Source organism: Hyla sarda, chromosome 1, assembly GCF_029499605.1.
Source record: "Hyla sarda isolate aHylSar1 chromosome 1, aHylSar1.hap1, whole genome shotgun sequence".
Taxonomy (NCBI): Eukaryota; Metazoa; Chordata; class Amphibia; order Anura; family Hylidae; genus Hyla; species Hyla sarda.
This window is the reverse complement of record NC_079189.1, coordinates 376,603,816-376,747,994: the sequence shown is the minus strand read 5'-3', so window position 1 is coordinate 376,747,994 and position 144,179 is coordinate 376,603,816. Positions and strand designations below refer to the sequence as shown.

The 144,179-nt window shown below is 43.2% G+C and overlaps 1 long non-coding RNA gene across 1 annotated transcript; it reads right to left on the bottom strand.

The window, feature by feature from the left end:
- Window positions 1-33,044: 33,044 nt before the first annotated feature.
- LOC130275588 (uncharacterized) lies at window positions 33,045-118,124 on the bottom strand. The gene is made up of 5 exons (XR_008844833.1): window positions 118,031-118,124; window positions 68,418-68,570; window positions 63,163-63,202; window positions 61,392-61,520; window positions 33,045-33,162 (listed from the first exon to the last, which is right to left on the bottom strand). It is a non-coding gene; the product is annotated as an uncharacterized LOC130275588 (long non-coding RNA).
- Between the last annotated feature and the right edge of the window lie 26,055 nt (window positions 118,125-144,179).

The window sequence follows — 144,179 nt, the reverse complement described above, 5'->3', positions numbered from 1 at the left end:
AAAAAATGGAAAATTTTGCATTTTTCGAACTTTGAAGCTCTCTGCTTGTAAGGAAAATGGATATTCCAAATAAAAAAAAATGTATTCACAAATACAATATGTCTACTTTATGTTTGCATATAAAAGAAAAAACTTCGCACACCACTTCTCACGGTGAAGTAGATTTAGATTTTATCTCTGCATTGAATATACTTTATGTTTGCATCATAAAATTAATGAGTTTTTACTTTTGGAAGACACCAGAGGGCTTCAAAGTTCAGCAGCAATTTTCCAATTTTTCACAAAATTTTCAAACTCACTATTTTTCAGGGACCAGTTCAGGTTTGAAGTGGATTTGAAGGGTCTTAGATTAGAAATACCCCACAAATGACCCCATTATAAAAACTGCACCCCCCAAAGTATTCAAAATGACATTCAGTCAGCGTTTTAACCCTTAAGGTGTTTCACAGGAATAGCAGCAAAGTGAAGGAGAAAATTCAACATCTTCATTTTTTATACTCGCATGTTCTTGTAGACCAAATTTTTGAATTTTTACAAGGGGTAAAAAAAGAAAATGTATACTTATATTTGTAGCCCAATTTCTCTCGAGTAAGCACATACCTCATATGTCTATGTAAAGTGTTCGGCGGGCGCAGTAGAGGGCTCAGAAGTGAAGGAGCGACAAGGGAATTTTGGAGAGTACGTTTTTCTGAAATGGTTTTTGGGGGGCATGTTGCATTTAGGGAGCCCCTATGGTGCCACAACAGCAAAAAACCCTCACATGGCATACCATTTTGGAAACTAGACTCCTTGAGGAACGTAACAAGGAATAAAGTGAGCCTTAATACCCTACAGGGGTTTCACGACTTTTGCATATGTAAAAAAAAAATATTTTTTTTCACTAAAATGTGTGTTTCCCCCCAAATTTCACATTTTTGCAAGGGTTAATAGCAGAAAATACCCCCCAAAATTTGTAACCCCATCTCTTCTGAGTATGAAGGTACCCCATAAGTGGACCTGAAGTGCACTACGGGCGAACTACAATGCTCAGAAGAGAAGGAGTCATATTTGGCTTTTGGAGAGCAAATTTTGCTCGGGGGGCAAGTCGCATTTAGGAAGCCCCTATGGTGCCAGGACAGCAAAATAACCCCCACATGGCATACCATTTTGGAAACTAGACCCCTTGAGGAACGTAACAAGGTGTACAGTGAGCATTTACCCCCCACTGGTGTCTGTCAGAACTTTGGAACAGTGGGCTGTACAAAATTTTTAATTTGCACAGCCCACTCTTCCAAAGATCTGTCAGACACCTGTGGGGTGTAAATTCTCACTTCACCCCTCATTATATTCAGTGAGGGGTGTAGTTTCCAAAATGGGGTCACATGTGTTTTTTTTTTTTTTTGCGTTTGTCAAAACCGCTGTAACAATCAGCCACCCCTGTGCAAATCACCTCAAATGTACATAGCGCACTCTCCCTTCTGGGCCTTGTTGTGCGCCCCCAGAGAAGTTTGCGCCCACTTATGGGGTATCTCCGTACTCGGGAGAAATTGCATTACAAATTTTGGGGGGCTTTTTTCCCTTTTACCTCTTGTCAAAATGAAAAGTAAAGGGCAACACCAGCGTGTTAGTGTAAAAAATTTATTTTTTTACACTAACACGCTGTTGTAGACCCCAACTTCACCTTTTAATAAGTAGTTAAAGGAGAAAAATCCCCCCAAAATTTGTAACACAATTTCTCCCGAATACGGCGATACCCCATATGTGGCCCTAAACTGTTGCCTTGAAATACGACAGGGCTCCAAAGTGAGAGCGCCATTCGCATTTGAGGCCTGAATTAGGGACTTGCATAGGGGTGGACATAGGGGTATTCTACGCCAGTGATTCCCAAACAGGGTGCCTCCAGCTGTTGCAAAACTCCCAGCATGCTTGGACAGTCAACGGCTGTCCAGCAATACTGGGAGTTGTTGTTTTGCAACAGCTGGAGGCTCCATTTTGGAAACAGTGGCGTACCGGACGTTTTTCATTTTTATTGGGAGGAGAGGGGGGCTGTGTTTAGGGGTATGTGTATATGTAGTGTTTTTTACTTTTTATTTTATTATGTGTTAGTGTAGTGTAGTGTTTTTAGGGTACAGTCACACGGGCGGGGGATTACAGCGAGTTCCCGCTGCGAGTTTGAGCTGCCGCACAAAATTTGCTGCATCGCAAACTTGCAGCCTGATACTCACTGTAAGCCCCCTGCCCATGTGAATGTAACCTGTACATTCACAGGGGGGGGGACCTCCAGCTGTTACAAAACTACAACTCCCAGCATGCACAGTTTATCAGTGCATGCTGGTAGTTATAGTTTTGCAACAGCTGGAGGCACACGGTTGGGAAACACTGAGTTAGGAAACAGACAATGTTTCCCAACCAGTGTGCCTCCAGTTGTTGCAAAACCACAACTCCCAGCATTCTCAGACATGCTGGGAGTAGTAGTTCGGCAACATCTTTAGAGCCAGATGTTGCCGAACTACAACTCCCAGCATGCTGGGAGTTGTAGTTTTGCAACATCTGGAGGACTACAGTTTGCAGACCACTAATACAGTGGTTCCCAATCTGTGCCCTTCCAGATGTTGCAAAACTAGAACTCCCAGTATGCCAAAACTGTCCAGACATGCTGGGAGTTGTAGTTCTGCAACATCTGAAGGGCCAGATGTTACAGAACTACAACTCCCAGCATGCCTGGACAGTAAGGGCATGCTGAGGATGTGTAGTTTTGCAACATCTGGAAGGGCACAGTGGTCCCAAAACTGTGGACCTCCAGATGTTGCAAAACTGCAACTCCCAGCATGCCCAGACGCCAAGGGCTGTCTGGGCATGCTGGGAGTTGTAGTTTACAGGGTCCCAATACAGCAATGCATGTCGCTTTACGGCGACGTGCATTGCTGTAAAGGGCCCGACCGCGGCTGAAGATATACTCACCTGTCGCCGCCGCCGCCATCTTCCTCGCCGGGGTCTTCAGGGACGAGGTAAGTACCGGGGCCGGTCCCCAGCACTCCCCCGTCCCCCGCCGCGTCCTCCGGTCTTCCTCCCGTCCTCTCCGGACTTCAAGGGGCCGGGCAGGCCGGGAGGAAGTAACCGCCCCCCCTCCTGCGATTGGTCGGTTAGTTAACCGACGGATCGCAGGGGATCGGAGGAGGTGGCAGGCTTGCCACCTCGCTCCTAGTCTTCAGCATGGTCCTGGCTGTCTGTGACAGCCGGGATCATGCGAAATTACCGGGCGGTCGGGTCCCAGAGACCCGATCAGCCGGGTATCGCCGCAGATCGCAAGGGCGATTTCCCTTGCGATTTGCGTCGATCGCCGACATGGGGGGCCTACATGGCCCCCCTCGGCGTTTGCCCTGGATGCCTGCTGAAGGATTTCAGCAGGCATCCAGTTCCGATCTCTGCCCGGCGAGCGGCAGAGATCGGAAATACAACAGGACGTTCTCTAACATCCTTGGGCATTAAAGCCCAGGTAGTGAGGACGTTAGAGAACGTCCTATGTCCTTAACAGGTTAAAGGGGCACTGTCATTAAAATAATTTTTTTGTATATGATACTTCAGGTAAAATAGATAAGCTTTGTAATTTACTCCCTGTAAAAAAAAATATTTTTATGTCACTTTCATGGCCTTATAAATCTGGCCACTAGGGGGTCTCCCTTCTTGTCCAGATCGCATTCCGTCTGCTCAAAAGCACAGACTTGCTGGACTGGCAGGAGACCAAACTCAGGAAGTGCTGTCTGGTCATAGGCAGTGAATAGCACTGCCTGTTTCATATACAAGCAGAGAGTGAGTGCTATTCATCACCTGATCATGCCCATTATTACAAATAAGTTCACACCCATTTGACTAATTCTCTGAGTTGTCAAGCAAAATATAATCCCACATATCTCAGGGACAGAAGGGTGTATCAATACACTGTGAAATAGTATGTGATCAGGGCTTCCCAAACTATTAAACGATTATGCAACCTAATTTTTTGGTGTTGGTCACGGGTCCTCTTTAATTCAGATCCAAATCCTAAATAGATAGATAGAGTTAGAATGAATATTCTTAGGATGAAGTTTCAGTACAGGACATCCTATGTTTCAACTATCAAATTACCCTGCCGTGAATTTTAAATAAAGTAGGAATTCTCAACATAGTTTTGTTAAAATTATTCTTAATGTTTTTCCATGCTTCCTTCTTTTTTGACAAAAGCTTTTTAAATTATATATTAACGGAAAAAGTAAACAGAATAAAATGGCTCATTAAATATTAATGGAAGATGTAGTGCAATTGTCCTGTGCTGCACTTAAAACAGCCTGAATGATTGAGCTGTGAATTGCTTTCCCAAGGGTATTGAAATATTCATCACTGCTATTTAATAAATGTTCACAGCCACTCATGTTTACACTACACTGCTTGCCAGAGAGCGCTTACTACAGAAAACACTTTAATGGAAGGTGATTTTTTTCTCCACAGTGAGTCAAGTCAAATTATACAGACAGTGAGGATGTGGAGACAGGCAAATCTCTGAACTGACAAATAAGAGTCATGCATAACTTAACAGCTTCTATTGTTGCAAAAGTGCTGTGTGGTAGAAAAAAACAACATCCCACCTTAAAAAAAAAAATAAAAAAAAAATAAATAAATATATATATATATATATATATATATATATATATATCAATAAACATACAGGCCTTATAAATTAATTAGCATTTCATTTAGTTAATTTAGTTTAGTTTAGTTAGTTTATTTAGTTATTTATTTATACAATAAACAATTATTTTCTGTTCAATATTGATCTTCTAAGGAAAAATGCATGTACAGAAAGGCAGCTTGGTTAAAATAATATTTTTTAACAATGTATTCATGTGTCTAGGAAAAATTTTGCACAATGGGAAACATGCTGTGCAGATGTTTGGTTTTCCCAGTTGCAGCGCAACATTTATTATGTTGCAAATGACAGAAAGCCCGGGGATAGTGCAAAAAAGTGCATATACATTCCTACAACAGCTGCTCACTGGCATAAATTCGCTGACAAATACTTTTTGCACAATTGATAACTTTAGCACAACAACCAGAGCAACTGCTAATCTCGCCCTCTGGAAATGCACAATAAGAAAAGTGACAAAGCCAGCATCAACAACATAAAAATAGGGATCATTGTCCACACAATTTTGCAGGTGCATTTCAGTTGATAAATCCCCCCCCCCCCTAAATTTTCATGAAGAAGTCATCTTATCTGGTTGTTGAACTTGGGCAAAGCAATGGGCTGACCTGTATTTTAACATAAGTATGCATTAAAAGCTAAGTAAACATGGCATACACATTTTATGTAGTAATGTTGCGAACATAACATTTACGGTTCACGAACTTCCACAAATGTTCGCGAACCGGGCGAACCACCATTGACTTCAATGGGTAGGGGAATTTAAAAACCCACAGGGACTCTTTCTGGTCACAATAGTGATTTAAAAGTTGTTTCAAGGGGACTATTACCTGGACTGTGGTGTGCTGGAGGGGGATCCATGGCAAAACTCCGTTTTGGAAAATTACATAGCTGATGCAGAGTCTGGTTTTAATCCATAAAGGGCATAAATCACCTATTATTCCTAAATTCTTTGGAATAACGTGCTTTAGCCCCCTTTAGGCAGCACATAGAGCCCCCCTTTAGGCATCACATAGTTAGGTCCCCCCTTTAGGCAGCACATAGATTCCCCCATATTAGGCAGCACATAGTTAGAGCCCCCCTTTAGGCAGCACATAGAGCCCCCTTTAGGCAGCACATAGTTAGATCCCCCTTTAGGCATCACATAGTTAGATCCCCCCTTTAGGCAGCACATAGATTCCCCCATGTTAGGCAGCACATAGTTAGAGCCCCCCTTTAGGCAGCACATAGAGCCCCCTTTAGGCATCACATAGTTAGAGCCCCCCTTTAGGCAGCACATAGGTAGAGCCTCCCTTTAGGCAGCACATAGAGCCCCCTTTAGGCAGCACATAGTTAGATCCCCCCTTTAAGCATCACATAGTTAGATCCCCCCCCTTTAGGCAGCACATAGAGCCTCCCATGTTAGGCAGCACATAGTTAGAGCCCCCCCTTTAGGCAACACATAGATTCCCCCTTATTAGGCAGCACATAGTTAGAGCCTCCCTTTAGGCAGCACATAGAGCCCCCTTTAGGCAGCACATATTTAAATCCCCCCTTTAGGCAGCACATAGATTCCACCATATTAGGCAGCACATAGTTAGAGTCCCCCTTTAGGCAGCACTGGTTTTATTTCACAGCCAAAAAGGGTATTTTTTTATTTTTTTATTTCAACAACTGTCACACCAAATGTGATTTGCACTAGTGTGACAATGAGCAAAAAAGGTTGCCAGTGGAGTTCCCCTTTTAAGCAGAGGTCCCCAACCAGGGTGCCTCCAGCTGTTGCAAGACACACGGACTGAACTTATAGCCCTTTTAATACTGTAGTTAGTTGCTTGAAGGAAATTTAGTTTTACACCAGAGTACCCCTTTTAACCAGTGGTTCCCTCCCAAACAGGGTGCCTCCAGCTGTTGCAAGACACACGGACTGAACTTATAGCCCTTTTAATACTGTAGTTAGTTGCTTGAAGGAAATTAAGTTTTACACTGGAGTACCCCTTTTAACCAGCGGTTCCCTCCCAACCAGGGTGCCTCCAGCTGTTGCAAGACACACGGACTGATATTTGAACCCTAAAAAGGGCTTTTTTGGGTGCTGTCCTTAAAGCAGATGTTAGACTAGTGCTTTAGGAGTAAAGTGGACCCTGAATACACCACCTAGCAGCAACCTAGCTATCGCTTTCCCTATACAGCAGGAGCAGCTTCTCTGTCCCTCCACTTTCTAAGCCTGCAGCATGCCGAATGAAGGTAAAATGGTGTCCGTGCAGGAGGTAGGAGGGTCTGGAAGGGAGGGACTGCTGCTGATTGGCTGTAATGTGTCTGCTGACTCTGACTCACAGGGTCAAAGTTTACCGCAATGTTAAAGTATAGGGGGCGAATCGAACTTCACATATGTTCGCCCGTCGATGAGAACGCGAACATGCTAACTTCGCCGGGATCTGTTCGCCGGCGAACTCTAATTTTAGGCTGAGTTACATGTATTTTCTGGTGTTGAATCAAACATAACAGTATTTCTACCTGGGTTTAACAAAACATTTAAAAGTATTGAGAGTAAATGCGAGAATAGCCAATGGACAAGTTATGTGTATTTTCTTGGTTTGAAAAAAAAAAAACATAGCGATGGAAATAAAAAGTTTTTAAGTCCAGCAACAAATACGAATAATAACTTACAGTTTTATTTGAAGAAAATCAGCAGTGATGCATATTTCTACCGCTGAGAGAGAAAGTTGACTAGTAGGTGAGTGACAAATCCTCCCAAAAAACTTAAAAGTAACCTTCAAATATTTTTCAACATGTCTGGTAAAGGACAGAGCACCCCTGCCATGTCCTCTGCCAACAAGATTGTTGGTGACAGTACCAGCACCAGTAGAGGTAGAAGCAGCATATAGGTGCCTGTGGTAGAAGTAGCAGCAGCATCATCAACCAGTTAAAATTGTAACTATCATCTAGTTATTGTGTGGTTTCGGAGAATAGTACAGCCCTTGTGGACTGGTTGACTTGTTTGAGGTTGCCTCAGGAGGAAGAAGAAGTCTGACAATATTATGTTAAATCAGGTGTCAGTGGATCCCTCATCATCTGCAGTTACATAGCGTGGTGTAAATGTCTTTCCTAGATCTTCAGTTCCATCTTGTTTTTCTTTGCTTCCCAACCTAGTGCTAAGCAGAAGAATAGCATTAGCCATGAGGAGGTGTTATGTCACAGTCACAGTCAGGGGATGTGTTGCAGAGGTGGTGGAGCTGTGGCTGAGCATAGCATTAGTGGGACTGGTGGCGTTAGGCGTGGTGGTGATGTTGCAAGGCATCCTTGTGGATATGATGAAAGGGAGCATGGAGCCCAGGATCAGACATCAGAAGTTCTTACTGAGAGGATTGGTGAGGAAGATGAGAAGGAGATTGATGATGAGGATGTAAGCAGTCCCATTGGTCTGACCAGCTTAGGAGCAGGTGATGGCGACACTGCAGAACAAGCTTTCCAGAGGAGGGGCCCAGTCGGGTGGTGGTGTTCCTAACTCTTTATGTTATCGTGCCATGTAGAGATTCTTTGGTATCTTACCAGATTATACACGAAAGAGAAACAAACAGCATACATACTGCATAAAAAATATTAGCTTTATTTATATCCTTCAAATAAGTAATGTTCTGATTGTTTAAAGGATATAAATAAAGCAAATATTTTTTATGCAGTAGTTATGCTGTTTGTTTCTCTTTGATGTATAATTTGTAGTAGGCTATACTGCAGTAGAGTTTGATTAACCGCTTAGGGACCAAGCCCATTTTGACCTTAGGACCAGGTCAATTTTATTTTAGCGTTTTCGTTTTTTCCTCCTCGCCTTCTAAAATCCATTACTCTTTTATATTTCTATCTACAGACCCATATAAGGGCTTGTTTATTGCATGACTAATTGTACTTTGTAATGGGACCTCTTATTTTACCCAAAAATTTATGGTGAACCCAAAGAATTATTTTTTTAGAGAGGAAATTTTAATGAAAACCACAATTTTGCACATTTACGAGGTTTTCGTTTTCACACTGTACACTTTACAGTAAAAATGACATGTGTTCTTTATTCTGTGGGTCAATATGATTAAAATATACCCATGGTTAGATACTTTTAGGCTCCTTTTTTGCGCCGTCATCTGTACTTTTTATCAATGTCACATTTGCATCTATAAAACTTTTTAGATCACTTTTTATAAATTTTTTGGAGAATAAAATGTGACAAAAAAGCTGCATTTTTGGCCTTTTTTTTATGTCTACGCCATTCCCCGTACGGGATCATTAAAGGGGTATTCCAGGAAAAAAACGTTTTTATATATATCAACTGGCTCCAGAAAGTTAAACAGATTTGTAAATTACTTCTATTACATGTTTTTTATCCTTTCAGTACTTATGAGCTTCTGAAGTTAAGATTGTTCTTTTCTGTCTAAGTGCTCTCTGATGACACGTGTCTCGGGAAAAGCCCAGTTTAGAAGAGGTTTGCTATGGGGATTAGCTTCTAAACTGGGCGTTTCCTGAGACAGGCATAATCAGAGAGCACTTAGACAGAAGAGAACAACCTTAACTTCAGATGCTCATAAGTACTGAAAGGATTAAGATTTTTTAATAGAAGTAATTTACAAATCTGTTTAACTTTCTGGAGCCAGTTGATATATAACATTTTTTTTTTCTGGATAACCCATTTAACATTATATTTTGATAGTTCAGATATTTATGCCCGCGACAATACCAACTGTGTTTATTTAAAAAACTTACGCTTTTTGGGAGTAAAATGGGAACAAGGGGCAATTTTCTTTTTTATTGGGGGAGGGAATTTTTCACTTTTTTTTTACTTTTTTTTTTTTTAAATTTTCAACCTTTTTCTTACACTTTTTATGTCCCCATAGGGGACTATCAATAGCAATCAGTTGATTGCTAATACTGTTCAATGCTATGCATATGGCATAGCACTGATCAGTATTATCAGCTATCTTCTGCTCTGCTCTCCTCGATCTCAGACCAGAGCAGAAGACTAGAGGAGATGGCCGGAAGCAGGTGAGGGGACCTCTGGCCACCATTACAGATGATCAAATCCCAGCGGCAGTGCTGCGGGCGATCCGATCATCTATTTTAACATGCGCATTGCCACAGATGCCGTGATCTGTATTGATCAAGGCATCTGAGGGGTTAATGACAGATCTAGATGAACCAAATGGTTCTTATCTGCCGACACATTCTTTGGATCCCCGGGAACTGCTTTGTATGACGCGAACACTGCTCCAATGCTCGCAGTCATACACAGGACGTAAATGTAGGTCCTGGTGCAATAAGTACCTCCACACCAGGACGTATATTTACGTCCATGGTCGTTAAGGGGTTAAAGGGGTTAAACAGATTTGTAAATTAGTAACAGTAAAAGAATGCAGCATTCACTCACTGCAACAACGGCATCAATGTTCCCGGCTGGAAGGGATCGCGGGCTGGCTTCTTCAGGACTTCAGGAGCACTCGGAGGCCACTGAGCGCTCCTAAAGTCCTGAAGACGCCGGCCCGCGATCCCTTCCAGCCATGAACATTGATGCCGTTGTTACGGTGAGTGAATGCTGCATTCTTTTATTGTTACTTATTGATACTTTATCTAGTCGCATGTAGCCCACAGGTATTACGGAGTAACTGGACCCTGACAACTGCTGTAGACCCCTAACACTGGTACCACCAGTATACAGAGTTGCTCTCCTTCTGTTCTTTTCTCTTTATTGTGTGATATGATAGATTTGTAAATTACTTCTATTTAAAAATCTTAACCCTTCCAGTACTTTTCAGCTGCTGTATTTTCCAGAGGAAGTTCTTTTCTTTTTTTCAATTTCCTTTCTGTCTGACCACAGTGCTCTCTACTGACACCTCTGTCCATTTTAGGAACTGTCCAAAGCAGGAGCAAATCCCCATAGAAAGCCTATCCTGCTCTGGACAGTTCCTAAAATGGACAGAGGTGTCAGCAGAGAGCACTGTGCCTAGACAGAAAGGAAATTCAAAAAGAAAAGAACTTCCTCTGGAAAATACAGCAGCTGATAAGTACTGGAAGGGTTAAGATTTTTAAACATAAATCATTTAGAAATAAGTTTCACTTTCTGGCACCAGTTGATTTAAAAAAAATTTTTTTCCAGGGGAGTACCCCTTTAAACTCCTATTTATATTATCTTACTAAATGCAGAAAACTATTTCTGTCTCTGAAAAAAGAAAGTAAGGCTTCACCACGGTCTGAGTTTAGGAATTATGGCTGTATGTAAAAACATGGAGCGGCATTAAGGCGGCTGCAGTGCGCTAGCAGCTACACCTCCCACCAGTCCACCACTACCTGCTGTACACTGGATGCTAAAACTCCCACCAGTCCACCACTGCTTGCTGTCCTGTCCGCTGGCTACTACAACTTCTACCAGTCAACCACTGCCTGCCGTTCGGTTCACTGGCTACTACAACTCCCATCAGTCAACCACTGCCTGCTTTCCGCTGGTATCTACAATTCCCACCAGTCCACCACTGCCTGTTGTACTGTCCACTAGCTACTGCAACTCCCACCAGTCCACCACTGCTCTTTGATGGCTACCACTGCCTGGCTAAGCCAGGTTGCATCAGTAATTCGGCGATTGGTGGCAGGAGGCAGGTAAGGGGACCCTTTTCCATCATATTAGCTTGTCTCAACCATGTTATGGGGGTTCAACAAGCCCGATTGAGCTAGCCAGAATGTAAAACCTGCCCATCATCATCAATGAGTGTTTGGCTACTGCACTCGCTACAAAGTCTCTTAACGCTTCAAGGCATACATTTATGCCCTAGTGTATGTCTTGAGTCGGCAAGAGTGTAAACTTATGTTGTAAAGTGTAAACTTCATCCTTAACAGGTTAAGGCTCATTTCATTACTAGTTCACAGAGAACCTGTTCGCCTCAAGACAAACTTTTTCAAAAAGTTGGCGAGCCCTCTGAGCCGAACTTTTGAAAATTTTGCTCAGTAGAGCTTGCAATTCCAGAGAGTATTTTAGTGCATTAATAGCTTTGTGTCAGGAACCGGCAGGACAGGTAGTGGATACTCTAGACCAGAGAGGCGATGGCGCGGGTCGTACTGAGGGATCGGTTCTAAGCAGTTACGGGTCTTCACCAGAGCCCGCCGCAAAGCGGGATGGATTTGCTGCGGCGGTAACTACCAGGTCGTGTCCCCAGTAACGACTCGACCTCTCTGGCAGCTGATATGGCCTGGTACACAGGGAGCAGGCAAGAGCGTAGTCGGACATAGCAGAGGTCAGGACAGGCGGCAAGGGTTCAAAGGCGAGTAATCGGTAGCAATGGGTTCGGCAAGAGGCAAGGCAATACAAGGCTACAGGGAATGCTTTCTCAGAGGCACAAGGGCACAAAGATCCGGCAGGAAGGGGCAGGTTACATTTATAGGGAAGGAACAGAGGTCAGTAACCAGCGCACCAATCAATGGTGCGCTGGCCCTTTAAATTTACAGAAGCCGACGCGCGCGACCTAGAGAGCGGGGCCGCGCGCGCCAGGAGGCAGAGACCGTTGACTCAGGGAGCGGGGAGCAAGGTAAGACAGACCGGGACGTGGCGCGTGAGCGGGGACCAGGCGCCACGGCAGCCGCGTCCCAGACACAAGAGGACCCGTACTCCCGGTCAGCGCATCTGACTGGGAGGCGCCGGGATCCCGAGGAGGGGGGCCGAGGGAGCGAACACTCCGGTCCGGAGGAGGTGACCGGAGCGCTCGCTGTGACACTTTGTAAGCCCAGGGAAGATGGTAAATGTGATGAGGTCATAGCAGAATCAGCCCCCCTCAGGTCTCGTCAAACATTGCAAACAGTATTCACGCTGGACTTTGACCCAGTATCAAAGTCCGTAGAGTCATACAGAGAATTAATGCAGTCAGCAGACAGGGTATGACTTTCATCTTTACAGCGAGTTTACAATAATTTATTGTACTGTTGGACTTTCAACCCAATGCCTATCAGGAGTACTGATCAGGAGAATCAGCATCCCCTTCAGAGATATCAGAGTCGGTAACCTGTCCAGCAGTGTCATGAAGAGGGATCACAGAAAGCAGACGAGTGATAGGATTAACTGAGAGTGCAGTACCTGGATCCTCGGAGAGGAGTGAAGGAGAAATCCCCTGCTCTAGCAGTGACAGAGGAGTAGCACAAGGAGAGGAGGCCTCTGTGCTCTGAGTCACGCAGTCTGGCTAGGAAAAAGGTAGAGTCTTTGCACTCAAGAGATCCTGTAGAGGGGCAACCCCCCCCCCCCCCCCTCAGCTGGCCATAGAAAACCAGCTCGTTAAACCAGGTCACCCCCCTCTTTTTTTTTATTATTGTTTTATTTTTTTTATCCTCCAACAAGAGAGCACAAGATCAAAATTAAATTTGTTAAGGTGGCATGTGCAGCTCAGTACCAATGCTATGACTCTTCAGCTGCTAAGAAAAAAGGCACTAAGAAAAAAAATATCTAAATTACATAAACTTTGAAAAACAATATTTTCTGTTTTGTTGAAATGAAAATAGAATTTTCCACCTTAATTTTAACAGAAGTTGTGTTGCCGGGTAGGGCAATGAGTAATTAACCTTATTGTGATGCCAGGGCGTGGTTGACCTTTACCCCACCTGAGGTAGGCCAGCTTCACCTGTACCAGGCATATGGCAAATAATCACTCCGATGCAAGGTTGAGGTTAACTGTCTTGCTTTACTGAGGTTGGAAAGATGGTACAATCCGTTACAGCTCAGATTAGTGTGAAGGAGTTGCAGGGTGAACTTAGGGAAGCTTATTGGCTTGCTGGGACTTATAGTTGAGTGTGCTGTATATTAATGACTTGACTGGTATGCAGCCCACACTATACTTTAGGAATTTGGACTTGACTGAAGTAATGCCCAAGACTGTAGGCTTACCGCAAGGCTTTAACTTTCACCTGGGTAGTGGGGTTAACTTGTAGTTGATGTGTGGTTGCTGGACTAGGCCTCAGGCCTCCTTTCAGATCCACCCCAAAACACCCCCAAAACAATGCCAGAACATGTCAGTAGCACAGAGGTTAATAAATGACAATCTCAGAGTCCTGTCTACAAATGCCCGCAGTTTAGGTAATAAAATCAATGAACTTGGGTCAATAATGGCATTTGAGAATTTAGATTTAGTGGTTGTTACTGAGACATGGGTTAATGAAAGTAATGACTGGGACATATCCATACCAGGGTACTCTTTATACATAAGAGACAGAAAAGGCAAGAAAGGAGGAGGAGTGAAAGATAGCATAAAATCTAACCTAAGACAAGTTAGTGAGGCCAACATAGAGTCAGTTTGGGTTACGTTGCAGTTTGATAATCAGACAGTAACTCATATAAGTGTGATATATTGACCACCTGACCAAGTTAAAGAATTAGATGATCTACTAGTTGAAGAAATAGCTAAAATGACAATGAAAGGAAAAGTTATCATTATGGGAGACTTCAATCTTCCGAATATAGACTGGAAAACCAAAATAGCTAGTTCTGCCAGAAGTACAGATATTCTAAATTCCCTATTGGGATTATCTCTACAACAAGTGGTTGAGGAGCCAACCTGGAGGGAGGCCATTTTGGATTTGGTATTCACAAATGGGGATTTGGTATATGATGTTATTGTAGGCGAAAGCTTGGTATTTAGTGGTCACCAGTCAGTGTGGTTAAATATAAAAACAGTGAAGGAGTCACACCACACAAAAACAAAAGTTTTAGATTTTCGAAAAACAGACTTTTCAAAAATGAGATTAGTCATAAATGAGTCCCTATTAGACTGGAATGGATTACATGGAGTCCAGGAGAAATGGGACTACTTAAAAGACGCATTATTGAAGGCAACAGAAAATTGCATTAGACTTGCAAAAAACAAAAAGCTAGAATTTAGTAATTAGAAAACAATCCAGAGCAATGAAGATAGGGAAATGTACAAGACTAGGCAGAAAGAGGCCAAGCAAGTCATAAGAACTTCTAAAGTGCAGGCAAAAGAAAAACTAGTTCAGTCTGTGAAAAAAGGGAATACAGTATACTTCAGATATATAGATGAAAAAAGGAAATAACTAAATTAAAATAACTAAGGAATAACTAAATTAAAAATAAAGGAAGTAAGGTGTGTAGAAGAGAATAAAGGGCTAGCCGACTGCCTTAATGAATACTTCTGTTCAGTTTTTACAGAAGAAAAAGAAGGAAAAGGACCTCAATTAGGGAGGAAGACTAATGAATCATTTGATGCATGTGTCTTTACAGAGGAAGAGGTTCTACGTTTGCTGTCTAAAGTGAAGACAAAAATGTCACAGGTGCCTGATGGGATACAGCCAAAATTATTAAAAGAGCTTAGTGGTGAGCTAGCAAAACCGTTAACAGATTTATTTAACCAACCACTGGTAATGGGAGTCGTCCTGGAAGATTGGAAATTAGTGAATGTCGTGCCCATTCACAAGAAATGTAGTAGGGAGGAATCAAACAACTATAAACCAGTAAGTCTGACATCAATAGTGGGGAAATTAATGGAAACCCTACTAAACGTTAGGATTGTGGAACATCTAAAATCCCATGGATTGCAAGATGAAAAACAATATGGGTTTACTTCAGGGAGATCATGTCAAACAAATCTTTTTGATTTTTTTGACTGGGTGACTAAAATAATAGATGGCAGAGGGGCAGTAGACATCGCATATCTAGATTTTAGTAAGGCTTTTGACACTGTTCCACATAGAAGACTTATCAATAAACTACAGTCATTGAGCTGGGACTCCCATATTATTGAGTGGATTAGGCAGTGGCTGATTGACAGACAACAGAGGGTTGTAGTTAATGGAGTACATTCAGAGCAAGGTCTTGTTACCAGTGGGGTACCTCAGGGATCTGTACTGGGACCAATATTGTTTAAAATCTTCATTAGTGATATCGCAAAAGGTCTCGATGGCAAGGTATGTCTTTTTGCTGATGACACAAAGATATGTAACAGGATTGATGTTCCTGGAGGGATACGCCAAATGGAAAAGGATTTGGGCAAACTAGAAGAATGGTCAGAACTCTGGTAACTGAAATTTAATGTGGATAAGTGCAAGATAATGCACCTGGGGCATAAAAACCCTCGGGCAGAAGATAGAATATTTGACATAGTCTTGACCTCAGTATCTGAGGAAAGGGATTTAGGAGTAATTATTTCAGAAGACTTAAAGGTAGAAAGACAATGTAATAGAGCAGCAGGAAACGCTAGCAGAATGCTTGGATGTATAGGGAGAGGTATAAGTAGTATAAAGAGAGAAGTGCTCATGTCACTGTACAGAACACTGGTGAGACCTTACTTGGAGTATTGTGCGCAGTACTGGAGGCCGTATCTCCAAAAGGATATAGATACTCTAGAGAGAGTTCAGAGAAGAGCTACTAAACTAGTTCATGGATTGCAGGATAAAACTTACAAGGAAAGGTTTAAGGACCTTAACATATGTAGCTTGGAAGAAAGAAGGGACAGAGGAGATATGATAGAGACTTTTAAATACATAAATGGAATGTACACGGTAAAGGAGGAGAGCATATTTAAAAGAAGAAAAACTACCACAAGAGGACATAGTTTTAAATTAGAGGGGCAAAGGTTTAATAGTAATTTCAGGAAGTATTACTTTACTGAGAGAGTAGTGGATGCATGGAATAGCCTTCCTGCAGAAGTGGTTGCTGCAAATACAGTGAAGTAGTTTAAACATGCATTGGATAAGCATAAGGCTATCCTTCATATAAGATAGGGCCAGGGACTATTGATAAGATTCAGATTATTGGGCAGACTAGATGGGCCAAATGGTTCTTATCTGCCGACACATTCTATGTTTTCATGTAGTGCTTTATGGAGAGTTATAAGGAGAGTGGGCCCAAGATGGACATTGAAGCAGCATCTGCCACACAGGATGGGCAGGAGTTAAGAAGAAAACATGATTCTGTACTGGGTGACCACATCATCTCTGGAAGTAACCAGGCACACCTCATCACCTGCCCATTGCCATCATTACAGTGAAGCATGGTGATGGCAGCATCATACTGTATGGGGTGTTTTCCATTTGCTGGGAAAGGGAGACTGTCTGGTCAGAGTTGAAAGAAAGCTTATTGGACTTAAAGGGGTACTCTGGCCCTAATATATCTTATCCCCTATCAAAAGGACAGGAGATAAGAAGTCTGTTCGCGGGGGTCCCGCCGCTGGGGACCCGTGCAATCCGTCATTCAGCACCCACCTGCGAAGAGCTCGCAAAGGTGGGTGCTGAATGATAGATTGTGGGGGTCCCCAGCAGCGGGATAAGATGTATTAGGGCCAGAGTACCCCTTCAAGGTGTCCTGCACCTCAGATTGGGCCACAAGATAATAGTGTCATCCTAAGTGTCCCACGTGAAAAAACTGTGGCTTGTTGTTACCTCCCAAAGTATTAGAGACTTGTTTGTGTTCAGGTGCTTCATCCTCAGTAATAATGCATGTGCTTACAGTAAAAGTGTTCACTCTAGTGTAGTTACAAACTTATTGCTCTTAAAAGTGTCTAACTAATTACTGATGTCCCCCTTATTGTGCCCAGTTAGTCATCTTGCCTCCTCGGTGATAATGTTTTCCTTATTGCCCCCCACCAACCAATAATTCTCCCCATTGTGCCCTACTGTCTTGATGTCCCTCTTAGTGCCCTCAACTTAGTTATATTGCCCTCTACTTTGCAAAAATGCCCCCCTTAGTAATGAATCCCCCTATATTGCTCTTTTCCTTATCTTAGTAATAATACCCTTCTTTGTAATGATGACCCCCATATTGGCTTTCTCATAATAAAACTTTTCTTGTAATGATGTCCCAGATTTTCTCATCTCAGTAGTAATGCCCTCTCTTTGTAATGATGCTGTCCATAATGTTCTCCTCCGTAAAAAGGGAGGTTTAGAAAAACATGACTGCTGTCTTCTAAAAACAGCACCACACCTATCCTCAGGTAATGTGTGGCATTACAACTCTGTTCCATTTGTTTCACTGGAACTTAGCTGCAATATCACTCAGCCAGAAGGGCATTGTTTTTGCAACAAAGCAGCAACATTTTCTAATGCTGAATAATCACTTTAAATGTAATGTGTCACCTTGATTGTTTTTGATTGGGAACAGATACTGAAACATGTTCTTTGTTTCTAATCTGTTTCTATTTTCTAAAACGATTTTTTTTGTTTGTGCGTTTTCATAAGGGAACCTTGCCTGAACTGAACTGTTTTTGACAGCATTTGACAGGACCTGTCCCATTCAGATGAATTGTGACCTTTGCAGAGGTCATTCTACAGGGAGGGGGGCAGGTTGCTGCTTTCTGGACAAAAGCTATTGTGTGTATGTATCTTACTGTTATCACCAGTCACTGTACCCCTTGTCTGTTCTGTGAATCAGGGCATTACTGGGAAATGATCTGTACAGAAAAGAAAGTGTCAAAGTAGTTTTAGGCATAGTGACCAAAATGGAAATGATAAGACTTCAGCATTATTACAAAATTAATAAATAAAAATGAAAAATTTTAAAAACATCACAAAAAGTTGTTAAAAATGTTTAACATATAAATCTGATTTAAACAACAGGTGATTTTCTGATGACATATCCCCTTTAATATTGTTGCCCTTACGTTTTAATGATGCCCCCATCTTGGGTTAAAATGTACCTCCCCATGAGTAACAATGTCCATTCTATTGTGGCCACAGAAAAATACAAATAATGATACTTATCTAGCCTGCTCCCATGATGAACAAGGCTAGTTCCCTGAGCAGGCGTGAGGATGTCATATTATCACAAAGTCTTGTGCTTTGATTCTGTCCTGTTGGCTTCTTGGCTGTAGGAGTAAAGTGCCCAAAGTCTCTGTGATGGAACAGACAACTCCCCGCTCCGCCATTGTATTCTAAAGATGGCAGTTACAGTAAGATCCGGTGCTGACGACTCTTCTGATAGAATTAGTAATTTGCAAAAGTATTCAAAATAGATGAGTTGAAAGAGTCATCTGAAGAACAAATTATACACGTACTGTAACTTGTCAAGGTCTATGAAAATAAACTTGTTAAAAATCTGTAAACTTGTAAACTTGCAATAAAGCTTGTCAATTTAGTCTTTCCCACACATAATATGTGATCGCTGGTGAAGTTATAAGTACCCTCATTAAGTATTGTTTCATGGAATAAGCCATAAGAACGCTCACTGGGAAAGACAGGGTAGAAGACACATTAGCGGTGCATTAACTTTATTGCGCTTTTGCCTGTAGGGATGACAACGTGAACTTGTCTTATTACAGGTAGAGCCATTAACAATGCCAGTGATTACAGCTAATGGAATGCATCCTGCAGTAAATTAAAATTAAAACCCTGGTGCTAAATGTGAATCATTGCTCATTACGGCCTCCTCAAAACATAAAAGGGAAATCTTCTTTCTCTTCCTTGAAATCCAAGTAAAATGTACACTAATGATAACATTACATAACAAAGATATGATAAAATGTTTCACCTCTATTAAGGAGGAATAGTGGTAACTCCATTTAAATACAACTGAAATTATAAAATAAAAATGATAAAATAAAGACATGCCATATAAGAAAACATAATGATAATTAAAAAATCACATAGAGATGGTGTAGGGAATTGTCACATAGGGTAAGGAACAGTGCATCCCTGTGTTTACCCAAACCACTGTCCCTACCCTAACTATGTGGACGATCCACTCTAACTGATGGTCCCGAAATTGGCACTGTTCCTTACACTGAACTGGTGTAGTAAACTGGACCAGGTCAGAACCAAATGAGCACTTCTAAGTTAGAATCAAAGGGAATAATAGAAACAAGCAAGTTGTCAATAAAGCATGGGAATCAGGCATAGTTACCTGAGAAAGGACCCACAGCAGATGTGATCATCTTTCATGAAATATATAGTAATGACAAAAGTCATCTAAATGACCAATCCAGGACACATGCAGAGCAGACATATAACTACCAGTAAGTAGCTTTTCATAGAACTCACCCAGACCAGAGAAAGTTGACTTGAAAACTATAACTTCCCTCCATTACATTTCAATCACATATTTCCATTCATGAGCAATTTCTCTCCAATTTAGTTTCCAGGAACAGGTTGAGTTGGGGATACTAGTAATAAAATGTGTTTGAGAGATCTCATAGATATGTCAAAATATGTATCTTTGGGAAACTTCCTTAATAGTGCTGATGCTTTATATTTTTTGGGGTCTCAAACTTTAGATGCTATATATCACTACAGACGAGGGGGAGGGCTGCAGGGTAAGTATCAATGGAAAGATTTGGCCGTCGTTCTGACCGTCACTGACCTATAGCATTAGCTAGGAGGGGCATTTAGTGATCACAGTGTCATCAAAAATAGTAGCTATCTGGATGGTTGGTAAGGTCAGATATTGAAGGGGGAGGGGGGGTTATAAAGAGTAAAGTCCACAATAGCATAAATGTAGAGCACATGTATGTCAAGAAAGGTCAGATCTGATGTAGATGTTACATCTGGCTGTATGACTATATAACTACTTCAGACATTTCTTTCAACCCTGGTGACATTTAATAAGTATTTCACATACATTATTTAAATGAATGCAATATGTATACTGCTATACTGTGCCAAAACATGTACGCGCAACAATATTGATAAATCTTCCAAACTATGTCCTAGCATGTTCTGCACTGACTTGGGTGACATGACATTTCTTTAGAACTCAGAAGTACTACAATAAAGGGGTACTCCAGTGTAAAAACATTTTTTTTTATCAACTGGTGCCAGAAAGTTATACAGATTTGTAAATTACTTATTTTTAAAAATCTTAATGCTTCCAGTATTTATCAGCTGCTGTATACTACAGAGGAAGTTCTTTTCTTTTTGAATTTCCTTTCTGTCTAACCACAGTGCTCTCTGCTGACACCTCTGTCCAAGTCAGGAACTGTCCAGAAAAGGAGCAAATCCCCATAGTGAACCTCTCCTGCTCCAATCAGTTCCTGACATGGACAGAGGTGTCAGCAGAGAGCACTGTGGTCAGACTGAAAAGAAATTAAAAAACAAAGAACTTCCTCTGGAGCATACAGCAGCTGATAAGCACTGGAAGTATTAGGATTTTTTTTTATAGAAGAAATTTACAAATCTGTTTAACTTTCTGGCACCAGTTGATTAAAAAAGAAATTCTGAGTACCCATAAATAGTTGTTTCACACGGTTCTCCCATATTAATCTGTATGAAAAGCAGAACACAATAAGCTGAATTCTCACAGAAAATAGTCTTCTAAACTCTGAGAAAATGTTACACATGAGATATTGGTGAGAGAAATGGAGTATTCCAAGCTAATGTATATTAATAACCTGGGAACAGCAACACAGACTTGTAATTTATATTTCATCTGAGTTTAAGTTGGAATAAAACTGTTTTCAGCCAAGCTACATCTTTCTTCTCATTAACCACAATTTCCTGGGATAATATAATGCTTGACCCTTTATTATCCTTCTTTTTACTTGCCTGGTACTGGGAGATGCTAGTAAATAGATTGCCAATTATTTAGAGCTATAAACTTGGAATTCAGAATGTACTAAACACTTTATAAAATGGTTATATTGTATGCACTATATTTCTATATAATGTTTTCCTCTCCTGAAGCTTTTTCATCTGCAGATGAAACCCAAATAATTTTCATTATTTCAACCCTTAATATGGATAAATCAATGCATACATTTCATCTATTGCAGTTAGGTGTACTTTACTATGTTTGTCAATGCTTTTAAATAATTCACTGCCGTCTGTTTGCTACGTCTGTCGTCATTGCTGTTACCAAGCCCCATGCCAAGTGTTATCAATAACATTGTATTTAAACTGCTGAAAGTACCCTAGGCAGCTTTATTACAGGTTATATCAGGAACACTTATCTTAAATAAGACTACATAGAAAGGATTTTTTTTATTTGTTTATTTGCTTCTGTAAGGGATAACAGTGTTCAAAGACATCCTCTTCATCCTTAAATCATTACCATATCCCACTGCCAAGTGGAGAGTGGCTACCAAAAGTGTCTCTCACTATGGAGGTCCCAACACATCTATGCATTATGTGGCGAGACCATTATCTTTATTAGAACTGTATAATGTCTGTATAATGGTGCTGAAGGGGAATTAAAGACTTGTTAATGGGTTCCCCTTTAGTATTTGAAAGCCAAATGATCAGTTTATTATTGGAGGGCCCTTTTAACAGAAAAAGGATGTCACTTTTAAAGGGGTTTTCTGAGATAAATTTATTATTGACCTTTCCTTAGGATAGGTCATCAATATCCCACCTGTTTGGCAGAGCCGCAGTGCCCGCATACACGCAGAGGATAGAACTAGAAGCAGACAGCTCTGCAGATGGTGTAGTAGCCATGCTGGATTATTGCAGCTCAACTACCATTAAAGTAAATGGGGGTTGAGTTGCAGTAACTCAGCAGGGCCTATACACCATGTATGGATCTTTCTACCTGCAGCTCCATTCTCTGTATGTATGTGGACATCTCGGGTCAGGAAAACAGTTTATTGGTTTGTTAGTACCCGAGAATCTAATATTGGTGCCTATCCTGAGGTCATTAAATAATAAAAAATAAAAAAAAACTCTGAAGTATGAAATCAAAAAATTATCCAAACTTTTCTAGAATAGTATAGTTGTTATGCTGTCTAGTTTCCTCCGGGAATGATAAGTGAAAACCGAGCTGTCGAGCGTTCTTGGTAGCTAAATGAGAAAAACTGCATTTACAGGTATTATGTCGCTTAACTCATTGACTCCTAAGCGTAACATTGTCTGAAGGTCCTTCGTCATTGATCTCTCAGAATTCCAAACAGCTGACCACTTTTCTGAAACATTGTACTTTTGGGACAAAGTGCAGAATCCAATAAACAAATACAGAAACGGAAAAATCACCATTTAATTATGGTTGGTGCTTTTTATCTGGTATCAGTAAATATCTTAGGTCACCTGGTGCCCAGTACTGTGTACAGTACTGGGCACCAGTGTACAAGAAAGATATGGTGGAGCTGGAGAGGGTTCAAAGATGGGCAACCAGAGTAATTCGGGGAATGGGAGGACTACAGTACCCAGAAAGATTATCAGAATTAGGGTTATGTAGTTTAGAAAAAAGAAGGCTTAGGGGAGACCAAATAACTATGTATAAATATATCAGGGGACCTTATAAAGATCTCTCCCATGATCTGTTTATACCCAGGACTGTATCTATAACAAGGGGGCATCCTCTACGTCTTGAGGAAAGAAGGGTTCTACACCAGCACAGATGGGGGTTCTTTACTGTAAGAGCAGTGAGACTGTGGAATTCTCTCCCGGAGGAGGTGGTCATGGGGAACTCTGTAATAGAGTTCAAAAAGGGGTCTGGATGCATTTTTGGAGAATAATAACATCGCTGGTTATGTATACTAGATTTATAGGGACAGAAGGTTGATCCAGGGATTTATTCTGATTAGCATATTTGGAGTCAGGAAGAAATTTTTTACCTCGAGTATGACGTTACTTTTTGCCTTCCTCTGGATCAACTCAGTAGGGACTCATTAGGGATATAGGTTGAACTTGATGGACTCTGTTTTTTTTTTTTTTCAACCTTATGAACTACTGTATGTTACTATGTTATCCTGTGCCCACAAAACAGCACCAATCATAATGATAGCCACAGTGTGTACCAAATGCTAGCCACCATGCTTACACCTTACAAATCCAGTAAGGATATATTAAATGAACAATGACTCTAAGCACTAATCTTGTATTATAAGAGAATGGATGGACAAAAAGGGCAGGTTAAAATGTCATTTGCCAGTCGAATGATTTGTTAGTTCTTTGTGTTGTGTACTTGAAAGGTGCTGGGCAACCTGCTATAATAATATGGGCATGGCCAAGTGTAGTGAACCACACAGCACGGTGTGTTTGGCACCTTTTAGAAGCTTTATGTATATGTAGTGATAATAACGAGCAGCTATTCTCATTGTGGCTTCTCTGCCTCCTGCTAGGAATCGTTTTTTATTTACATTGTATCGGTAAGAATGGCTTTTTCAGGGCCATAGTATGTAGTTAAGGTTGTAAATATATGACATACTTTTGCTTTTCAGATGTAATAAAAGAGTCATTATAGCTTTGAGCAAGTACTTTTCTACAAAGTTGAAAAATACAATAACTTATCAATATTAGATCTCACACATATTTTTGTACATTTTAAGATAGGATCACATGTGCTTTATTTTGCTGCATATTTACTGCTGCTTATTTTCCTTCCCATCAAAGGGGTATTCCAGGAAAAAACTTTTTTTTTATATCAACTGACTCCAGAAAGTTAAACAGATTTGTAAATTACTTCTATTAAAAATTCTTAATCCTTTCAATAATTATCAGCTGCTGAAGTTGAGTTGTTGTTTTCTGTCTGGCAACAGTGCTCTCTGCTGACATCTCTGATTGTCTCGGGAACTGCACAGAGTAGAAGAGGTTTGCTATGGGGATTTGCTTCTAAACTGGGCAGTTCCCGAGAGCACTTAGACAGAACTTAGTCACAGAGAGCACTTAGACAGAAAAGAGCAACTCAACTTCAGCAGGTCATAAGTACTGAAAGGATTAAGAGTTTTTAATAGAAGTAATTTACAAATCTGTTTAACTTTCTGGAGCCAGTTGATATATAAAACATTTTTTTTTCCTGGATAACCCCTTTAAAGTCAATGGATAGCAAAAGCAGCTGCAGACGATATGCAGCAAAATACGGCACATGTATTACTGTTTTTCTTGTGTGTCACATACTGTAAACATTGTTTTGCTTTCTGTTCCTCAGTACCACGTACTTTACTATGTTCTTATTGTAGAACATGCAGCACTTATTACTGGTTCAGTTCACCCAAGGTTGGCTGACAGACTACAGACTTCTTGCCTCTCCTGTGCTGTCAGACTGTCTCCTTGGACTTGAAAGCTTTCCTGGCAGCCATTAACTTTACGCAATCTACATTTGCTGTATTAAATCTCAAACTCTGCAGAACATTTTAATATGTTCATTAAAATTACAGAAATGACTATACAATTGTAGCTGGAAAGTAAAAATATGGTAATTGTTCAGTGAAACCTGGATGCATTCTTTGATGGTCTTAGCATGTTCTTTTACTAACCTTGTCAAACTATTAACATTTAACCCCTTAAGGACAATGGACGTAATCCTACGCCCCCGTTTCCGAGTCCTTAAGGACCGAGGACGTAGGAGTACGTCCTGTCTTTTTCCCGGCCCCCCGCCGCTAGCCGGAGGGGAGCTGGTGCCCGATGCCTGCTGAAATCGTTCAGCAGGCATCGCGGCATATCGCCCAGGGGGGTCATTATGCCCCCCCATGTCGGCGATGGCCGCAGATCGCTGGACAATTCAGTCCAGCGATCTGCTGCGATTCCGGGTCAATCGGGTCTCCAGTGACCCAGTGACCCGGAATTACTGGCTGATCGGGGCCGTCAGAGACGGCCCCGAACAGCCAGAGTCTGCAGGAGTGAGGTGGCACTGGTGCCACCTCACGATCGCCCTGATTCGTCGACCGGATTACCGGCCGACCAATCAGGGCGCCTGCTGCGGGTGTCACTCCCGCACCCGCTCCTCTTCCGGAGGACGTGAGCAGGTGCAGGACGTGCACCCCTGGTGCTGGGGACCCCGATCCCCGGCGTCCCTGTTGGGATCGGGGCCCCAGGAGCGACGACGGCGGCGGCGGCGGGGACTGACCTGTGGGGCGATCAAGCAGCAGCAGGAGGTGAGTGACAGCCTCCTGCTGTTGCTTAGCAACAGCTCCCAGCATGCAAAAAGGGCATGCTGGGAGCTGTAGTTATGCAACAGGAGGAGGCAGACCACCACAACTCCCAGTATGCACTTATGGGCATGCTGGGACTTATGGTTTTGCAACAGCTGGATGCACATTCTTTCTATGGAAAAGTGTACCTTCAGCTGTTGTGTAACTACAACTCCCAGCTTGCACAAACAGCTTAAATGCATGCTGGGAGTTGTAGTGGTGCATCTGCTGGTTGCATAACTACAACTCCCAGCATGCCCGTTGGCTGTCGGTGACTGCTGAGAGTTGTAGTTTTGCAACAGCTGAAGGCACACAGAGTTAAGTAGCAAACCAGTGTGTCTCCAGCTGTTGCATAACTACAATCCCCAGCATCCCCAGCCAAAGTAGTATGCCTCCCGCTGTTGCATAACTACAACACCCAGCATGCCCTTCCGCTGTCCGTACATGCTGGGCGTTGTAGCTTTTGCAACAGCTGAAGGCACACTGGTTGCAAAACACTGAGTTTGTTGCCAAACTCGGTGTTTCACAACCTGTGTGTCTCCAGCTGTTGCAAAACTACAACTCCCAGCATGCACTGATAGACCGTACATGCTGGGAGTTGTAGTTTTGCAACAGCTGGATGTTCCCCCCCCCCCCCCAATGTGAATGTACAGGGTACACTCACATGGGCGGAGGATTACAGTAAGTATCCGGCTGCAAGTTTGAGCTGCAGCAAATTTTCTGCCGCAGCTCAAACTGCCAGCCAGAAACTACTGTGAACCCCCCGCCCGTGCGACTGTACCCTAAAAACACTACACTACACTAACACAAAATAAAATAAAAAGTAAAAAAACACTACATATACACATACCCCTACAGTAAAAATGAAAAACGTCTGGTACGCCACCGTTTCCAAAACGGAGCCTCCAGCTGTTGCAAAACTACAACTCCCAGCATGCACTTATAGACCCTACATGCTGGGAGTTGTAGTTTTGCAACAGCTGGATGTCCCCCCCCCCCCCCCCCCCCCAATGTGAACGTACAGGGTACACTCACATGGGCGGAGGATTACAGTAAGTATCCGGCTGCAAGTTTGAGCTGAGGCAAATTTTCTGCCGCTGCTCAAACTGCCAGCGAGAAACTACTGTGAACCGCCGCCCGTGTGACTGTACCCTAAAAGCACTACACTACACTAACACAAAATAAAATAAAAAGTAAAAAACACTACATATACACATACCCCTACACAGCCCCCCTCCCCTCCCCAATAAAAATGAAAAACGTCTGGTACGCCACTGTTTCCAAAACGGAGCCTCCAGCTGTTGCAAAACAACTACTCCCAGTATTACCAGACAGCCACTGACTGTCCAGGCATGCTGGGACTTTTACAACAGCTGGAGGCACCCTATTTGGGAATCACTGGCGTAGAATACCCCTATGTCCACCCCTATGCAAGTCCCTAATTTAGGCCTCAAATGCGCATGGCACTCTCACTTTGGAGCCCTGTCGTATTTCAAGGCAACAGTTTAGGGTCACATATGGGGTATCGCCGTACTCGGGAGAAATTGTGTTACAAATTATGGGGGGTATTTTCTGCTTTTACCCTTTTTAAAAATCAAAAATTTTTGGGAAACCAACATTTTAGGTAAAATTTTTTTTTTTTTTTTACATATGCAAAAGTTGTGAATCACCTGTGGGGTATTAAGGTTCACATTACCCCTTGTTACGTTCACCGAGAGGTCTAGTTTCCAAAATGGTATGCCATGTGTTTTTTTTGTTTGCTGTCCTGGCACCATAGGGGCTTCCTAAATGCGGCATGCCCCCAGAGCAACATTTGCTTTCAAAAAGCCAAATGTGACTCCTTCTCTTCTGAGACCTGTAGGGCGCCAGCAGAGCACTTCTCACCCCCATATGGGGTGTTTTCTGAATCGGGAGAAATTGGGCTTCAAATTTTGGGGGGTATTTTCTGCTATTACCCTTTTTAAAAATGTAAAAATTTTGGGAAACCAAGCATTTTAGGTAAAAAAATATATATTTTTTAACATATGCAAAAGTTGTGAAACACCTGTAGGGTATTAAGGTTCACTTTACCCCTTTTTACGTTCCCCGAGGGGTCTGGTTTCCAAAATGGTATGCCATGTGGTTTTTTTTTTGCGGTTCTGGCACCATAGGGGCTTCCTAAATGTGGCATGCCCCCAGAGCAAAATTTGCTTTCAAAAAGCCAAATGTGACTCCTTCTCTTCTGGGACCTGTATTGCGCCAGCAGAGCACTTTTCACCCCCATATGGGGTGTTTTCTGAATCGGTAGTATTGGGCTTCAAATTTTGGGGGGTATTTTCTGCTATTATCCTTTTTAAAAATGTAACATTTTTGGGAAACCAAGCATTTTAGGTAAAACATTTTTTTTTTTTTTTACATATGCAAAAGTTGTGAATCACCTGTGGGGTATTAAGGTTCACTTTACCCCTTGTTACGTTCCCTGAGGGGTCTAGTTTCCAAAATGGTATGCCATGTGGTTTTTTTTTGCTGTCCTGGCACCATAGGGGCTTCCTAAAGGTGACATGCCCCCCAAAAACCATTCGACGCTCCTTCCCTTCTGAGCCCTCTACTGCGCCCGCCGAACAATTAACATAGACATATGAGGTATGTGCTTACTAGAGAGAAATTGGGTTTCAAATACAAGTAAAAATTTTCTCCTTTTTACCCCTTGCAAAAATTCAAAAATTGGGTCTACAAGAACATGCAAGTGTAAAAAATGAAGATTGTGAATTTTCTCCTTCACTTTTCTGCTATTCCTGTGAAACACCTAAAGGGTTAATACACTTATTGAATGTCATTTTGAATACTTTGGGGGGTGTAGTTTTTATAATGGGGTCATTTATGGGGTATTTCTAATATGAAGACCCTTCAAATCCACTTCAAACCTGAACTGGTCCATGAAAAATAGCGAGTTTGAAAATTTTGTGAAAAATTTCCAAATTGCTGCTGAACTTTGAAGCCCTCTGACGTCTTCCAAAAGTAAAAACTCATAAATTTTATGATGCAAACATAAAGTAGACATATTGCATATGTGAACCCAAAAATGTTTTATTTTGAATATCCATTTTCCTTACAAGCAGAGAGCTTCAAAGTTAGAAAAATGCAAAATTTTCATTTTTTTCATCAAATTTTGGGATTTTTCACCAAGAATGGATGCAAATTACCATAAAATTTTACCACTAAGTTAAAGTAGAATATGTCACGAAAAAAACAATCTCGGAATCAGAATGATAACTAAAAGCATTCCAGAGTTATTAATGTTTAAAGTGACAGTGGTCAGAATTGCAAAAAACGCTCCGATCCTTAAGGTATAAAATGGCCTGGTCCTTAAGGGGTTAAAACAAAAACAAACAAAAAAAACAACAACAAAAAATATTTCTCCAATGTACTAGTAAATGTTTGGTAGAAAAAAAAGTCAAATATTTTTTTTTCTAAAATTGTATTGTATAGTTTTAACCCCTTAAGGACCAAGCCCATTTTAACCTTAACCCCTTAAGGACCAGGCCATTTTACACCTTAAGGACCAGAGCGTTTTTTGCAAATCTGACCACTGTCACTTAAAACATTAATAACTCTGGAATGCTTTTAGTTATCATTTTGATTCCGTGATTGCTTTTTCGTGACATATTCTATTTTAACTTAGTGGTAAAATTTTATGGTAACTTTGCATTTTTCGAACTTTGAAGCTCTCTGCTTGTAAGGAAAATGGATATTCAAAATAAATTTTTTTGTTTCACTTATATAATATGTCTACTTTATGTTTGCATCATAAAATTTATGAGTTTTTACTTTTGGAAGACACCAGAGGGCTTCAAAGTTCAGCAGCAATTTTGAAATTTTTCACAAAATTTTCAAACTCGCTATTTTTCATGGACCAGTTCAAGTTTGAAGTGGTTTTGAAGGGTCTTCATATTAGAAATACCCCATAAAAGACCGTATTATAAAAACTACACCCCCCAAAGTATTCAAAATGACATTCAGTAAGTGTATTAACCCTTTAGGTGTTTCACAGGAATAGCAGCAAAGTGAAGGAGAAAATTCAAAATCTTCATTTTTTACACTCGCATGCTCTTGTAGACCCAATTTTTGAATTTTTGCAAGGGGTAAAAAGGAGAAAATTTTTACTTGTGTTTGAAACCCAATTTCTCTTGAGTAAGCACATACCTCATATGTCTATGTTAATTGTTCAGCGGGCGCAGTAGAGGGCTCAGAAGGGAAGGAGTGACAAATGGTTTTTGGGGGGAATGTCACCTTTAGGAAGCCCCTATGGTGCCAGGACAGAAAAAAAAAACACATGGCATACCATTTTGGAAACTAGACCCCTCGGGGAACGTAACAAGGGGTAAAGTGAACCTTAATACCCCACAGATGATTCACGACTTTTGCATATGTAAAAAAAAAAAAATTACCTAAAATGCTTGGTTTCCCAAAAATGTTACATTTTTAAAAAGGATAATAGCGGAAAATACCCCCCAAAATTTGAATCCCAATTTCTCCCGATTCAGAAAACACCCCATATGGGGGTGAAAATTGCTCTTCTGGTGCACTACAGGTCTCAGAAGAGAAGGAGTCACATTTGGCTTTTTGAAAGCAAATTTTGCTCTGGGGGCATGCCGCATTTAGGAAGCCCCTATGGTGCCATAACAGCAACAAAAAAAAACACATGGCATACTATTTTGGAAACTAGACCCCTCGGGGAACGTAACAAGGGGTAATGTGAACCTTAATACCCTACAGGTGTTTCACGACTTTTGCATATGTAAAAAATTTTTTTTTTTTTTTACCAAAAATGCTTGGTTTCCCAAAATGTTAACATTTTTAAAAAGGGTAATAGCAGAAAATACCCCCCAAAATTTGTAACACAATTTCTCCCGAGTACGGCGATACCCCATATGTGACCCTAAACTGTTGCCTTGAAATACGACAGGGCTCCAAAGTGAGAGCGCCATGTGCATTTGAGGCCTAAATTAGGGATTTGCATAGGGGTGGACATAGGGGTATTCTACGCCAGTGATTCCCAAACAGGGTGCCTCCAGCTGTTGTAAAACTCCCAGCATGCCTAGACAGTCAGTGGCTATCTGGCAATACTGGGAGTAGTTGTTTTGCAACAGTTGGAGGCTCCGTTTTGGAAACAGTGGCGTACCAGACGTTTTTCATTTTTATTGGGGAGGGAACACCTTCCCACTCATGACGTGCAGGTATGTCATAGGTCGGGAAGGGGTTAAGGGGTTAACATTCAAGCCAAACTGTCTAACAGGCAAAATGCACAATTAAAAGACTAATTTTTTATGTTGAAAACTACAAGGCTTAGTTTTAAATAATATATATATATATATATATATATATATATATATATATACACTGTGTATATATATATATATATATATATATATATATATATATATTACTCTTACAATAGTTCATGAGTTGAAGAATGCTGCTGCTGTTTTATGATAGCCTGTGTCTACTGCTGATATATGTAAGATGTAGTGGATGTATTGTATTGTAAATATACTGTGCCCTAATAGTGTCTTCTGATCAACAAGAATAGATTGTATGGACTTGGCACAGGCGTTGGAAATCTGTCATTTGCGATGATTAAGTTTACTTGGTAACGATATCATGATTGATGGAAACTACATATTAAGACATATATTGCTCAGGGAAACCATAGGTATGTGAAATAAATGATGATATAATTTCCCAGCATAGCAGATTGCTTCATGTTTACGTGTGGGAAAACATTAATTAAACATGTAATGCGATAATGGGTGTGTGCATTCAACCCAAAAATTATTGGATAGGCCTATGTGTCTTTATTACTGTTCCCAGTTTAACAAATTAACATAAAAAATAATTATAGAGAAACTTACACCTAGAGCTATTTGTTAATAAATAGTTGCTATGAATATTGATTTAAGAATGTGCCAAAAGGTAATTGCAATGTTTAAATGCCAGTTTGAAAATAGGTCAGATAGCAGGAAAGAGCAGAGAAAGAACTTTGTTGTGTCCTTTCAGTGATAGCTGACTCCTTCATTCTTTCCTTTTCCATCTATTTTACCTGTTTCTCTCTATCACTAGCTCTCTGTCTTTTTCTTTCCTTTTTTACTGTTTTCCTCTAACGCTCCCTTTTTCTCGTATTCTATATGTTTATTGTAAAAGTTATTGGATAAGGTATTAAAAAAAATATCAAGGGCTATGGACACCTTTCAGCTGTTTTGGTTTATTTTATTGGTTCCTGAATGCAAAATGGAGCACGTTTCTAAATCATTTTCATTAGAAATGTCCTACCATTCAGGCTAATCAGACAGACTTCCTGCTCTTTCAGTGTTAGAGCTAAAGAAGGAGGTTACAGAGGAGCTCAGATAGTAGACAGGGGAGAGAGAAACCATGAAGAGAACAAAAGGGGTGAGGTTTATCAAAACTTGTGCAGAGGAAAAGTTGACCAGTTACCCATAGCAACCAATCAGATCACTTCTTTCATTTTTCAGAGGCCTTGTTAAAAATGAAAGAAGCAATCTAATTGGTTGCTATGGGCAACTGGTCAATTTTTCCTCTACACAAGCTTTGATAAATCTCCCCCAAGGCAGTTAGTTGGAGAGAATTACATCGGCTGTGTATATGTATATAGATAAAATGTAGCTCACACAAAACATTGTAGAGGCTGTAAAAGCAAAAGTAAGCCCAGTTTTTGATGAAAACCTATGGAGAAAAGGTTTTTCTGTGCATTATAATAATTACAAAGCAATAAAAAATAGTCTTCAAAGTTGCCCATAGTCTTCTGTTAACATTCTTCATACAGCTGTAGAGATATTCATCACTGCCAAAATGTCCTATCTAACCTGTATGTTTATTTTCTTTACCTAGCTATAACTTCCCAAAGGGGGTGATTTTTTATGATGTGGAACCAGAACAATATACTCTGTCTTCTGATCAATCTTCACTGTTCTTCTCTTTATCTCCTCTAATTGGATGAGTATCAAATTCTGGGACACAGATTGGTGTATTTATTTCTTCTCTTTCCCGTTCCTCATTTATATATCTTCACTTATTGTGACGGTGAAATTCTTCAATTTTCTTAAAGCACAAGTCCCATGTTTTAGGCAACTGTATCACAGTAGGTAAAGTTCCATGCATGAGTCCCTTCATCTGAAACAGTCTGCAACTCCCCATGCTAGAGCTAAAGAACCCACTGGCCTGAAACGTAGGACTTGCGCTTTAACCCTAAATGTAATAGGAATTTTAAGCCTGTTTCAAAACAATATTAGGTTGGGTTCACACCCCGATTTTAGTGCACTTTGCATATGAGGGAAACATATACCTTAAAAATTTAAAAATGGATGGCTTTCTTTAAATTGTACACATATGTGTGGTTAAAATATATACATTAAATTTATAGCTATAGGTCTACATTTTAATATTTGTAAAAGTAACAAAATATTTTTCCTTGCATAAAGTTGTAGAATGAAGTTGAAATCCTGCTACTGCACTGAAAAAAAAACAGATACATTATGATGCAGAAATGTAAGGATTTACTTTTCCATATGTTTCCCATTGACTGTAATGTTAAAAAAAAGAAAAGAGAAAAAGAAAAAAGTTTCAGCTCACCATCACCAGTCCAGCTATCCAGCAGAGCATGGACAACATGAAGCTTGAGCGGGCCGGTTCCCATATAGACATCCACAGCATAGAAACTTGGTTCCAGTCACCAACTTTCTGTAAAAAAGAACTTTTATTATCAATCCAATAAAATATTTAGAAAACACATGGAAAGAAAAACAAGAAAAAGAAATTCCAACACATTTTCTCGATTTTCTCGATTATGACTACAATATTAACTCTTTACGCGCATGCTTATATACTGACCACAAATGAATCCAAAGTGTACAACCCTCCCCCCCTCCCAGGGCTTACCCAGGTAGTTCCCAGCCTTGCCCAGATAGATGCAAGCCTCATGAACATAACAAATCCACCTGAACATAAGGAGGATCATTTACTACGGCTTTTCTGAGTAGATTTTGTAGTTTTTTTTTTTATTGCATGTGTGCACAATAAATCAGGTAAGTAAATAGGTTGGTGGGGAGGAGTAGATCAGGGGTGCACATGAGTGACATAGGGGTGTAGGGCATGAGAGGGCTGTAGAGGAATATAATCCCATCGATATAGATATGTGGGGAGAGGGAGCAGAACTTTAAGCTGATCAGGACACCGTGGTTCCAGCTCCTGGCCCGGGAGTGCCGCATCAGCTCCTTCTCATCATCCACATCATCCTGCGAGGGGATCGTGCACCATCATACCAGGGAAGATCCACAGGGCAGAGCTGCCCATCACTGCCTGGAGGAGGAGGAGGATCCCTGGAGCTGCAGCATCCCCACCCCGGAGCATGTGAGTGTGCAACATAAAGCTCCTCCCTCCTTCAGTACTGTGAGTCATAGATGCACTGGCCTTGGCATCCTCATCCAATGAGTGTCCGAGTCACAAAATTCCGTATGGGAATCAATGACTTCTGACTTAAGTGTAATGATTTGCATTAGGTATTAATAAGGTTTAGGGAATCAATGTCCAGCTAAAGAGTATATAGGACAATAAATACTTAGAGATATTAAGATATTTTTTTAATCTCAGAACTTAACAATTTTGTCAAATACTTGGTTTTAATCGTGTATTTTATGTCATCATGACCTAGATCCCTGCCTGTGACATATGAGATAGTGTGTTGTCTTTCTTAATATGGTGTAGTAGAACTTGATGGATGTATTCTCATTCCTAAACTCATTACAACAAGCTTCCCATCCATCTAGTAAAATGCTATGATACAGAGTTGGAAGGTACTATAAATCATATTATTCTAGCCACTTCAAGCTAATTCATTAGAAATGCTCACAATATATATTATAAATAGAAAGTAAACATACTACATACTTTTTTCTAAAATGAGCAGATATTGTAGAACACAATATTAATGTATTCATGGATCAATAACCAACCCAGAGTTTAATTTGGAGGGCGGGTTTTAAAAGACTGTTCAGCTTCTTTTTTACACTGGATATTCGAAGGTATATTAACATTTGCTGGAAGACTAAATACAGACTTCTTTAAAAAAAAAAAATTGCTTTAATCCTGGTTCACTTTCATCAAATCCCCACCGTGCCCTTCTTTATTTGTTCACTTGAACATAGAACTCATTGGGGTATGCTTTTGTTTTTTATCCTTTAGTACCACGCAGCAGCTGGCATACCAAAGAACACAGAAACATGTAATTTTTTTTAAATAGCCTTAAAATGCATGTATAATAAATAAGCAGCAAATTATATGTAATAGAATAATGAGTGTAGATTTGTTAGTTCAGGGTGGCTCTTGAATAAATTTAGGCTGCAGAAATTTAAGAGTCAGTCCCTGCCAACTCCCACCAATTTAATATTAAAGGGGCGCTCCGGTGGAAAACAACATTTTCAAAACAGACTGGTGCCAGGAAGGTAAACAGATTTGTAAATTATTTCTATTTAAAAATCTTAAAGGGGTAGTCCAGGCAAAACCTTTTTTTATATATGTCAACTGGCTCCGGAAAGTTAAACAGATTTGTAAATTACTTCTATTAAAAAATCTTAATCCTTCCAATAGTTATTAGCTTCTGAAGTTTTCTGTCTAACTGCTCAATGATGATGTCACGTCCCGGGAGCTGTGCATGATGGGAGAATATCCCCATAGGAACTGCACAGCTCCCGGGACGTGAGTCATCAGAGAGCAGATAGACAGAAAACAACAACTCAACTTCAGAAGCTAATAACTATTGGAAGGATTAAGATTGGAAGGATTAAGTAATTTACAAATCTGTTTAACTTTCCGGAGCCAGTTGATATATAAAAAAAAGTTTTGGCCTGGAATACCCCTTTAATCCTTCCAGTACTTATCAGCTGCTATATGCCCCAAAGGAAATTGTAGTTCTTTATGGAGTCCTTTTCTGTCTGACCACAGTGCTCCCTGCTGGCACCTCTGTCCATGTCAAGAACTGCCCAGAGTACAAGAAAATCCCCATAGCAAATCTATCCTGCTCTAGACAGTTTCTGTTGATTTAAAAAAAAAAAAATTTATAAAATTGTTTTCCACCGGAATACCCCTTTAATGGTCTATCCTAAAGATAGACTATCAAGTTGAAAAGCCTGGAAAACACATTTAAACTCTTAATGTATGCCTTTTTACAGTTCTTGGTGGTCATTTAATTTACCTTAGAGCGAGATTAGGAGATAAGACCGCCCTATATGTGGTGAGTGCTTGCTATATCTTACAACCAACCCCTGTCTGCACCTGCCAGCATCAGATTTCAGCCCTGTTTAAGAAATTAAGCCCTCTACATGCTGTGATACTGTCAGGGGTTCAATCTGCAATCCTGCAAAGCAATAGCAGGGTGCCGATCAAGTTCTCATGGCAGCTGGAGGCCTTCTGAAGTCCTTGCCTGCCATGGAAGATCTGCTTGTACAGTCTGCTTGAGGCATACTGTTATAGACGATTGCTGATTTTACTGTCATAAAGAAGAAATTAAACTATAAGTAAATAAACTATACATAAAAAAACAATAATAACAATGATAATCAATGTTATCGAACTTGCCTAACGAACAGAGTAAACACAAAAAAAGGAAAAATATAATAATAATGCAGGAATAACACGTTTGGTCATATCCCTTCCTAGAATTTTTTTTTATAAAAAGTAATCAAAAAGCCCTATTAACTCTGAAATTCAACCGATGAAAACTAAAGGTCACAGTGCAAAAAAATAAAAATAAAAAATCAGCCATATTAAAGATCCAAGATCCATGGACGAATGTTGGGTTAAGATATGTAGATTCAAAGCATTTTTTTTAAAGTAGTTAAACATAACAAAAATCACATACATTGGGTGTCACTGTAGTCATACTGATTTTCAGAATAAAGGTAATGGCCCTCATTTACTAAGAGTGTTGGGTTGTTACTAGTGTAAAATGTTGTTTCCTACTTGCAGGATTCCACTCTATTTAACCCCTTAAGGACCGGGGGGTTTTCCGTTTTTGCGTTTTCGTTTTTTGCTCCTTGCCTTTAAAAATCATAACTCTTTCAATTTTGCACCTAAAAATCCATATGATGGCTTATTTTTTGTGCCACCAATTCTACTTTGTAATGATGTCAGTCATTTTGCCCAAAAATCTACGGTGAAACGGAAAAAAAAATCATTGTGTGACAAAATTGAAAAACAAACGCCGTTTTGTAACTTTTGGGGGCTTCCGTTTTTACGTAGTACATTTTTCGGTAAAATTGGCACCTTATCTTTATTCTGTAGGTCCATGCAATTAAATCATACCCTACTTATATAGGTTTGATTTTGTCGGACTTCTGGAAAAAATTATAACTACATGCAGGAAAATTTATACGTTTAAAATTGTCATCTTCTGACCCCTATAACTTTTTTATTTTTCCGTATGTGGGGCGGTGTGAGGGCTCATTTTTTTCACCGTGATCTGAAGTTTTTAACGGTACCATTTTTGCATTGATAGGACTTATTGATCGCTTTTTATTCATTTTTAAATTATATAAAAAGTGACCAAAAATGCACTATTTTGGAATTTTTTTGCGTGCACGCCATTGACCGAGCGGTTTAATTAATGATATATTTTTATAATTTGGACATTTCTGCACGCGGTGATACCATATATGTTTATTTTTATTTTTATTTACACTGTGTTTTTTTGGGGGGGGAAAAGGGGGGTAATTCAAACTTTTAATAGGGGAGGAGTTAAATGATTCTTATTCTCTTTTTTTTTTCACTTTTTTTTTGCAGTGTTATAGCTCCCATAGGGAGCTATAACACTGCACACACTGATCTTCATCATTGATCACCGGTTTCTCATAAGAAACCAGTGATCAACAATTCTGCTGCATGACTGCTCATGCCTGGATCTCAGGCACTGAGCAGTCATTCGGCGATCGGACAGCGAGGAGGCAGGTAGGGGCCCTCCTGCTGTCCTGTCAGCTGTTCGGGATGCCACTATTAGCGGCGGCTATCCCGAACAGCCCGACTGAGCTAGCCGGCAACTTTCACTTTCACTTTTAGCTGTGCGGCTCAGCTAAACCTAAAGGGTTAATAGCGCACGGCGCCGCGATCGGCGTTGCGCGCTATTAGAGGCGGGTCCCAGCCTCACTATGACGCCGGGCCCGCCGTGATATGACGCGGGGTTACTGTGTAACCCCGCGTTATATCAGGAGAGCAGGACCAAGGACGTACATGTACATCCTTGGTCCTTAAGGGGTTAATCTAGGAATTCACAGATGTAAAAGTTGGGAACAGCTATTTCTAGGTGGTTATTTCCAGCCATTTATTTACAGGATTTTCTGTGAATTTAATAGTAAATAGGTTGGGTTATGAAACCACTCCCTCTTTGTGGAAGACCACACCCCTTTTTCATCTTTTTGCAATGCAATGGTGGGTTTGTCGAATTTTCCTGGCGCACAGTGTCACAGACTGGCACAGACATGTTGCAGACACAATGTGACAAAAAAACTTTGAATAACCCAACAAAATCTAGTCGGTTTTAGCTTAGTAAATGTGGGCCAATATGTCAGTCTTAATTCAAACTAAACAGCATGAAAATGAAATCTTACCATAGTTGCCATTTTTTTCAATTATAACTAATTCTTTCCTGTTTTGCGGTATATTTTACAATAAAATGAAGTGTGTCTTTTTAAAGCACAATTGGCCTCACAAAAAAAAAAAAAAAAGAGTTATGGCTCTAAGAAGGTAAATACAATGTGCCAAAATTCACAGACCAGGGAAGGGGTTAACACAGAGAAGCAGAGTATATAAAAAATAAAGGAGTGTAGTGGGCGGGGTTATAGTAACCTCTGTATTATGGAAGGGAGATAGAGTTGGCTGAATTCCCAGCATGAGTGTACAACAGGAACAGGAAGTCCATTACAGTGACAGAAAGGTGGGCTAATGAAGACAATGCATTAGACAGTTTGCATCAGAAGCAGAATTAAAGTTAAAAAAAAACACAGAGATGTAGTAAAATAACTTTACTTACCAATATAATTGAATGTATCAGGTTTCATAATCAGAAAAGAGAATATTAAACTAATTCTGAAACACTTAATTTAAAGGCTGTAATATTAAAAAGCATGTTGTGCATGACCAGAACACAAGGTATGATTACTCTCCTCTCTCTCTTTCCTCTGAATAGTGCTGTTAGCAGTTTTAGGGGTTCTGCTGACAGATACCATGAATACAGTAGCAAGGGGTGCAGGTACACAGGATTAATTATAATTAGCAAGGGGTGCATGTACACAGGATTAAGATATAATTAAACAACTAAAGCCTGATAAATACTTTGAGGACTTTAAGACGCTTGAGGGAGACCATATTCCCTATAGATGGTAGAGCAGTAGTGCTGTAAAAAGGACTCCTTAGAAACATAGAGGCCTTGAGCAATGCCTAACCATTAAAAATTATTTTGTTTCATTTACACCAGAATTAAAGTGTAACTGTGATTTTAGAAAATATAGACATATATGGAGTCCATCTTCCATTAGCGCAAGACAATGGCGAAAACCAGCCGTTCTCCCTGCTGGTTCTAAAGATCGGAGTATCCAGACCACCCACCGATCGAGACTTCGGTCACTATGACATGTCAAAGGTTTTCTTACTTGACACTTTAAAGCATAAAAGACAATGAAGGCTAAAAATATATGCAATGGCCATGCAAGCCACACTCATTTCACATCTATTATATTGGATTGATGTTACATACATTCCCCTTATGATAAACTGCTTTGATAACCTATTACCTTTTTGTGGAATTTGCTGTAATGTGTCTCATTTACACCATAACTTAAAGAGTACCTGTCACTAAATAAACTTTTTTAAACTAACTCTAGCTATGTTCCGTTATTACTCCAACCGCCCCCCTCGCCCTTAAATGTCTTTTAAGATCTTTAAAAAGCTGCCGGCAGGAGCATGTGGGCGTGCCCCAGCAGGTGCTACATCACTGAAGCTTGCTGGGGGGACTGCTTCGGCCCACACTTCCCCGAGGAGAGCATTGGTGGGGTGTGCGAGTGAGCCTGCATTTGCAGAGTCCTCAGTGTACAGAGCGCCCCTTGTTCTCAGTGTACAGAGCCCTGCTTGTCCTCAGTGTACAAAGCACCCCTTGTCCTCAGTGTACAGAGCCCCGCTTGTCCCCAGTGTACAGAGCCCTGCTTGTCCTCAGTGTACAGAGCCCTGCTTATCCTCAGTGTACAGAGCCCTACTTGTTCTCAGTGTACAGAGCCCTGCTTGTCCTCAGTGTACAGAGCCTTGCTTGTCCTCAGTGTACAGAGCCCTGCTTGTCCTCAGTGTACAGAGCCCTGCTTGTCCTCACTGCACGGAGACCTGCTTGTTCTCAGTGCACAGAGCCCTGCTTGTCCTCACTGCACAGAGCACTGCTTGTCTTCAGTGTACAGAGCACCGCTTGTCCTCAGTGTACAGATCCTTGCTTGTTCTCACTGCACAGAGCGCCGCTTGTCCTCAGTGTACAGAGCCCCGCTTGTCCTCACTGCACAGAGCGTTGCTTGTCCACAGTGAATAAAGGCCCGCTTGTCCTCAGTGCACAGAGCCCTGCTTGTCCTCAGTGTACAGAGCCCTGCTCGTCCTCAGTATACAGAGCCCTGCTTGTCCTCAGTGTACAAAGCCCCGCTTGTCCTCAGGGCACAGAGCGCTCCTTGTCCTCAGTATACAGAGCGCTGCTTGTCCTCACTGTACAGAGCCCTGCTTGTCCTCAGTGTACAGAGCCCTGCTTGTCCTCCATGCACAGAGCCCTGCTTGTCCTCAGTGTACAGAGCCCTGCTTGTCCTCACTGTACAGAGCCCTGCTTGTCCTCAGTGTACAGAGCCCTGCTTGTCCTCACTGCACAGAGCCCTGCTTGTCCTCAGTGCACAGAGCCCTGCTTGTCCTCAGTGTACAGAGCCCTGCTTGTCCTCCATGCACAGAGCCCTGCTTGTCCTCAGTGTACAGAGCCCTGCTTGTCCTCACTGTACAGAGCCCTGCTTGTCCTCAGTGTACAGAGCCCTGCTTGTCCTCACTGCACAGAGCCCTGCTTGTCCTCAGTTCACAGAGCCCTGCTTGTCCTCAGTGTACAGAGCCCTGCTTGTCCTCAGTGTACAGAGCCCCGCTTGTCCTCAGAGTACAAAGCCCTTCAAGGAATGTGAGTGAGTACAGCGCTCCCACCTGTCTGATTGACAGGCAGGGAGCTGCGCTGAGCTCGTCACGTGCTCAGCCAGCGGTCTGCGATTTCGGACTCACTGCCAGGCCGGCGTGAGTCCGAAATCAATGCAAAAGCTTGCGGCCAGGGACTCCTAGGGATACCACTAGTGGCCACATTTTCAAAATGTAAAAAGACATACAAGGAAGCATTTTTTTTTTTTTTTATTAAATTCTATTAGAAAGTTGTTTAATATGGAATGGTCTATAACATATAAAAAAAAAAAATGATGACAGGTACTCTTTAACTTTACTTCTAAATACACATGAATATGTATCCTGACAGTATTACAACCATAATTTTATATCTTAGTAATAATAAAGTTTTAACTATGTAATTAGAATGTATGTACTCCACCCTTTTAAGCAATAAACCATTACTGTATATAATCTTGTACAACATTTCATAGCCTGTGATTAAAAGTAGCATATAGGTGGGATAACTTAGCTTCTCATACATTCAGATTCAGATCTAAGCAGTGGGCATTTTGCACACAGTCATATGAATTGATATGAATTGCATATGGCTGTAGAAAAAAACTTCTCATTTGTATTGCACTTAAAGCCACAAAAAGCCCCCACATTTATAGACTGTATAGTATGTCATTATAGGAGAGCTCGGGCTTGTTGTTTTAAATGGATTGCTATTGATTCCTGCAGAATACTTGGTCTTAGGACTGCTTTTAGGTGTATTTGATTGAGCTAAGTAACACTTTCATTACTGAAATGGTGTGATACTGAAGTGTGATATTGAAGTTATTATTGCAGAGCCATGTTACAAGCTCTTGACAGAAATTATTTTAGCCATGTATAAAATGTAATTTATTTATTAGCATGTAAAGGCTTTATTGAAACCTTCCAATATTACATCTGTACAAGATTTAATTCCTACCAATATATGTCATGTGAATGAAAAAAAAAAAGGAACGGAATCCTTGAAGATCTTATTATTGCTAAGTTAAAAAGCAATAGATAAGGAAATGAATGGACAGACTGTCATACTAAATCTGTGGTGCCCAATTTGTTATTATCTCTCTTACACCAAAGAAAGAAAACAGCAACAAGTCACATACGTGAATGCATTAGGTACCTGGTGTTTACTCAAAGGCCACTTTTAAACAGGCATACTATAGACAAGTTTTTGTGTCCCTATTTTGGCTGCAAGTCCACAGGTCTGATGTACCAAACTGAAAAATGATGCAAAATGCAATCATATTACACCCATATGAAATCGGCCTTGGTACATTTTATCAGGCACTCAAGAACTATGTTTGGCACTTTCATGGAGATATTGGCCCTCATTTACTATTAAAACCCGACATGTATTGTCTGGTTGTGCGCCAGAAATTCTTTCTGTGCCAGAATTTGCACTGGAATTGAAAAAAAACACCTGACTAACTCTCCATTTTACTAAGAAAACCCAAAAAGGGGCGAGGCCGTAGTGAAAAGGGGGCGTGTTAACCGAAAAGGGGCGTGTTCCCATCATTTTCACAAAAATCCAACATATTTACTAAGGTTTCCACAGAAAAAATTTGGTGGATTTCAGCTGAGGAAAACCCGACAGATCAGAACATGTGTAAAAAAAAGCAAAGTGTAGGGAACGTGGAAAATGTAGGGAAACCTTAGTAAATACCATGGAAAATAAATTGTAGGGAATTAAAACCCACAAAGAAACCTACACAACACTCTTAGTAAATCAGGGCCATGTGATTAAAAACTCTCTAACTGTCCCTCTAATGAAGTCAGTGTGGATGTCACATTTATATGAACAGTGCAGTTGTCATTCTAGTATGGTTTTGTGGATTTTTGTTTCATTTTTTGTTTCAATATGGATGTCACTGTATGAGGGTATTATTTGCTTTTACTGATATGAAAACAACAAGGATGTCTCTTATGTTTCAAATGTACCTGTTTCTGTTAGGCTATGTTCATACAGAATCTTTTTAGCGAAATGACTGTGAAATATTGTTGCAAATTCCGCTGAGTGTACATTAATTGAAGGACACACATACAGCCATGTACCCAATGGCATTTTTTTAAATAGTGTTGCCATTATTTGACAATGACGTGTAGCAATCTTTTACGTTGTAGGTGGATTTCAATCTTATGTGGCAGAATAACTAACAGTAAGGCAAAGATCACATAAGAATTACTAGACCAGCCATAAAAAAACAGGTACAGGCACTATATTATGAACTACAGTAACTTAATCCTGTAATACCTCTTTAAAGGGGTACTTTGCCCCTAGATAGATGTCTTATCGTGGGGGTTCCACTGCTGGGGACCCCCGTGATCTCGGCTGCGGCACCCCAGACATCCGGAGCACGGAGTGAACTTCGCTCCATGCCAGATGACTGGTGATGCGGGGTGGAGGCTAGTGACATCACGGCCACACCCTCTCAATACAAGTCTACCATGCCCCCTCCCATAGACTTCCATTGAGGGGCCGCGGTCATGACATCATGAATGGGTGTGGCCGTGACCTCACGAGCCTCCTGCACTGCATCTGACGCTCTAAACGAATGCCAGGTGCAGCAGGGAGATCTCGGAAGTCCCAGTGGCGGGACCACCACGATCAGACATCTTATCCCCTATACTCTGGATAGGGGATAAGATGTCTAGGGGCAAAGTGCCCCTTTAGTGATACTGTTTCTCCTGCAAGCAGGAGTCATCCTATTTGGAAACAGAAAAATCTCAGGGTATATAAATTCCCCATAGTTGCTCTGCAATTATGCAACTGTACCCTTCCATTTGACACATCCCATAGTCTGCCTGTGGGGCAATTGTTTGTAGCTTCTCAGTTCTAGGTGAAAATTGGTAAATATTACTACATTTTAGAGTTTCTCCTTTACACTCCCATAATATGTTTGTCAGACTACCTCAAAGTGGGTGCTAAGTGTGATTTGGTGATAGTATGTATATGCCATGTACTTTAATGTAGACAATGCATTTTACAGTTGCAGTACAGTATGTTTAGCTTCGAGATAATAAAGTGTGTCAAAAGGCAAATCTTCCCCATTAGTTATGCAGCATTTTAATTAGAGCATTTTTTAATTGTACATTCAACTATAAAACTGTTAATTGATCCTCGCCATATGATCTGAATGGATTGTTCTTCCCAGAAATTAATAAGCAGGTGATGCATTATTATTATTTGCTTCTAGAATACAAGGGCTTGCTCCTCTGAGGCTCTCCAACTATTAACACAGATTATTTGGCAGGTTTCTGTTTTAAAATGAAGGTTGTATTTCATTTTCTGTAGATCTTAATTTAATATCTTGGCACAGCTACAAATAAAACTATGGTAAGTAAATTTGCATACATTAAAACTAATTGCCATGTTATTAAAATAAGAACTGCATTTCATGGTTTGTCAGCATATTCATCTCATAGTAATATGTATGAATCATACAAGTCAAAGAAACAAACAAACCATGTGCCCCTATGATAGTGGGAATGTTAGGTTATTTCTTATAAAATCATTAATGCTGACACAGCTGAGCATCACACCTAAGTGGATTTTAGGGTTAATTCACCAGAGTAACTCTTTAATTTATTACAATATTACATTAGGCAACAAACTCCTTTTATAGCACCCTTTAATGTTGCTTTTTGTAATTTGTTACAATTATTTTATTTGTACTGAATAGTGTGTATTATGCTTGAACTGCACTATTTAAATTTTTTTAATGTAATGGTGTCAGAAAGTTAAACAGATTTGTAAATGATTTCTATTTAAAAATCTTAACCCTTCCAGTACTTATCAGCTGCTGTATGCTCTAGAGGAAGTTCTTTTCTTTTTGAATTTTCTTTCTGTCTGACCACAGTGCTCTCTACTGGCACCTCTGTCCATTTTCGGAACTGTCCGAGTAAGAGTAAATCCCCATAGCAAACCTCACCTGCTTTGGACAGTTCCTGACATGGACAGAGGTGTCAGCAGAGAGCACTGTGGTCAGACAGAAAGGAAATTCAAAAAGAAAAGAACTTCCTGTGGAGCACATAGCAGCTGATAAATACTGGAAGGATTAAGATTTTGAAATAGAAGTAATTTACAAATCGGTTTAACTTTCTGATACCAGGTGATTTAAAGAAAAATGTTTTCCAGGGGAGTACCCCTTTAAATGTATCAGTCCTGTGGTTCATGGCTAGTGAATGCAGAGGAAAGCAAATCTCAATATCTGATCAATGAATGTCTGGAGAGTTATTTGGGAGAATCAATCCTGTTCTTTGTCTTAACTTACTATGCTTTATAATGGATCTCTCTGGTTGTCTGTCTTTTCATTCATGACACAATATTTTCAATAACACTAATCTACTGCATAGAACTGGGGAGATTTATCAAAACTTGTCCAGAGGAAAAGTTGCCCAGTTGCCCATAGCAACCAATATGCTTGGTTATTTCATTTTTAACAAGGCCTCTGTAAAAAGAAAGAAGCAATCTGATTGGTTGCTATGGGCAACTGGGCAACTTTTCCTCCCGACGGGTTTTGATAAATCTTCCCGTTTGTGCTTACTACTGTTCTTTAGGAAGATTAACTGAAGGATACCCTTCATGCTGAGGCCAGTCTCCAATATAATAATACAGATCATATTACCTCGACTAGACCATCCTTGTGCCAAAACCACTCCTGTTTTAGATTATCCCAAAACCTGTGGGCTAGTTTATTTCACTGAATGCACTATAACTTTCTCCACCAACAGCAGCAGTCATGTTGAAAAGATGGCGTGCTGTTTTTACTATTCAGGGTACCTATTAGCCATGTGTCTCTGGTATGAACTGTATGAGTGGACTGTCTTAGGCTGCATTCACACCACGTTTTGTACATACGGGAGACGGCTCAGTTTTGACCCATATGCGGTTTTGGACCGGACCTAAAACCATAGTATACTACGGTTTTAGGTCCGGACAGGAAACCGCATACGGGTCAAAACTGAGCCGACCGGAGTCACCGTTTGACTCCGGTCGGCTCATTCAAGTAAATGGAGTCACGCGCCCATTTACATTTACGCGCCCGGTTTGCCCCTCCCCCCACCGGATCCAGCACCCGTATGTAAAAAACGTGGTGTGAATGCAGCCTTAGCTTAGTTCACAAGCTATTATGCTTTTCCACAGCATGTATATTATATTTTGTAATTGTTTAAACCCATTGGTACATGCTAGCCAATTATATTAGAAGCTTTTGCAGTTTTGCTGTTGTTTATCTGAACTAGTGCAAGTAACATTTATTTTATACTATTACTGTCTTCTGGGTTGTACCATTTAATCTGCAACCAGGTAGCTCTGTTCCTTATGTAGTAAAAGAGTAGGGCTGGTATCTCGGCCTAATATACATATTACATAGGTACATAAGTACTAGTGTGATAACTGGGTACCCTTAGATAGACAATAATGAGCAAATTATGGTTGTGTACACAGTTCTCATGGCTGAGGCATTATATAAGTGGTATTAATAAGATATAGTATGTAGCTATACTATATCCTATCAGTACTACTACTGTATGTTATATCTCTTATAAGATAGTGCTTCAGCTTTGAGAACAGTGTACATATTGTGCTTGTGTTCTGTTCCTTTCTTACCTTTGTATCCGAATTTTAAAGGGAACCTGTCACATTGAAAATGCGTTCCAATCTGCAGGCATCATGTTATAGAGCAGCAGGAGCTGAGTAGACTGATACATAGTGATGTGGGAAAAGTTCTGGGTTAATTCATGTAAATCTCTGCTCATCCTGGGCAAAGCAGTCATGTGACAGCTATCTGTACATAAGTGGACAACCATTCACTTCCAATCACTAAGTAGGACCACCTACATGACTATTTCGCCCAGACTAAGCAGAGAATTACATGACTAAATGACAAGTTATCCTGGAACGTTTCCCACAAACTACATATCAGTCGGCTCAGAATCTTCAGCTCTGTAATATGATGTTGTCACGATTCGGCAGGCTGGAGGTGGATCCTCTGTGCCAGAGAGGGATTGGCGTGGACCATGTCGGTGCAACGGTTCTAAGTTGCTACTGGTTTTCACCAGAGCCCGCCGTAAAGCGGGATGGTCTTGCAGCGGCGGTAGCAACCAGGTCGTATCCACCGGCAACGGCTCAACCTCTCTGACTGCTGAGATAGGCGCGGTACAAGGGAGTAGACAAGAGCAGGGTCGGACATAGCAGAAGGTCAGGGCAGGCAGCAAGGATCGTAGTCAGGGGCAACGGCAGGAGGTCTGGAACACAGGCTAGGAACACACAAGGGAACGCTTTCACTGGCACAATGGCAACAAGATCCGGCAAGGAAGTGCAGGGGAAGTGAGGTATAAATAGGGAAGTGCACAGGTGAAGATACTGATTAAAACCCATGCGACAATCAGTGGCGCACCGGCCCTTTAAATCGCAAAGACCCGGCACGCGCGCGCCCTAGGGAGCGGGGCCGCGCACGCCGGGACAGCACAGACGGGGTACGAGTCTGGTAAGCGGTTCGGGATGCGCATCGCGAGTGGGCACATCCCGCGTCGCAAATCGCATCCCGGCTGGGGACATTATCGCATCGCACCCGGTCAGCAGGTCTGACCGGGGCGCTGCGAACAGAAGAACGCTGTGAGCGCTCCGGGGAGGAGCAGGGACCCAGAGCGCTCGGCGTAACAGATGTCCACAGATTGGACTGCATTTTCAATGTTACAGGATCCCTTTAAACCATTACATGTAGCATGAAATGACTTGTCTTGTCATGCTTGGCATGCTTACCTTTAGAACTGTATGAGCGTCATGATATGGTTGACACAAAAAGACATATATTTGTGACTTCTCATCATCAAGTTAAATATTTTCACAACCTGATCATACTGTGAATCTGAGCAATTAAAAAGATAAGCACTGATGGATAGGGCATGAAAAGTGATACTAAGAAGTCTATTGTTACGCCGAGCGCTCCGGGTCCCCGCTCCTCCCCGGAGCGCTCGCTACACTTCCCTCACTGCAGCGCCCCGGTCGGTTCCACGGACCCGGGGCGCTGCGTTACCACCTCCGGCCGGGATGCGATTCGCGATGCGGGTAGCGCCCGCTCGCGATGCGCACCCCGGCTCCCGTACCTGACTCGCTCCCCGTCAGTTCTGTCCCGGCGCGCGCGGCCCCGCTCCCTAGGGCGCGCGCGCGCCGGGTCTTTGCGATTTAAAGGGCCACTGCACCGCTGATTGGTGCAGTGGTTCCAATTAGTGTTTACACCTGTGCACTTCCCTATATCACCTCACTTCCCCTTCACTCCCTCGCCGGATCTTGTTGCCCTAGTGCCAGTGAAAGCGTTCCTTGTGTGTTCCTTGCCTGTGATTCCAGACCTTCTGCCGTTGCCCCTGACTACGATCCTTGCTGCCTGCCCCGACCTTCTGCTACGTCCGACCTTGCTTCTGTCTACTCCCTTGTACCGCGCCTATCTTCAGCAGCCAGAGAGGTTGAGCCGTTGCTAGGGGATACGACCTGGTCACTACCGCCGCAGCAAGACCATCCCGCTTTGCGGCGGGCTCTGGTGAAAACCAGTAGTGACTTAGAACCGATCCTCTAGCACGGTCCACGCCAATCCCTCTCTGGCACAGAGGATCCACCACCTGCCAGCCGGCATCGTGACAGTAGATCCGGCCATGGATCCCGCTGAAGTTCCTCTGCCAGTTGTCGCTGACCTCACCACGGTGGTCGCCCAGCAGTCACAACAGATTGCGCAACAAGGCCAACAGCTGTCTCAACTGACTGTTATGCTACAACAGTTACTACCACAGCTCCAGCAATCATCTCCTCCGCCAGCTCCTGTACCTCCTCCGCAGCGAGTGGCCGCTTCTGGAATACGACTATCCTTGCCGGATAAATTTGATGGGGACTCTAAGTTTTGCCGTGGCTTTCTTTCCCAATGTTCATTACACTTGGAGATGATGTCGGACCAGTTCCCCACTGAAAGGTCTAAGGTGGCTTTCGTAGTCAGCCTGCTGTCTGGAAAAGCCCTGGCTTGGGCCACACCGCTCTGGGACCGCAATGACCCCGTCACTGCCTCTGTACACTCCTTCTTCTCGGAAATTCGAAGTGTCTTTGAGGAACCTGCCCGAGCCTCTTCTGCTGAGACTGCCCTGTTGAACCTGGTCCAGGGTAATTCTTCCGTTGGCGAGTATGCCGTACAGTTCCGTACCCTTGCTTCAGAATTATCCTGGAATAATGAGGCACTCTGCGCGACCTTTAAAAAAGGCCTATCCAGCAACATTAAAGATGTTCTGGCCGCACGAGAAATCCCTGCTAACCTACATGAACTCATCCATCTTGCCACTCGCATTGACATGCGTTTTTCCGAACGGCGTCAGGAGCTCCGCCAGGATATGGACTCTGTTCGCACGAGGCGTTTCTTCTCCCCGGCTCCTCTCTCCTCTGGTCCCCTGCAACCTGTTCCTGTGCCTCCCGCCGTGGAGGCTATGCAGGTCGACCGGTCTCGCCTGACACCCCAAGAGAGGACACGACGCCGCATGGAGAATCTCTGCCTGTACTGTGCTAGTACCGAACACTTCCTGAAGGATTGTCCTATCCGTCCTCCCCGCCTGGAAAGACGTCCGCTGACTCCGCACAAACGTGAGACAGTCCTTGATGTCTACTCTGCTTCTCCACGTCTTACTGTGCCTGTGCGGATGTCTGCCTCTGCCTTCTCCTTCTCTGCTGTGGCCTTCTTGGACTCTGGATCTGCAGGAAATTTTATCTTGGCCTCTCTCGTCAACAGGTTCAACATCCCGGTGACCAGTCTCGCCAGACCCCTCTACATCAATTGTGTAAACAATGAAAGATTGGACTGTACTATACGTTTCCGCACGGAGCCCCTTCTAATGTGCATCGGATCTCATCACGAGAGGATTGAACTGTTGGTCCTCCCCAATTGCACTTCTGAAATCCTTCTTGGACTTCCCTGGCTTCAACTCCATTCCCCAATCCTGGATTGGTCCACTGGGGAGATCAAGAGTTGGGGGCCCTCTTGTTCCAAGGACTGCTTAAAACCGGTTCCCAGTAAACCTTGCCGTGTCCCTGTGCTTCCTCATGTAACCGGTCTCCCTAAGGCCTATATGGACTTTGCGGACGTTTTTTGCAAAAAACAAGCTGAGACTCTACCTCCTCACAGGCCTTATGATTGTCCCATTGACCTCCTCCCGGGCACTACTCCACCCCGGGGCAGAATCTATCCTCTGTCCGTCCCAGAGACTCTTGCCATGTCTGAATACGTCCAAGAAAATTTAAAAAAGGGCTTTATCCGTAAATCCTCCTCTCCTGCCGGAGCCGGATTTTTCTTTGTGTCCAAAAAAGATGGCTCTCTACGTCCTTGCATTGACTACCGCGGTCTTAATAAAATCACGGTTAAGAACCGCTACCCCCTACCCCTCATCTCTGAACTCTTTGATCGTCTCCAAGGTGCCCATATTTTTACCAAACTGGACTTAAGAGGTGCTTATAATCTCATCCGCATCAGAGAGGGGGATGAATGGAAAACGGCATTTAACACCAGAGATGGACACTTTGAGTATCTGGTCATGCCCTTTGGTCTATGCAACGCCCCTGCCGTCTTCCAAGACTTTGTTAATGAAATTTTTCGTGATCTCCTATACTCCTGTGTTGTTGTATATCTGGACGATATCCTGATTTTTTCTGCCAATCTTGAAGAACACCGCCAGCATGTCCGTATGGTTCTTCAGAGACTTCGTGATAATCAACTCTATGCCAAAATAGAGAAATGTCTGTTTGAATGCCAATCTCTTCCTTTTCTAGGATACTTGGTCTCTGGCCAGGGACTACAAATGGACCCAGATAAACTCTCTGCCGTCTTAGATTGGCCACGCCCCTCCGGACTCCGTGCCATCCAACGTTTTTTGGGGTTCGCCAATTATTACAGGCAATTTATTCCACATTTTTCTACCATTGTGGCTCCTATTGTGGCTTTAACAAAAAAAAATGCCGATCCCAAGTCTTGGCCTCCTCAAGCGGAAGACGCCTTTAAACGACTCAAGTCTGCCTTTTCTTCGGCTCCCGTGCTCTCCAGACCTGACCCATCTAAACCCTTCCTATTGGAGGTTGATGCCTCCTCAGTGGGAGCTGGAGCTGTCCTTCTACAAAAAAACTCTTCCGGGCATGCTGTTACTTGTGGTTTTTTTTCCAGGACCTTCTCTCCGGCGGAGAGGAACTACTCCATCGGGGATCGAGAGCTTCTAGCCATTAAATTAGCACTTGAGGAATGGAGGCATCTGCTGGAGGGATCAAGATTTCCAGTTATTATTTACACCGATCACAAGAACCTCTCCTACCTCCAGTCTGCCCAACGGCTGAATCCTCGTCAGGCCAGGTGGTCTCTGTTCTTTGCCCGATTTAATTTTGAAATTCACTTTCGGCCTGCTGATAAGAACATTAGGGCCGATGCTCTCTCTCGTTCCTCAGATGCCTCTGAAATTGAACTCTCTCCTCAACACATCATTCCTCCTGACTGCCTGATTTCCACTTCTCCAGCCTCCATCAGGCAAACTCCTCCAGGAAAGACCTTTGTTTCTCCACGCCAACGCCTTGGGATCCTCAAATGGGGTCACTCCTCTCATCTCGCAGGTCATGCGGGCATTAAGAAATCTGTGCAACTCATCTCTCGCTTCTATTGGTGGCCGACTCTAGAGACTGATGTGGTGGACTTTGTGCGAGCCTGCACTATCTGTGCCCGGGATAAGACTCCTCGCCAGAAGCCCGCTGGTTTTCTTCATCCTCTACCTGTCCCCGAACAACCTTGGTCTCTGATTGGTATGGATTTTATTACTGACTTACCCCCATCCCATGGCAACACTGTTATTTGGGTGGTCGTTGATCGATTCTCCAAAATGGCACATTTCATCCCTCTTCCTGGTCTTCCTTCAGCGCCTCAGTTGGCTAAACAATTTTTTGTACACATTTTTCGTCTTCACGGGTTGCCTACACAGATCGTCTCGGATAGAGGCGTCCAATTTGTGTCTAAATTCTGGAGGGCTCTCTGTAAACAACTCAAGATTAAATTAAATTTTTCTTCTGCATACCATCCTCAATCCAATGGACAAGTAGAGAGAATTAACCAGATCTTGGGTGACTATTTACGACATTTTGTTTCCTCCCGCCAGGATGACTGGGCAGATCTTCTACCTTGGGCCGAATTCTCGTATAATTTCAGAATCTCTGAATCTTCCTCCAAATCTCCGTTTTTCGTGGTGTACGGCCGTCACCCTCTTCCCCCCCTCCCTACCCCCTTGCCCTCTGGTCTGCCCGCTGTGGATGAAATTTCTCGTGATCTTTCCACCATATGGAAAGAGACCCAAAATTCTCTCTTACAGGCTTCTTCTCGCATGAAGAGATTCGCAGATAAGAAAAGAAGAGCTCCTCCCATTTTTTCCCCTGGAGACAAGGTATGGCTCTCCGCTAAATATGTCCGTTTCCGTGTCCCGAGCTATAAGTTGGGACCACGCTATCTTGGTCCTTTTAAAGTTTTGTGTCAAATTAATCCTGTCTCTTACAAACTTCTTCTTCCTCCTTCTCTTCGTATCCCTAATGCCTTTCACGTCTCTCTTCTTAAACCTCTCATCCTCAACCGTTTTTCTCCTAAATCTGTTCCTCCCACTCCTGTTTCCGGCTCCTCGGACATCTTCTCTGTCAAAGAGATCTTGGCCTCTAAAAAGGTCAGAGGAAAAACTTTTTTTTTAGTGGATTGGGAGGGTTGTGGTCCAGAAGAGAGGTCCTGGGAACCTGAGGACAATATCCTGGACAAAAGTCTGATCCTCAGGTTCTCAGGCCCCAAGAAGAGGGGGAGACCCAAGGGGGGGGGTACTGTTACGCCGAGCGCTCCGGGTCCCCGCTCCTCCCCGGAGCGCTCGCTACACTTCCCTCACTGCAGCGCCCCGGTCGGTTCCACGGACCCGGGGCGCTGCGTTACCACCTCCGGCCGGGATGCGATTCGCGATGCGGGTAGCGCCCGCTCGCGATGCGCACCCCGGCTCCCGTACCTGACTCGCTCCCCGTCAGTTCTGTCCCGGCGCGCGCGGCCCCGCTCCCTAGGGCGCGCGCGCGCCGGGTCTTTGCGATTTAAAGGGCCACTGCACCGCTGATTGGTGCAGTGGTTCCAATTAGTGTTTACACCTGTGCACTTCCCTATATCACCTCACTTCCCCTTCACTCCCTCGCCGGATCTTGTTGCCCTAGTGCCAGTGAAAGCGTTCCTTGTGTGTTCCTTGCCTGTGATTCCAGACCTTCTGCCGTTGCCCCTGACTACGATCCTTGCTGCCTGCCCCGACCTTCTGCTACGTCCGACCTTGCTTCTGTCTACTCCCTTGTACCGCGCCTATCTTCAGCAGCCAGAGAGGTTGAGCCGTTGCTAGGGGATACGACCTGGTCACTACCGCCGCAGCAAGACCATCCCGCTTTGCGGCGGGCTCTGGTGAAAACCAGTAGTGACTTAGAACCGATCCTCTAGCACGGTCCACGCCAATCCCTCTCTGGCACAGAGGATCCACCACCTGCCAGCCGGCATCGTGACATCTATGACCACCCAAAAAATATCATTTCACTCTGACTGCGATTTAAAACTATTATAAGGAATGACTGCCAAACACAGGGGACACAGAGTTACCATGTAAATGATTATAAAGCACATTATAGTGGTTCAAACTTATTGGGCCTCATTTACTGAGAGTGTTGGGTTTTTACTACTGGGAAATGTTGTTTCAGACTTGCAGGATTCCTCTCTATTTACTATTGGATAAAGTCGGGAACATTTTCTGACCAGCTTTTTCTAGGTGGATATTTCCAGCCATTTATCCACAGGATTTTCTGTGAATTCAATAGTAAATCGGTCATGGTGTAAAACCATGCCCCCTTTGGGCCAACCATGCCCCCTTTGTAACAGACCTCCTTTTCGTCTTTTCACATTGTAATGTCGGGTTTCTTAGATTTTCCAGGCGCAGACTTGCGCAGATATGTCGCAGACACTCTGCGCCAAAATAACCCAACAAAAACTGGTCGGTTTCAGTTTAGTAAATGAGGCCCAGTGTGTAGTTTACTTTTCACATACTAGGGAACACCCGAGGCATGAAAGCAGGTATTTACATAATTCCCATATCCACACAATGCAAATGACAGCATGTATTCATTATGGTATAATTATACTTTGTGCTATCACCTTAATTGTAGAGATTTTTGTTCAAATCATCTAGCTTGAAAACTCTATTACAATTTCATCTAAATAGAAGATTTAAAATACAGAAAAAGACATCCTTCCTTGATAGAAGAAATGTACTGTCTACTCCAGCTGGAAATCTTCAGGAAAGAAGCCAGTGTCACATGACCAAATGATTATATGAAAGACAAAAATCAAGGTGCGCTCCTAGTGTGGACTGTATGACAGTGTGGCCTCAATGTGCGGAAAAAATTGGAGGCTTACTGGATCGTGTTGTGCTCAGGGCACAACACCTCAGCAGGCATGTAAACTCGCAAGAAGAAATGGAGGTCAGCAGCCATGGTTTCCTTTCCAGGTTCCTCTCGGTCAATGGATGGGTAATGAGAAGTAGTGGATAAAATCCAGAAAAACAGGAATTACCATACGGCGCTTCTCCTCCTGCCAGTCTTCTTTTGCTACATATCTGCTAGATTGCAGCTGCGGATTACAGTATGTAGGACGGACGATCCAGCCGCTCAGGAATTGTCTGTCTTGAGATTGCCTCCCTTCAAGGAGTTAATGAAAGTGCATGACTTGTACCATCTGTAAACGTCTCTGGTCCACTTAAACATAAGGCAGAGCTGCAAACATACCTCCTTGTCCCGTAGCTGAAGGCACTAGCGGCACTTCCACCAGGAGGGGACCAGAGACGTTTATGGATGGTACAAGTCATGCACTTTCATTAACTCCTTGAAGGGAGGCCATCTCAAAACAGACAATTCCTGAGCGGCTGGATCGTCCCTCCTACATACTGTAATCCGCAGGTGCAATCTAGCAGATATGTAGCAAAAGAAGACTAGCAGGAGGAGAAGCGCTTTATGGTAATTCCTGTTTTTCTGGATTTTATCCACTACTTCACATGATTTAAAGCCTGCAGGGCTGCATTTGTGAGAGGGGCGGAAGTAATTATCGTTCACTGCACTTCCAGGTGGGGCTTATTGGGAACAGGTGGGGGCGTGTGTATATAACTCTCCCCTCTCATACAGGGGCAAAGCACAAGACGTTTGTGGAACCCTCCCAACCCTCCCTTATTTCACCATAGGGCATGCCCTCTATAGGCGTGCCCTCATTGCGCGGTTATGGCACGGCTCAGACCGCTATGCTAGGGTAGGATCTTGTATAGGTATATAGCCAATCTTTCCTGTCACTAGTACATGTATGGAGCCCGAACACAAACCACATGATGGCACAGTAATGAAGTTAAATGGCCAAAAAAAAAATTCCATTCACTTATCAACCAATAATAACATATTTTTCATAAGCATACACCTGGCAAAAAAAAAATATAGCAAAACACCAAAATAGCTCTGATCCTTCAAAGTATGGACACCAAAAGGACTGTGAAAGTGTCCTGTGGTATTTGTCAACAAGATCTTAATAGCAGATCCTTTAGTTCATGATTTGTCTCTCTGAGGTACATATATGTCAGGAAAGAGTCAAAATTACATGCCAGTATATCAGTTCGCGTACATGCATGGGCCCCATTCATTGAAATGGTCAGATTATAGTCAGCTAGTGACTATTTTTGGGACATTTTCTAAATGTATCCAAGGTTTAGCTTAGACTGAAAAATGCTGCATGCCACACTTCTCAGTCCAAGCACTATGCTCAGAATATGACCCAAACATAGACACTAGCCTTAACAAGGGAATGCATTTTACAGGGATTAGCCCTGTTAATATGTTATTCATGAATATTACACTGGGTTCAGCAAACACCAGTTACATGTTCCTGTTTGGGACATAGCAGTGCACTAAAAAGCATCTAGATCCCACAAGCATTAGCCTTCTCAAACGGCTCTACTTTACATTTTTTGGGGGTAAATCAAACTTGCCTGGCTGGGGCAAAATTTGAAAAAAATAAAACTAATATTGTCTCCGTTTTGGACATGTGTTAGCAGGCAGTGTTAGAAACATGTTTGGGGCTTTTCTAAATCGCGTCGAACCAAGCCAAATCAAACCGACAGTTTTGAAAAAGTTCAGCGAAACCCGGGAGTCGAACGTTCGCTCATCTCTGGTACTAATTACCAGGAGGCCATGATAAAGTCTATCTACTAGTGAAATTACACCTCTCTTGTCTCCTATATTTAAACTTCTCTTTTTCCAACCTTTATGGCATAATGGTTGTCACCAGGGGTCTCTACTTCACATCCTATGGACTTGTCCGATTATTGCTAAACTATGGAATGAAGTACACTTATATGGCGAATTACAGAAATATGTAACACATTTTCTCCTGAAGCAGCACTTTTACTGACTGATTTAGATCATGTATAATTCAGATTGATTATACCCATTCCATTGCTGAGAAGTTGTGTTGCACCATGAAACTCACCAGATGCTGGAAGAGCTCTATGTCTCTCCCTATTTTGTGAAATCATAAGCTTTCTTGTTGCGAGCTGTGCATATGAACAAACTTTCTCTTTAGTTAAAGGGGTATTCCACTGAAAAACATTTTTTATCAACTGGTGCCAGAAAGTTAAACAGATTTGCAAATTATTTCTATTTAAAAATCTTAATCCTTCCAGTACTTATCAGATGCTATATTCTCCACAGAAAGTTCTTTTCTTTTTGAATTTCCTTTCTGTCTGACCACAGTGCTCTCTGCTGACACCTCTGTTCATTTTAGGAACTGTCCAGAGCAGGATAGGTTTACTAATTTCTGGCTGCACTCCTGTATACCATTTGCGACATATACCTACATTTTTTAAAATTTCAAAAAAACTTTGTAATGAAAACAATGTATATCTCTGCTGTTTTTGTACACTTTTTTTTTTTTTGATAGGTGTCTTTCAGTTTTGGCCTTGGGAGAATTTTTTATCATAATTATTTTCATTCATCCATCAATCAAACTTTGCTAATGTCTTTGTTAATTCTTTTCTAATTACGCCTCCTATTCCACAATAATTATTGGCCTGTCACAAGAAATCTCTACATCTATTCAGGGAAATGTCACTTTTTTTTCATCCAGAAGTTCCTCACGCAGGCTCAGGAATATCAAAAGTGATATGCGGGTAAAGAAGACAAAGATTCAAGTAGAGAATAAAGTGCTGTTCTCCACACTCAACCTTCATTTAAATTGCCTAAGAAATTAACACTGAAATATATAGAACCATACGGTATAACCAAACAGGTCAATCTGATCACCTTCACGATTTAGGGGAAGAGCAACTCTACATCTTGCTGTACACAGCCTTCCAACATGCTGATGTGGAAGTACAAAGATAGAATATATTTATTTTCGAGAAAGGGAGAGTATGAGGAACATTATATTTACCAACTTTTATTTAAAGAAAACCTCTTTCAGCTGCATGTTCAAGTGATTGACCCCTGAAGGTCATAGCCCATTTAGCCTTGAGGACATACCTAATTTTAATGTTTGCACTTTAGTTTTTCCCTCCTCTCTTTTAAGAGTCATAACTCTTTTATTTTTCCATCCACAGATCCACATAAGGGCTTGTTTTTTGTGTGACCAATAGTACTTTGTAATGACACCTTTCAATTCACCATAAAATGTACATCACAACCAAAATGATTATTATCTGGGGGAGAAATTGTTAAGGAAACAATTTTGCAACTAAGGAGGGGGGGGGGGGTTGTTTTTACACAGTGCACTGTGGGTTTTAAAGGGGTTATCCAGAAAAAAAACGTATTTATATATATCAACTGGTTCCAGAAAGTTAAACAGATTTGTAAATTACTTCTATTAAAATATCTTAATCCTTTCAGTACTTATGAGCTTCTGAAGTTAAGGTTGTTCTAAGTGCTCTCTAAAGACACCTGTCTCGGGAAACGCCCAGTTTAGAAGAGGTTTTCTATGGGGATTTGCTTCTAAACTGGGCGTTTCCCGGGACAGGTGTCATCAGAGAGGACTTAGACAGGAAAGAACAACCTTAACTTCAGAAGCTCATAAGTACTGAAAGGATTAAGATTTTTTAATAGAAGTAATACACAAATTACAAAGATTACAAAGATTCCCTGACGAAGGAAGCTGATATTGCTTCTGAAACGCGTTGGAAGGAACTTTGAGCCTTTTCACATTCCGTAGTGACGTCACTAACAGGACATGATCTGAAACCTTAACAACCATCAAGCTAACCGCGAAGCAGGGTGAGTACGGTTGAGAAGACACCGTCGGGACGTACTCCCGTTATCCCCAACTGGACTCTTCACAAGAAGCATTCAGGAACGGAAAAACCGCTGCAGGAACACATCAAAACCGCAAGTACAAACAAAACAAGAAGCAACCTATAGGCAACACTGTGCAGGTTAGGTGTGTTCATGCAATTAACTAGCAGGCACTCTTGCACGTACAGTGCAAAAAACGTGCACCACTAATAGGTATCTCTTGATTTACAGTGCTGTTGCCGCTAACGCTAATCGCATACCACTCTACTAAAATTGCCAAGATCTAATTAGTCCTCACTACAGGTCAATACAGGTATACGTACAAACCCTACACCCTTTATATACTTCTATATACCGTTATACCATTTTTACAGAAACATTCATTACTAATGGGCATTCTTGACTTGTAGTGCCGCCCCTTCAACTCTATATATAGGAAAAGCTACCAAATACCACTATTGGGCATCTGTAAGGATCATCTACTCTTTATTACCACCATATATAGGTATATATACCTCCTCTAACTTTTTTTATACATAATATATAATCTATTTGTGGTCCTTGTTATATCATATTCACTTATACTTACTTTTATCCGTAATTTGCTACTATTTATTGTTTTATAACTCATCATTTGTAGCACTAGTGCACATTAATTATTTATTTATACCTACCTATTGCTAATTACAGCACCAGTGCACTTTACCTATTTATACTGATCTATTGCTACTTTATAAATAGCACTAGTGCACTTTATCCATTTACATTTATTTTCTCATCGCAACAGCTGAATTAATCCTGCATATACCCCAACACCGCATCTACTATATCAATCCGATCAACGCAGGTATGTGTCATTCCATATATCATAAACTAAGCGTGTACTGGTATATATATATGTATCTTACACATATATAAATTATCCATTTTAATTTACAAATCTGTTTAACTTTCTGGAGCCAGTTGACATATATAAAAAAAAAAAAATTCCTGGAATACCCCTTTAATTCTATTCAAGAATTTTTCCATGCTATTTACTAATCCACCACATTTTCTGTGGAAAACTTAGTAAATATGTTGGGATTTTTAGAAAATGTCACAGGGCGTGCCCCTTTGTGCTGAACCTGGGCCAAAACGGCTTGCCATCATTGATGGCACAATGCATTCTAAATTATCCCAGTAAATTCTAAAGGAAAATGTCAAGACAACTAACCGTGAGCTGAATCTGAATAGAATGTGTAGCAAGGCAACAACCCTAAGCACACAAGTCATTCCACCTAATAATGGTGAAAGAAGCGATTTAACGTCCTGATCCAATAGGCATGTTGTGGAAGGACCTGACGCAGGTAGTTTATGAGAGGAAACCTATGAACATAACAGAATTCAAGCTATTTCATATGGAAGAATGGGTTAAAATTCCTTCAAGCCAACATGCAGGAGAAATCAACAATCACTGGAAACATTTGGATGCAGTTATTGTTGCAAAGGGGGTCATACCAAATACTAAAATCAGATATGGGATATTGTATAATTTTCCTCAATAAATAGATGGCCAAGTCTATAATTTTTATCTCATTTGTTTGATTTGGTTCTTTTTAGTTATTTTTTAAAACTTTTTGAATATAGGATGTTTTAGGTCACATGTATGCCAAAATATTGAAAATTCGGTATGGTTCACAAACATTCAAGAACCACTTTATTATAATATATATGGTCTGGTATAACAAGGACCTGATATTACTGCATCACAAGGCATTGGTATGGCTTCATCTGAAATATGTACTTTAGTCCTGGGCACCAGTTAATAGAAGGGACCCAGTGCTTTAGAGTTGGAAAAAGTACAAAATAAAGCATCTTAACTGATAAGGAGTATGAAGGGTTTTATTTATAAGGATAGACTAAAGGATTTACATAAGTATATAAATGGTTTTTACAAAAAAAATGTAACATTTTCAGATTATGTAAAAGAAAATGTAATCAAAAAGAAAGAAATCCGGTGTCTGATGGAGAGAGCATAGGCTTTTTGTTTTAAAGTTGCATAGGAACACTGACATGATCTCAAGCTGTTCATCCCTAGCGTGTTTCCAGCATGTAGAAGACTCTTGACCCCTTCCCGACCCAGGATGTACTGGTACATCCTGGCTCCTTTCCCTTTCTATAATGTGGGGCCATGGGACCCATGGCTAATAGTGTGATCACTGTGCCATGTGCTATTAACCCTTGAGACGTGGTGTTCAAAGTTGATCACCGTGTCTAAAGTGAAAGCTAATAAGTGCCGGTTAGCTCAGTGGGCTGTTCGGGACCGCCGCAGAAAAATTGCGGCATCCCGAACAGCTGATGGACACAAGGAGGGTGCCTTACCTTCCTCCTCCGTATCCGATTGCCGAATGATGACTCTGTGCCTGAGATCCAGGCATGAGCAGTCAAGCGGCAGAAACACTGATCAATGCTATGCTATGGCATATCATTGAACAGTATGAGAGATCAATCTACTGCATGTTTTAGTCCCCTATGGGTGCTATAACATTGCAAAAAAAAAACTGGGAAAAAAAGTTAAGGAAGATCATTTAACCCCTTCCCTAATAAAAGTTAGAATCACCCCCTTTTCCCATTTAAAAAAAACTGTGTTAATAAAAATAAACATATGTGGTATCGCCACAAGCGCAAAAAATTCTAAAGTCCAAAATAGCGTATTTTTGGTCACTTTTTGTATCAAGAAAAAATTTATAAAAAGCGATCAAAAAGTCCAATCAATACAAATACAGCTAAAAACTTCAGATCACAGCGCAAAAATGAGCCCCCATACCGCCCCAACGCGGAAAAATAAAAAAGTTATAGGGGTCAGAAGATGACCATTTTAAATACATAAATTTTCCTGCATGTAGTTATGATTTTTTTCAGACGTACGAAAAAAATCAAACCTATATAATTATGGTATCATTTTAATTGTATGGACCTACAGAATAATGAGAAGGGGTCATTTTTACTGAAAAATGTACTACGCAGAAACGGAAGCCCCAAAAGTTACAAAATGATGCATTTTCTTCAATTTTGCCCCACAATGATTTTTTTTCATTTCACTGCTGATTTTTGGGTAAAATGACGTCATGAAGAAGTAGAATTCATGGCGAAAAATATAAGCAATCATATGCATTTTTAGGTGCCAAATTGAAAGAGTTAGGATTTTTTTAAAGGTAAGGAGGAAAAAATGAAAGTGCAAAAACGAAAAAAAAAACGGGTCATGAAGGGGTTAATCATGGTACCTCATGACCTTTGGACTGGTCTTATATACCTTCTCAGGTTTACCCCTAGGGGACTAAACAAGCACACCTGTTTGATTTTTTACCTTGTTGCACAAAAGCAAATGTAATGCATAAGACTAGGCGAAATTCTTCCATCGCTCCATGGTCGATTGTAGATGTTCATGATCTTATTGTAGATACTATTGGGTCTGCATGGGCACCAGAGCAAAAATCTGAAAGTAAATGAAAAAAAAAAAAATTATTCTCTTCACATTCTACCAAACCACAGTAGACTGCTAATATACTATAAACAAAGAACAAATAGAGGAGTGTATCAAAACAAAATCCAATCTAATCAATAGTTTTCAAGAGTCATCTGCACATGTGCAACCAGTAGCATAAGTCACACTAAATGGGCGTGCAGCTATGTACTCTTTTTGGACACCAGGGAATACTCTTACTGGCCAGTTATTACTATATCACCAAAGTAAGTACCGTATATACTCGAGTATCTGCCGAGTTTTTCAGCACGATTTTTCGTGCTGAAAACGCAACCCTCAGCTTATACTCGAGTGAACTCTCCGCCTGTCAATCCCTTCATCAGTGGTCTTCAACCTGCGGACCTCCAGATGTTGCAAAACTACAACTTCCAGTAAGCCCGGACAACCATCGGTTGTCCGGGCATGCTGGGTGTTGTAGTTTTGAAACCTCTGGAGGTCCGCAGGTTGAAGACCATTGCGGCCTTCATCATTATCCAGCCCCCCCCCCCCCCCTTTTGTTTTGTACTCACCTCCTCTCGGCAGGACGTTAGGGTGAGCTTGTCCGGGCCATCTATGCAGGGACCGTCCGGTGGGGATGGTTTGTCATTGCGGGCTGTCCATTTTTGCCGAGGGGGCCTCTTCTCCGCGCTTCGGCCCTGGCCCCGGAGTAGTGACGTTGCCTTGACGACGACGCACAGGGACGTTCATGCGCAACGTCCCTGTGCGACGTCGTCAACCGCAACGACTAACCATCCCCACCGGACGGTCCCTGCAGCATAGATGGCCCGGACAAGCTCACCCTAACTTCCCACCGAGGGGAGGTGAGTACAAAACAAAAGGGGGGGGGGGGGCTGGATGATGACGAAGGCCGCAGTGGTCTTCCACCTGTGGACCTCCAGAGGTTTCAAAACTACAACACCCAGCATGCCTGGACAGCCGGTGGCTGTTTGGGCATGCTGGGAGTTGTAGTTTTGAAACCTCTGGAGGTCCGCAGGTTAAAGACCACTGAGGAAGGGATTGACAGGCGGTGATGATGAAGGGGGGGGGGATGATGACGAAGGCCGCAGTGGTCTTCAACCTGCGGACCTCCAGAGGTTTCAAAACTACAACACCCAGCATGCCTGGACAGCCGATGGCTGTCCGGGCATGCTGGGAGTTGTAGTTTTGCAACATCTGGAGGTCCGCAGGTTGAAGATCACTGATGAAGGGATTGACAGGGGGTGATGATGAAGGGGGCATGATGACGGGGGGTCTGGATGATGACGGGGGTCTGGATGATTACATGGGGCATGATGTATTTCCCACCCTAGGCTTAAAGTCGAGTCAATAACTTTTCCTGGGCTTTTGGGGTGAAATTAGGGGCCTCGGCTTATTTTCGGGTTGGCTTATACTCAAGTATACACGGTAAAGAAAAATACTCTTACTGGACAGTTAATACTATATCCCCAAAGTAAGTAAAAAAAAGTACTCTTACTGGCCAGTTATTACTATATCACCAAAGTAGGTAAAGGAAAGTAAAAACATTTTCATAATACACTACAAAGATGTATTATATTGCATTTTGAGTTCATTTTCTTTTTTAATGAAAACAACTTTAATCTTTAAAGTACAATACCTTTAATGTAGCTATTGATGCGGTAATCCTGTATCATTTCCTATAGATAAGCACATCATTAAAAATAAAGTAGATTCTCCAATATAATCTCCATTAATTCTCAAAAATGCAAAACCCTCTAATTCATTGTGAACATCTACAATTTCACACAGCACCTGTGCAAGAAACTACCAAGTTAAAGGGGTTATCCAGGAAAAAACTTTTTTTTATAGATCAACTGGTTCCAGAAAGTTAAACAGATTTGTAAATTACTTCTATTAAAAAATCTTAATCCTTTCAGTACTTATGAGCTTCTGAAGTTAAGGTTGTTCTTTTCTGTCTAAGTAATCTCTGATGACACGTGTCTCGGGAAACACTCAGATTAGAAGCAAATTCCCATAGCAAACCTCTTCTAAACTGGGTGGTTCCCGAGACAGGTGTCATCAGAGAACACTTAGACAGAAAAGAACAACCTAAACTTCAGAATCTCATAAGTACTGAAAGGATTAAGATTTTTTAATAGAAGTAATTTACAAATCTGTTTAACTTTCTGGAGCCAGTTGATATATATATATAAAAAAAAGTTTTTTCCTGGATAACCCCTTTAACTTGGTAGTTTCTTGCACAGGTGCTGTGTGAAATTGTAGAAATGGCAATTGCAAATATTAATAAGACACAACAGGATGGAAATCTTAGAGGGAGAGATAAATGCAAGTGTTCTCGCCTTCAAGCCCAAAGATAATAGAGCTATTTGAAATATGAAGACAATTTTTAGTAATACAAAAATAATTTCAGCAAATGGTGTGTAGAAGTCTTAGCAATATACAGTAAATGACAATTTAGAACCGCACACATTCAAGACACCCAGTGGGGTAGAAGAATATACCAAAACACAGCATTATGTTGGATAAAGTCGATGATTTTGTAACAAGTAAGCAAAACGAGTCAGCCAGAAAAACCCAATGGCCCTTAGCTGTCATCAAGTTATATATTTCCATCATTTTCTCAGTTCTCATTATACACTCAGTCAGCACTGATGAGAATATCTGCAGAATGTGTGTTCGTGTGTTACTTTCAATTTAAAAACATGATAGTTTCATTCAATTGTATAAAGCCTGCTGAGAAAAATTCATGTAAATAGAGACTTGGAAGAAATATAAAAACCTCCATCTCTAGCTCGAGGTGATCAATCATTGTAATGATAACCGGGATAATTACATATTGAATATCGCTAAATACAAACATACATATTTATAAAATAGCGTTAGGACATAATCTTATTGGGATGTAGACAGAATATGAGATACAAGGATAGGGCGATTAACAAATGCAAGACATCATTATCATCATTATGGTACAAGAAGGTCAGCGAGAAAATCATTAGACAGATCGTCCACTTATATATTTAAGTTGACAGTAAATCTATATAACGGGGCATCTTCAATCACTCTATGGATTTACACCTAAAAAATGAATCTAAAAAGATGCATAGTCTTTCATTAGCCAGAATGGAATGTTTACTGAATGTGAGAATATAAGAGGGTAATTATCATGCAATTCAGTACACTGCAATGTGTACTGAAGATACACAGCTGATTATAAGCTAATTGGGTAATCTGCAATTTCCTTTTTTTTTTCTACTGTAGATGATACATTTGCTAATTACTTCCTAATTAATACAAGTGGATATCCTGCTAATTTCAGATCAGCAAGCTAATCCTTGTTCCATAAATTAAAGAACTCATTATGTTCTGTTGTTCTAATTGATAATGAAGGGGTCATTTGCAAGAATTTGAAGATGTGAGAAAAATATTTGTGGATAAATAGGATGTGATATGGGCAGGGTGCATAAAAATGTGTTGGTAAATGCACATTAACTCATCTTGCCATTAGTGGATGCATATATTAAAGACATTTAGTAAACAATAGACTGATCTAGGGTAGGATTTCCTAGATATATTCTTAAAGGGGTACTCTGGTGAAAAACATATTTTTTTAAATAAAGTGTTGCCAGAAAGTTAAACCAATTTGTAAATTACTTCTATTAAAAAAATCTTAATTCTTCCAGTACTTATCAGCTGCTGTATGCTCCAGAGGAAGTTTTTTTCTTTTCACATTTATTTTCTGTCTGACCACAGTGCTCTCTGCTGACACCTGTCTGTCTCAGGTACTGTCAAGAGCAGGAAAGGTTTGTTATGGGGATTCGTTCCTGCTCTTGACAGTTCCTGGGACAGACAGAGGTGTCAGCAGAGAGCACTGTGGTCAGACAGAAAAGACATTTAAAAAGAAAAGAACTTCCTCTGTAGTATACAGCAGCTAATAAATACTGGAAGGATTAAGATTTTTTAATAGAAGTAATTTACATGGAAAATTTCTGTGTGGGCATTCCACTGACAACAGAGCATTGGCAGAACATGCCAGCGCTAGGACCAATTGGAAATGCGCTGTCTCATAAACGGCAATGCATTTCCATTCAGACTCTGCAGAAAGAATAGACATGACTATTCTTTCTGCAGATGCCAGTATCTGAATTTTCACAGAAATTGGCACAGAAATACTGCCAGTGAACAGTGCTGCAGACTCCCATTGAAATCAATGGGACTCAGCTGCTGCGGGATGTCCACATGGAATTCTTCTGCAGGATTCTGTGTGAACATAGCTTTGGGATACCACAGGCCTAAAGAAGGACTGTTATTTAAAAAAAAAAAAAAAATATATATATATATATATATATATATATATTCTATAATTTGCTTGACAACCTAGAAAAACTGTTTATTATGCCCAGAGTTGTATCTAGCATTTCTACACTAGGTGCAAAGATTCAGAGGGAAATTTATTTTTGCGTGTGTAAATTAAGTTTTTTTTACCCCCATTTGCCTGTGGGTACGTCACATGTGCTTCCCTTACATTCATTAAAAAAAATGCATTTTCTTCAAATATCTCAGATGTAGACAAGTTTCAAAGTGAGAATCGGACTGGCGTGAGATTGCTCAAAAATTTGCGACAATTTTTAAAAAGTTGCAGTTAATAAATCCTCGACCACTACAAGGAGCTAGCCATGCCATACTACATTCAATTTGTTTTTCTAAGTGAGTCCAATTGCAATGCCCAAAAATCTGTAACTTTCTGACCCATTGAACAAAAAACATTAAAAAAAACTGTAAATCCAATGATATGTTTCCCCCTCAGTGTGGTGTCACACATACAGATACACTCATACAAAACTCAACTAGTCATTGCCGTAAATGTTGGCACCCTTGAATTTTTTCTAGAAAACAAAGTATTTCTCACGTAAGAGAATTGCAGTAACACATATTTTGCTATACACATGTTTATTCCCTTTGTGTGTATTGGAACTAAACCAAAAAAGGGAGGAAAAAAAGCTAATTGGACATTATGTCACACCAAACTCCAAAAATGGTCTGGACAGAATTATTGGCACCCTTTCAAAATTGTGGAAAAAAAGGGAATAGTTAATGCTCTGAGCAAATGTAAACTCGGGTGGAGTTATTTAGCCAGAGTTCTCCTGCATTCTGGTGCTGGTTGTTGAGTGCAATACTAATATGTCTGTTTGTGCTATATTCTGACTATGTCTGCTTGAGTATTTCCCTTGTATTTATCTTGTACTTTTATCTGGGTTTTTAGCCTTGTTATATATTGTATTTTAGGCTGGATATTCTGTCAGGAACCAAGCAGGGGACAGGGAGAGTAAGCCCTAAACTGACCCTAAAACATCTCTCCCTGTCCTCTGGTCGGTCCCTGACATTCAGCTTTCGGCAGTGCATTGTTCTTATTAATGGCTTTTTTCCGGAAACGTTCAAAATATTTATTTTGTACATTCGGATCGATCCGAACATACAAATTCGATAATATTCGTACGAATATGCATTAGTGATTAAACGAATTGCACATATCTACAAACTATACGTCGACATTTAAATGAAATGAAACGCTATGGCAGGAGACCCTGGAGGACCCCACTGCTGACACTAACACATAAAAAGCAAGACTACATTTTGACAAAATGAACTTGAGTAAGACAAAAGCCTTCTGGGAAAAAAACATCTTGTGGACAGATGAGACCAAGATATAGCTTTTTGGTAAAGAACATCATTCTACTGTTTACCAAAAATGGAATGAGACCTAAAAGGAAAATAACACAGTACCTACAGTGAAATATGGTGGAGGTTGAATGATTTTTTTTGGGTTGTTTTGCTGCCTGGGTGCCTTGAATGTGTGCAAGGCATCATGAAATCTGACGATTACCAAAAGATTTTGGGTTGCACTGTACAGCCCAGTATCAGAAAGCTGGGTGTGCGTCCAAGATCTTTGGTCTTCCAGCAGGACAATGACCCCAAACATATGTCAAAAAGAACCCAGAAATGGATTGCAACAAAGTGCTGGAGAGTTCTGAAGTGGCCATCAATTAGTCCAGATCTAAATCCCATCGAACACCTGTGGAGAGATCTTAAAATTCCTGTTGGGAAAAGGCGCCCTTCCAATAAGATAGACCTGGAGCAGTTTGCAAAGGAAGAGTGGTCCAACATTGCGGCTGAGAGGTGTAAGAAGCTTATTAATGGTTATAGGAAGTGACTGATTTCAGTTAGTTTTTCCAAAGGGTGTGCAACCAATTATTAAGTTAAGGGTGCCAATAATTTTGTCCAGCCCATTTTTGGAGTTTGGTGTGACATTATGTCTAATTTGCTCTTTTTTCCTCCCTTTTTTGGTTTAGTTCCAATACACACAAAGGGAATAAACATTTGTATAGCAAAACATGTGTCATTGCAATCCTTTTCTGTGATAAATACTTCATTTTCTTGAAAAATTTCAGGGGTGCCAACATTTATGGCCATGACTTGTACATTTGTCACTCCCTCAAAATATAACTATAAATCACTATACAGTATTTATATATATATATATATATATATATATATATATATATATATATATATAGCACCACCATACCACACACAGACATAGTACCACTATGTTGCACCCATTTATAGTACCTCTATATAATATATACACACATACTGTATATACACACATAGCACACAGACATCAGTACATATTTAACATCCATAGGGATACAGATTTCAAACACACACACACACACACACATATATATATATATATATGCAACTTTCACACACTACACATTACACATATATACATACACATAATAAACCCCTATATTCATAAACATTACAAACTCATACATACATATTACACACATATACAATTCCATTACACACTTTGCACATGCTTACCTCAACTACAGAGCCAATCCCTGAAGTGGAAAGAGATCCATGGTGATTTAAGGACACTCTTTCTCTGCAAACTGCCTCTGTCCTTCCCGAGAGATCTTAAGCCTTGAAGTAACAGCGGATAGCAAGAAGGTCTGGTTGTTGTAGCTTACAGAACTGAGGAAAAAGAGGGAGGAGAAGAAAAAGATCTCCCATCATCATTATATGCTTCCTTCCATATCCCCATCGAACTGCGCCCAAGGTAAATGCTCTATCCTCACTCTTTGCAGCTGCTAATAGTGTATGCCAAGCAATTGCTTTTGAGAGTATCGAAATATTAAATATTTTAGGTCAGTGCCAGAATATTCAGTGTCAAAAAGTGTAAAAGACATAAAAAATCCACAAATTGCCTTCCTCTGAGATTTATTCTAGCACATGTAATAATACATTAAGGAAATTACATTTTAATGTCCAATTCGGGTAGAGAAAAGTGAATGCTGAACTGGCACAATTCCTACTTAAGTCAATTTAAAATTCTAGAAATATATAATAGCAGTTGGCATCTTGAAGAGGGAAATCTGTAAATAAAATTAAAATAAATCTGAAAAATGGGAACTTTTGCATTTTTTATTTGTATCAGAAAGAAAGGAAAAGAAGATCAAAACGGTATTGCTTAGGCTTTCCTAATAAAGCATACATCTCCCATGATGCCTTTGCATAGGGGGCATGACATAGCACCAACCCCACACTGAATCTTATCTAAGCACAGCAAATGGTAACCCAGTGACAGAACTTATTTCCGTAATTCACACTGTAGAGTATCAATCCATTCTAATTTAAGGCGGATTTAGCCTGTCTCCTTAGGTTTTTCCCTGTGATAGGTTTCTCCCTGCCAGCTCTTACAAAAAGTGTGAAGCGGCATTTCATAAGAATATTCTGGAAATTCTGCACACACAAGCTGTAGAGACAAGCAGTGTGAGTCACAGGAGTTTTATAACTGCTGATAATTATTGTATGGACTCACCTACAATATCACTGCACTCTGGCAACTTAGATAATATACAGTTGATTTATTTTTACTATTTATTCATTCTAAAAACTGATGCTTTTGCTTCATACATCCCGATCTCATCCTGATAACAGTCTGTTAAAGCAGCCATATTGGAGCTCTTCAGGATACTTGAAAAGCTGGGTGGTACATGGCTTTTCAAGTCTCCTCAATGGGTTCCAAGTCGAACACAATGGGTTTGACAGTGTACAAAACAGAAATGATAAAAAGGATAATGAGATGTATCTGGAATTTAGGAAATGATCAGGATTTGAAATGCGGTAGCGTACCAGGATTTGTAAAATAATAATGCAATTGCTCCAGGATATCCAATTTAAAATGTCTTTAACAGAGGTATGAAATTCTGCATAATAGGTGCTTTCAGTAGTGTGGCATGCTTATGAAGTGTGGAATAGGATTGCAACTCTACAACCTTGTGCCTTCTCTCATGTTTTTGATTGGGTAGCCAAACTGGATAACACAATGGGATGATATCTCTATATTATGAAGTCTTCATATTGGAAAAAGTAAGGATTGATCAGGAACAGCTGATCAGATTTTTTTTCCCATCCCATAAAATGTTGTAATGCCAATTGATGTTTATGAGTGGGGATATTTTACAAGTGATCTCTAAGGTGTCACTGGGTGAGTCACATACACTGTGAAAAATGATTTCTATTCCAATAATTAAGTACACCAATTTCCAAGGTAAACTGCTTTGGCTGGTTATATCACCGAGTGTCTCAAGACTGAAGCCAAGTGCGATCCAAATATTCCTGAGATTATGATACACAATGCAACCCCTAAAATAGATAATATAAACTGTACCCCTGAAATAATTATAATACACATTGAGCCCTTGAAATGAATTATAACACACACCATGTCCTTTGAAAAAGATAATAATAATATGGTGTAGTATCTCCTAATATGAATTGTAATGCAAATTGTCTCACCTGGAAAATAATAGTGCTTTCAGCAAATTTTTAAATTATTGTTCACAGACCAAAAAATTTACAGATTTGATTCAAGTTACTGAGCAGAAAGAAGGGGTGTCACTGCAGCAACAGTATAAAACTTAACCTTTAATTGTTACCTTGTTAAAATACAAAACCCCAATAGTTACAACAACAAAAAAAGAGAAAAAAAGTATCCTTGTGGGTTCAAAAACAATGCAAAAGTCAATAATTAAGATTGAGAGAAAGGAGCCCAGGTCACATATATATAGAAGATCAATATGCATCTAGACAGAATAGACTCAGATTTCCCAGTAAGTTATTCCACAGACACATTGGATCTCAGTAATAATGGACCCATGCATCAGCTCCTGTCCCAATGATAAGGGACAAATTCATAAATTCCTGTCCCAACGCGTTTCACCTGGAAGGTGGCAGGATCTTCAGGGGACCAACTGGGACTACAACAGACAAAAACTTAAGCACCCATATAAAATGATAACACTGGCCTAAGCAATATCACACTGATATTTCAAACATTTAGAGCAGGTACTCAGTGGTAACCCGTTTAATATACATCAGACAAGGTCAACATAGTGATAGACATATGCTCCCAATGGAGCAACTTACAATACCCCTCATGCCTAAGGTGTTAAGTCCCTGTTCTCATGTTATTATTTATGAGAACATTGCAAGACAGCTGCAATCATCAATAAGACCAGCCCAGGAACTTTCGAATATATTGGGAGAAGAAGAATATTAGATCAACCCAGAAACTTTGGAATATATCTTTGGAATTGATCGAGAGAAGGAATGTATAAGACCAGCTCAGGAACGTTAACTTTCATTGGGGAGTAGGGGGGGCATGGTTTAGATTAAACCAAGAGCTTTGGATTTATCTTGGGAAATAACCTGCCAAAAATAGAAAGAATACACAAAATTATTAGTATTTGTGGTTCTTCACAGTTCCATTGTTGACTATCACAGTTATTTATTTATTTAATATTTTTTTTATGATAACATGTTTTAATAATAAAAAGGATTATTAATGAATAAATATTATTTAAAAAAACAGGGAAATATTTTGGAGGAGTAAGAAAAAAATCAGCCAACGGAATTCTCCATTCTGTGGTATTCCACTTGCTGCAGAGTCCCATTGTTTTCAACTTGATTCTGCTGCTCTGTGCACACTACAGAATTTTTACAGCCGAATTCTGTCTACCCAATGAATGAACATGTTCATTCTTTAGCCTAAATTGTGCCTGACTGTATTGCTATCTATGAGGCAGTACATGTCTGTATGGCCCTACCACAATGGTGGTGCCTGCTGCAAGTGGAATTCTGCCAGTTCAATTCCGCCAATATCCACAGTGAGAACGAGCCCTTAAAAACCATTATTGCATGTGAAATATTATGTTCAGGGACCAGACTATGCACATTGTGTACATCAAGGTGATCAAATTCTGATGAGTCAATTGCCTGCATATGCCCTATCTAGAACAGAGACATATAAAATTGGGCCCTACAGAGGCCTATTATACTATCAGGACTTATTCTGTCCAGACAAATAGTCTTATGTTGCAGCAAATCTGAGCATTTTCCAGGTGGAAGATATTTTACAGATAAAACTCTTTAATTATATTAATGTATGAAGTCAATTACAAGTGGAATACCATTTATATTATTATGTTTTCATTCTGTACACTAGTGCTGCTTTTTGTAAAGCTTGCAGAAGAAAATAAATGAGGAGCTGGAAGTATTCAGACATGCTGTAAGTGATACTTTAATGAGGATTTAATTATTCTGGCATAAAAAGGTAGGTAAGCTAAATAAAAACAATTTATACAGACAGCATCTCTGCAGCTGCGACTGGAAGAGGACGGCATGAGCTTTTAAATAATAGGTCCTTAAATCACAAATTGATGTGGGAGTGAATAATGACACCCAGGTGGAAATCTTTCAGCCTAGTACTGTGCCGAATACCTAATGACTTAATTACTTCAAATGCAAAATTTTAATTCCGAGTAAGTGTCATCACTGAGATTACATTAAAATGCAAAGTAAGCCACCAAAAAAGTGTCAAATAGCATAACTAACTACTGCACAACAGTAGTGTAGAATATGTTCTTTTATCTTGTGTATACACAATATTTGGCAATGGTATATAGCAGAAGCTAACAAAAACATTACAATAATGTAATTAAGATGGTATTATTGTTAATTGTATGTGCCTTTTTTCCCAGTATTTATATATTATGAACTTTCTGTGCTGTTATATGTTAAATTGTATTATTATGAAAATATTCTCCTCTCAATAGACCTCAACTGTATTTCCTGTATTGATACGGAATCTGACATAAGACGGAAACCTTCTGTATGCCTTTGTATAATTTGGAGATATACAAAGGTCCAAGTGGGCCCAATGCAACCCTATATGTGTCATATTAGGGATCCGTACAACTTGGAGGCAGTACGAGACCATGAAACTACTAAGAGATTGTACAGAGCCATAATATAGTTATGTTCATTAGGCCTTTAGGGCCTTTTGCAAGGGCCAATTATCAGTCAAATGAATGTTCATAGGAAGGCTCGTTCATGTCAGTGACAAGCCAAAGAAATGGGCAAACAATTGCTCACCAGTTGATTGTATAGTTTATGCAGGCCTAAAAATTATTGTTAGTCGGTCACACATTGCTCTGTGTAAACGGGGGAGATGTACAACCAACAATGGTGAAAATGAAGAATGAAGAAAATGAAAGATCCAGTGATCATTGGTCACATTCAGGGTAGGAAACCATGCAGCCTTGATCTCACAACCAACCACTGTCCCTGCCTACTTGAATGGTCCACCCAAACAGCAGTCCCCTACTGGATGACAGTCCCTACCCCTGACTAAGTGCATGGAAGTCAGATTAGTAAGACAAATCAGGTGAGCAATATACAGGCAAAAACAGTACAAAATAACAAAACCAGAGGCAGAGTCAGGACAAGCAGTGGGTCAAAACTATACAGTGGCATAGTGCAAAATCAACTGGCAAAGGCAACATCAAAAAAGAGGAAGAAGGTGAGTGTCAGGATCCGGGTTGGCGGAGGGTGAGGACACTGGAAGTGGATCCTCTGTACCAGAGAGGTGATGGCGTGGGCCGTACCAGGGGATCGGAGTCTAAGGGGTTACTGGTATTCACCAGAGCCCTCCGCAAAGCGGGATGGACTTGCTGCGGCAGGTAACCCCCAGGTCGTTCCTCCCAGTAGCGACTCAACCTCTCTGGCGGCTGAGATGGCGCGGTACAAAAGGACAAGGCAAGGCAAGGTCAGACGTAGCAGAAAGGTCAAGGCAGGCGGCAAGGTTCGTAGTCAGGGGCAACAGCAGAGATTATGGAAACACAGGCAAGGACACTCTGGAACTCTTTCACTAGGCACTAGGCAACAAGATCCGGCAGGGACAGGAAGGGGAAGTGATGTTTTATAGGGAAAACAGTGATTGGACTAGATTGGGCCAGGCACCAATTAGTGGTGCACTGGCCCTTTAAATTTCAGAGAGCCGGCGCGCGCGCGCCCTAGAGAACGGTGCCACGCGCGCCGGGCAGGGACAGAGGAAGGACGGAGCAGGTGAGAAGAGACATGGGATGCGATCCGTGAGCGGGCACGTCCCGTCCCGTGGATTGCATCCCCTCCGGTGACAGGGTAGCAGCGCTCTCGGTCAGCAGCGGGACCCGGAGCGCTCGGCGTTACAGTGAGGTTACAGAAGGTAAGAAGATAAGTCAGGTACAGGAAATACAGGAATGCTAATGATGGGAACAACCTTTATGAGGGGTGGAGGAGCAGAGCAGGAGCTGAATTTAAATATACCACCACTAAGAGGTATGAGCACTAGTGTTCAGCTGATTGGCCTAGCGCTCCCCACTTCCTAACTGGCTGTCTGGCCACGTTACTCATTTACAGTGCAGTGCAGGGCCATTGTCAAGGCAATGGGAAAATCTGCCAGATGTTCTTAACAGAGGACAGAGACATTGCTAATATGTTAATTGAACCCCTTTGCGCAATGGAGTTAGTAGATGGTGTTCTGGGCTTCCCTACCTTTATCCCCCTCTGCTACAATATGCCTGCCCACCTCGTTCTTACATGTGTAAAGACTCTATGAATGTTTATGAGATGGGTGGACATATTGAAGTAGGGGGGAAGGAGGCAGGGAAGCTCAGAACACCAGTTCCTGCCACCAATGTGCAAAGGGGGTTAATTAACATATTAGCAATGGAACTCCCTGAGCAAGTGAAAGCGTAACAGCATAGTGGTTGGCACTTTGTCTGGGTAGGTGTGTAAAGCATGCTGTCCCATGTCTATGATGTAACAGTGATTTTTGCTTCTCTTAGATCCTGGGACAACCTGGAAGTTTTGTGGCCTGGTTTTCATTGCTACCAGCTCCTTTGACTTCCATGTGTGTCCATCTTTTGTCCTGTTTTAACATCTAAAAACGGACATTATTTTTGCTATACTCCAACATTTTGTATCACTACAATACATTCCAGCCATTAGTTCCTTTGTTTTGGTGTTCTATTCCCCTATTGATCTTTTGCATATTTATGTTTCAATCTATATGGGATGGTTGTGATGTTTTATTACCTATGCTCTGTGTCATTTTTCTGAGTGCTGCTGATGCATTTTATTTATTTTAACTCCAAGTTATGTATTCAATAAAGCTTTTTTGCATTTTTCACTATTTTGGTTGTTGGGTGACTATAGGTATTATTTATTCATATTAGCAATAGACCCTAATACAGCAGATACCTCCAGAACTGGACCACTAGTCCAGGTGAGTAATACATTATTTTAAACCAGTTCAACCATACCTGTGTATTGGGTTTAGTGTGGGTGAAATAGGTGCCAGAACTTTAAGCTGTGTTAAAGGCTGCTTAAGCAAACTCAGATGCAGGATCAGGACTCATTTATTGCACATCAGCCATTTTAAAAGGGCACTTATTGTAATATTTAGTTCTTCCCAATTTGTAAGACTTAAGCCCTAAGGAAGGTCAACTTTAAGTGACTGTGTGGGGTCAAATAAGAATTAAAGATTGTTTTTGTGATGTACACCCCTGGATACATATGAAATAGATAGATAGATAGACAGACAGACAGAACCCAATAGACAATAACTTTAATTTCAAGTACTTGAGTAAACCTATTCAAATTACTTAGTCATCCCACCTGTTAAAGACATTTTATCCCCTATCCAGAATATAGGGGATAAGATGCCTGATCGTGCCGGGGGGGACCCCCGCAATCTTTCATGCAGCACCCCGCTATCATCATCCTCTGGAGTGAACATCGCTCCAGGTCTGAGGAGTCACAATGACGGGGTAGGAGTATCGTGATGTCACGGCTACGCCCTGTGTGAGGTCACGCTCCGCCCCCTCAATGCTAGCCTATACTCCGGCCCTGTGATTGTGATTCATCAGACCCGGAGCGATGTTGCTGCATGAAAGATTGTGGAGGTCTCCAGGGGCGGGACCCCCGCGATCAAGCAACTTATCCCCTATCCTTTGGATAGGGGATAAGATGTCTTAGGGCCAAAGTACCCCTTTAAGGCTAAGTTCACATCAGTGCTGTGCTCCGTTCAGAGGAGCTCCACTGGCTAAGACCATTAAAACTATGGGACTTAAGCATAGAAAAAATGCTACAAGCAGTAATTTTTTCTCTGCTCAACTTCTGGGATACAACAGACTCCAGATGGGAGCCTGACAGACCCCGTTAAAAGTCAATGGGACCTGTTGGGACCCGGCAGTGTCCGTTGTGCTATGACCCATTCAGGGTCCATTTAGCACAAAAAGAAAAAAAGAAGCTAAATAGACCCAGAATGGGATAGAGTCTAACGCTGATGTAAACTTACCCTTACATACAGTATGTAAAAAACAGATCAATGTAAGAAGGTGATATCATAGAGGAAGAATCTGGCCACCCACATAGGTATTTTATAGTATCATTTGTTATAAGATATGCATTTATATTTTGTCAAAGCATAACATGTAGTATATGGGTAGAGTTGCCGATACTTACTATAGGTACCTCAAGGATGGTAGCTGCATGAGCTGTGTTACACTGAAAAAGTTTGTGGTGAACATGAATAATGTTATGAGTGCAACTGTCATAATACTCATAAATTAGGCTGGGTTTACACAATGTAAAATGAAAATAAACAAAAAATAAAAAGTATAAATTTAAATCAGCTAATAATGTGTTCTATGAATTATCAGCTAATAATGTGTTCTTTGAAAGTCTGTGGAAAAGTGTCCATCAATATTGGACTTACAAACATTTTTTTTTAACCCCTTAAGGACTGAGCCCTTTTTCACCTTAAGGACTCGGCCATTTTTTGCAAATCTGACCACTGTCACTTTAAACATTAATAACTCTGGAATGCTTTTAGTTATCATTCTGATTCCGAGATAGTTTTTTCGTGACATATTCTACTTTAACATAGTGGTAAAATTTTTTGGTAACTTGCATCCTTTCTTGGTGAAAAATCCCAAAATATTATGAAAAAATAGAAAATTTAGCATTTTTCTAACTTTGAAGCTCTCTGCTTGTAAGGAAAATGGATATTCCAAATATTTTTTTTTATTCACATATACAATATGTCTACTTTATGTTTGCATCATAAAATTGATGAGTTTTTACTTTTGGAAGACACCAGAGGGCTTCAAAGTTCCGCAGCAATTTTACAATTTTTCACAAAATTTTGAAACTTGCTTTTTTTCAGGGACCGGTTCAGGTTTGAAGTGGATTTGAAGGGTATTCATATTAGAAATACCCCATAAATGACCCCATTATAAAAACTGCACCCCCCAAAGTATTCAAAATGACATTCAGTAAGCGTTTTAACTCTTTAGGGGGTTCACAGGAATAGCAGCAAAGTGAAGGAGAGAATTCAAAATCTTCATTTTTTACACTCGCGTGTTCTTGTAGACCCAATTTTTGAATTTTTGCAAGGGGTAAAAAGGAGAAAATTTTTACTTAAATTTGTAGCCCAATTTCTCTCGAGTAAGGACATACCTCATATGTCTATGTTAATTGTTCAGCGGGCACAGTAGAGGGCTCAGAAGGGAAGGAGCGTCAAATGGTTTTTTGGCGGGCATGTCACCTTTAGGAAGCCCCTATGGTGCTAGAACAGCAAAAAAAAAAACACATGGCATACCATTTTGGAAACTATACCCCTCGGGGAACATAACAAGGGGTAATGTGAACCTTAATACCCCACAGGTGATTCACGACTTTTGCATATGTAAAAAAAAATAAAAATTTTACCTAAAATGCTTGGTTTCCCAGAAGTTTTACATTTTTAAAAAGGGTAATAGCAGAAAATACCCCCCAAAATTTGAAGCCCAATTTCTCCCGATTCAGAAAACACCCCATATGGGGGTGAAAAGTGCTCTGCTGGCGCACTACAGGTCTCAGAAGAGAAGGAGTCACATTTGGCTTTTTTGAAGGAAATTTTGCTCTGGGGGCATGCCGCATTTAGGAAGCCCCTATGGTGCCAGGATAGCAAAAAAAAACACATGGCATACCATTTTGGAAACTAGATCCCTCGGGTAACGTAACAAGGGGTAAAGTGAACCTTAATACCCTGCAGGTGTTTCACGACTTTTGCATATGTAAAAAAAAAAAAAAAATTACCTAAAATGCTTGGTTTCCCACAAAATTTACATTTTTACAAAGGGTTAAAGCAGAAAATTCCCCACACAATTTGAAGCCCAATTTCTCCCGATTCAGAAAACACCCCATATGGGGGTGAAAAGTGCTCTGCTGGCGCACTACAGGTCTCAGAAGAGAAATAGTCACATTTGGCTTTTTGAAAGCAAATTTTGCTCTGGGGGCATGCCGCATTTAGGAAGCCCCTATGGTGCCAGGACAGCAAAAAAAAAAAACATTTATTTTGGAAACTAGAGCCCTCGGGGAATGTAACAAGGGGTTAAGTGAACCTTAATACCCCACAGGCGTTTCACGACTATTGCATATGTAAAAAAAATATATATTTTTTTACCTAAAATGCTTCTTTTCCCAAAAATTTTACATTTTAAAAAAGGGTAAAAGCAGAAAATACCCCCCAAAATTTGTAACACAATTTCTCCCGAGTACGGTGATACCTCATATGTGACCCTAAACTGTTGCCTTGAAATACGACAGGGCTCCAAAGTGAGAGCGCCATGAGCATTTGAGGCCTAAATTAGGGATTTCATAGGGGTGGACATAGGGGAATTCTACGCCAGTGATTCCCAAACAGGGTGCCTCAAGCTGTGGTAAAACTCCCAGCATGCCTGGACAGTCAGTGGCTGTCTGGCAATACTGGGAGCAGTTGTTTTGCAACAGCTGGAGGCTCCGTTTTGGAAACCGTGGCGTACCAGACGTTTTTCATTTTTATTGGGGAGGGGGGCTGTGTAGGGGTATGTGTATATGTAGTGTTTTTTACTTTTTATTTTATTTTTTTGTGGTAGTGTAGTGTTTTTAGGGTACAGTCGCACGGGCGGGGGTTCACAGTAGTTTCTCGCTGGAAGTTTGAGCTGTTGCAGAAAATTTGCCGCAGCTCAAACTTGCAGCCCGATACTTACTGTAATCCTCTGCCCATGTGAGTGTACCCTGTACATTCACATTGGGGGGGGGGGGGGGGGGGACATCCAGCTGTTGCAAAACTACAACTCCCAGCATGCGCTGACAGACTGTACATGCTGAGAGTTTTAGTTTTGCAACAGCTGTAGGCACACTGGTTATGTATCACTAAGTTTGTGACCTTACTCAGTGTTTCAAAACCAGTGTGCCTCCAGCTGTTGCAAAACTACAACTCCCAGCATGTACGGTGCATGGTGTAAGGTGACTGCTGGGAGTTGTAGTTTGCAACAGCTGGAGGCACACCGGTCGTGAAACACTGAGTTAGGTAAAAAAAAAACTGAGTTTCACAACCAGTGTGCCTTCAGCTGTTGCAAAACTACAACTCTCAGCAGTCACCGACAGCCAATGGGCATGCTGGAAGTTGTAGTTATGCAACCAGCAGATGCACCACTACAACTCCCAGCATGCACTTTAGCTGTTTGTGCAAGCTGGGAGTTGTAGTTATACAACAGCTGAAGGTACACTTTTCCATAGAAAAAATGTGCCTCCAGCTGTTGCAAAACCATAAGTCCCAGCATGCCCATAAGGGAATGCTGGGAGTTGGGGTGGTCTGCCTCCTGCTGTTGCATAACTACAGCTCCCAGCATGCCCTTTTTGCATGCTGGGAGCTGTTGCTAAGCAACAGCAGGAGGCTGTAACTCACCTCCTGCTGCTGCTCCGTCGCAGGACTGTCCCTCGCCGCGGCCGTCGCTCCTGGGGCCCCGATCCCAACATGGACGGCGGGGATCGGGGTCCCCAGCACCCGGGGTCGTCTTCCCGCACCCGCTCACGTCCTCCGGAAGAGGGGCGGAGCGGGTGCGGGAGTGACACACGCAGCAGGCGCCCTGATTGGTCGGCTGGTAATCCGGCCGACGAATCAAGGCGATCGTGAGGTGGCACCAGTGCCACCTCACCCCTGCAGGCTCTGGCTGTTCGGGGCCATCAGAGACGGCCCCGATCAGCCAGTAATTCCGGGTCACCAGGTCACTGGAGACCCGATTGACCCGGAATCGCCGCAGATCGCTGGACTGAATTGTCCAGCGATCTGCGGCCATCGCCGACATGGGGGGGCATAATGACCCCCCTGGACGATATGCCGGGATGCCTGCTAAATGATTTCAGCAGGCATCCGGCTCCGGTCCCCAACAGGCTAGCGATGGGGACCGGAATTCCCACGGGCGTATGGATACGCCCTGCGTCCTTAAGGACTCGGAATGCAGGGCGTATCCATACGCCCTGCATCCTTAAGAGGTTAAATAACGTGTGCACTTTTCCTTAGGCTTACATAGAACACAAAATGAGATTTTAAAAAACCCGAGCTTAGTCACCACCTTAGTCAGGAACAAATGTTTGCCTTGACCGTATTGCAGTTGCAAACAAATGCAAAAGAAAGATGCAACAGTATCCTGAGAAGTTAATGGGGAATTCCAGCCTTTGACATCTCTTATCCCTTATCCAAAGGATAGAGGATAAGATATCTGATCACAGGGGGTCCACCCGCAATCTCCATGCAGCACCTGGCATTCTGTGGCGGGTGCTGTTCCAGAGACAGAGAAGTGACGCCCCCTCCATTCATGTGTATGGGAGGGTCTATGATTAGATAAATTATTTTGAAATGTTACACTGCTTTATTGTTGTAATACAACACTATGTCAAGGTTGCTATATATGTTTTTCCATTAAAGCAATCAAATCAGCTATAAAAAAAATCTGTACAAATTTGCCCTTAGCTTTCAAGATACAACAACTTAATGGTGATCACAATATGGTACATTACGAATATAGATGACAGGAAAGCACTCACCATACAACGTGGTGGTGACAAGCGGATGCAGCAGTGGAGGTAGGGGGGTGGGGGGTAAAGATCGGGACAGACTGTTTCACACCTTCACAGCGCCCCCTTCACAATATGCCAATACAACAACTGAAAAGCTAATAGTAGCCAGCCAGTTGGGTGAGCAGAGCACTAAAAGCATTTTGTCCTCTATTAAGTGTAACCTTTGCGTACATCTAAGTGGTGTACCATTGTGTTCCTGTTAAAGTCTTAAGGGCCTAGATATTGTGAAAGGCCAGCCACCTGCTGGTGTTCTAGACAAATACTGTTTTAAGCGTACTGGAGCGCATTGTCCTCCTCTCATAAGTGCATACCACATACGTACATCTAAGTGGTGTAATATTTTGTTCCTGTTAAAGTCTTAAGGGCCTAGATACTGTGAAAGGTAAGCCAAAAGAAGACATCTGCTGGTGTTGTAGACAAATACTGTATTAAGCATGGTGGAGCGTATTGTACTCCCCTCATTCACACTAAGTATGTCAGGCAGAGAAGTGTTAGGACATGCACAGAGGAGTGGCAGAGGCCAAAATTCAAAAGGCAGAGGTCGCAGCAGACTAGGGGCAAGTGGAAGCAGGAGTCGCAGTGAGAGGTCTGAGCTCCCGATATCAGCTAGGTGTCATGACTAGACCAGCAACCCATCTGCCGTCATTGTTTGGTTAACACGGTCATCCACTTCATCACAAGTGACATCTGACACCCCCAGTCAACAGTTGGTTGGTTCCTCAAACACAACCCTCAGTTGGCATGGCCCGGGAGCAGTCCCATCCTCCCATTGCCTCTATCCTATGCTATTCCCTCCCCCACAGAAGTATCTTATGCTGTTGGTTCAGCTCCACTATTCACTGAGGATGATCTACTAAAGGGCAGTCAGCAGCTACTGCCCAGCCAAGAAGTGGAGGAGACATCCGCCGCTTCCTCTGCTAGGTGGGCAAATAGTGTTAAGGAGAGTGGTGTGGGAGATTGTGTTGCAAGCATTCAGGCTCCTGAAGCAGACACTGTTGAGAAATCTGAGGAGGACATCAGTGATGTACAGACACAACTCGATGATGATGAAGCCGATCGCACTTGGGAGCCAGGTGCAGAAGGGGCTTCATCATCATTAGGAGACGAGGGTTGCAGGTTTCCCGTGAAGCTGCAGCTGAGCCAGCAAGGTGGTAGCATGGTTTGCAGTCAGCATGGTGGCAGAAGTGAAAAGTCTGGAGCCAAACATACACAGGGTAGACCACCTGCTTCGCAGCAACCTTCCTTCCCGAGAGTAGTGGAACAGGGGTTCCTGGAGTCAGCGGCAGTAGCAGTCAATCAGTGTTTACTGTTGGTGGGAAAATCAGCTACTTGGAGGTGTGGCAGTTTTTCATCAAGCATCCGGAGGATGTTAACCTGGCCCCATGCAAGATTTGTCGGCAGAAGGTGAAGGGTGGCCAGGGTCCGAATGTTGGCACCACGGCCCTTCGTCAACATATGCAGTATCACCATAAAGTGGCCTGGGAAATTTGTGGCTCTGATGTGGTGGTCAAGACTGCTCCATCCCCCCCAGTGGCACGCCACTCCCTCTTTCAGCCAGCCAAGGCTCCACCACCTCAGCCGAAGGGAGCTGTGTGTCATACCCATCTTCTGTCGCTCCAGATGCTGCTGCTCCTCCTACTTCGAATCAGTCATTCTGGCAGCAAACCATCGGTGAAGCCATGTCAAAGAGACAACAATATCCGCCCCCACTCATCTAATGGCACAGAAGCTGAATGTGTTCCTGTCCAAGTTGCTGTTGCTGCAGTCCCTCCCTTTTCAAGTGGTGGACTCTGCACCTTTCAGAGAACTGATGGCTTGTGCCGAGCCGAGGTGGAGAGTCCCAAGCAGTCATGTCTTCGCGAAGAAGGCAGTACAAGCCCTGCACAATTTTGTGGAAGAGAAGGTGGGCCAGTCCTTGAGCCTGTCGGTGTGTACCAAAGTGCACAGCAGCGCCAATGTGTGGAGCTGTAACTATGGTCAGGGACAATACATGTCCTTTACAGCCCACTAGGTGAATGTGGTTCCTGCACAGCCACAACAGCAACTTGGACAGGTCACGCCGCTTCTGCCTCCACGCTCTCAGGCAGTTGTTCCTGTGACAGTGTGCTACTCCGCCTCCTCATCCTCCACTGTGTCCTCATCCTCCACTGCATAGACAAGTCTAAGTACCTCTCCAGAATACCATGTGTGCAAGGAACGGCGGTGTCACACTCTTCTTCACATGGTTTGCCTTGGCGAACGGAGTCACACAGGGGAGGAACGGGCTAAAAGTCATTCATAAAGAAATCGAATCATGGCTTACTCCATGAAAACTGGAAATGGAAATCATGGTGACCAGCAACGGGAAGAACATCTTGTCTGTGCTGTGACAAGGAAGCCTGAGACATGCACCCCGCATGGCCCATGTGTTCAATCTGGTTGTCAAGAGGTTCCTGAAGTGTTCCCCCATTTGCAAGACATATTAACAATGGGAAATAAACTTTGCATGCACTTCAGCCACTCGTACACCGCAAAGCACACCCTCCTTGAGCTGCAGCGTCAGAATGGTATCCCCCAACATAGTCTGATTTGCGACGTTTCCACACGTTGGAAATTCCACCCTCCATATTTTGGACTAACTATACGAACAGAGAAAAGCCATCACCGATTTCTTGATGATCAAAGCGGATATGGGTACTTCCCTGTGTAACTTCATTGACAACCAGTGGCAGCTCATACGTGACACCTGCTGTTTGCTCAGGCCCTTTGCGGAAGCCACATTATTAATCAGTCGCCAGGATTACGGGATGAAAAACGTCATTCCACTGCTTCATGTACTACAACATGTGTTGGAAACAATGGCTGTCCAGGGCACTGGAGATGTGGCACCTAAATCTCACGGCCACATGAGCCCTGTGGGGGCTGAACTGGAGGAGGAGGGGGAGTGGCACAGTGGAGCACAGTTTAGGTTTTGCAAGATAGGTGGTTTTTCTAGTCATCTGACAGGAGTGAAGGAGCAGGAGCTAGAGGAGCTAGAGGGTTATGAGGAAAGCTAGACAGAGGACCCAGACATACCGTGGTAGTATGCAGTGGAGATGGAGGCAGGGAGTCCCTCCCAGTCACTTGCACAAATGGCACGATGTATGCTCACTTGCTTGCATATTGACCACCGAATTGTCGCCATTCGGCAGCAGGATGACCTCTGGCTCTCCACCTTGTTTGCTACCGGCACAAAATTGAGGCCTTTTGTACACCCACTGAGAGGGAGGACAAACTGCCACCATATGTTCTCCTTGTGCTGATGCCACTTCCAGGCTTTCTCATTCTGCCACCATACGTTCTCCTTATGCTGCTGCCACCTCCAGGCTGTGTCATTCAGTCACTATGTGGTCTTCTCATGCTTCCGCCACCTCCAGACTGTGTCATTCAGTCACTATATGGTCTTCTAATGCTGCCGCCACCTGTACTCTGTGTCATTCAGCCACTATATGGTCTCCTCATGCTGCTGCCACTTCCAGGCTCTGTCATTGTGCTGCTCTGACACAGTTATTCTAATAGCGTTACCTCTGATCTGCATGTCATACGGAATAACAGTATTATTTCACTAACCCAGCACACACCATATGCGTGTTACAGCAAGGCGAAGTGTTCTACACCCCTATTGAGGCTCTCTGTAGGCCAGAATTAGGCTGAATCGAATTTTTCAAAATAAAAATGTCAACAATGGAATAAGCATAGTCTAAAATTCTCTAGAGAGATTAAAAATCCATATTATTTACTGAGAAGTTTCTTGGCTATAGGCATTGCACTTGCATCCCTATCTCATTATTGTTTTTATATATCTCCCTTTGGATATCTTAATATGAGAGCCTGTAATTCATCAATTCTGAAAGCTGTTTTTAACAGATAAACTTTATTATATTATTACTCAATATTCCACTAGTCATTCATTTTAACATTATACATAAAACTTGGTAGTAATTTTATAATATTGCCATTTATTACAATGAATGTGTCAGGGAATTTTTAATACTGTTCTAAATCTAATTCAGATCCCAGCAGAGTGTAATGATATTGTCTTTTCTAAAATATGGAAATGTAAAAATTGATTAACATATCAGTAGGTAAGGTGGGCAAACAGTGTATCTGTCTTTTGACAAAACAATCAGTACATGAAGTCCTCGGATATAGCACACATGTTAGGTGGGTTTTGCTGTTGATTTTTTTTAATTACTGAACCCGGTGATTTTCTCGCTTTAGGCCCCCATGTAGCAACATAGTATACACAAGTACCTATTCAGTACCACAAGAGCACCTCTAGAGCATCTTGTTTGTCCCACTGATACAGAAGGATGCAAGTAAAAAAAAAAACAGCCATGTCTTTCCAATATAGAGAATGTAGTGGCCTTCACTAAAAGACCATGAAGCTGCATGGAGCGCTGAGAGCCTGCAGGTCGGAAGTCCTCTGAGGTGTCACCCAAAGATGGAGAGCCATAAAAGCTAGTGATTTTCAGAGACTGATCATAAAGAAACCAGGGCTACTTACTTTCAGGAGCAAAATAAAGGTCCAAACTAGTTTAACAATTGGTAACATTGCCTACAACCTGGTAAAAAAAAAAAAATATATATATAAGAATTAACTTACTTATGTAGCATTTCTACATGTGCTGTTTATTGATTCATGACTAAGGAAAATCCCCCGATATGTAGCGTCAGACTCAACAGAGGCCAAGTAAGGAATGACTCCAGTGTCTAACTAATTGTGAAAATGCTAAAATGAAAAATATTGTTGTCTTGCCGAAACAAAGAATAAACATAAAGAAAATACAAAAACAATTCAGATCTGTGAGTTTCTTTATTGGATGCCTCAAATTTGTGGTTTCCAAATGCCCTATGTTGCACTAAACATAAAAACAAAACAGTAACTGCACACCACCTAGTTCTTTACAATATATGTTCATTAATGTTTATTGCATATATCTTGTGGAGGTAACCTGGTCAAAGGTTATTACTAACTCAGGCTGGGAAAGAGCATGTTTTGTGAGTGGATAAGAAGAACACCAATTTGCAAATATCTTCTACCTGCAAGTATAAAATGGTTTGAGATCCACCAGATACAATGGGGGGAGGGGTTGAAATCTACTCCAGCTCATTTCTGGGGTAACTTGACATTTCTGACACATGGACAGCCACATATGTGACAAATGTATAACATTTTTCGCACTTTAGTTCAGCTCAGTTTTTATAAACATCGGCCTATGAAATGCTGCTCTGTGTAGAATAAAAGTTAATGTAGATAGCAGAGCAAAGAGCACAGAGCAGAGCACAGAGATAGGGCAGCCAAGGCTGAAGTGGCAGATATATTAAGAGGCATGCGCTCCTTAATAAATCTACTGAACGTGATGCCAGAGGGATTTTACTGTTAAATGTTAAGTGCCATTCTTAGTATATTTCCCCCAGTGGGCTTAAACTGCATACACAGCATTCAGAAGGCAAAATGTTTATGTGTGTTTACTACTTGTACATTCAGAAATAAGTAGTGGAACAACAAAAACAAAAAGGTCTGCTTCCTGTTGCACTATTGTTGGCTCAAACAGTTCTGACATAGAGAACCGCTAGGAGTGTAGTAACTAGAGATGAGCGAATCAAATCTGATTAAGTTGAATTTGTTCCAAATTTCATGAAAAATTCGATTCGGATCAATTTGAAATAACAAATTTCTTCATTAGCGACACCCCTGCGGTGGAAAATGTGGTTATAAAGTTGGTCTTTTGTTTGTTTAATTGTATCGCACAGTCAACTTTTTTCTTTTCTTTGTCCGGGACAAGACACTCTTTTTGTGATCTGTGTTGTACTTTTCTCAGTGCTTCCTTTATGATTAGACCAGGGTATCTCTTTTCTTTGAATCTTTTTTCCAGGATTTTCGCCTGTGTTTTAAAGGTTCCATTGTCTGTGTTTGAATTGACTGTAGGGTGCCCACTTTCAAAATCCAGATAACTGTTTACATCAACAGTTTTGAAGTGAGTTGATGTGATGAAGTTTTCAGAATTATGGCTAATACACAGGTCCAGGAAGTGGATTTCTCTATTGCAACATGCAGGGACAGCGCATGCGGCGACAAACGGGTCCGCAGCCTGCCAACAGTGGGCACTCATACATGAGACCTCAGGGCCTCCTAGAAGTTACAAGGTTCCAATACCTAATATGAATATCACAAACCTGGCGCACCAACCTGCGGAGAGTTCCTCATCTTGTTAATATTCGCAACCTGACCGCAGCCCAACAGCAGTGGGCACCTTCTAATGGAGACCTCAGCGCCTCCTAGGAGTGACGAGGGTGTAAGTGCTAATTTAACCAATACAAAGGTGTGATACCAAATCTATAATTCTGCTTTACATACTTTAAGTTTTTAATGTTTGTTAACTTCCTTATGTGTAAAAAAACTTTTTGACAAAATGTGTTAATTACAATGACCCGGTGACCCGGCAGCAGTTCTATGTCGGTCCACAGGTGTATATTTAAACGAGCGGGAATATGCTCTTTAACAACCACTGCCTGATGAAGAACCCGGTCCGGGTTCGAAACCAATGTGTTGCACCCTTCTGTTTTACCAATAAAGGCAAATTACAGATTAGACATTCTTATAATATGTCAACAAAAGTTAGATTTTCTGGCGGACAGGAGGCTCATATCATTGCATTATCTTTCTTTAATAAGCTCAATAGCAGAAAGAACAAGATGCATTTATTCATACAATACTGAAAGAAAAAAGATGCAGGTCACCTAGCAACCTGACCGCACCCCTTCCATATGCCAACCAATGATAACAGAACTTGCTCCATAAAACCACATTGCGACTCCACCTCCTCCTCTTTCTTTCTGCTCAGTAGCAGAGTTCACAGATAAATACCAACTCTCATCTTTATTAGATTTTCAGTGCCTCAGTTATAGTTTTTTGCTGTTCTTGTTTAGTGCAGGTGCCCTTATATGTTATAGGGCTCTGTCTGCAGTTAGGGCACTGTGTTTCCTGTTCTTGGGGCTCGGTGAAGATACTGCATACACCAGCCTCAATTTCTCTCTGCATTCCCTATTGTTCGTTATACCTTTTTCTCACTCGGGGAGTTGTTTCCCTCTCTGTACCCCCTTTTTCCCCTTACCTGGGTGCCCTGTGTTTTCTTGGGGTGTTTGTTCCTTTTCCCTGTGTTCGTGGCTGGCTCGCCGCCATTGGCAGTGACATCAGCCCTCCTTCTTCTTCTTCTTCTTCCTGCTGTTATCTCGGGGGCCGCGCGCTGTGCGCACATGCGCGGATGCGCTCGGTCTCGTGAGATTTCTTCTCATTGTCGCGATCCGGTCTGTGAATCATCGCAGAGCGGCTTTTGCGTCAGCGCAGTCCCCTGCGATTATATTGCAGGGATTGCTGGCAGGGAACAGCTGTGGTGACGGAGTCCGGTGGATCTCCTGTCTGCCACACACAGGCGGCTGTTGCCAGTAGCTATCCTGTGCTACTGTCCTGACTGTCTGGGGGGGCAATTAGAGGATTATTGTCTTTCTCAGTCTGTATTCTCCCCCCCCCTGTTTTCTTCCCTGCATAGTACTTACTCGCAGGGTGTTATACGTTTGTTTATTTATCCCTTTATCCCTATAGATCCTTATTATACACTGTACTTTGTGCTGCTATACTTATTTGCTGTGTCTTTCTGTCTCCACAGCCCTACGTTTCTTACAGGTTACTCCCACCTATTTACTGTTAATTATGTCTGCCGACAAATCGGAAATGACCTTGGGGGATGGCCCCAGTACTGTCCGTGACTCAGGACATATGTCCGCAGACCAAATCCACCAGCTGGTCAATTTATCGGTCCAGTCGGCCGTGACCTCCGCTGTGGCGTGCCTTAATGAGTCCATCACATATGCAGTTTCGCTGGCTATGAGCGCTTCCCGATCTGATACGATTTTGCCCACGGTTCCTCAAGTGAATCCGCTGGTCCCGGATCGGGCCTCCAGCTCTAAGAGACCCGGTAAATCGGACCGGAAGAGACACCATTGTTCCGATATACTGACCTCTCCTGTGGCACCCTATAGTTCAGGAGATTGTGTAAATATCTCAGCTGACCCTTTGCTTAAGGGCAGCAACCCGATTGCGGGTATTAGACCCTCCTCCCGGGAGGATGACGGAGATGGCCGGGTTTCTCGTTCCGCAAAGAGGACCAAACCGGACTCTTATAACGAGGAGTCAGATGTGGAGTCTGATGCGGTTTCGATCGCCTCGGCAGCCTCTTCTCTCTGTAGTGTGGAGGAGAGTTATGAGGCGGAGGATGACACTCATCCTACTTCTGGTCCTTCGGATGAGGTTTCGCCGGATGCTGTGCTGGATTCACAAGGCATTCCGTTTTTTGATCCAGAGACTATCACGCATCCAAGATCGGGGGAATGGACTCCCATTCCCCAAGTGGCGAAGTACATTGAGGCGCGACTACGCAAACCTCTTGAGAGGGGCAACAGAAGCAAACTTCGCTCGGAGTGCCCGCGCCCTTCAATCGCACATAAGATAGCCGACACTCCGGAACTTGATCCTATTTTGATCAAATATATGCTAAAGTCCGGAAAGAACCCTAAGAAGGGTATTGATCGGTCTTTTAAGGCGGTCCAGGATAAGTTGTTAGATCTCCTGGGCCCGCTGACAAAGATTTTAAATATTTCCGAACACGCTGTGGCTTCAGGGGACCCAATTGATGCTGAGGTCCTCAGAGGTTGGGCGCTGAGGGCCGTTTGCCTGTTGGGCAACACCAATACTGCCCTTTCAGTGGAGCGCAGACGTTCCATTCTGATGCGCCTTGACCCGCAGCTGACGCATCTGGCCACGGAGGAACCTGATCCAGCTGCGGAGGGTCTATTGTTTGGAGACTCATTGATTAAAAATATCAACAAATTTGTGGGCTTGTTCTCTAGTCTGGACAAAGCCCAGACGTCTCTAAAGAAATCCCACACCAAGGTTTTCGGGAAGGCTGGAAGGGGCAAGGGTCGCCCTTCCGGCCGTGGCGCCTATCATAGACCCTACGCTAGAGCTTCAGTCCAATATGTCCACGAGAGGCCTCAACTTCAAGCCGTCCCGGCACCCGTGGTCACATCCCCTATCTTCCCAACGAGAGGGCGACCCTGGAGGGCGAGGGGCAGTACACGTGAATTCTCCAGGGGCAGAGGCGCAGGTAGGTCCCCACATTCCGTTGTGGAATATCCCGGTGGGGGGCAGGTTGAGATTTTTTGCCCGCGCCTGGTCCTGGATTACGGTGGACCCTTGGGTCCTACAGGCAGTGGCGGGTTACGTCATAGAATTCATGACTCCTCCGGCTCAAGAGCAATGGCCGAGGAGGATTCAGTTTTCCGACGAAGATATGACTCTCATTCGATCGGAAATAAGCGAATTACATGCCAAACATGCAATAATCCCGGTGGACCTGTCCAAGCCAGGATTCGTGAGCAATCTCTTCTTAGTAAAGAAGAAAGATGGCGGTCATCGACCAGTAATAAATCTAAGACACCTCAACGAATGTGTTCTATATCGCCACTTCAAGATGGAGGGCATTCACCTTCTCAGGGACTTGCTCCTCACGGGAGATTGGCTCGCAAAAATAGATCTCAAGGATGCGTACCTCACGGTACCAATCCATCACTCCTCCCGTCAATTCCTGCAGTTCGTGTGGGAAGGTCAGAAATGGGAGTTCTCTTGTCTTCCGTTCGGCCTGTCGTCAGCTCCGTGGTGTTTCACCAAGCTCCTGAAGCCGATCATGGCGGCCCTACGGAGTCGGGGTGTCCGTTTGATCATATATCTCGACGATATATTGATCATGGCACAATCAGAACAACAGGCGTTGCTACATGTGGCATGGACCACCGATCTATTGACGGAACTGGGTTTCCTCATCAACTATCCCAAATCTGTGTTAGTTCCCGCTCGGGACATAGAGTTTTTGGGCTTTGTCGTAGACACCCGGGAGGCGACGTTGAGTCTGCCAAACAAGAAGTTGGTAATGCTTCGCAAAGAAATACGGGTGTTGATCCGCAAACAGCGAGTGTCCTTACGGGCAGTGGCTCGGATCGTGGGCCTGTTGTCCGCTTCTGTACAAGCAGTATTCCCGGCGCCCTTGCACTACAGGGCGCTTCAGAGATTGAAGACCAAACACCTCGCAGAGGGTTTGTCTTATGCGGATCAGGTTCCGTTATCGAAGGACGCTCGCGAGGAGCTGCTGTGGTGGCTGCGGCATGTCCAGGAATGGAATGGAAGAACAATCTTCAATTCCAAACCAGATTTGATTATCGAATCGGATGCCAGCCTGAGCGGCTGGGGTGCCAGGTGCGGGTCCTCCACCACAGGAGGGAAATGGTCGTCAGAAGAGTCTCAGTTACACATCAACTGTCTGGAACTTCTGGCGGGATCGTTTGCCCTCAAGAGCTTTGCTGCTCACAGGAGGAATTGTTGCATACTGCTCCGGATGGACAACATCTCGGCAGTTCAGTATATCAATCGTCTGGGGGGCACAAAATCGATAAGCCTGGCGGATTTGGCAAAGGAGTTTTGGCTCTTTTGTCTGGAAAGGAACATTGTCATCCAGGCAGAGTACCTCCCGGGGATATCCAATTCGGTAGCGGATTGGAATTCCAGACATCTGGTGGACGGCAGCGATTGGCGTCTGCACCCGTCCATCTTTCGGGCCCTTCAGGTACTATGGGGTCCACTGTTTCTGGACCTGTTTGCCTCGAGGCTCAATCGCCAGTTACCCCGGTTCTTCAGTTGAAGGCCGGATCCAGAGGCGGAGGCGACGGATGCTTTTCTTCAAAGCTGGCCTCAGGGAACACTATACGCTTTTCCGCCGTTTGCTTTGATACCCAGGGTGCTATGGCACACGATGTCGCAAGGATCGACATTGGTTCTAATCACTCCGTGGTGGCCAACCCAGTCGTGGTTCCCTCAGGTTCTGGGGATGACCATAGACTATCCGAGGATATGTCCACTGTTCCCTTCGACCCTAATCGGACCGACAGGAGACTTTCATCCGTTGGTTCTGTCGGGGCAATTACCGTTGGTGGCTTGGCTGATATCAGGTCGACCAATCTCGATTGCGACATTTCACGGGCAGCTAGAGACCTCATTTGCTAGGCGTGGGCTCCAGGCACCAGATCGGCTTACCGATCTGCCTGGGGATTATGGGTTCATTGGTGCTCACAACAGCAAATGGATCCCATTCATGCCCCTGTGTCTGGAATTTTACATTTTTTGTTGGAAGCCTTTCAGGATGGCAAGGCCTATAGGACTATTAATGTTTATAGGTCAGCCATTTCCGCCCAGCATGTCCCGATAGATGGGGTGGCGATAGATCGACATGCTTTGGTGTGCCGTCTACTCAGGGGCATACGCTTTAAGCGTCCTCCGGGGCCGCGGTATGTGGCCATGTGGGATGTCTCGTTGGTTCTCAATATGTTCATTCGGGTAGAAAAACAGACATGGTGCACATCCACAATCTTGTATAATGATCTGATTGCTTCTCAGCATAATATCAAAAACTAACAGGTTGTTAGTATACATTTTTGATCAAAAAGTACAAGCCCACTCGCCACGTCAAGGCCACCTATTTAGAGTGGGTCCCTAACGTCCCTAGCATAAAATGGCGCAGCACCGAGCGGCGACCACCACCGCCGCGACACCAATGCCCACAGGGGGGAACGACCCACCGGCAGAGCGGCCCCAATGCCACTCAAACCAGTCTATGGGCCGCACCCCCCCGCAGACACGGCGCCACGGCAGCAACGGACACCGCACAGCACCACACCAGTGTGAACAAGGTGTAATAGCTCACTTACCATGCTCTCCCAGTCAGACTGGGAGGCTGCTAGGAAAGAAATGACCCATGTGTAGCTAACTACTACTTATATAGGGTTGGGCTGAGGGGGTGGGGAAGAGTGCAGACAACATGTTCAAACAAAAAAAAAAAAGAGGGGATAGAAATCACAGTGTGAATTCGGGTAGAAAAACAGACATGGTGCACATCCACAATCTTGTATAATGATCTGATTGCTTCTCAGCATAATATCAAAAACTAACAGGTTGTTAGTATACATTTTTGATCAAAAAGTACAAGCCCACTCGCCACGTCAAGGCCACCTATTTAGAGTGGGTCCCTAACGTCCCTAGCATAAAATGGCGCAGCACCGAGCGGCGACCACCACCGCCGCGACACCAATGCCCACAGGGGGGAACGACCCACCGGCAGAGCGGCCCCAATGCCACTCAAACCAGTCTATGGGCCGCACCCCCCCGCAGACACGGCGCCACGGCAGCAACGGACACCGCACAGCACCACACCAGTGTGAACAAGGTGTAATAGCTCACTTACCATGCTCTCCCAGTCAGACTGGGAGGCTGCTAGGAAAGAAATGACCCATGTGTAGCTAACTACTACTTATATAGGGTTGGGCTGAGGGGGTGGGGAAGAGTGCAGACAACATGTTCAAACAAAAAAAAAAAGAGGGGATAGAAATCACAGTGTGAATTCGGGTAGAAAAACAGACATGGTGCACATCCACAATCTTGTATAATGATCTGATTGCTTCTCAGCATAATATCAAAAACTAACAGGTTGTTAGTATACATTTTTGATCAAAAAGTACAAGCCCACTCGCCACGTCAAGGCCACCTATTTAGAGTGGGTCCCTAACGTCCCTAGCATAAAATGGCGCAGCACCGAGCGGCGACCACCACCGCCGCGACACCAATGCCCACAGGGGGGAACGACCCACCGGCAGAGCGGCCCCAATGCCACTCAAACCAGTCTATGGGCCGCACCCCCCCGCAGACACGGCGCCACGGCAGCAACGGACACCGCACAGCACCACACCAGTGTGAACAAGGTGTAATAGCTCACTTACCATGCTCTCCCAGTCAGACTGGGAGGCTGCTAGGAAAGAAATGACCCATGTGTAGCTAACTACTACTTATATAGGGTTGGGCTGAGGGGGTGGGGAAGAGTGCAGACAACATGTTCAAACAAAAAAAAAAAAGAGGGGATAGAAATCACAGTGTGAATTCGGGTAGAAAAACAGACATGGTGCACATCCACAATCTTGTATAATGATCTGATTGCTTCTCAGCATAATATCAAAAACTAACAGGTTGTTAGTATACATTTTTGATCAAAAAGTACAAGCCCACTCGCCACGTCAAGGCCACCTATTTAGAGTGGGTCCCTAACGTCCCTAGCATAAAATGGCGCAGCACCGAGCGGCGACCACCACCGCTGCGACACCAATGCCCACAGGGGGGAACGACCCACCGGCAGAGCGGCCCCAATGCCACTCAAACCAGTCTATGGGCCGCACCCCCCCGCAGACACGGCGCCACGGCAGCAACGGACACCGCACAGCACCACACCAGTGTGAACAAGGTGTAATAGCTCACTTACCATGCTCTCCCAGTCAGACTGGGAGGCTGCTAGGAAAGAAATGACCCATGTGTAGCTAACTACTACTTATATAGGGTTGGGCTGAGGGGGTGGGGAAGAGTGCAGACAACATGTTCAAACAAAAAAAAAAAAGAGGGGATAGAAATCACAGTGTGAATTCGGGTAGAAAAACAGACATGGTGCACATCCACAATCTTGTATAATGATCTGATTGCTTCTCAGCATAATATCAAAAACTAACAGGTTGTTAGTATACATTTTTGATCAAAAAGTACAAGCCCACTCGCCACGTCAAGGCCACCTATTTAGAGTGGGTCCCTAACGTCCCTAGCATAAAATGGCGCAGCACCGAGCGGCGACCACCACCGCCGCGACACCAATGCCCACAGGGGGGAACGACCCACCGGCAGAGCGGCCCCAATGCCACTCAAACCAGTCTATGGGCCGCACCCCCCCGCAGACACGGCGCCACGGCAGCAACGGACACCGCACAGCACCACACCAGTGTGAACAAGGTGTAATAGCTCACTTACCATGCTCTCCCAGTCAGACTGGGAGGCTGCTAGGAAAGAAATGACCCATGTGTAGCTAACTACTACTTATATAGGGTTGGGCTGAGGGGGTGGGGAAGAGTGCAGACAACATGTTCAAACAAAAAAAAAAAAAAGAGGGGATAGAAATCACAGTGTGAATTCGGGTAGAAAAACAGACATGGTGCACATCCACAATCTTGTATAATGATCTGATTGCTTCTCAGCATAATATCAAAAACTAACAGGTTGTTAGTATACATTTTTGATCAAAAAGTACAAGCCCACTCGCCACGTCAAGGCCACCTATTTAGAGTGGGTCCCTAACGTCCCTAGCATAAAATGGCGCAGCACCGAGCGGCGACCACCACCGCCGCGACACCAATGCCCACAGGGGGGAACGACCCACCGGCAGAGCGGCCCCAATGCCACTCAAACCAGTCTATGGGCCGCACCCCCCCGCAGACACGGCGCCACGGCAGCAACGGACACCGCACAGCACCACACCAGTGTGAACAAGGTGTAATAGCTCACTTACCATGCTCTCCCAGTCAGACTGGGAGGCTGCTAGGAAAGAAATGACCCATGTGTAGCTAACTACTACTTATATAGGGTTGGGCTGAGGGGGTGGGGAAGAGTGCAGACAACATGTTCAAACAAAAAAAAAAAGAGGGGATAGAAATCACAGTGTGAATTCGGGTAGAAAAACAGACATGGTGCACATCCACAATCTTGTATAATGATCTGATTGCTTCTCAGCATAATATCAAAAACTAACAGGTTGTTAGTATACATTTTTGATCAAAAAGTACAAGCCCACTCGCCACGTCAAGGCCACCTATTTAGAGTGGGTCCCTAACGTCCCTAGCATAAAATGGCGCAGCACCGAGCGGCGACCACCACCGCCGCGACACCAATGCCCACAGGGGGGAACGACCCACCGGCAGAGCGGCCCCAATGCCACTCAAACCAGTCTATGGGCCGCACCCCCCCGCAGACACGGCGCCACGGCAGCAACGGACACCGCACAGCACCACACCAGTGTGAACAAGGTGTAATAGCTCACTTACCATGCTCTCCCAGTCAGACTGGGAGGCTGCTAGGAAAGAAATGACCCATGTGTAGCTAACTACTACTTATATAGGGTTGGGCTGAGGGGGTGGGGAAGAGTGCAGACAACATGTTCAAACAAAAAAAAAAAAGAGGGGATAGAAATCACAGTGTGAATTCGGGTAGAAAAACAGACATGGTGCACATCCACAATCTTGTATAATGATCTGATTGCTTCTCAGCATAATATCAAAAACTAACAGGTTGTTAGTATACATTTTTGATCAAAAAGTACAAGCCCACTCGCCACGTCAAGGCCACCTATTTAGAGTGGGTCCCTAACGTCCCTAGCATAAAATGGCGCAGCACCGAGCGGCGACCACCACCGCCGCGACACCAATGCCCACAGGGGGGAACGACCCACCGGCAGAGCGGCCCCAATGCCACTCAAACCAGTCTATGGGCCGCACCCCCCCGCAGACACGGCGCCACGGCAGCAACGGACACCGCACAGCACCACACCAGTGTGAACAAGGTGTAATAGCTCACTTACCATGCTCTCCCAGTCAGACTGGGAGGCTGCTAGGAAAGAAATGACCCATGTGTAGCTAACTACTACTTATATAGGGTTGGGCTGAGGGGGTGGGGAAGAGTGCAGACAACATGTTCAAACAAAAAAAAAAAAAAGAGGGGATAGAAATCACAGTGTGAATTCGGGTAGAAAAACAGACATGGTGCACATCCACAATCTTGTATAATGATCTGATTGCTTCTCAGCATAATATCAAAAACTAACAGGTTGTTAGTATACATTTTTGATCAAAAAGTACAAGCCCACTCGCCACGTCAAGGCCACCTATTTAGAGTGGGTCCCTAACGTCCCTAGCATAAAATGGCGCAGCACCGAGCGGCGACCACCACCGCCGCGACACCAATGCCCACAGGGGGGAACGACCCACCGGCAGAGCGGCCCCAATGCCACTCAAACCAGTCTATGGGCCGCACCCCCCCGCAGACATGGCGCCACGGCAGCAACGGACACCGCACAGCACCACACCAGTGTGAACAAGGTGTAATAGCTCACTTACCATGCTCTCCCAGTCAGACTGGGAGGCTGCTAGGAAAGAAATGACCCATGTGTAGCTAACTACTACTTATATAGGGTTGGGCTGAGGGGGTGGGGAAGAGTGCAGACAACATGTTCAAACAAAAAAAAAAAGAGGGGATAGAAATCACAGTGTGAATTCGGGTAGAAAAACAGACATGGTGCACATCCACAATCTTGTATAATGATCTGATTGCTTCTCAGCATAATATCAAAAACTAACAGGTTGTTAGTATACATTTTTGATCAAAAAGTACAAGCCCACTCGCCACGTCAAGGCCACCTATTTAGAGTGGGTCCCTAACGTCCCTAGCATAAAATGGCGCAGCACCGAGCGGCGACCACCACCGCCGCGACACCAATGCCCACAGGGGGGAACGACCCACCGGCAGAGCGGCCCCAATGCCACTCAAACCAGTCTATGGGCCGCACCCCCCCGCAGACACGGCGCCACGGCAGCAACGGACACCGCACAGCACCACACCAGTGTGAACAAGGTGTAATAGCTCACTTACCATGCTCTCCCAGTCAGACTGGGAGGCTGCTAGGAAAGAAATGACCCATGTGTAGCTAACTACTACTTATATAGGGTTGGGCTGAGGGGGTGGGGAAGAGTGCAGACAACATGTTCAAACAAAAAAAAAAAAGAGGGGATAGAAATCACAGTGTGAATTCGGGTAGAAAAACAGACATGGTGCACATCCACAATCTTGTATAATGATCTGATTGCTTCTCAGCATAATATCAAAAACTAACAGGTTGTTAGTATACATTTTTGATCAAAAAGTACAAGCCCACTCGCCACGTCAAGGCCACCTATTTAGAGTGGGTCCCTAACGTCCCTAGCATAAAATGGCGCAGCACCGAGCGGCGACCACCACCGCTGCGACACCAATGCCCACAGGGGGGAACGACCCACCGGCAGAGCGGCCCCAATGCCACTCAAACCAGTCTATGGGCCGCACCCCCCCGCAGACACGGCGCCACGGCAGCAACGGACACCGCACAGCACCACACCAGTGTGAACAAGGTGTAATAGCTCACTTACCATGCTCTCCCAGTCAGACTGGGAGGCTGCTAGGAAAGAAATGACCCATGTGTAGCTAACTACTACTTATATAGGGTTGGGCTGAGGGGGTGGGGAAGAGTGCAGACAACATGTTCAAACAAAAAAAAAAAAAAGAGGGGATAGAAATCACAGTGTGAATTCGGGTAGAAAAACAGACATGGTGCACATCCACAATCTTGTATAATGATCTGATTGCTTCTCAGCATAATATCAAAAACTAACAGGTTGTTAGTATACATTTTTGATCAAAAAGTACAAGCCCACTCGCCACGTCAAGGCCACCTATTTAGAGTGGGTCCCTAACGTCCCTAGCATAAAATGGCGCAGCACCGAGCGGCGACCACCACCGCCGCGACACCAATGCCCACAGGGGGGAACGACCCACCGGCAGAGCGGCCCCAATGCCACTCAAACCAGTCTATGGGCCGCACCCCCCCGCAGACACGGCGCCACGGCAGCAACGGACACCGCACAGCACCACACCAGTGTGAACAAGGTGTAATAGCTCACTTACCATGCTCTCCCAGTCAGACTGGGAGGCTGCTAGGAAAGAAATGACCCATGTGTAGCTAACTACTACTTATATAGGGTTGGGCTGAGGGGGTGGGGAAGAGTGCAGACAACATGTTCAAACAAAAAAAAAAAAGAGGGGATAGAAATCACAGTGTGAATTCGGGTAGAAAAACAGACATGGTGCACATCCACAATCTTGTATAATGATCTGATTGCTTCTCAGCATAATATCAAAAACTAACAGGTTGTTAGTATACATTTTTTTTGTTTGGCGCGTTTCGGACGTACGGGCTTTGGACATTTCGAGGAGACAGTTCACTCCTCAAGGTGTTCAGTTTACCATCGCTAGACGTACTAAGACGGATTTACGTTCGGTATTTTATCCAATTTTTTCTTCTCATCCCAAGCTTTGTGTAGTGCGTTGTTTAAAGGCTTATGAACTTAAGACTGCGGTGGTTAGGTCTCCGCGGTTTTCCCAGTTGTTAATTTCGTTTTGTCCTCCACATCAACTGGTTTCTTCTCCATCGTTGGCTCGATGGGTTAAACAGGTTATGGCGTTGGCAGGTGTAGATGTTTCGTTTTTTTCTGCACACTCATCTAGAGGTGCCGTTGCGACAAAAATGGCTCAATCGGGAGGTTCGCTCTCGGACGTTTTGAAGGCGGCGGACTGGTCGTCGGAAGATACGTTTCGGCGGTTTTATTTTAGGCCGGAAAGTCATGTATCTATGTCTGTATTATGATTGTGTATACTTTGAACTTGCAATGATATGAGCCTCCTGTCCGCCATAAAATTTAGGATTTTCCTAGTGTAGTGACGGAAAATGTAGATTTTATAAGGACAGGAGGCGAGTATCATCCCTCTCTTCTTATTGTTATTATTGTGTAATTATTACTGTCCCATCCCATTTTTTCTAGGTTATTGAAGTATCTGTTTTATGGATGGTGAGTGACGTTCCGGTTCAGCGTTCGCTGGGTTGATGTTTCCAGTTCATGGAAGGTCGTTTCATCTTCGGTCCTGGAGGATCGGTTCCTGTTCGGTTCTAGATGGCTCCGTGGTGATGCGATTTCGACAGGTTTCGGGAGATCGTAGTTCGGTGGTGTTTCGGGTTTTCCGTGGGACTACGCGCATCAAGAAAGAGGAGGAGATGGAGTCGCAATGTGGTTTTATGGAGCAAGTTCTGTTATCATTGGTTGGCATATGGAAGGGGTGCGGTCAGGTTGCTAGGTGACCTGCATCTTTTTTCTTTCAGTATTGTATGAATAAATGCATCTTGTTCTTTCTGCTATTGAGCTTATTAAAGAAAGATAATGCAATGATACTCGCCTCCTGTCCTTATAAAATCTACATTTTCCGTCACTAAACTAGGAAAATCCTAAATTTTATTTCCATCATTTACACTTTCAAAATAACACAAAAAAAAAAAAAATGGCATCTGCAAAAGTTTGGGCACCCTGCAGAATTTATAGCATGCACTGCCCTTTTTGCAAAGCTGAGACCTGCCAGTATCAGGCTAAGTTTTCAATTGTTTTTTTTTTCTGGCAGTTTTTGGAATTCTGCCACTGCAGTTTTTGAGCCAAAGCCAGAAGTGTATTAAAAGGGAATAGGACATATGAAGGAAGGACTTACACTTCTCCCCCCTTATGGATCCACTTCTGAGTTTGGCTCAAAAACTGCAGTGGCAGTTTTCCAAAAACTGCCAGAAAAAAAAACAAGTGGAAACTTAGCCTCATGGATTGTTCTCAATCATCATCTGGGAAGACCAGGTGATTTCAATCTCAAAGGTTTTAAATGCCCAGACTCATGTGACCTTGCCCCAACAACCAGCACCATGGGTTCTTCTAAGCAGTTGTCTAGAAATCTGAAACTGAAAATAGTTGACTCTCACAAAGCTGGAGAAGGTTATAAGAAGATAGCAAAACATATTAAGATGTCAATATCCTCTGCTCGGAATGTAATCAAGAAATGGTAGTCATCAGGAACAGTGGAAGTTAAAGCAAGATCCGGAAGACCAAGAAAAATATCAGACAAAACACCTCGCAGGATTGTGAGAAAAACAATTAAAACCCCACGTTTCACTGCACAATTCCTCCAGAAAGATCTGGCAGACACTGGAGTTGTGGTACACTATTCCACTATAAAGAGATACTTGTACAAATATGGTCTTCATGGAAGAGTCATCAGAAGAAAACCTCTTCTATGTCCTCACCACAAAAATCAGCATTTGAACTTTGCAAATGAACATATAGACAAGCCTGATGCATTTTGGAAACAAGTTCTGTGGACCGATGAGGTTAAAATTGAACTTTTTGGCCAGAATGAGCAAGGGTATGTTTGGAGAAGAAGGAGAATAGAATTTAATGAAAAGAACCTCTGTCCAACTGTTAAGCATGGGGGTGGAGCAATCATGCGTTGGGGTTGTATTGCAGCCAGTGGCACAGGGAACATCTCACGAGTAGAAGGAAAAATGGATTCAATAAAATTTCAGCAAATTTTGAAAACTAACTTGATGCCATCTGTTAAAAATTCTGAAGTTTAAGAGAGGATGGAGGCACACTGGTTGGAAAATACTGAGTTAGGTAACAGAACCTAACTGAAGGTTTTCCAACCAGTGTGCCTCCAGCTGTTGCAAAAGTACAACTCCCAGCATGCACGGTCTATCAATACATGCTGGGAGTTGTGGTTTTGAAACAGCTGGAGGTTTGCGCCCCCCCCCCCCCCCCCCCATGTGAACGTACAGGGTACATTCACAGAGGCATGTTTACAGTAAGTTTCCTGCTTCAAGTTTGGTCTGCGGCAAATTTTTCGCCGCAGCTCAAACTCCTACCGGGAAACTCACCGTAACACGCCAGTGCGAATGTACCCTAAAAACACTACACTACACTAACAAATAATAAAGAGTAAAACACTACATATACAGCCCCTTACACTGTCCCCCCAACAAAAATGAAAAACGTAGTGTACGGCAGTGTTTCCAAAACAGAGTCTCCAGCTGTTGCAAAACAACAACTCTCAGCATTTCTGAACAGCCACTGACTGTCCAGGCATGCTAGAAGTTAAGCAAAAGCTGGAGGCACCCTGTTTGGGAATCACTGGCGTAGAATACCCCTATGTCCACCCCTATGCAATTCCTAATTTAGTCCTCAAATGCGCATGGCGCTCTCTCATTTTGGAGCCCTGTCGTATTTCAAGGAAACAGTTTAGGGACACATATGGGGCATTTCCGTAATCGCAAGAAATTGCACTACAAATTTTGGGGGCTTTTTCTCCTTTTACCCCTTATGAAAAGGAAAAGTTGGGGGCTACACCAGCTTGTTAGTGTAAAAAAAAAAAAAAAAAAAGGTTTACACTAACATGCTGGTGTTGCCCAATACTTTTTATTTTCACAAGCAGTAAAAGGAAAAAAAGCCCCCCAAAATTAGTAACGCAATTTCTCCTGAGTACGGAAATACCCCATATGTGGGCATAAAATGCCCTGCGGGCACACAACAAGGCTCAGGAGCGAGCGCGCACTATGTACATTTGAGGCCTAAATTGGTGATTTGCACAGGGGTGGCTGATTTTACAGTGGTTCTGACATAAACGCAAAAACATAAATACCCACATGTGACCCCATTTTGGAAACTACACCCTCCACGGAACATAACAAAGGGTATAGTGAGTCTGAACACCCCACAGGTGTTTGACGAATTTTCATTAAATTTGGATGGGAAAATGAAAAAAAAAATGTTTTCACTAAAATGCTGGTGTTACCCTAAATTTTTCATTTTCACAAGGGAAAATATGAAAAAAGCCCCCCAAAATTTGCAACCCCATTTCTTCTGAGTAAGAACATACTCCATATGTGGATGTAAAGTGCTCGGCGGGCGCACTACAATGCTCAGAAGAGAAGTAGCGCCATTGGGATTTTGAAGAGAAAATGTGAAGAGAAAAATTGAAGGCCACATGAGTTTACAAAGCCCCCATAGCACCAGAACAATGGACCCCCCCACATGTGACCCCATTTTGTAAACTACACCCCTCATGTAGTGTATTAAGGGGTACAGTGAGCATTTACGCCCCACAGGTGTCTGACAGATTTTTGGAACAGTGGTCCGTGAAAATGAAAATGAAAAGTTTTCATTTGCCCAGTCCACTGTTTCAAAGATTTGTCAAACGCCAGTGGGGTGTAAATACTCACTGCATCCCTTATTAAATTCTGTGAGGGTGTAGTTTCCAAAATGGGGTCACATGTGGGGGAGTCCACTGTTCTGGCACCACAGGGGCCTTTGTAAACGCACATGACCCCTGACTACCATTCCAAACGAATTCTCTTTCCAAAAGCTCAATGGCGCTCCGTCTTCTGAGCATTGTAGTTCGCCCGCAGAGCATTTTACGTCCTAACATGGGGTATTTCCATACTCAGAAGAGATGGGGTTACAAATTTTGGGGGGCATTCTCTCCCATAACCCTTTGTAAAAATAGTAAATTTGGGGAAAAAACTGCACTTTAGTGATTTTTTTTTTTTCATTTACACATCGGATTTTACCGAAAAGTCATCAAACACCTGCGTGGTGTTAAGGCTCACTGGACCCCTTGTTACACGCCTTGAAGGGTGTAGTTTCCAAAATGGTATGCCATGTGGGGTTTTCTGCTGTTCTGGCACCATAGGGGCTTCCTAAATGTGACATGCCCCAAAAAAACATTTCAGCAAAATTCACTCTCCAAAATCCAATTGTTGCTCCTTCCTTTCTGAGCCCTCTACTGCACCTGCCGAACACTTGACATACACATATGAGGTATTTCCTTGCTCGAGAGAAATTGGGTTAAAAATTTTGGGGGGCTTTTTCTCCTATTACCACTTGTAAAAATTCAAAAACTGGGTGTACAAGAACATGCGAGTGTAAAAAATTAAGAGTTTAAATTTTCTCCTTTACTTTGCTGCTATTCCTGTGAAACACCTAAAGGGTTAACAAACTTACTGAATGTCATTTTGGATACTTTGAGGGGTGCAGTTTTTATACTGGGGTCATTTGTGGGGTATTTCTCATTTGAATGCCTTTCAAATCCACTTCAAAATTGAACTGGTCCCTGAAAAATTCCGATTTAGAAAATTTTGTGAAAAATTGGAAAATTGCTGCTGAACTTTGAAGCCCTCTGATGTCTTCCAAAAGTAAAAAACATGTCAAATTTATGATGCAAACACAAAGTAGACATATTGTTTATGTGAATCAATATATAATTTATTTGGAATATCTATTTTCTTTACAAGCAGAGAGCTTCAAAGTTAGAAAAAGGCAAAATTTTAGAATTTTTCATAAAATTTTTTAATTTTTCACCAAGAAATTATGCACGTATCGACAAAAATTTACCACTACCATAAAGTAGAATATGTCACGAAAAAACATTCTCTGAATCAAATTTATAAGTAAAAGAATCCCAGAGTTATTAATGCTTAAAGTGACAGTGGTCAGATTTGCAAAAAATGCTCCTGTCCTTAGGGTCATAATGGGCTACGTCCCCAAGGGGTTAAGACCCATTATAACATTCGTCATGTACTGTTATTTGATGGCCGTTTTAACACCTCTCCCTACAGACCCGGGACTACTATTACTCCCGTCATGAAACAGACTGTGGGAGTCTGCAGGTGGATGGGAAGGCTACATTAGTGTTTGTACTACTACCCCCATCATGGAACAGATGCTGTCCATGATGGGGGTTGTAGTACATGGGCTGAGGGATTGATCGCACCGGGTCTCACTTCTGAGACCCGATGCGATCAGAAGTCATTACAGGGGTTATCCAGGAAAAAACTTCTTTTTATATATCAACTTGCTCCAGAAAGTTAAACAGATTTGTAAATTACTTCTATTAAAAAATCTTAGTCCTTTCAGTATTTATGAGCTTCTGAAGTTAAGGTTGTTCTTTTCTGTCTAAGTGCTCTCTGATGACACGTGTCTTGGGAACCGCCCAGTTTAGAAGAGGTTTGCTTTGGGGATTTGCTTCTAAACTGGGCGGTTCCCGAGACACGTTTCATCATAGAGCACTTAGACAGAAAAGAACAACCTTAACTTCAGAAGCTCATAAGTACTGAAAGGATTAAGATTTTTTAATAGAACTAATTTACAAATTTGTTTAGCTTTCTGGAGCCAGTTAATATATATATATATATATATATATATATATATATATATATATATATATAAGTTTTTTCCTGGAATACCCCTTTAAACACTCCACTGCGATATACGGTGTATTTTTACTTTCACTTAAAAATTTCCTGTCGGGAGCCCTGAATAGCTGCCACCAAGGTGCCATTCAGGGCTCCCGGCGGGGTTTTTTAAACTACTAATTTGACCCCCAGATGTATTCCCCCCATGCATATTTATAATAATTAATTGGCCCAAGTTTGTTCATAATAATTCATTGGCCCCAGTGTGTTTATAATAATTAATTTGCCCCAGTGTGTTTATAATAATTAATTGGTCCCAGTGTGCTTATCCTTCTCCCCCCCCCCCCCCCAATGTCCTTATTTCCCTTCTAACTGCCTGCTCCTCATCTTCTTGGGCCAGGGCAGCAGCGGGACATGTCGGGAACCGGCGGCTGTGAATGAATGAAAGAAGCCGACATGTCCCGCATGTAGGCTTCATTCATTCACTGCTGCCGCTCCCGACATGTCCCCGCCCTGCCCTGCTCCTAGCGCAATCAGCATGTCTATTCTCTGCTGCTCATCTCTGTACGGGGACATGTCGGGCGGTGACGGTGAATGAAGCCTACATGCAGGACATGTCGGCTTCATTCATTCCCCGTGCCCTGTTCCCGTCATATCCCGCTGCTGCCCTGCTCCAAGAAGATGAGGAGCAGGCAGTGGGAGGGGAGGATAAGCACACTGGGGCCAATGAATTATTATAAGCACACTGGGGCCAATGAATTATTATAAATATGCATGGGGGCATACGTCTGGGGGTCAAATGAGTAGTTTAAAAACCCCAACGGGAGCCCTGAATGGCTCCTCGGTTGCGGCCATTCAGGGCTCCCAGCGGGGAATTTAAAAGTGAAAGTAAAAATACACCGTACATAGCAGGGAAGTGGAGCATGCCGCACGCTCCCCTGTTTAATAACTTCTGATCAGGTCTCAGAAGTGAGACCCTGTGCGATCAATCCCTCAGCCCATGTACAACAACACCCATCATGGAACAGAGTCTGTTCCATGATGGGGGTAGTAGTACAAACACTAATGTAGCCTCCCCATCCCCAGCTACTGGCAAACTCCCACAGCCGTGGGAGTCTGTAGGCAGGGGTGTTAAAACGGCAATAAAACAACGGTATAAGACGGATGTTATAACGGGTCTTAACGGATGAATATGAAATTATTTTGACGGACATTATTCAGCCGTTAGCACACATTATTTCATCTGTTATTATACATCTGTTTTCTAATTATACAATACAGAAAATGGATGTTTAATAAAAGATGAATACTCATAGTGTGAAAGCAGCCTAAAATGTAGACTCCATTCTTGGGTGTAAAAAAAAAAATTATAAAGTCACCAAAAGAAAAAAAAAAAATGTTAATGTTAATTTTTAAACAAGAATCAATTTACATGGGCAGGCTGGGACCTAAAAATTTAGCCGACAATAATAAAAATTTAGAAAGGGGCAATTTTAATGTAAAAATATATGTTTTTTTATAATATATATTTTTTTATTAGTAATGTATTTTAATATTGTGTTTAATAAAGTGTGTATGTGTGTTTCACTTTTTTCTCTCTATTTTTTTTTTTTTTTATTTCTTTAGGTAGTATTACAGACTGTTCCATGATGGGAGCTGTAGTACTTGTATTAATAGACAGATCACGGCAGGTTTTTCTCCTGACATCCAATGAAATTGTCCTTTCTATTGCAGAGATAGAGCGGCATCTCTGCACTATACTCCGGCCGACCAGGGATGTGAATAGAATTAACATCACTTATTCATATTTAGAGAGCTGTGATTGGCCAGATGGTTCCAGGCACTCACAGCTCTCTGCGAGAAATGTGAATGATATGTATATACGGCATATATTCATACTACAGTGGGACCAGAGAAGAGCCGCCGGCCACCTGCATCTATACATTATACAGGACGATCGCATCGGGTGTCAATAGTAACACCTGCTGCGATCTTGCAGGTACTACAGGTCCCATGTTGGGACCAGTAGTACCTGCAGTTAAAGACAGATCACAGCAGGTGTCGCTCCTGACACCCGATGCGATCATCCTATCTAGATGCGAGAAAGACGCTCGCATCTATACATTATACAGGACGATCGCAGTGGGTGACACCCGGGATGATCTGTCTATTAGCACAGGTACTACTACAATTCCCATCATGGACCAGTCTGTTCCATGCTGGGAGCAGTAGTTCTAACTAAAAAATGTAAAAAAAATAGAGAGAAAAAAGTGAAACACACACACTTTATTAAACACATCATTAAAATACATTACTAATAAAAATTGCCAAGAATTTATTCGGATCAAATCGATTTTTTAAATTTTGTTTTATTTGGTGAATCGGCTGAAAATGTTCAAAAATTTTGAAAAATTCGCTCATCTCTAGTAGTAACTTCCTAGAGTTGCACATGTGAATAGGTGCAACTCTATTGTAGGCACGGATAGATAAATCATGTTTGTCCCTCACAAGGAACAGGGAATCAGAAGAGTGCAGCAGACAAGCATGCAGGACCAGATTACAGAGGACCCGGGATCACATGGGTGCTTGAAGGTTTCAGGACTACAAATACCACATGTCGCTTGTGATGAGTATAACGGTATTTTGTTTATTGTTAAAAGATAAACATACAGTGGGGGGGGGGGGGGGGTTTACCCTTTTTTTTCACTTTGATTTTTGTGGACATGCACCAAATTTATCATTTGGTGCACGTTGTTAGTAATTTTGACGCAAATGTTGAAATCAGCTGTTCACAGCGCCTTTTACACAGAACTTACCGCCACAGAGGACAGCATATTTTACCCTGTAGAGCAGCCATTTCGGAGACCCTCCTGCAGTATATCAGCAAGTGACATGAGTTATTTTCTTTTGTGGGGTTTATAGCCACCATGTGAAATGGATTTTATTTTTAACTTGAGTGTTTTTTTTTTTTTTCCTGAACCTGTGTGGCCATGTCCAATGCTGGCTCAACGGAGGGTGAAGGTCCCTCAGAGGCAACTATGTCGGAGGATAGTATTGAGCAGCCCCGGAGGTGTTGCAGCTTTCACAAAAAAAATGTTTCCATGTATTTTGATGCCTTTACATTTTCTGACATTGCTATGTGTGTTTTCCATTTACAAAATTTCTTGGCGGTAAATTGTGCCAAAAAAAACCCTAAAGGCGCAAAATTGTGCCAAAGATTGATTGGCGCAAATGATGAATTACTGACTAAAGTAAAAATCCCACACAGGACCGTGTGATTTTGAGAAAGTTAAAAAAATGGCAGTGGAGAGAATGTGCCAAACTTTGGCACAAAAAGACACTGCACCAAAGAATTGAGCCAAAGTTACGGGAAAAAAAGCACATAAATCCTTTGATAAATACCCACCAGTCTGGTTCTGACTGCTTTTTCTGCTGGAAATTAGAAGTGACATCTTTGGAGATACCAAGGCATCTTTATATTGGTGCAGGCCCACAAACAGCATCAAGACAAGGCATGCTGTAGTAAGCAGAAGGCTCCCTTTAACCGCTTGTGTCCACTAAATAGAGAATAAAGGGGGGGATTCATCATTATGAGGGGCATTTACTAAGGGGTTTAGTCATTTTTTTCTGACTATTTTTGGCGTTAAATTGTCGCAATTGCGCCTACCCTATTTTTCGTGCGACTTTCTCCAGCAAGAGATAGAAAGTCAAATTTTTTTTCCCGCTTGATTTACGAGAGTTTGCATTTTTGACTTGCAGTGGTCAGGTATTTATTAACTGCGACAGTCACAGCTGCGCAATAAACAGTCGCAACGGCCGTAAAAATTGACTAAATTTACTCCAGCTCCAACATGGAGCAGGAAAAGCTACTGCCGCCTGGGCTCCGACAAACTTTCTCCCCGCTACCCTAACTTCGCTACAGGGACACTGCAGTGATTTACATCCCACCCCTCTCACCTGCCAGCGCCACACAACTCCCATCTGTCTGCTAACTGTTGCAAGACTACAAGTCCCAGCATGCCCTTACAGTGAGGGCACGCTGGGAGTTGTAGTCTTGTAGCAGCGGGAGCTGAGCAGCGCAGGCGGGAGACAAGGGGGGGATGTATTTAAGTGTCCCCATAAGTGGGGGTAGCGGGGAGGCCGTATGAGGAGCCCGGGCTCCTGCCCTGACAGCCAAAGGCTTTAACTGTCAGGGCATGCTGGGTGTTGTAGTTTTGCAACAGCTGGAGGGCTACAGTTTGCAGACCACTGGTTTGTGGTTTTTAACTGTAGTCCTCCAGCTGTTGCAAAACGAAACAGCTGAAGGGGACTGGCGAAGATGTTCACTTACCCTTCCGAGGCTCCAGCGACGATCGGTGACGGAGATCGTCGGGGGGCACTGTCGCGCGGCAATGTCGTGCGGCACTGGATCCTATGGAAGCAGGTAAGTTGCCCAAGCCCTAAAACAGTGTTTCCCAACCAGGGTGCCTCCAGATGTTGCAAGACTACAACTTCCAGCATGCCTGGACAGCCAAAGGCTGTCCAGGAATGCTGGGAGATGTAGTTTTGCAACATCTGGAGGCACCCTGGTTGGGAAACACTGGCCTAAAACAGTGTTTCCCAACCAGGGTGCCTCCAGATGTTGCAAGACTACAACTCCCAGCAAGGCTGGACAGCCAAAGGCTGTCCAGGCATCCTGGGAGTTGTAGTTTTGCAACATCTGGAGGCACCCTGGTTGGGAAACACTGTTTTAGGCCAGTGTTTCCCAACCAGGGTGCTTCCAGATTTTGCAAAACTACAACTCCCAGGTTGGGAAACACTGTGTCCGGCCTCTGCCCCACCTTACTGTAAGGGCATGCTGGGAGTTGTAGTCCTGCAGCTGGGGGCAGGGGACAAGCTTGTCACTTGCCCACACATCTCCTGCACCACACAACTACAACTCCCAGCATGTCCTTACTGTAAGGGCATGCTGGCAGTTGTAGTCGTGCGGGGCGGGAGATGTGTGAGCAGGTGATAATAAATGTACTAACCCATTTTTTTTCTTCTCATTTCCGATCCGTGTATCCTGTGGACTCCTTCGGATTCGGTGGACTACTTCGATGACCAGCATTTTTCTTTGTTTGATTTTAATAAAATGGTTAACGAGGGCTTGTGGGGGGAGTGTTTTTTGTAATAAATTTTTTTTTAAACCTGTTGTGTTTTTTTTTTCCTTTCTTTACTTGACAGGCTTAGTAGCGGAAGCTGTCTTATAGGCGGAGTCCATTACTAAGCTGGGCTTAGCGTTAGCCACAAAAACAGCTAGCACTAACCCCCAATTATTACCCCGATACCCATCGCCACAGGGGTGCCGGGAAGAGCCGGTACCAACAGGCCCGCAGCGTCAAAAATGGCGCTCCTGGGCCTAGGCAGTAACAGGCTAGCGTTATTTAGGCTGGGGAGGGCCAGTAACAATGGTCCTCGCCCACCCTGGTAACGTCAGGCTGTTACAGTTTGGTTGGTATTTGGCTGAGAATAAAAATAGTGGGGACCCTATGCGTTTTTTTTTTCAAAATAAATACTTAAATATTTAAAGAAAAAAACACATAGGGTCCCCCCTATTTTTATTCTCAGCCAAATACCAACCAAACAGTAACAGCCTGACGTTACCAGGGTGGGCGAGGACCATTGTTACTGGCCCTCCCCAGCCTAAATAACGACAGCCTGTTACCACCTAGGCCCAGGAGTGCCATTTTTGATGCTCCGGGCCTGTTGGTATTGGCTCTTCCCGGCACCCCTGTGGTGTTGGGTACCGGGGTAATAATTGTGGGTTAGCGCTAGCTTTTTTTGTGGCTAACGCTAAGCCCGGCTTAGTAATGGACTCCATCTGTAAGACAGCTTCCACTACTAAGAAGCCTGTCCAGTAAAGTAAAAAAAAAAAAAACACAACAGGTTTAAAAAAAAAATGTATTTCAAAAAAACACTCCCCCACAAGCCCTCGTTAACCATTTTATTAACATCAAGCAAAGAAAAACGCTGGTCGTCGAAGTAGTCCACCGAATCCAAAGGAGTCCACAGGATACGGATCTGTAGAAGTAACAAAAAAAATAAAATAAAAGTAAGTACATTTAGGGAGAAAAAACAGTGTTAAAAAATGTAATAAACACACACACACACTAAACGCCGTTTATAACTATTCTGTGCCATGACTACAACTTAGTTATTGAATTTTTTACATGTGGTGAAAAAGCTAAAAAAAAACTCAAAAACAAATGATCCAGAAGGAAACCTAGCAGCAAAACCTATTCAGACAGCAGGAAAAAGGAACGGACTATTTTTTCTACTACATGAAGTAAATTTCCCACTTTTGCCTACGTGTGCCAAATTTATTAACGCCGTGCAACAATTTAGTAAATTTGTCGCACATAGTCAAAAATGAAGTAGAAAAAAACAGGGTAAAAACCAGACTACATAGTAAAAGATTAGTAAATGCCCCTCTATGTGTCTATTGTAGACACAGTTCTATCCCTTTACACTTCTTGTCTATTGTACACTCTTGCTCAGAATTTACTAAGGCTGCTGCACTCCTTTGATAAATCTTGTGCAAATATAGAAACGCCCCCCCCCCCCCACCCCTTCGCTCTACCGTACACTCCTTCTCTACCTCACTGGAACAGTGGATGTAGGTATTTTGTTCTATTGCTTTGAGGTCGGATTCCATTGAGGTTTTTTATGCATCATAAAAAACGCCAGAAAAACTGTCCCAGCTTTTTCCTGTGCTTTGTCAGTTTTTCTTGTGTTTTTTTATAGCATTTTTGCTGGTGTGTGGAAACCAAAAAAATGGACCAAATTTTTTTTTCTTTTAAATTTAGATACGTGAATGCGAAGGACTATGTCAGATTTTGTAGATTGCGATGATCGCGATTTTTTAAATGTCAATAAAAGGGTTAAAGAGGGCTGTGGGGGAGTGTTTTTTTAAATAAAAATTTTTTTTCATTGTGTTGTGTTTTTTATAATTGAATTTTCAGGCTTAGTAGTGGAAGCTATCTTGTAGACAGAATCCATTACTAAGCTGGGGCTTAGCGTTATCCCCCAAAACAGCTAATGTTAACCCCCAATTATTACCCCGGTACCCACCGCCACAGGGTTTCCAGGAAGAGCTGCTACCAAGAGGCCCAGAGCATCAAAAATGACGCTCCTAGGCCTAGGCGGTAACAGGTTGGTGTTATTTAGGGTGGGGAGGGCCAGTAACAATGGTCCTCGCCCACCCTGGTAACGTCAGGCTGTTGCTGCTTGGTTGGTATCTGGCTGAGACTGAAAAAATAAGGGAACCACACACTTTTTTTATTTATTTAAAAAAAAAACGCATAGGGTTCCCCCTATTTTCAGTATCAGCCAGATACCAACCAAGCAGCAACAGCCTGACATTACCAGGGTGGGGGAGGACCATTGTTACTGGTCCTCCCCAGCCTAATTAACGCCAGCCTGTTACCGCCTAGGCCTATGAGCGCCATTTTTGACGCTCCGGGCCTGTTGGTACGGGCTCTTCCCGGCACTCCTGTGGCGGTGGGTACCGGGGTAATAATTGGGGGTTAGCGCTAGCTGTTTTTGGGGCTAATGCTAATCCCTGGCTTAGTAGTGGATTCTGTCTATAAGACAGCTTCCACTACTAAGCCTGAAAATTCAATTATAAAAAACACGGACACATTGAAAAAAAATGTTATAAAAAAAAATCACTCCCCCACAGCCCTCTTTAACCATTTTATTGAAATAAAAAAAAAACGCTTGTCATCATCGCAGTCCACCGAATCTGACGTAGTCCTCCACATTCACGTATCTGAAATGAGAAGAAAAGAAAAACAAGAAATATGGGTTAGTATATTTTTGTGCTCTCCCCTGGGAAGAGTGCACAAAATGCAGTGTGTTCCTAAACAGGGAGCCTCGAATTGTTGCTAACTCCCATCATAGGGGGCTGTAGTTAAGAAACAGCTGGAGGCACACTGGTTGCAAAACACTGAGAGTTTGTTACTTAACTCAGTGTTTCCCAACCCGTGCGCCTCCAGCTGTTGCCAAACTACAACTCCCAGCATGTACGGTTTGTCAGTGCATGCTGGGAGTTATAGTTTTGCAACAGCTGGAGGCACATAGGTAGGGAAACACTGAGTTAGGAAACAGACAATGTTTCCCAACCAGTGCGCCTCCAGTTGTTGCAAAACTACAACTCCCGGCATGCCCAGGCAGTCCAAACATGCTGGGAGTTGTAGTTTTGTAACATCTGGCCCTTTAGATGTTGCCTAACTACAACTCTCAGCATGCCTGGGCAGTCTGGGCATGCTTAGAGTTTAAGTTTTTCAACATCTGGAGGGCTACAGTTTGGACACCACTACTTAGCGGTCTCCCAACTGTTCTCCTCCAGTTGTTGCAAAACTACAACTCCCAGCATGCCCTTTGGCTGTCTGAGCTGGTAACACATCATATAATGTACTGAACTGGCTTAATGTAGAGATGGTACAAGGTAAGTTAAGTAAAGTAAATGTAAGCAAATCTCCAGGGCCGGATGGACTACACCCAAGAGTTCTTAGAGAGGTAAGTTCAGTAATATCTGTACCCTTGTTTATGATATTTAGAGATTCTCTGGTGTCTGGTATTGTGCCAAGGGACTGGCGCAAGGCTAATGTGGTACCAATCTTCAAGAAGGGCTCTAGGTCTTCGCCAGGCAATTATAGACCGGTAAGTCTAACATGCATTGTGGGTAAATTGTTTGAAGGACTTATAAGGGATTACATACAGGAATACATAGGGGATAATAGTATTATAAGTGATAGCCAGCATGGGTTTACTAAGGATAGAAGTTGTCAAACCAATCTAATTTGCTTTTATGAAGAGGTGAGTAGAAGCCTTGACAGAGGAATGGCTGTGGATATAGTGTTTCTGGATTTTGCCAAAGCGTTTGATACTGTCCCTCACAGACGTCTGACAGGTAAGTTAAGGTCTTTGGGTTTGGAAATTTTAGTTTGTAACTGGATTGAACACTGGCTCATGGATCGTACCCAGAGAGTGGTGGTCAATGATTCGTACTCTGATTGGTCCCCGGTTATTAGTGGTGTACCCCAAGGTTCAGTACTGGGCCCGCTGTTGTTTAATTTATTTATCAATGATATAGAGGATGGTATTAACAGCTCTGTTTCTATCTTTGCAGATGACACCAAGCTTTGTAGCACGGTAAAGTCTATAGAGGATGTGCATAAGTTACAAGATGACTTGGATAGACTAAGTGTCTGGGCATCCACTTGGCAAATGAGGTTCAATGTGGATAAATGTAAAGTTATGCATCTGGGTACTAATAACCTGCATGCATCGTATGTCTTAGGGGGGATTAAACTGGCAGAGTCACTGGTAGAGAAGATCTGAGTGTACTTGTAGATCACAGACTACAGAATAGCATGCAATGTCAGGCTGCTGCTTCCAAAGTCGGCAGGATATTGTCATGTATCAAAAGAGGCATGGACTCGAGGGACAGGAACATAATACTCCCCCTTTATAAAGCATTGGTACGGCCTCACCTGGATTATGCTGTTCAGTTTTGGTTGCCTGTCCATAAAAGGGACACTGCGGAGCTGGAAAGGGTGCAGAGACGCGCGACTAAACTAATATGGGGCATGGAACATCTTAGCTATGAGGAGCAATTAAAGGAGTTACAATTGTTTAGTCTTGAGAAGAGACGTTTAAGGGGGGATATGATAAACGTATATAAGTATATACATGGCCCATACAAAAAATATGGAGAAAAACTGTTCCAGGTTAAACCCCCCCAAAGGACGAGGGGGCACTCCCTCCGTCTGGAGAAGAAAATGTTTAGTCTAAAGGGGCGAAACGCCTTCTTTACCGTGAGGACTGTGAATTTATGGAAAGGTCTACCTCAGGAACTGGTCACAGCAGGAACAATTAACAGCTTTAAAACAGGGTTAGATACATTCCTGGAACAAAATAACATTAATGCTTATGCAGAATTATAAAACTACATCCCTTTCCCTTATCCCCTTACACCCTTCCCTTCAATTCCCTGGTTGGACTTGATGGACGTATGTCTTTTTTCAACCATACTAACTATGTAACTATGTAACAACTGGAGGCACACTGGTTGGAAAACTCAGTGTTTCCCAACCTGTGTGCCTCCAGCTGTTGCAAAACTTCAACTTCAAGCATGCCCAGACTGTCCAGGCATGCTGGAAGTTGTAGTTTGGCAACATCTGAAGGGCCAGATGTTACAGAACTACAGCTACCAGCATGCCTGGACTGTCTGGGCATGCTGAGAGTTGTAGTTTTGCAACAACTGGAATAGCACAGATTAGAGACCACTGCACAGTGGTGTCCAATCTGCGGCCCTCCAGATGTTGCAAAGCTACAACTCCCAGCATGCCCAGACAGCCAAGGCTGTCTGGGCATGCTGGGAGTTGTAGTTTTGAAACTCCTAGAAGCAGCAGTGAATATCACTTTACGGTGATCTTCACTGCTGCTTCCACTTACCTGCCGCAGCTGCCTTCTAGACGGTCCCCGGCCCTTGCTGTCCCCACCGGTCCCACAGCAGGTATGTGCCGCGGCCCCCTGCAGCTCCCGGGATCCTCTTCCTCCGCTCTATCCGACTTCTAGGGGCGGCAAGAGCGGGGGATCTGAACTTTAACCCCCCCCCCCCAGTCAGCGATCACTGTGATTGGTCCACAGGGACCAACCACAATGATCGCTGACCAGGACCATCCACAGATGGTCCTGGGGGGGCTTGCAGAAGTTGTCCCCCGCTGCCCCGACTTCTGCCAGTTAACCCGTGCGATGCCGTGCATCGCCGGGTTAACTGCATGACATATATAAATGTCATGATGCGCAAACTACCTGCACATCATGACATTTATATATGTCATTCTGCGGGAACGGGTTAAATTGGGGGGCCACTGATGTAATGCGGATCGCAGCAGATCTCCAAAATGATCTGCTGCGATCTGCATTTAAATTAAAAAGCCGGTGGTACATGCGGCTACATCGCGCTGCCACTGGCTTCTATATAGACTGTAATGATTCATAATCCCTGCCGGGAGAGGGGAGCTCTGATTGGAGAATAGCTATTGACCAATCAGAGCTCCCCTCTCCCGGCGGCGGGGATTATGAATTATGACAGTGTATATAGAAGTTGTGTCAGCGCAGTGAAGCCGCATGTACAGTCGGCTTTTACAGTTAATAAATGCGGATCGCAGCGGGTCTGTGGATAATGACCTGCTGCGATCTGCACCTCAGCCCCTGGACTATAACTCCCATCATGAGCAGAGTCTGTCCATGATGGGAGTTGCAGTCCTTATTGTGTGAAAATACATACTTTGGTACGTGTCCTCCGAGGTGGTGTATATTTGCGCCAAAAAATGACACTTGCGTTCTTTTTGTGCGTCCAAAAAAAAGCGCAGTTAGTAAATTGATGTCTACGGGAAAAATGGCTCTACGGTACACCCGAAGGGGGACATCTTTATAAAAAGTTCCACCAAAAAAAGACTTACAAAAAGAACGCAGAAAATATCATTGCGCAAGATTTTAGGGCCCTGTAGCTTCAAGATACATCACAAGCATCAGTGGACAATCCAAGCAGTGCTAATGGAGAGAAAAGAAGACAAAAGGAGACAACTTCTAATTTCACTGCTTCTTATTCCTTGGTAAGTATGGGTGCTCCTGTGGAAAACTATTTTTTTTTTTCATATCAACTTGCTCGAGAAAGTTGAACAGATTTGTAATTAACTTCAATTAAAAAATATTAATCCTTCCAGCTGCTGTATACTACAGAGGAAGTTGTATAGTTCTTTTCAGTCTGACCATAGTGCTCTCTGCTGACACCTCTGTCCATATGAGGACCTGTCCAGAGCAGGAGCCAATCCTCATAGCAAACCTATCCTTCTCTGGACAGTTCCTGACATGGACAGAGGTGTCAGCAGATAGCACTGTGGTCATACAGAAAAGCACATGCAACTTCCTGTGGAGCATACAGCAGCTGAAGGATTACAATTTTTTATATAGAAGTAATTTACAAATCTGTTTAACTTGTTGCCACCAGTTGATTTGAAAAAAAAATTCCACCAGAGTACCCTGTATTGCAAATCTTAATATATTGCTTAACAACAACAAACAAATGAGCATACTCTCAAAAAATATTTTTGGGCCTCAATAATTAGCTGTTTTTATTTTTATTTTTTTGTAAAATAGATGCATAGTCAAGTCATTAGAATAAATTCCCATGAGAAAAAATGATCTGCGATAAACTAATGATCTCATTCACTGTGAACAGCAGCGCCCTAATTTATGTTTCACCAGCTTCACACATCTAAGATCTCGGTTAAGAAAATATGCATAACTTATTAAAATAGAAAAGAGGGAAGACTCTAAAAGTTTCTTAAAAAATTATTGAACATTTTTGCTAATGTAAAAACAGTTGACTCTCTGAATCCAGTTTTCTCTGCAATATATTTACATTACGAAAAGAAAGAAACCATTGTTGAAGAATGTAACATTTGATGTATTTTCGGCTTTGCAGAGCTAAGATGGAAGCAGTTGTATCTCATCCTTGTGATGGAAAATTATGTGAATATGCTGGAGAATAATCAAGACATTATTTGCTCTCAAACTGGAACTTTCAACTACTGTAACTACTTGCCTTTGGAAAAGAATTTAGTGAAATCATAAGAAATCCAATTTGTGTCCTCACATTACTATTCAAAATATGGTTAAAATAATTCCCCGGGGGCAAACCTAACCACAGAATTTTATTATTTGTGCGTTCACATCACGTAGAATGAGCCTAAGAACATCAAACAGGAAAACCCACATGGAATAAATTAGGTCACTCATGTTACAGCTTTCAGATCTCATAATGTGTGGCTTGTGGTTTTGTCATGTGTTTTAGATCTGAAGAGTTGGCTGATGATTTCCTAAAATACCGCACTGCCCATGATCTTTAATGCACCTCAAGCATTGCAATTTAAAATCTGGAATTGATCATGCATACTTTGGAAATGTCGGCCTCTTCATTTAATTGCTCTGAAACATTTTTGTGGCATGTCTAAGAATGATTTAATTGTTTATGTGCCCAATGGTAAATATTAAATGTACAAAGACTAGGAAATGTGCCTTAATGTACTTGGGAAATTACATATTTTGGTCTAGATGAATTTGGCTTTGGTGCTTTGGAATTTTATTAACTCTGTCGCAAGGATGTATAAAACACTTCATGCTGTGTCTCTTGACTCAGTGGTTTATAATAACTAATAATAAACATCATTTGTAAGATGACAAATGTGGTTAGAGACTCTCACAGTTTACACTTACGTGTATTCATAGAATGGTAAGGTCGAGGAGTTTAGTCATGTACTTTCAGCGCTGTTGACAGAATGTTTGCATAAGAAGTCTTTGTTGTGTTACATATGAATTAAAATGTTAGAAATGTTAACACAGATTTACAAAATAAAGAAAACCCTTGGGAAAAACAGATAGTAGTAAATATTTTTTGAATTTTTTAAGTATTTAGTCAGATACCAATTGTGCATGTTCCACCACTTAAAAAGATGAGAGAGGCCTGTAATTTTCATCATAAGTATATCTCAGCTATGAGAGACATGAGAAAAAAATTCATAAAATCACATTTTCAGATTTTTAAAGAATTTATTTGAAAATTATGATGGAAAATAAGTATTTGGCCACCTACAAACAAGCAAGATTTCTGACTCTCACAGACCTGTAACTTCTTCTTTAAGAGTCTCCTCTGTCCTCCACTTGTTACCTGTATTAATGGCACCAGTTGGAACTTGTTATCAGTATAAAAGACACCTGTCCACAACCTCAGTCCAAACTCCACTATGGCCAAGACCAAAGAGCTGTCAAAGGACACCAGAAACAAAATTGTAGACCTGCACCAGGCTGGGAAGACTGAATCTGCAATAGGCAAGCAGCTTGGTGTGAAGAAATCAACTGTAGGAGCAATTATAAGAAAATGGAAGACATACAAGACCACTGATAATCTCCCTCGATCTGGGGCTCCACGCAAGATCTCACCCCGTGGTGTCAAAATGATCACAAGAACGGTGAGCAAAAATCCCAGAACCACAGGGGGACCTAGTGAATAGTGTTGAGCGGCATAGGCCATATTCGAATTCGCGAATATTCGCGAATATATGGACGAATATTCGTCATATATTCGCGAATATTCGCATATTCGTTATATGCTCGTTTTATTTTCGCATATGCGATTATTCACGTATGCGAAAATTAGCATATGCTAATTTTCGTATATGCGAATTTTCGCACGCCAGTCTCACACAGTAGTATTACATTCTTCTTTACACCACACAAGCTGGAAGCAGAGAGGGGTGATCACTGTGATGTGTACTGTGAAAAAAAAAAAAAAAAAAAAAAAATACGAATATTCGTAATTACGAATATATAGCGCTATATTCGCGAAATTTGCGAATTCGCGAATATGCGATATTCGCGAATAATATTCGAATTGCGAATATTCGCGAGCAACACTACTAGTGAATGACCTGCAGAGAGCTGGGACCAAAGTAACAAAGGCTACCATCAGTAACATACTACGCCACCAAGGACTCAGATCATGCAGCGCCAGATGGGTCCCATTGCTTAAGCCAGTACATGTCCGGGCCCGTCTGAAGTTTGCTAGCGTGCATTTGGGTGAACCAGAAGAGGATTGGGAGAATGTAATATGGTTAAATGAAACTAAAGTAGAACTTTTTAGCAAAAACTCAACTCATCGTGTTTGGAGGTGAAAGAATGCGAGTTGCATCCAAAGAACACCATACCTACTGTGGAGCATGGGGGGTGGAAAGATCATGCTTTGGGGCTTTTTTTCTGCAAAGGGACCAGGACGACTGATCCATGTAAAGGAAAGAATGAATGGGGCCATGTATTGTGAGATTTTATGTGAAAACCTCCTTCCATCAGCAAGGGCATTGAAGATAAAACGTGTCTGGATCTTTCAGAATGTCAATGATCCCAAACACATCGCCCAGGCAACGAAGATGTTGCTTCGTAAGAAGTATTTCAAGGTCCAGGAGTGGCCTAGCCAGTCTCCAGACCAAATACTTATTTTCCACCATAATTTGCAAATACATTCTTTAAAAATCAGGCAATGTGATTTTATGGATTTTTTATATAATGTATTGTACATATAATGTGTTATACCTTACCTTGTTGTGATGTTATTGTAACCACGGAAGGTACCAGTGACTATGTGACCTACAAGGGGAAGCGGTGAAACCACGCCCTGGCGTCACGAATACAAGGGGTGGCGCCACACCCTAGGGTAATTCCATGTGCCCTTCATCACACCCTCACAACAACTTTTGGCATCCTACGAACAGGATACGGGTGTATGCCTTACACAAAAAGTACCCTCCCAGTCTGAACTATGTCCAGTATTGCAGTGTAAAACGAACGAGTATGCAACAAAAATTCCGCCAGAAAGTGTACGGGACTTTGTCAGTAAAAAGTGTTTAATCCGAGGTGCTTGTGAAGAAAAGACTGTTATCTGCCATTGTGAACGGTATAGAGTCTGTACCTGAAAGAGTTAATCTGGACTGGTGTTTACCGGGCGCGCAAGCAATCGCAGCTCGGTGACGCCTCTTCAATACAGCGAGGAACCTAAGAGCCGCCCTGTATTGCACAGGGGAAGATTTTGCTGACCGGACCAAAACCGGAAGTTCCCTGGGCGCAGCAATATTGGAGGCTACGGCTGCTGTGCTAGTCTCCGGCTGGCAATCACAATGTCCCCGCTGCATCACAGACTCTGCAAACACCAACGATCATCAGTACCCAGTCTCCGGTGCCCGAATCTCTCAATACTGTCATGTTACTGTCTGCAAGTCTGGTTGCAAGACTGTTTATCAAAGGGTACCTGCAAAATAGAGGGGGAGTGTCTGCTTTAATACCCCATCAGTGAAATAGAGCCGCTGCAGCACTTCAACAGCCATCTTAAAGGGGAACACGCCTTATTATTTTAAAGAGACAGCGCACTCAAAAAGCAACGGGATGTCTGAACCCAGCACCACAGATCAACCGGGCGCCAGCGCCCCTCCATCTCCAGCAGCAAGGACATCACCTGCTCCAGTAGCCAGGTCCTGCCCCCCTTTCCTTGAGTCAACATCAATGGTCCTGGTGTTCCAGCGTCTGCACCTGTATTCATGGGGAACCCTGTCCTCCCTACCTACAATGGAGACCCCTTCACCCTGAGGGATTTCAAAGAAAGGATCCAGAGTTTGTTTGTCTTTTACTCTTTCCCTCCTAACCAACTGGTGCAACTACTAACAGAACAACTCCAAGGACCGGCACTAGAGGAAGTCCGCACCTGGCCAGCATCTGAGATGGCGACAGTGGAGCAGATATTTGAAGGACTGTACTAAGTATTTCACATATATATATATATATATATATATATATATATATAGTCACATTCTCCATCAGAGGTATGTCTCCATCTGTATGAAAGGCAACAAAAGCCAAGTGAGACCTTGAGGTCATATGCTGTAGCCCTGCAAATTAGATGGTATTACTCCTGAACAGGGCAACAAGTAGTGTTGCTCGCGAATATTCGCAATACGAATTTTATTCGCGAATATCGCATATTCGCGAATTCGCGAATATTCGCGAATATAGCACTATATATTCGTAATTACGAATATTCGTTTTATTTTTATTTTTTTCACAGTACACATAACAGTGATCATTCCTCTCTGCTTCCAGCTTGTGTAGTGTAAAGAAGGCTCTAATACTACTGTGTGAGACTGGTGTGCGAATTTTCGCATATGCGAAAATTTGCATATCCTAAATTTCGCAGAGGCGAATTTTGCTTGTACGGGTTTTTGTATATGCAAATTTTCACATTTGTTAATTTTCGCACACGCGAATATTTGCATATGCGAAAATAAACCGCGAATATTCGCGAATATATGACGAATATTCGTCCACTAATTCGCGAATATTCGCGAATTCGAATATGGCCTATGCCGCTCAACACTAGCAACATGGTGTTAATGGACAGGTTCATTGATGGAACTGCCTTCCCGGAGCGCTCACGGCGTTCCTCTGGCTGCAGCGCTCCGGTCGGCATTGCTGACCGCGAGGGCTGCTCTCTGGTCCCCGGAGGGGACGCAATCCGAGGCACGGCTCGTGTCCGCCCTCGGATTGCGCCCCGTCTCACTCACCTCTCGCCCCTGTCTGCTTCCTCCCGGCACGCGCGGTCCCGCTCCCTAGGGCGCGCGCGCGTCGACTTGCTTAAATTTAAAGGGCCAGTGCACCACTAATTGGTGCCTGGTCCAATCACTCCCTAACGTGTAAAAACCCACTTCCCCTTCCTCTCCTCGCCGGATCTTGTTGCCTTGTGCCCTGAGAAAGCGTTATAGTGTGTCCCAAGCCTGTGTACCTAGACCTTCTGCTGTTGCCCCTGACTACGAACCTCGCTGCCTGCCCTGACCTTCTGCTACGTCTGACCTCGCCTCTGTCTAGTCCTTGTGTACCGCCCCAGTCTCAGCTGCCAGAGAGGTTGAATCGCTACTGGGGAACACGACCTGGTAGTTACTGCCGCAGCAAGTCCATCCTGCTTTGCGGCGAGCTCTGGTGAACACCAGTAACTGCTTAGAACCGATTCCCCAGTACGGCCCGCGTCATCGTCTCTCTGGTACAGGGGATCCACCTCCAGTGTCATCACCAGCCGGTAGCCCGGATCCTGACAGTAGATCCAGCCATGGATCGGCCTCGCTGATCTCACCTCCGTGGTTGCCCAGCAGTCCCAGCAAATTGCTCAACAAGGACAACAGCTGTCACAGTTGACCGCCATGATTCAACAGCTCCTGCCTCCACAGCCTCAACCGCCAGCTCCAGCATCTCCTCCTCTCCGATCTGCTGCTTCTTCCACTAGAGTCTGCCTGTCTCTCCCAGATAAGTTTGACGGAGACTCTAAAAATTGCCGGGGATTCCTGTCTCAATGCTCCCTGCACCTGGAGATGTTGTCTGACCAATTTCCCACTGAACGGTCTAAGGTGGCGTTCGTCATCAGTCTACTTTCCGGGAAGGCCTTGGCCTGGGCCACGCCGCTTTGGGACCGCAACGATCCTGCCACTGCCTCAGTCCAGTCCTTCTTTTCTGAAGTCCGCAGTGTCTTTGAGGAACCTGCCCGTGCCTCATCCGCAGAAACTGCTTTACTGAACCTTGTCCAAGGAGACTCAACCGTGGGCGAATATGCCATACAATTCCGGACTATGGCCGCTGAGTTGGTCTGGAACAATGAATCTCTCTGCGCGACCTTTAAAAAAGGTTTATCCAGCCATATCAAAGATTGTCTGGCCGCACGAGAGATACCCTCCTCCCTGACTGAACTAATCCACCTGGCTACCCGCATTGATATGCGCTACATTGAGAGACGTCAGGAGCTCCGCCAGGAGAAAGATCTCGTTCGCACCAGGCGATACCCGCGCCTGGCTCCTCTCTTCCAGCATCCTTTGCAGCCTGTTACTGTGCCTCCCGCTGAGGAGGCCATGCAAGTGGACCGGTCTCGCCTGACCCAGCAAGAGAGGACTCGCCAGAGGAACGAGAACTTATGCCTATACTGTGCGAGCTCTGAACATTTCCTAAAGGACTGTCCCATTCGTCCTCAGCGTCAGGGAAACGCTCGCACCTAGTGATCGTGGGAGAGGCGTCACTGGATGTAAATTCTTCCTCTCCACGCCTGACTATTCCAGTGCGGATTTCTCCAGCTGATAAAGCCTCCTTCTCTGCGGAGGCATTCTTGGACTCTGGTTCAACAGGAAATTTCATAAAAGCCTCCTTCATTAACCGGTTTAACATCCCAGTTATCCGTCTAGTCAAGCCCTTCTACATTTCCTCAGTTAACGGAGAACACCTGAATTCTACCGTGCGTTACCGCACGGCCCCCGTACGCATGACCGTGGGGGTTCTCCATCAAGAAAGGATTGAGTTCTTTGTCCTGCCTAATTGCACCTCAGACATCCTCCTTGGCTTACCCTGGCTCCAGCGGCATTCTCCTACCCTTGACTGGACCACGGGGGACATAAAATCCTGGGGTTCTTCCTGCCACTCACGCTGCCTTCAGTCGCTTCCCACCAGCCAAGTCTCTGTTGCTTCTCCTTTGCTCGGTCTTCCAGAGGCCTATCAAGACTTTTCTGACGTCTTTTTCAAAAAACAGGCAGAGGTCCTACCACCACATAGGCCCTACGACTGCCCTATTGACTTGCTCCCTGGGACCACGCCATACCCTCTCTCCGCTCCTGAAACGGAGGCTATGACGGAATATATTCAGGAGAATCTCAAAAAAGGTTTCATTAGGAAGTCTTCTTCTCCTGCTGGAGCAGGATTCTTCTTTGTTGCCAAGAAGGATGGGTCGCTACGCCCTTGTATTGACTACCGCGGGCTCAATAAGATCACCATAAAGAACCGCTACCCTCTGCCACTCATCTCGGAACTCTTTGACCGGCTGCGCGGAGCAAAGATTCCTGTATCCCATGGCAACACTGTCATCTGGGTGGTCGTTGATCGATTCTCCAAAATGGCCCATTTCATTTCACTCCCTGGCCTCCCTTCTGCGCCACAATTGGCAAAGCATTTTTTTTGCACTTTTTTCGTCTCCACGGACTGCCTACACATATCGTCTCCGATAATTCTGGAGAGCACTCTGCACCCAATTAAAGATTAAATTGAATTTTTCCTCCGCCTACCACCCGCAATTTAATGGACAAGTGGAGAGAGTAAACCAAATCCTTGGTGACTACCTGCGACATTTTGTCTCCTCCCGCCAAGATGATTGGGTTGACCTGTTACCCTGGGCCGAATTTTCGTACAATTTCAAAGACTCTGAGTCATCCGCCAAGTCTCCATTCTTTGTGGTGTACGGCCGTCACCCACTTCCCCCCCTCCCTATCCCCACTTCGTCTGGAGTCCCTGCCGTAGATGATTTGACCTGGGACTTTTCCTCTATTTGGAAGGAGACTCAGAGGTCGCTCTCGCTGGCCTCCTCTCGTATGAAGAAACACGCGGACAAGAAGAGAAGAATTCCTCCTGTCTTTGCCCCTGGTGACAAAGTGTGGCTCTCTGCCAAATATATTCGGTTCCGTGTCCCTAGCTACAAGCTGGGTCCACGTTACCTCGGGCCCTTCAGGGTCAAAAGTCAAATCAACCCTGTCTCTTACAAGCTTCATCTTCCTCCTTCTCTTCGTATTCCTAACTCCTTTCATGTTTCCCTCCTCAAGCCTCTCATTCTTAACCGCTTTTCTCCCAAGGTCACCGTTCCTGCTCCTGTCTTGGGCTCCTCTGACGTCTTCTCGGTTAAAGAGATTCTCGCTTCAAAGTTTGTCAGAGGTAAAAAAAAATTCTTGTTGATTGGGAGAAGTGTGGTCCCGAGGAGAGGTCTTGGGAGCCAGAGGACAATATTCTAGACAAAGAACTCATCTACAGATTGCTCGGCTCCAAGAAGAGGGGGAGACCCAAGACCCAAGCGCTGCTCTCTGGTCCCCGGAGGGGACGCGATCCGAGGCACGGCTCGTGTCCGCCCTCGGATTGCGCCCCGTCTCACTCACCTCTTGCCCCCGTCTGCTTCCTCCCGGCGCGCGCGGTCCCGCTCCCTAGGGCGCGCGGGCCCCGACTTGCTTAAATTTAAAGGGCCAGTGCACCACTAATTGGTACCTGGCCCAATCACTCCCTAACGTATAAAAACCCACTTCCCCTTCCTCTCCTCGCCGGATCTTGTTGCCTTGTGCCCTGAGAAAGCGTTATAGTGTGTCCCAAGCCTGTGTACCTAGACCTTCTGCTGTTGCCCCTGACTACGAACCTCGCTGCCTGCCCTGACCTTCTGCTACGTCTGACCTCGCCTCTGTCTAGTCCTTGTGTACCGCGCCAGTCTCAGCTGCCGGAGAGGTCGAGTCGCTACTGGGGAACACGACCTGGTAGTTACTGCCGCAGCAAGTCCATCCTGCTTTGCGGCGGGCTCTGATGAACACCAGTAACTGCTTAGAACCGATTCCCCAGTACGGCCCGCGTCATCGCCTCTCTGGTACAGGGGATCCACCTCCAGTGTCATCACCAGCCGCTAGCCCGGATCCTGACAATAACAAGTGGACAAATCCCAATTAAGAATGTTAGCAGTCCAAAACCCTAACATGTCAGACTGGCTATCCAAGTGTTTGAGTCCGGGATTGAGTTAGAGGAAGTTGGTACTTCCCTTGCACCTATTCAAGAGCCACTAGGGGTGGTAGCCAGGCCTATACCAGTACCGTCCCCTGTCCCCGCCCCAGTGCAACCCACTTTGCCAGTCACCACAGCCTTAGATCTACAGAGCGTTAAGTAAATTGATCAATTGACCAAGGCTCTTAAGGAGCTGGCCACCCGGCCTGCTCCACCTGACCGTGAACCATTGTTACCTGTGAAACATGCCCTGCTCCCTGCAATCCCAATTACCGTAATCCTCCACCCAATAGGTATTTGGGGACACAGAGACATTTCTGCACCTATTGTAATAAACCTGGCCATTGGAAAATGCAGTGCTGGGATCTAAACGGATTCACCATGAGGTCGAGTACTGGCCCTCAGGAAAACAGTCATCAGGCCCAACCCCCGAATGACCTAAATCAGGACTCTCACTTTATGTTGCCTCCTGCCCCTTTGTAAAAGAAATTGTGGAAGGTGTACCTTTAGAGGCATTGATAGATACAGGGTCTCAAGTGTCAACCATATCTAAACGTGTTTTCTATCAACATTGGGACGCTAGTTTATTATGTGAGTCTGACGATGTTAATTTCAGGGTAGTTGCAGGTAATGGGCAACCAGTCCCCAGACATGGATACTGGAAGCCAACTATTCAGTTGGGAAAGCATGCACTTACCGGACAGGGAGTGATTGGAACTAATGTGACAGAAAAGGGGTCTGCTGAATTTATATTGGAGACGAACGTTATGGAAAATTGTTTCACTGAGATATTAGATACCTTGTATGCCTCTCTTCCCCATATGTCCCCTTCAGACCAGCGGGCTGTGCAGCACCACTTGAAAGTTCTACAGGTGGAGCAGAAGCTTGCCAACAAGGAAGGTGAAATCTGCAGAGTATGCGTTCAAGACATCATGTCGGTGACCTTACAACCCAACACGGAGACCATCATCTGGTGTCGTGCACATCCCAGAGTCAAGAATAGGGACTATCAGGCCCTGCTGGAACCTGTGCAGTTAGAAGATCATACTCTTTTCCAAGCTGTGAGAATTCTCGTCACTGTCACCAACAGGAGGGTCCCGGTGCGGCTAGTAAATCTGTCTGATTCTTCTAAGGTCCTACCCAAATACACACCAGTGGCTCAGTTGCACCTCCTAGAGCCGAAGGACATTGTGACAGAACGTCTGGTGACCCGACAGCGTACAGCTCAAGTTTCTGATGGATCCAGTGTTAAACCCCCAGAGCCCTGGTGGGCACACCTCCAGGTTGGGAACAACACTACTCCAAGAGACCAGGTTGAGGGAGCCATCAATGTCGCTAAAAGATATCATGAAGCTTTCAGCAAGCAATCCACAGAGTTTGGGAAAACGTCAATGATCCAACATCGGATTCTCACCTGCGACAGCCCGCCTATCAAGGAGAAACATTGCCTGGTCACACCAGGCATGTACCAGACTATCAAGAAGGTAATACAGGAAAGTCAGAGTCCCTAGGCAGTGCCACTTGTCCTGGTCAAAAATATACACAGAACCATCCGCTTCTTATGTCACACATAAGAACTCATATCCTTTGCCAAGGATCAAGGAGTCGCTTCCGGCCCTCGGGTCTGCTGCTTACTTCTCCTCATTGAATTTGACCAGCGGATGCTGGCAAGTGCCCATTTCCGTGGAGGACCAGGAGAAGACCCCCTTCGTGACCCCCATGGGGTTGTTCGAGTTTAAAAGTAGGCCGTTCGGGCATTTGATGGAAAGATGCCTGGGTCATTTGAGTTTCCAAAGTGTCTTGTTGTACCTGGACACTGTCAGTGTGTATTCTAAGTCTTACCAGTAACATCTCAGACATCTGTCAGACGTCTTTCAAGTCTTGATCAAGCATGGGTTGAAGAGAAAACCATCAAAGTGTCACTTACCCAAACCTCAAGTCCATTACTTGGGACATGTTGTCAGCGCACAGGGAGTCCAGCCAAATCCTGAGAAGGTGGATGCTGTCAAGAACTGGCCTAACTCACGCACAGTGAAAGATGTCAGGAGCATCCTGGAATTCGCCAGCTACTACCGCTTCTTCATCCCATATTTCGCGCAAATTGGAGAATTACAATGGAAGACTACTTATTGAATGGACCGAAGAGCAAGAGAAAGTGTTCCGAGCTCTTAAGCATCTGCTGACAGAACCACCCATCTTGGCGTATCCAGACTACGGTCAGCCGTTCCGGCTATATACTGATGCCAGTTTTGAAGGTCTGGGAGCTGTTCTGTCCCAAGTCCAGGAAGGACAAGAGAGAGTGATTGCTCATGCCAGTCGTAACCTGCGAAGAGCAGAAAAGAACGATGCCAATTACAGCTCATTCAAGTTGGAGCTTCTCGCCCTGGTATGGGCCGTGGCAGAAAAATTCAAGGATTATTTGTCTGCCATGCCATTTACTGTCTACAAGGATAATAACCCGTTGGCCCACCTGAACACTGCCAAGTGGGGTGCCATCGAACATGTATATGTATAATACAGTAGGCAAACCAAGGCTGAGTTTCCCTAAATTACCAAAATCCATAAATTTACAAGGGTCTTGTATCAAAAATCAAAGATACTTCAAATTGTAATTTGCAGAGGCAGATGGCCGGGACAATAATGTATGTATGTATTTAATGTAATTGTGAAGAACAATGTCATTGTAATTATACAGTATGAGCTGGTTTTAAATGACAAATTACTGTAAAACTCTTCTTGTAATTCCAATGTCTCTGCATGTGCAGGAAGACATGGATGGGAGCTATAATTTCAGTAGGATGGAAAGGACTTTTTTGTTGCAGTAAGCTGTAGAAGGGAATATGTAACCATAGATGTGGGATGTGGAATTGCCTTTTTATATATGTGAAAAATCTTTAGATTTTTATGTAGGGGTGATGGGAGTTGCAATTCTTGAATTCCGGTTGTCCCTGCTTGCAATCACAATGGCTGCCACAGGGATCGGCAGGGAGTCACTGGGACCGTATGAATGGAAGAAAGAAAGTTTTGAAATATCCAGTAGCTACTAGAGATGAGCGAACTTTTCAAAAATTCGATTTGGCCAATTCGCCGAATTTTCCCGAAAAGTTTGTTTCGATTCGAATGTATCCTTGGCGAATCGATGTTAAAAAAGGTTATTTCTAGCCTACATACAGCCTCTATAGGGGTATAGAACACTTTGCTGTGTCCTAAAACGCATATGGAGTGTGCTGGGGTAGTGAAATAATACTGTTATTCAGAATAGCATGCAGATTACCGGCATCGCTCTTAGAATCACTACCGCACAGCAGCACAATGACAGGGCCTGGTGGTGGCATCAGTGTCAGGAGACCATATAGTGACGAGTACAGTTTAAAGGGATAATCCCATTAGGGCACATTTTGGTCATTTACATCCTGCTTCTGTTGTAAAAGCAATGCAATCATTTTGTACATGGGTGTAAGAAGAATGACTACCCCCCCCTCCTCCCTCCACTAGAGTGTTCAAGTTTGATTGTTGCTGTTACAATGGGGCCTTGTATATAGGTTTTGTAGACCACATATATGTATGTGGCCTTCACTGTATTCCATTATTGGTTGTAAATGTGATCATGTACTGATTACATTGAACACACCCCATCTTGCATGATGTGCTTTATTGCATATTTGTGATGCATTTTGTGTTCAGATATGACATGTAGATTGTGAGAACAAACTATTTTACCTGGCTTTAACAAAACAACACAGTTAAAAGGTTTGAAAGTGAACACAGCATAGCCATCTAAGAACAAGTTGCATGTATTTTCTGGGTTTAATCAAAGCATTTTTACCTGGTTTTAACAGAACAGCACAGTTAAAAGGGTTGAAAGTTATCACGACATAGCCACCTAAGGACAAGTTAAGTGTATTTTGTTGTTTTAATCTAAGTATTTTTACCTGGGTTTAACATAACAACACAGTTAAAAGTGTTGAAAGTGAATGTGATATAGCCTTCTAAGGACAATTTATGTGTTTTTTCTGGGTTTGATTTAACCTATAATATTTCACTTGGGTTTTGCATAACTACACATAAAAGCATTGAGAGTAAAAGTTGACTAGTAGGTGAGTGACAAATCAGACCCCCAAAATGTAAATAACTAGAGATGAGCGAACTTTTCAAAAATTCGATTCGGCCGATTCGCCGAATTTTCACGAAAAGTTTGTTTCGATGTTAAAAAGGCTATTTCTAGCCTACATACAGCCTCTATAGGGGTATAGAACACTTTGCTGTGTCCTAAAACGTATATGGAGTGTGCTGGGGTAGTGAAATAATACTGTTATTCAGAATAGCATGCAGATTACCGGCATCACTCTTAGAATCACTGCCGCACAGCAGCACAATGACAGAGCCTGGTGGTTGCATCAGTGTCAGGAGACCATATAGTGACTGAATGACATAGCGTGGACATGTTGGCAGCAAGAGGAGACCATTTAGTGGCTGAATGGCACAGCGTGGAGTTGGCTGATGCACTAGTACACTACACACCAGGGCTTCACAATCCCCCCACAAAAAACAACACAATATATGAAATTTTTGACAAAGATTTCTCATTGGTAGCACCCGCTATCCAAAAATTAGAAATTTCCAGACCCAAGCCCCACCTCTGCGGCATCAGTAACCCATATATTGCCTGTAGGACACATCCTGGAGTTGGCTGATGCAAGAGTACACACCAGGGCTTCACAATCCCCCCCAAAAACCAACACAATATATGAAATTTTTGTCAAAGATTTCTCATTGGTAGCACCCTCTATCCAAAAATTTGAAATTTCCAGAAACAGGCCCCACCCCTGCGACATCAGGAACCCATATATTGCCTGAAGGACACAGCCTGGAGTTGGCTGATGCACCAGTACACACCCGGGCTTCACAATCCCCTCCAAAACACAACAACATTTTAGAAATTTTTTAAAGAAATACTTTTGTGTAAGAACAAGCTCATATCCAACAGTTCACAAGACTCTATAATGCAGGACGGTGGACCACCCAAAGACATTCTTTTCAAAAATAATAAACCACACAATGTTTGAATTTTTTTTACAAAAACTAATTCTATATGTGTGTAAGCACATCTGTCTCCAAAAGATCAGATCACCAAAGGACTTTTTTTGCCCAAAATGATGAAGCATTTTCATTTAAGAATCACACGCAACAAGCGTTCCGTTGTGTAACCATTAGCATTCTGGAAAATTCAATTTTATTACTGATAAAATTATCAATAAATAAAAAAAAAAACACTAGTGTTTAATTACCCCATACATTGCACCAGGAGCAGTCAAGAGTAGGCCTCAGCAGTACCCAAGAGGCTTTAATAACCCCCTACCTTTGCACGATCAATTGCGAGATCGAGCAATACCAGGTGTGTTATGCCCTCTGATTTCCGGGGCCACAGGCGTGCTCCACTAAACGGATTAGCGTGTGTCTATCTTTCATCGACCGATGCTGGTAACCCGCTAACTCCCGGAAAGTGAAGCTGCCGCGAAGCAGGTGGTCTCCCCCGGGCACGTTTGGCTCCAGAATTTCCACTACTGCCACACCACGCTGTCTGCCAACCGTGCTAATGCCTTGCTGACTCAAGGGCAACCTGCAACTCTCTTCTCCTGATGATGAACCCCCTTCTCCTGAGATCGAGCAATAACAGGTGTGTTATGCCCTCAGATGTCCGGGGCCGCAGGCGTGCTCCACTGAACAGATTAGGGTGTGTCCATCTTTTTTTGTAGCACCCGCAATCCCAAAAATTTTAATTCCCAGACCCAGGCCCCACCTCTGCGGCATCAGTAACCCATTTATTGCCTGAAGGACAAAGACTGGAGTGCGCTGATGCACCAGTACACACAGGGCTTCACAATATGCCCCAAAATCAACAAAATCGTATACATATTTTTATTTAATTTACAACTTTTTGTAAGCACAAGTGCATATCCAACATTTCAGAACACTCTATAAGGCAGGACGGTGGACCACCCAAAGACTTTTTTCTCAAAAATAATGAACCACACAATTGTTGAATAAAAAAAAAAAATTTGAAATGCCTAGACCCAGGCCCCACCTCAGCTGCATCAGTAACCCATAGATTGCCTGAAAGACACAGCCTGGAGTTGGCTGATGCACGAGTACACACCGGGGCTTCACAATCCACCCCAAAAAAACTATTTTTTTTAAAATTGTCTGACAAAATACCTTTTTGTTAAAATAAGCGCATATACAGCAGTTCAGAAAACTCTATAATGCAGGATGGTGGACCAGCCAAAGACATTCTTCTATAATATAATAAACCACACAATATGTTAAATTTTTTTAAATAATTGAAATTCCAAGACCAAGGCCCCACCTCTGCTGCATCAGTAACCCATATATTGCCTAACGGACACAGACTGGAGTTGACTGATGCACGAGTATACACTACACACCCGTCAATCGGGCTTCACAATCCACCCCAAAAAAACGCAATTTTTTTTTCGAAATTGTCTGACAAAATACCTTTTTTTTTAAAAAAAACAAGCTCACATACAGCAGTTCAGAAGACTCTATAATGCAGGACGGTGGACCACCCAAAGACATTCTTCTATAATATAATAAACCACACAATTTGTTCAATTTTTTTAAATAATTGATTTTCCAAGACCAAGGCCCCACCTCTGCTGTATCAGTAACCCATATATTGCCTAACGGACACAGACTGGAGTTGACTGATGCACGAGAACACACTACACACCCGTCACCCGGGCTTCACAATCCACCCCAAAAAAACGCAAAATTTTATCAAAATTGTCTTACAAAATACCTTTTTTTTTTTTTTTAAAACAAGCGCATATACAGCAGTTTAGAAGACTCTATAATTCAGGATGGTGGACCACCCAAAGACATTCTTCTCAAAAGTAATAAACCACACAATGTTTGAAATTTGGTTAAAAAAATTATTACATGTGTGTAAGTGCATCTGTCTCCAAAAAATCAGATGGCAAAAGGATTCTATTCGCCAAAAATGATTAAACAGAGTGAATCCCTCTCCATCTATTTTTTTTTTCATTAAAAAATCACACGCAACAAGCGTTCCGTTGTGTAACGAGTAGCATTCTGCAAAATTCAATTTTATTACTGATAAAATTACCAGTAAATTTAACAATAACACTACCCAAGAGTGTTTAATTACCCCATACATTGCCCCAGGAGCAGTCAGGAGTAGGCCTCAGCAGTACCCAAGAGGCTTTAATAACCCCTTACCTTGCCCGATCAATTGCGAGATCTAGCAATAACAGGTGTGTTATGGCCTCAGATGTCCTGGGCCGCACTAGCGCTCCACTGAATGGATTAGCGTCTCTCTATCTTTCAAGGACAGGTGAGTGTTGCACGCTGAAACCAGTTCGTGATAGGGATCTGTGATTGCAATTATTTAATCTTAAAACGTGGAATTACCAGTAAGTGAGGGTCATAAGCTGGAGTTTATTAAGACCATGCCCTTTGTACACACCGCCCGTCGCTATAAGCGATTGGATTAGTTAGTGAGTTGGTTAGTGAGGTCCTCGGATCGGCCCAGGCCGGGTGGGATAAGGCCCTGGCAGAGCGCCGAAAATTTAACGATCATTGTTGAAATTTGCATTAAGCATGTATTTAGCTACTGCTAAACATCCAAAAATTTAAGGCCCAAGGCCAGAGGCACCAGGGAGGCAAGAAGTTCCTGAAAGACACAGAATGAGTCTGGAGCATGCATTTGCAGTACCCAAGAGGTTTTCATAACCCCTTACATTTAAAGATCAATGTTTACATTTGCATTAAGCATGTATTTAGCTACTGCTAAACTTAAAAAAATTATAGGCCCAAGGCCTTAGGCACCAGGGAGGCAAGTAGTTTGTGAAAGACACAGAATGAGTCTGGAGCAGTCATTCGCAGTACCCAAGAGGGTTTCATAACCCCTTACATTTAAAGATCAATGTTGACATTTGGATTATGCATGTATTTAGCTACTGCTAAACTTCAAAAAATTATAGGCCCAAAGCCAGAAGATTCGGTTTTCCCCATATTAGGAGCATAGTTGTCCCCCAGAGTAGGCAGCATAGATGTCACCCAGATTAGGCAGCATAGATGTCCCCCAGATTAGGAGCATACTTGTCCCCCAGATTAGGCAGCATAGATGTCCCCCAATCAGCGCGGGCCAGTCAGAGCCAATCAAAGGGTCGTATGTGTCATACGGGCCGTACAATCCCCAGGTCTGCCCCAGAGGGTTTCATAACCAACCACAATAGAGAAAATTTTGTTGTAGGAGCATGGTCAATCTACTCAGACCCATCTGTCATTGGTGGCTGGAAATCCTGGCTGATCCATCCCTGATTCATCTTGACAAACGTCAGTCTCTTCACATTTTTAGTGGACAGACGAGTTCGCCTTGGGGTGACTATGGCCCCGGCCGCACTAAACAACCGCTCTGATGGCACACTACTGGCCGGGCAGGACAGCTTTTCCAGGACAAACTCCGCTATTTGCGGCCATAAATCGAGTTTGGCTGCCCAGAAGTCCAGCGAATCTTCAACGGTTGTTGGCAGGGTCATGTCGAGGTAAGCCATCACCTGCTGGTTCAGGTCCTGCTCCATGTCCACCTGCTGCTGATACATATTGTTGACTCAGGCTGCTACTGATTGAGCCGGTACTGCTCCTGCCACCCCTCCCCTCCCCAGCAGCCGTGGCAGTGGAAGGTGAGCGCAGACCTGCGAGTGGATGCACCATGTGGCCGAAAGGCCAACCGACTACGTAGAAGCTCCCCGAAGTAGGTCAGTTTGTCCTCCCTCTAAGTGGGTGTAAAAAAGGCCCCCATTCTGGGCCGGTAGCGAGGGTCTAATAAGGTGGAGATCCAGAAGTCATCACGCTGACGAATTTTGACAATTCGGGGGTCACTACGCAAGCAACTCAGCATGCATCGTGCCATTTGTGACAGTAACTCACTGGGACTACCTGCCTCCATCTCCACTGCATACTGCCACGGTGTGTCTCGGTCCTCTGTCTCGCCTCCCTCGTAATAACCCCCCAGGCTCCTCTGGCTGCTCCTGCTCCTCCCCTCCTGTCCAATGACCAGAAACACCAGCCATCTCATCCGCTGTAAACTGTGCTCCGCTCTGCCCCTCATCATCCTCCTCCAGTTCATCCCCCACAGGACTCATGTAGCCTTCTGATGTAGGCGCAACCTCTCCATTTGTCGTGACCAGCCATGTTTTCAATCATTTTTTGGAGTAAATGTAGGAGTGGAATTACGTCGTTCATGGCGTAATTCGAGCGACTAACAAAAAATGTGGCTTCCTCAAAGGGCCTCAGCAAACGGCAGGTGTCACGTATGAGCTGCCACTCGTTCACATTGAAGTTACACAGGGAAGTACTCCTATCTGCTTGTATCATCAAAAAATCTGTGATGGGTTTTCTTTGTTCGTATAGTCTATCCAACATATGGAGGGTGGAATTCCAACGTGTGGCAACGTCACAAATGAGCCTATGTTGTGGGATACCGTTCTGACGCTGCAGCTCAAGCAAAGTGTGCTTGGCGGTGTACGAGTGGCTGAAGTGCATGCACAATTTTCTTGCCATTGTCAGGACGTTTTGCAAATGGGGTGAAGACTTGATGAACTTCTTGACAACCAGATTCAACACGTGTGCCATGCAGGGTGAATGGTTCACACTTCCTTGTCGCAGTGCGGCCACAATGTTCTTCCCATTGTCGGTCACCATGGTTCCCATTTCCAGATTTCGTGGAGTAAGCCATACTCGGATTTCTTCCCTAATGAACTTCAGCAGTTCCTCCCCTGTGTGACTCCGTTCGCCAAGGCAAACCATGTGAAGGACGGCTTGACACCGCTGTGCCCTACACACGTGGTACGATGAAGGGCAACCGAGATTTGGATGTGCAGTGGAGGCCGAGGACACGGGGGAGGAGGAGGCACACACTGTAAAAGGACCAACTGCCTGGGAGCGAGAGCGTGGAGGAGGAAGCGGTGTGACCTGTCCAAGTTGCTGCTGTGGCTGTGCAGGAACAACATTTACCCAGTGGGCAGTAAAAGACATGTATTGTCCCTGCCCGTAGTTACAGCTCCACACGTCGGCGCTGCCATGCACTTTTGAACACTCAGACAGGCTCAAGGACTGGCTCACCTTCTCTTGTACAAACTTATGCAGGGCTGGTACTGCCTTCTTCGCAAAGAAATGACGGCTTGGGACTCTCCACCTCGGCTTGGCACAAGCCATCAATTCCCTGAAAGCTGCAGAGTCCACCAGTTGGAAAGGGAGGGACTGCAACACCAGCAACTTGGACAGGAGCACATTCAACTTCTGCGCCGTTGGATGAGTGGGCGCATACTGTTGTCTCTAGGACATGGCTTCGCCGATCGATTGTTGGTGGAATGGCTGACTACGAGCGGGGGAAGCAGGAGCGCAAGAAGGATGGTTTTGACACAATGCTCCCTTCGGCTGAGGTGGTGGAGCCTTGGCTGGATGACGGAGGGAGCGGATGGCCACGGGGTGATGCGGCAGGCTGGACCACTACCTCGGAGCCACGGTTATCACAGGCCGCTTTATGGTGGTGAATCATGTGCTGACGCAGGGCCGTGGTGCCGAGATTGGGACCCTGGCCACGCTTCACTTTCTGCCCACAGATTTTGCATGTGACTACGCTAAGGTCCTCCAGATTCTTTATGAAGAACAACAACAACGCAGAGTAGCTGATTTTCCCACCCGCAGTTCGCAATATTTCACTGCTATTGGCGCCGTCTCCAGGAACCCCTGTTCCACTACCTCCCTAAATGGTAGCTTGCCGTGAAGCAGGTGGTCTCCCCCTGGCACGTTTGGCTCCTGAATTTCCACTACTGCCACCACCACGCTGATTGCCAACCGTGCTACTGCCTTGCTGCCTCATAGACAAAGAGCAAATCTCTTCTCCTGATGATGATGAAGCCCTGGCTTCTGCACCCGGCTCCCAATTGCGATCGGCTTCATCATCATCAAAAGATGTGTGCACGTCACTGATGTCCTCCTCGTGTTCCACAACAGTGTCTGCCTCAGGACCCTGAGCAATTGAAACACCGCCTCCCACGTCACTCTCTGCATCACTACTTGGCTGCCTTGCGGAGCAAGGGACGTATGTCTCCTCACATTCTTGGCTGACAATAAGATGCTGACTGTCCTCTATTACATCGTCCTCGCTAAATAGTGGAGCTGAACCCAAAGCATGAGATACTTTTTTGGGAGAGGGAACAGCATAGGACAAAGCAATGGAATTACAGGGACAGCTCCCGGGCCATGCCAACTGAGTGTTGTGTCTGAGGAAGCCACCGACTCTTGACTGGGGTTGTCAGATGTCGCTTGTGATGATGGGGATGAGTGTGCAAACCAATTGATGAGGAGAGATGGGTCGACGACATGACCGATGGGTGTTAATGGGAGCTCAGGCCTATTGCTGCGACTCCTGCTGCCACTCTCTCCAAGTCTTCTGCCAACTCTGCCTGACGTATGTAGGCTTCTGCCCCTTCTCTGTGCACGTCCTGGCACTTCCCTGCCTGACATACTTAGTGCATTTATGAGGGTATAGAACAGCAGCAGGCGATTACTCACGGCTGTCCTTTCAAAGTATATAGGCCTTAGACAGAATAACAGTTACTAAATAGAACACTCCTTTGTTGTATGCCCTTTGCAATGATGAGCGCACTGTTAAGCGTATTTAAAGGAAAAAAAAAACTCTTTTTTTGTTGTATACACCAGCCAGTGTATACTAATATATGGAATAGCACTGAATTTAGCAACGAGACAGAAATACAGGTACTAAATAGTACACTACTTGGTTGTATGTATGCCCTTTGCAATGATGAGCGCACTGTTAAGCGTATTTGTACGCAGGAAAAACTTTTTTTTTTCTTTAATACACCAGCAGGTGTATAACGTGTGGTATAACACTTAATTTAGCACAGAGACAGAAAAAAAGGTGGTAAATGATACACTATTTGCTTGAATTTAGGCCCTTTGCAATGATAAGGCAACTGAAAAAGCGTATTTTTACGCAGGAAAACCTTTTTTTTCTTTAATACACCAGCAGGTATATAATGTGTGGTATAACACTTAATTTAGCACAGAGACAGAAAAAAAGGAAGTATATGGTATGATATTTGCTTGTATTTAGGCCCTTTGCAATGATAAGGCCACTGTTAAGCGTATTTTTGCTCAGGAAAAAAAAAATTTCTTTAATACACCGGCAGGTGTATAACGTGTGGTATAACACTGAAATTAGCACAGAGACAGAAAAAAAGGTGGTATATGGTACGCTATTTGCTTGTATGTAGGCCCTTTGCAATGATAATGCCACTGAAAAAGCGTATTTGTACTCAGGAAAAACTTTTCTTTCTTTAATACACCGGCAGGTGTATAACTTGTGGTATAACACTGAATTTAGCACAGAGACAGAAAAAAAGGTAGTATATGGTACGCTATTTGCTTGTATTTAGGCCCTTTGCAATGATAAGGCCACTGTAAAGCGTATTTTTACTCAGGAAAAAAAAATTTCTTAAATACACCGGCAGGTGTATAACGTGTGGTATAACACTGAATTTAGCACAGAGACAGAAAAAAAGGTGGTATATGGTACGCTATTTGCTTGTATTTAGGCCCTTTGCAATGATAAGGCCATTGAAAAAGCGTATTTGTACTCAGGAAAAACTTTTTTTTCTTTAATACACCGGCAGGTGTATCATGTGTTGTATAACACTAAATTTAGCACAGAGACAGAAAAAAGGTAGTATATGGTACGCTATTTGCTTGTATGTAGGCCCTTTGCAATGATAATGCCACTGAAAAAGCGTATTTGTACCCAGGAAAAACTTTTCTTTCTTTAATACACCGGCAGGTGTATAACGTGTGGTATAACACTGAATTTAGCACAGAGACAGAAAAAAAGGTAGTATATGGTACGCTATTTGCTTGTATTTAGGCCCTTTGCAATGATAAGGCCACTGTAAAGCGTATTTTTACTCAGGGAAAAAAAATTCTTAAATACACCGGCAGGTGTATAACGTGTGGTATAACACTGAATTTAGCACAGAGACAGAAAAAAAGGTGGTATATGGTACGCTATTTGCTTGTATGTAGGCCCTTTGCAATGATAATGCGACTAAAAAAGCGTATTTGTACTCAGGAAAAACTTTTTTTTTCTTTAATACACCAGCAGGTGTATAACGTGTGGTATAACACTGAATTTAGCACAGAGACAGAAAAAAAAGGTGGTATATGGTACGCTATTTGATTGTATTTAGGCCCTTTGCAATGATAAGGCCATTGAAAAAGCGTATTTGTACTCAGGAAAAACTTTTTTTTCTTTAATACACCGGCAGGTGTATCATGTGTTGTATAACACTAAATTTAGCACAGAGACAGAAAAAAGGTAGTATATGGTACGCTATTTGCTTGTATGTAGGCCCTTTGCAATGATAATGCCACTGAAAAAGCGTATTTGTACTCAGGAAAAACTTTTCTTTCTTTAATACACCGGCAGGTGTATAACGTGTGGTATAACACTGAATTTAGCACAGAGACAGAAAAAAAGGTAGTATATGGTACGCTATTTGCTTGTATTTAGGCCCTTTGCAATGATAAGGCCACTGTAAAGCGTATTTTTACTCAGGGAAAAAAAATACTTAAATACACCGGCAGGTGTATAACGTGTGGTATAACACTGAATTTAGCACAGAGACAGAAAAAAAGGTGGTATAAGGTACGCTATTTGCTTGTATGTAGGCCCTTTGCAATGATAATGCGACTGAAAAAGCGTATTTGTACTCAGGAAAAACTTTTTTTTCTTTAATACACCGGCAGGTGTATAACGTGTGGTATAACACTGAATTTAGCACAGAGACAGAAAAAAAGGTGGTATATGGTACGCTATTTGCTTGTATTTAGGCCCTTTGCAATGATAAGGCCACTGTTAAGCGTATTTTTACTCAGGAAAAAAAAAATTTTCTTTAATACACCGGCAAGTGTATAACATGTGGTATAACACTTAATTTAGCACAGAGACAGAAAAAAGGTACTATATGGTACGCTATTTGCTTGTATTTAGGCCCTTTGCAATGATAAGGCCACAGAAAAAGCGTATTTTTACTCAGGAAAACTTTTTTTTCCTTAATACACCGGCAGGTGTATAACGTGTGGTATAACACTGAATTTAACACAGAGACAGAGTAACAGGTGAAAAATGGTAAAAAGGCACTAAAGTCCACACTAATATGACTTATTTCTGAACAGCAGCAGGACCCAACAGTGCAGCACCACCAAAAAAAAAATCCAGGGATTAAACCCTAAATTGCACCCTGTCACACAATTCTGAGCAGCAGAAGATTTGTGGAGAAAAAAAAACTCAATAGAGCTGAAAAATGAGGAGATGAGATGCTTCAGAAAGTTCATGCAGCTTGGAGATCTGTATGAGGCAGCTGACAGCTATCTGCCCCTCTCTGCTGCAATGCTCAATAACGTGAATAGGAGGTTTAGCTATCAATGATCCTTCTCAGTGTAACAGCACAGCACTCTGCATTCCTGCATTTCCCTAATGCTGATGTGACTAGCAGTTGCAGTGTAACGCTGTGGTATGAGCTATTCACACACACACAGTCCCGTCCTCTCCATCTGAGTGCATAGATGAAGAGAGGCAAGATGGCCGCCGATTATATAGGGGCTGTGACATCACAGGGGTCAGTGAACACTGATAGGCTGCATCTCACATGTGGTTCTGGGTCAGCCCGCCTACCTTCATTCCCGCCGCTGTTTCCCGCGCTCCCATAATCCCCTGCCCCATGTACTCACATGTGGATCTGCCATCTTAGCTCTACAATAGCCTGGAACACTGTAAAATGGAGTTTAATGAAGCGATTCGTGCGATAGAATCGCGGCAATATTCATATTCGTTGCAAATCGAATTTTTCATGAAATTCGTAAGGAATTCGGGTTCGTCAAGTTCGATTCGCTCATCTCTAGTAGCTGCTCTAATTGAAGCAAATTAAGGTTAATTGAATAATGAAGCCACAGCTAATTAAAATTAAATAGGTAATAGAACATCAAAGGAATGTAGGTCAAGTGGTTTGACCTTAACCCCTTTCCGCAAATGGACGTTCATTAACGTCCATCTGCAGCTTCCGAGTTATGACGCTCACTCAGCAGGGGAGAGCACATCATACCCAGTGGGTCCCGGCTGCTATAGGTAACCAGGACCCACGGTTAACCCTTTGCACAAGGTAATCAAACATTTTTTTTTAAAAAACTGTGTAAATAAAAATAAACATATGTGGTACCGCCGCATGCGTAAATGTCTGAACTATAAAAATATATTGTTAATTAAACTGCATGGTCATTGGTGTACACTAGAGATGAGCGAATCGAAGCTGATGAACCCAAATTCGTTACAAATTTCGTGACATATTCGATTCGAAACAAATGCAAATATCGCCACAATTCTATCGCGGAAATCGTTTCATTAAAATTCCATTTTACAGCAGTCCTAGAGACCTAAAATGGCGGATCCACATGTGAGTACATGGGGCAGGGGATTATGGGAGGGTGGGAAAGTACGGCAGGAACGGAGGTAGGCGTGATGACCCTGAATCAAATGCGAGATTCAGCCTATCAGCATTAATTGACCCCTGTGATGTCAAAGCCCTATATGTCGGCAGCCATCTTGCCTCTCTTCATTTCATCCATGCACTCAGAGAGAGAGGACAGACTGCGTGTCTGTGTATGAATACCTTATACCGCAGCATACCACTGCAACTGCAGTCACTTCAGCATTGTGAACAGAGAGAAGTGCAGTGCTTTGCTTGTTCTTCTCGCTGAGAAGGATTTTATGCCATAAACCTCCTATTAACGTTATTGAGCATTTCATCAGAGAGGGGCAGATAGCTTTTTGTTGCCTCATACATATCAACAAGCTGCCTGAACTTTATGAAACATCTTTTCACCTTATTTTTCAGCGCAATTCTGTGCTTTTTTTCCCACCAGAAATCATCTGCTGCTTATAATTGTGTGTAGATAGTATAAAAACCAGTGCACATCATTCTTAACACTCTGTGACAGAGTGCAATTTAGGGTTTAATCCCTGTTTTTTTTTTTTTTTTTGTGGTGCTGCACTGTTGTGTCCTGCTGCTGTCCAAAAATACGTTTTTTCAGCGGACTGTAGTGTATTTGTCTGCCCTCATACATGCAAACCACATACCTACATCAAAGCAGTCTACTATTTTGCATTTGTAACAAGTCTAGATACAGGGAAAGTCCTGGCAAAAGTAATCACCGGCTGTTGTTTTACAAAAAATAAAGAGTTTTATTGCAGATTGTTGTGCATTTTTTTGCCCTCATATGTGCATACCGCATACGTACATCTAATTAGTGTACCATTTTGTACCTGTTAATCTGTCAAGGGCCTACATACTGTGAAAGTCCAAACAATAGTACTCACCAGCTGGTGTTTTACTAAATTTACAGAGTTTTTAGGCTCATTGTAGCGCATTTTTCTGCCCTCATCAGAGCATACCACATACGTACATCTAATTAGTGTCCCATTTTGTACCTGTTAATCTGTCAAGGGCCTACATACTGTGAAAGTCCAAGCAACAGTACTCACCGGCTGGTGTTTTACAAAAAGACAGAGTTTTTAGGCGTACTGTAGCAAATTTTTCTGCCCTCATCAGTGCAAACCGCATACGTACATGTAATTAGTGTACCATTTTGTACCTGTTAATCTGTCAAGGGCCTACATACTGTGAAAGTCCAAGCAAATTTACTCACGGCTGGTGTTTTAAAAAAATACTGAGATTTTAGGCTCATTTTAGCACATGTCAGGCAGAGAAGTGCCAGGACGTGCACAGAGGAGTGGCAGAGGCCTAAATACTTCAGGCAGAGGTCGCAGCAGACTAGGGGCGAGTGGCAGCAGGAGTCGCAGCGAGAGGCCTGAGCTTCCGTTATCAGCCAGAGGTCGTGTCTCGACCAGCAACTCATCTGCCATCGTCGATTGGTTAACACGCTCATCCACTTCATCACAAGTGACATCTGACACCATCAGTCAACAGTCGGTGGGTTCCTCTGACACAACTCTGCTGTGGGTTCAGCTCCACTATTCACTGAGGACGATCTAATAGAGGACAGTCAGCAGCTACTGCCCAGCCAAGAAGGGGAGGAGACATGCACTGCTTCCTCCGCTAGGTGGGAAATTGGTGATGAGGAGAAAGACAAGGGAGGCGGTGTTGCCAGGGTTCAGGGTCCTGAAGCAGACACTGTTGGGGAACCTGAGGAGGACATCAGTGACATGCACACACTTGTTGATGATGATGAAGCCGATCGCAATTGGAAGCCGGGTGCAGAAGGAGCTTAATCATCATCAGAAGAGAGTTGCAGATTGCCCTTAAGGCAGCAGCTGAGCCAGCAAGGCGGTAGCATGGTTGACAGTCAGCATGGTGGCAGAAGTGGAAATTCTGGAACCAAACGTGCCCGGGGGAGACCACCTGCTTCGCGGCAGCCTCGGCCTCCACTGTGCGTACAAATCTCAGTGGCCTTTCATCGTACCATGTGTGTAGGGCATGGCGGTGTCACGCTGTTCTTCACATGGTTTGAGGAACTGCTAAAATTCATTCGTCAAGAAATCCGAATATGTCTTACTCCACGAAATCTGGAAATGGGAACCATGGTGACCGACAACGGGAAGAACATTGTGTCTGCGCTGCGACAAGGAAGTATGAAACTTGCGCCCTGCATGGCACATGTGTTGAATCTGGTTGTCAAGCACTTCCTGAAGTCTTCACCCCATTTGCAAGACATCCTAACAATGGGAAGGAAACTGTGCATGCACTTCAGCCACTCGTACATCACAAAGCATACCCTCCTTGAGCTGCAGCTTCAGAACGGTATCCCACAAGATAGTCTTATTTGTGACGTTGCCACACATTGTAATTCCACCCTCCACATGTTTGACAGACTATAGGAACAAAGAAAAGCAATCACCGATTTCTTGATGATCCAAGCAGATAGGGGTACTCGCCTGTGTAACTTCAATGTCAACCACTGGCAGCTCATACGTGACACCTGCCATTTGCTGAGGCCCTTTGAGGAAGCCACATTATTTGTAAGTTGCCTGTGGATGAACAACGTAATTCCTCTTCTACATTTCCTACAACAAATGATTGAAACAATGGCTGGTCACGGCAATGGAGACGTCGCGTCTACATCTCACATCTACATGAGC